Below are 144,179 nucleotides of genomic sequence, written 5' to 3'. Positions count from 1 at the left end.
GAGATAAAGAGGCCCCAGGCAGGTTGCGAGGCTACGGGAGAATCAAATATACGAATACAAGGAAACTGAAGCAGATTCACACTGAACAGACACGTGACCAGCCAAGGGCGAAGAGGTACCAACGTCTGATGTCACCCAGAACCCGAGGATGCCATAACTTTCCCAGATAAGAAGCTACAGTTTCGAGGCCATCCTCAGCCAACTAATTGACACATAGCCTAAACGTGCTGATTGATGGAAGGAAGGCAGGGTGAATCTTGGGGCACAAGGCACCTGGGTGTCTATTCTGCATGCTTCTAATTAAAGTAGAGATTTTTGCCTGGGGGTGTAACACACCCAATCACAATGGACCGAATAATCTAGGGTACTATAGCTGTAGAACCAATTAGACATCATGCTTCTAGTGACGTCTATCACAAGTGATGTAGAGGGATGGGCGTAGACGCCCACCCAATAAGAGTTATCCAATCCCTATGCTTTGTTACCATATACAGATATAGCACCTATACTTAAGTTACCTTTTCCAACCAATAGAATTGCATGATAAACTTATGAGTGTTACACGTCAATGATGACGATTTTTGGGTATAACTATTGCTGTCTGAATGAAGAATTTGGAAGTTGAAGCGAGACAGGCGATCGCAACACTGTTGATTTCCATTTGTTTCCCCTTTTTTGTACTTGTCATTAAACAGACTTCTCTTTGCCAAACCTTTGAGTTGTCTTTATTGATTGGTGTTGGAGTAAGAGAATCCTGCACCAATCCTCCTCAAGGTGCAGCTATCTTGTCTTAAAGCTACCCGAGGGTGAGCTCTGACCTATGGGCCCATCAGAGGACGCTCCGCCCTCTGGTACACTTCCATCAGGAAAGGCCACTCCACCCGGTCAAATGCCTTTTCGGCATCTACTGCCAGTAGAAGTACCTGTTCCCGCTTCATCCCCACCTTCTCTATTAGGTGGATCACTTGCCTTGTGGTGTTCCAGGTGTTTCGTCCCTTTATAAAGCCTGATTGGTCCGTATTAACACCTCTGGGAGAAGTGGACCGAGCCTAGCTGCTAGTACCCCCATGTAGATCTTAGCATCCAGTTTCAGTAAGGCTATGGGACGATAAGAGGTTCATGCTGCCAGGTCTTTATTAGGTTTACTGAATACCACTACTTTCGCCTCCGTCATTGATGGTGTCACTATTCCCCCTGATCCTATAGAATTGAAGAGCTTTGTTAGTCTGGGGTATATTTCTGATATAAACTCGCCAGGAATCCATTTCGGTCCGAGCACTTTATTAGATGGAAGGTTTTTTATTACAGCGTCTACCTCCTCCTTGGTTACATCCTCTTCGCGGTGGTCCCTTTCTGGGGGAGTAATTCTGCGTAGGTGGAGGTTGTTGAAATAACCTTTCACTGTGATACAATCTGGGTATTCTGAGGAATACAAGTTCCCATAGAATTTCTCAAAGGAGCTTATAATTGTCCCTGTGTCCTTTGCTAGCGTACCATCCGGCTGTCTAATACTTTGTATAGTGCGTTTTGCTTCCACCTTCCATACTTGTCTCGCTAATATCCTCCCTGCTTTGTTGGCGCCAATGTAGTTCCGTTGACGTATCGACAGCAGCGCCCTTCCTGCATTTCGGGAATATCTTCTAGCTCCCCCAGGATTGTTGTGGTCATCCACACATAGGGCCTCATTACGAGAATGGAGGTAATGAAAAAAGGAAGGCGGAATGGTAATACCGGCATAGTTAACGGGTCCGGGGCATTCCGACCCTACAACCTGCCAATACCTGCACCGCCCGTATCATGCCCCCTCATACCGGCATGGGCGCGTACTCATCCCCTTCGGGGAGCAAATACCGGCATGCCGGTAATAGGAGGACATCACAACCCACGCGGACATGCAAATACCGGCATCCCAAAGGCGGTAATCAGGGGCTGCATGATGCCGGCCATACAGGCATCGCAGACCACCCGCAAACAGCAATCAGCAATCAAGCCAACTGCCACAGGTGCTCACAATCACCACAGGTGGAGTCAATGGAGGCTGGGCCAGTATACAATGAGTACACCCACACACCACACCTCTTCCTACACCAAAATGCTACCACTAGCTATTGCAATCATGGCGCTGGAGGACATGCCTATACTGCTACAACTACAGCAACAACAGCAACTCCAACAACAACTACAGCAGCAACAGCAGGCAGCACAGAGGAGACGCAGGAGGAGAAGGAGGGTGAGACAGGGCCAGCAATTACCACCAGCGCAGCCAGCAATGCCTCGTAGGCAGCCACCAATCCCTCGCATCAGACCCAGGCCATTCAACCTAACCCCTGAGCAGATCCACACCCTGTACCGGTTGGACTGGGACACCATCACCACCATAGTGGACATGATACACAACGACATTTCCAGCCTCATAGAAATATGCACTGCCATCCCCTCGCTACTAAAGCTGGTGTCTGTGCTCCACTTCCTGGCCACAGGCACCTACCAACACACAGTGGGTGGGAAAAGGGGGGGATGCATACTCCACCTGGGTGGGAAAAGGGGGGGATGCATACTCCAGCTGGGTGGGAAAAGGGGGGGATGCATACTCCACCTGGGTGGGAAAAGGGGGGATGCATACTCCACCTGGGTGGCAATTGACGGTGATTGGAGAATGCATGGAGAGCTAGACACTCCTGACCTGGAACTCCCAAACCCAACTTGACACATCACTGGCAAACATTTGACCAATTATGCATATCGATGACAACAAGTAAGAGGCACAACCAGGCCACCATGGGTATGTCAAGCAATGCATGACTGAACAGGATTGCAACTGTGACAATGTGGCTAGTGTGACCATGCACAGTGTAGAATACACAGCATTAATGGGAGACTAAACATTGTCATACAACCACAGTACATCCGCCTCAGGATGCATTATTTCACCCTGAATCATCTATTGAACGCCATCCAGACTACCACACCTCATAGCAGTATAGTATGCATTTAGGTAACATTCTTGCATACGTACAGGGACATGTGCATGTCCAAACTGAATAGCTGCGGCCATGACTGTGCTTCCTGAAGGTGGCAGCTCAGAGTGACACACACCTATTTGTATTTGCTTGCAGGTGATGGAGGATATCCCTTGAGGTCGTGGCTACTTACCCCTGTGCGGAACCCGCAGAACAGCCATGAAGAGGAGTACAATCGTGTTCACACCCGTACCCGTGTTGTGATTAAGCAGACCTTTGGCTTGTTGAAGGCGTGTTTCCGCTGCCTAAGCAGGTTGGTGGGTCACTCCTTTATAGGCCTGAGAAGGTGGCAAAGATCACCATGGCCTGTGTCATGCTGCAAAATATGTGCGTCCGGAGAAATGTACCACTGCCACCTGACATTGACATGCATGCACCGGGTGAGGATGATGAGGATGGAGACGGAGGTGAAGTAGCACCCCTGCCAGTACGTGATGAACGGGATGCCCATGCAGTACCCCAATCACTGATTCACGAATACTTCTGAACCACAGGGACTGTGATAGACATGTGTCAGTGACACACTGGGTCCATTTGGACATGCACACAGGGAATGTTGGGAGTTGGGCACTGGACATCGTCACACATTAAATGGATACACACGAAATGAACAATGTCCAGCAATTGAATGTTTTTTCTCACAACGGGTGTATTAGTTCAAACAGCAAAAATGTGACAACTCCCCCCCAAACCCCCAACAAACTCCCAAACCCCCAACAAACTCCCAAACCCCCCAACAAACTCCAAAAAATGCTCCCCTTCACCCCCAACCATGTGTCCCAATCCCATTGTCCGCCCACACTACTTGCGGGACTTTTTGCTGTCCGGGGGCAGCATTTCGGTGTGCCTTGCACTCCTTCTGGTCTGGCGCACAGGGCTGGTGGGGACTGAGGAAGCAGGTGTGGTGGCTGTTGAGGAGTCGGTGGCAGGTTCCACGCCTGCTGCAAGGCGTGGCCGCTGCATGTGGAGCAGGATTGACGTAAGTACTTGAGTTATTGCCCCCAGACAGTCCTTCATCAGCACAGCCGACGCATTCACAGCAGCTGTGTTTGCTGAAATGGCTGCTGTGGTCCCCGCAATGGCATTGGCGATTGCCCGCCTGGTGTCCTCTCCATCCGCAATGTACTGCCGCAGGAGCTCCAACATGGACTCCTGTCAGGCCTCCACCCTCGACAGACGTGACTCGAGGGTGTTGGTGGGAGCTGGAGTGGTGGGTGGTGCACTCATGGGGCCTGCATTTTCAGTGCTGTCCTCCTGGAAGGGGCTCAGATCAGAATCATGGAGGCAGGGATCAGCACTGATGTAGGTGGGTGAGGGCTGGATATGGGGCGGGGGTGGACACGGGGCTTGGCCTGGGTGGACATGTCACTTCCGTGACTCCCTCCTGGTCCACATTGTCCTCCAAGTCCTACTCAGTGGTGGCCAGTGCTTGAAGGGACTCCCCTTCAACTGGTGTGGGCGTGGGCTGCTGGGTCTCAAGTGTGTCAGGCACACTAGCAGCAGGTGTTGTTGGCTGTGTTTCGGCTCGGTCAGGCACACTGGCTGTGGGTGTGGCCTGGTTGGCTGCCCCAGAGGTGGTGGTGGCCCTTTTCTTTGGGTGGGATGTGGATGCCCTTGCGGTGGTGTCTTGGCTGGCATCTTCCTCATCGGTGCCTGGGGGGTAGAAGAGATGCAGGCCATCAGTGATGGTGTTACATGCCAGAAGCATACAATGGTGCTGTTCATTATTCATTTAATCATGCATTCCTGTCTTACAGGACATTATTGTTCATTATTCATTTAATCATGCATTCCTGTCTTACAGGTGTGTCACACAGGGTATTCTGAGGGGGCATTTTGGCATTCGCTGCATGGCAGGTGGCATGCCGTTGATTTGGGGTTTGTGTGATGTATTACATGGGCACGGTCCAGGTGTGTTGGCTGTGTGTTGGTTATGGGATTGGCACTCGGCATGCATTTCTGTCTGGCAGGGTTTGGCCCGCCATCTGGACTTGTATGTGTCCATGTGGGTGTTGGGACATGCATTGCCTTGCCTAGACTCTCTTCCACATCACTTGTGCTACGTCATGGTTTCCCCTACAGGGATCTGCAGGGTCACTCACCTCCTTCTGGTGATGATGCCGCACCCCTCTCCATATCCCCAAATCCCTTGATGGTCTCTGGACTAATGAAGGTGCTTGCGGTCTCCACCCAGGTGGTCATTTTTACAGGAGAGTGGGGACCCCCGCTTGTGGCCATGGCATAACTCCTCTTGCTTGCCTTGATGTTACGGACCCGCAAGCGGAGGTCATCCCACCGCTTCCTGCAGTCCTTCACACTACGTGGGATGGTTCCTACGGCCGACACTTTGCGGGCTACCTCCTGCCAGATGTCCTTTTTCTGCTGCTGCACCTCACGCTTCAGGCTCTGGAATTATATGATGTCTGTGTGTGCAGCAAGGGTGTCAGCTAACATTACTAGTTCTGCGTCGGAAAAGTGCTGTTTCCGCAGCGGGGGGGGGGTGGTCTTCCTGGTTGCTTTGGACATTATGGAAGGATTGGCACAGAGCTCTCCAGGAATCAACTGGTGGTTTTGGAGGATTGCAATGGATTGTGTTTTTAAAGATGGCCGCCAGCCCATTTCCCGTTCCGACGCGATGACGTTATTTCCGGGTCTGGGATTACGAGCCCGGTATTAGCATGTTGGTATTACCGGGTCGGTATTTAGGGGTTCCTCCTAGGCGGTGGCGGTATCGGCAGGTCCCGTGGTGGCGCTATCGGGGGAGTTGGAGGGCCTTTTGCGGCATGCCGGTATGGCCATTACCGGCATGGGGGTTCGTGCATGCTCGCGCACTCGTAATCACCCGCTATTAGCGGGGTCATACGAGCACGGACCCGCTCGTTCCGCCATGCCGGAAATGACCCTGTTTTTACCGCGCTACTCGTAATGAGGTCCATAGTCTATTCTGTATATCGTCTGGTGCACATGTGAAAAACAGGTGTATCTGTTTTCCATTCCTTCCTGTGCCGGCAAGTATGCCTCAGGGCGAGATTATCAAACGCCTATCTCTCTGGGTCTTAGATACTTGTCGGCCCCCTTGGGATCTGCCTGCACTTCTGTCTATTGTGGGGTCCCATACTAAGTTTAGGTCCCCTGTTAAAACAATCTCCCATGTTGCAAATCTTTCTAATTTCAGCAGGATGTCTCGGAGGAACCCTTCTTGGCCTACATTGGGAGAGTATATCTTGGCCGGGGCCATCGGTTTGTGATCTATCAGTACTGTCATGAAGACATATCGCCCCTGAGGATCTTTCATAGTTTGCCGGACCTGTGCATGAAGTGTGTCTCTAATTTTTCCCAGGGCGTTCACCTGGTATATTTGCGTTAAGTGGTGAAAGTGCAGGATTGTTTTATCAGATCTCTTTATGTGAGTTTCCTGTAGCATTATGATGTTGGCCCTCATACATTTCACTTGTCCCTCCACCTTTTTGTGCTTTACCGGGGAGTTCAACCTCCTGACATGATAGGGTAATATATTGTAGCCCATCGTATCTTGTGTATTTTTGGCGCCAAATATCTCTCTGGGGCTTTGCTCTTATAACCTGTCGTCTGTTACCGGTGATGTGTGGATGTTCCAACCGCCCTCCACCCCTCCCCTTCCCCCTTCCTCTGACCCTACCCCTTCCCCCTCACATTCCCCTCCTCTTCCCCCCTCCCTCCCCATTTGCCCTCTTCCCTCCCCTCCTACCATGGTCATGGTCTCTGTTCTCGAGAACCACCCAGCTTCTAATCTAGGGAATCAGACTTAGCATATCCCCAGGGATAGTCCTGCGAGGGGTGAACTACACCCCTCTGGTGATGAAAAAAAAAAGCCAGCCATGCCCTGAGGCTAAGCCCAAAGGTATTGTCACAACACCCATTCCCGTGTGTAGTGTCTGTGGATTCCCTTCCTTTCTAGACATATCTCTCAATCATAGTGCCTCCGTCTTTGATGATTGGCCGGAAATACGACTTGCTCTTATTCTGGTGGTCCTGTTGTTCCTTTTGTGTCTTGAGGGCCCAGGAGCTTTCTTTCTCTATTTGTTCTCCCTCTGCGGACTCTGGACCATTCCCAAGTATTGGAGATTTTCGTGGGAGCGGATGAGGAGCTTTGTGTCGTTAGGTCTTCTCCTTCCTCGATGTGCAGAACAGATATCCCCTCTTTGCATGTGTACACCCTCTGCTGTCAGCCCTCCCAGGTGAAGAGGAGGTCAAATGGAAAGTCCACCTATAAGCAATTTGCTTAACTTTGAGTGTTGACGCCACTAGGTACATCCCTCGCTGTTTTTGTAGAGTGGTTTGCGCTAGATCTTGGTATAGCTAGACCGGGGAGCCATTCACCTTGATCTCTGTACTAGCTCTGGCTGCTCTTAATATTTTTTCCTTCACTGCATACAACGTAAAAGCAACCAGAACGTTGCGAGGCCGAAGACCTAGTCCCTTCCTTTTAGGGCCAACTCTATGGATGCGATCCATTAGGATGTCTTCTGGACGCATGTTTGTCAGAAGCTCCCCGAAGCATTGCTGCATTGTGCTTTTCAAATCTTCCTACAGGGTCGCCTCACTGAGGCCCTTCACAGGGATGTTAGATCTACATGAGCGGTTTTCCAGGTCTTCCGCTTGTATCTCTAGATTGTGTGTCGCTTTGGCCACCTGATCCAAGAGTTCACTATATTGTCTGACCTCTTCCGTAAGGTTCGAAAGACCCTGCTCCATCAAATCTACTCTGGCTCCCAGATCGTTGATCTCATGACGCACTTCTTGTAGGGTGCTTTGTAAGTCCACTTGCCTTTTGTTCAGTTGGTCTTGGAAGGAGTTAACCATTCTATCTTCCATGCCCTTCAGACACTCCATTAAGTCCTCTTTGTTCAGGACGGCCATGGTGTGGGAGTCTTCTCCTCTGTTTTCTGCTTTTTGGGAGGCTTCTGCGTCACTCTGGGCCCCTTCTTCATGATGTTGGGCCCATTAGAGTTGTAGTGGTCCTAGTTGGGGGGCTGGCATTTGGAGGGTTTTACCTCCTTCTGCTCCTTCCTGCTTAGTTGTCTGGGATGTGGCTCTTCTGTTCAGAATGCTGGGTATGGGGGCCTTCCCCACTCGCACTTGAGCTCCTGTAGTGATCTGGAGTGTGAGGGGTCCGTATTCCGTTACCTTAGTTCCAGTGTATTGATGATCTAGATTGGTGGACCCCTCCTCTGCTGATGTTGCCTTTTATTTCCTTTACTTTCACGGGCCGGATGCATTCAAATGGTGGATTGCAAGAAGAGGTTCAAATGAACCTCAAGCATATCTATGCAAGTTCCCATCCTTATAATATAGAGACCTACTTTCGCTGCAGAATGAACATTATGTTGGCAAAAGAAATTTTGTTTAAATGCAGAGTAAAAGGGATTGAAAATAATAGCTGCCGATTCTGTAAGAAAAAAAGAGGTAGAATTTCTTTATCATATAGCTATGGTTTGTGAAAACATCAAAGAGAAATGAGCAGTCGACATGGGTGCATTTAGGAGAGGAACCTTAAGTGCGGAGGAATATTGGGATTTGATTCTGATTGGACATCAACAAGGTCCGACCATGTCAATGTTGAAATTCGTAAATGCAATGATTGGCCAAAAAAAAGAGGATGAAGAAAAAGCCCCATAAATCTGGTAGCCTTTATGATTGGGATTCAATGCTGGAAAGGGAATGGGGTGATTGTGGCATGGTTGGTTGAAAGTGGAGAAAGATGGGAAGGAAAAGGGAACTACCTGTCTCTTTTGAAAGACAAAACTGTTAAAGGTTTTGTGTATACTGGAAATTGTACACGCTCTTGTTGTCTTTGTATGAAACCAATAAAACTTTTAATTAAAAAAGAAAATTGTGGAGATTCCACCTGGGGCTCTCAAGTTCCCCTTCCCTTCTGGAGCGTTTTCTCCTTCGCAGTGTTCCTTTGGAGTCCCCAAGAGTCAAGAGTCAATTATCCCCTGGGTTGCCTCACTCCCTGTTCTCCCCAGCAAGTGCCTGGCTCACCCCCATTGCTCTGTTATTTTCACCCCTCGGCCCGAGATTCATTCGGGAGTTGGCTGTCCCACTTCCTTGTTAATGTATTGTGCCCCGCTGCGCCCCTTGGGGGTGTCATGCCTGCTCCTTACCGTTTCACGGGAGCGGGCCCCGGTGGCTTGTCATCTGCTTCTTCCCTCGTGCTGCCAAACAGGCCCTCTCCACCTCCTCTCTCTCCCACTGAGGCTTGTATGCAGGGGCTCGGTGCGGGGCACTTCCGCGGGTGGATACCAGTCCGGTCTCCTACCTCCTACCTCCCCCCTCATACCTCTCCTCTGGTAGCCATGCTGGTGCCGGGGCGGGGGGGGGCTGGGGAGAGGTCCCGGTAGATGGGCTGACTATCTGCAATTTTCTTTTTTCACTCGACCTGGAGAGGGATCGTCTCTGCGTATTTAGTGTTTGGATATTAGTACTTCATGACGGCCAGTGGGCCAGCTTCTTTGAAGCACTTTACACTAGCAAGTACCAATGCTCAAAATCTGCTAGAGCACCGGAAAAGCATAATAAAGGCTCTATATTATGGCCTTGGCAAAGTCAACATATGTTTCGGCCCTTGTGTCTTATAACGTTATCCCTAAGGCTCTCTGACTGTTGTTGACAGGCCTTCTTCAGGACGGTATATACTTTTGTGTGACGACTTAATCTAGGCACCCAAAGACACCCAAAGACAGCAAAGACTTAAAGACTTAAAAACATGTTTTAAAAAACGGGGATGTCCCTCCAAATTAGTTTGGATTGCCCATAAAAGGGCCCAACATGCCAACTGGTACATTTGTTTAAATCCCCTAGAGAAGACTAAACTGGAGAAAATAACTTGTGTGACGACATTTAGTCTGATAAGCAATGACCTCAGAAGGATGATTCTTAAGAACTAGCACATAATACAAATGGCAGATTTCACACCAGCAAAATCAAGGTTTGCTTTTAAAAGACAAAAAAACCTTAAAGATACTTTGGTCTACACCTATCCGGTGTTACACAACACACAACCCAGGGGGACCATACTATGGGGTCTGCCGCCCATTGTTGGTCATTTTTGATGCAGGAAATGCTCAGTTTGTCCCCTCACAAAGGACATGAAATCTATAGAATTGAAAGGCAAAATCTGGGTGATAAAAACTTTCACAAACTGTCTCACACAATGGGCCCTCTATGGAATAAAACGCCCATGCAACTTGATCTATTCTGGAAAAACGAAAAGACAAGTGAGATAAAGAATATGCAAACATTGATCATGTGTTAGAAATAAGGTAGACAATAAACCGCTGGAAGCACACTTTATAAAATATTTGCATAAACCTTCAGACATTTTCTGGTTTGTAATACAAGTCATTACGGCCCCAATCAGCGGGGGAGACCATGATCTGATATTAAGAAAAGCAGAACAACATTGGATTTATAAATTGGATATGGTCCAGAGCGGTCTAAACTCTTGTGTAAAATGGAGACTATTCATGTAATGAGGGCTCCGTAGAAGATCTCCATACACCCTCTCTTTTCAAGATAAATAACTCAACAATTGGTCAGCCCTTTTGTTCTGTAAAAACAAGAGTAGACTGTTCGCTATTGGATAAGAATCACAAAGACTGAAGATAACTGGAAAGAAGGAAGTAAGCTCCTCCATGCTTTATCTCCCCCCACTGCCCTAAACTCTTAGTTGGTAATTTATACAACAACACCTGTTATACCAGAATGTGTTCTAAATTCAAATATGTTAATTAAAACAAACAATCTAGAATATTAGAACTAGAAAACATTGAGGCCAGACAACACTGAGGTGTGGTGGTTAATAATGGGTGATATGCATTGAGTGAAAAGCTTATAACCACCCAAGATGGCACCCAAATAACAGACATTTTCCGTGTGTGAGGTGCATACCTCAGTACACCTCGGAATCTCAAAAGAATAAGTGAATTCATATGGTGGTGATAAAAAGCACCATTCTTCCCTATCGTACTATTATGGGTCTTGATAGACTTAATTGTAATTCAGCATACTGAGATAGGCGACATAGATGCCCACACAAAGATGGCACTTGGCTAACAGTGTTTCCGATAGGAGACGTGAGCTGTATATAAGACACGTTTTTCACTGCCCCAATTGAGTAAAATTTGTACGGCGCAGAGTGCAGCTGACAGATAACAAAAGGGGGGCTAAATAGGTGAGTTTTTTTAAATGATCGAGGAATTTCCGTGAGTTCAAACTGGGAGATGTGATAAGATTTACGTCTGAATAGCGCCACGTCTACCTTCTACTTTTTACAATTATCCTGTCGCCATTGTCCTTTTTTTTTATATGCTTCAAATTGGTAGACATGTCTGGATAAATGAGCAATTCAAGTTTTATAGAAACACCTGTCTGATAGAGCAGGTCATACTTAATAAACAACTCAATACACGGATAGCCCAGGGGGGAAACATCTTTTTTTGCCGAATGTCATGATCCGCGGTCCTTGGAAGCTTTGGGCGAGATGGAGATAGGAGTCAGCATTCAAGTCTGTTCTCCTTTAAATACACGGATGTTGCTAACGCGCATGCGTTGCAACTTCCAGTGTTTTTGGAACGTCTGACGCTCCGGAGTTTCATTCTCTTGCTCGTTCTTCCTTCCCGCTCCCTGTCGGAGCCTGTACCGCTGCCGCGGTGTCCTGCTCTCTCCACTTGGGCGGAGGCCTTTCCACTGCTGCTGTGACCAATTCTTTCCGTTCTCCGGCGGAACAGTGCGGTGCCCTGATAGCTCCCGTTTCTGTTGGAGCCTTTTGCCGCTGCCGCAGGGTCCTGCTCACTCCGCTCCTGGCAGAGCTCCAACCGCTGCTGCAGAAATCTTTTCCCTTATCTACTGTTCCTCCCCCTTCTATTTTTTCTCCTTGATCTCTTCCTTCTGTTACTGGCTCCTTTCTGTTCCTTCCATCCAGGTCCACGGATCCTTCTCCCTGCTACTTCTAGTATCCTGCCTCTGAGTATACTCAAGTGTATTCAGCCTCTCAGAGTTTCCAATAACACCAACGGAAATACTATGGACATTGTCTCAAACCATCTGTCCTCTCTTCAGTCCAATCCATCGGATCTGCTGCCGTCTCCAAGTTTCACTGCCACACAGCATTCTGGGAATCGCAGTCCTCATTCATCTATCTGCACTACTACTGGAATTGACGGATCGATACAACAATTGACCTACGAAGTTACCCAGGGTTTTTCAGCAAGGCTTTTCCCTGGTGTGGGGTGGGCTCCCCGGAGTCCCCGCTGCCGGGAATATAGCCTTACTGGCAAAGTGGCCTCCAGTGGAGCCCGTCCTTTTCTCTGCAAACCAAAGGAAAGGAAGACAAAGGCGAAATCGGACAACTTCTGGAGAGAAAGAAGGCCGCAGCTTTCCTTGGGAGAATCATCAGACATCCACACAGAATCAGGTGAGGAGGGGGCTAGTGAAACGGGTACTGTTAAACAAAGCATAGAAGGTAGAATCATAAGAGTCTGAAGGACTAGTATTAGGTTCCCTGATCGTGGTCCCTTCTATGACCAGGGCCTAAAGTTTCCCTGTTTCCTGGGGGGAACATCCGGGCAATCCCTCAACAAATGATTTTTTGACCCACAATAGAGACATAGTCCCTGGTCTCTTCGTCTCTGTCTTTACACAGGAGTTAAAGGATCCCGGGTAGTTCCAATTTGCATAGGTTCATCACTGGGAGGCATTTCACTTGGAGGTTGTAGAAGGGTATTCTGAGGAAAACCACCCCATCTTTTCTTTTTTTCATCTTTCAGTTCAGCATGTCGATACTCGATCTGGAGAGCCATTGATACTAAATCAGAAAGAGTAGAAGGATGAAGTACATGGGACAATTTGTCCTTTTTCTCATCTGTATAACTTTTTTCAGAAAATATGGTGTAGTGGGCTGTTTCAGGCAACTTGGCTTCAGCAGCAACGTTTTTGAAAGAGGTTGCGTACACTAAAACATCTGAGCTGCCCTAACGAATATCCAAAAGTGTTTCATAAGCCAAGTAAGTCAGTTCAGGACGATCAAACGTTTCTCTGAGTGCCTGTACAAAGGTGTTTTAGTCTGCCAGGAGGGGACTGGATGCTATGAGTGACCCAGACTAAAGCATTACTGGTCATATTGTAGACCATAAATCCTATTTTTTTCCAATCAGAAGCAAAGGACGGAATCTGAAAGGAAACGTTCATAATGCAGGAATGAAAACATTCACGTAAATGCATGGTCTGGAGATCTCTAGCGGCCATCATTTGTCGAAAAGTAGTATTTTCAGCTTTCAATGTCTGTTATTCCAATGTTAGCCCTTGTACAGCAGTAACAAAACCCTGTAATTGCTCCATCTTGAGGGATACTTGTTGGCATTGCAATCTCTCACCTGCTGTGGCTGATGAGTCACTCTTCAAGTGCTCTTTAGTCTTTATCCTAGTATCTTTCAGTCGGTCCCCAAGATGGTTGGTGAAGAGAGTATCTTTCACTTTCTACCGTCACACCACCGCCTGGGAAAAACGGAAAAAGCCATAGGGCAGAAAAGACATCTATAGATTCTGAATGAGGACGGTGACTGGAAGAGCTCTGAGGATGATAGTTCCAAGGACAAATCCAAACGGCACAGGTAGTGGCCTAACGAGAAAAACGTAAGGAGGATGAGGCTGAAAGAAGCGAAGGTAGCTCGGAAGCCAAAACAGGGGGAAAAGAGGAAACAAGGACAGCATCTAACCCAGGAAGAAAGATAAGGGTTGCAAAGGCCAGATCCAGCGTAGAGTGCGGAATAAAAGGACTGGGACTAGCAGGTGCCATCTTGGAAAAGACTAGACTGGCTAAAAGGAAAACGCTGGTCTAGCGTGATGCCAACCTATTTTCTGAAATGCCAGCGTTTCCACAATAAGCACGTTGTGGCAGTGACAACTGTACCTGTGCATCCTATCAGGCTCAGTCCCTAACCTTGATATGTTGCTAGGTTAATCTCTGGATAAAACAAAGACAGGACTACAAGAATCACTGTTAAAACACAGGCCAAAACCATCAATACTACATACTATGAGGGATCAGATAGGAAAGCCGGACACAAAGTTGTTATGTTTTCGGTTAAAGGCTTTTATTTACTTAAATAGTTTGGAAAATGCCTCTCTGACCCTGCTCTCAGAGGAGTTTCCCCTACCTAAAACCAGAAATTAAGGATCTGTCTTTGTCAGGATGTCAGAAATCAAAAGACGTCCTTGTGTCCAAACGTTCTATCCTGACCCTCACACTACAAACACAATGCAAGGGTGAAAAGGGAAATGCCCTTAACCTGGTATTTGCAAAAAGTGTTCTTAAATAAAAAAAGTACAGCTTCAACGTAAATGTTCTCCACAATGGAAAAGGCCTTAGTTTCAAAGGGTGAATCCCTTCCCCTGGATTCTTCACTGGTATCACAAATGTCTCTTGGTCTAACAGTTCCTTGAGTCTTTATTGGCCCACACCAATCCTGTTAGATAAAAAGTGTTTTGCTTTATAAGTTCCTCTCTGACAAAAGTTCCGTCATTAAACAAGTTCATTCTTTGCTTAACAAACACTGGGCCTCATTACAAGTATGCCGGTCCGGAAACAGGGGTGCCGGTCACTCTGTACCGGCAACTTTTTCCAGACCAGCACACTCTGAGTTGTGATGCCGCAAACTCTGTCACCACAAGTGACCTACCATATCTGGCACCACCGTGAATGGAATCTGCGGAATGATGCGTCAGCAGTGCTTGAAACACTGGCACATCGGTAGTATGGGCATATTCTGAGTACCGACTTCACAGAAACACTGGCATAAAAGTGGCGTTGGCACAGTGATTACAGCGCCGGAAACTCCAGCATCGAAGACCAGGCGTTAAACAGTGTCAGGTGTGCAGGAACAGGCCACAGGTGGCCAAATTCAGCCCAGGTGCACACCATAAGCACTGGAAAAGCAAAAAAGGGCCAATCCCACACCCCTTCCAACACAACCATCCTTGCAGCAGCAGTAGCATTAATGGAGTTGGGGGCCCTGCATGCAGGGATACAATTGGAAGAGGCAGAGGAGGCAGCAGAGGCGCAGGAGGAGAAGGAAGGTCAAACAAACACAAAAACGAGGTGTGAGGAAATTCAAGCCCACTTCTAGCGAATCCTCAATATTAGGCGACGCCTTAAACAGAAACAACAGAGTGCTAGGGGACAGGCTTCTCTATTGCTGTGATAAACTCTAACCACTGCTAGAGTGATCAGAAACCAGGCCCTCATTACGACCCCGGCGGTAAGTGAAAAACGATGCCGGTAAATGATTACCGGCATCGTTTTCCGCTAGGTCCGATCATGACCCGTGAAAGTGCTATTAGCAGCATCGTAGTTAACGGTGCCGCTAACTGCACCAAGTTCACGCGCACGTGACCTTCCACGCCGTAAATACCGGCATCGCGCAAAGGTACGCGAATCACAAACCAAGCGGACATGCTCTTAATGCCATCACAAAGGCCGTTAAGTACCTTACCGCCATGGTGCTAATTCCGCCATCGCGAACCAACCGTAAATGGCCATGTGCAGTGTATCCAGCTGCCACAGGTGCACAAAAGCAGCACAGGTGGAGGCAATACAGACTCACCAAGTACAAAAAGAGGACACCCCACCCCTTCCCACACCCAGTCACACTCCACAATGATTCTAATATGACTAGCCATGTTGGGGCTGGAGGACCTGATTGCAATGCAAGTGCTACAACTACAACTACAACAACACCAACAACAGGCAGCACAGAGGAGACGCAGGAGGAGAAGGAGGGCAAGGCATGGCCAGCAAGCCCCACCAGCACAGCCAGTGTCACCACGCAGGCAGCCCACAATCCCACGCATCAGAGCCAGTCCATTCAACCTCACCGCTGAGCAGATCCACACCCTGTACCGTTTGGACTGGGACACCATCACCACCATCGTGGACATGATACACAACGACATCGTCAGCATGATAGAAACACCCACCACCATCCCACCCCTACTGAAGGTAGTGTCCGTGCTCCACTTCCTGGCCACAGGCACCTACCAGCACACAGTGGGGCACTTGCATGGCATTTCACAACCATTATCCTCACGTACACTGATCCAAGTGCTCGATGCCCTCCTCAAGCACACAGACGACCACATCTCATTACCACGGTCTGCCCAGGAGATTGCAAACACCAAAGTGGGTTTCCATGCACTAGCCGGCATACCTGGTTGCATTGGTGCCATCGAACTGCACCCATGTGGAATTGGTGGTCCCACATGCCATGGAGGTATCGTACCGCAACCGTAAACTATTTCACTCAATCAACGTGCAAATGGTCTGTGACTCCAACAGGATCTTCACACATTGTTGTGCCCGATTCCCCGGATCAACCCATGATTCAATGGTCCTGAGGAACTCCACAATACCACGCTACATGGAGCGACATGCAGGGCCAAGATCCTGGCTACTCGGTGAGTCTCATGTCATGGCCATGGAAATGTGAAGTGGGTAGGTGATCAACGTACCAATGCATACTTTACCTGGCTCAAAGGGGGGGGGGGATGATGCATACTTTACCTGGCTGAAAGGGGGGGGGGGGAATGATGCATACTTTACCTGGCTGAAAGGGGGGGAATGATGCATACTTTACCTGGCTGCGAGTAGCAGAGGCAATGGAGCCAGCTCATACCGTAAAGCAGCACAAACGTCAGCTGACACCTGTACACATAATGCCCGATGTAAGCAGCCCTACCATGTGACTGAAGGTATGTCCCAACCATGACACAACCATCTGCAAGTGCATTGTACCGATTCGGACCACATTGACTTCAACGAAATGCACCTACATGCACGGCACCAAACACCATCAACTGAAAGGCCTGTCCCCCATAACTGCGCACAAAGGAGGCACATGACGGACAGAAACATCAGTACACCATTACACATACACCAAGGCGCCAAAAAAGTCCCTATCAACATCAGTAGTGCTCAGTGGGGTCATCATGAGGCTGACAGCAATGTTGCCATGACGTGAGCGTTGATATCGCAGGACACTTGCCAGGTCACCAAAACAAACACCATGAACGAACACAGTGGATGTGCACTCACAAGGCACTTGACCCCCTGCATACATTGGTTGTTGGCATGCAAAACAGTCCATGAGAGTAATACACATATACCGGTCACATAGTGTGAATCCATTTGTGCATGTTAAATTGGTACGAAGTAACAGTCAAATGCATGCCATGGTGGCACTTCATGTTTGGTATTTGATGTCATGACTGACACATACATTGTTGCCCACATACAGGTGATGCAGGCTATCCCCTGAAGAGGTGGCTCCTTACACCAGTCCGGAACCCACAGAACCAGCACGAGAAGGACTTCAACCGTGCACATACACATACCCGTGTGGTGATTGAGCAGGCATTCGGCCTACTGAAGGCACGTTTTTGCTGCCTCAGCAGGTCTGGTGGGGCCCTCCTGTACCGCCATGAGAAGGTTGCAAAGATCGTCATGGCATGTGTCATGCTACACAATATGTGCATCAGACGAAATGTGGCCCTGCCCCCTGACGCTGAACTGAAACCACCTGACGATGAGGATGAGGAGGGTGGGGATGGGGCAGCACCTCAGGGAGGCAGCGATGCACAGGAGGGGCGTGAAATGCGTCGGACTCTGATCAACCAATGTTTCTAGCACACACAAATGGGGGGTGTCACATGGAGATGGCAATTGGGGCACTGTGTGTGTCTGGGATATGGACACTGTGGACTCTTCACCAATAAAGCACACATACGCAATGAGCAATGTCCACACATGTGACTTGTGATAAAGAGAAACTTGTATTATAAATGTGAATTCAATTAACACACCCACTCCCGCCTCCCCCCTCAACTCCCCAACACACCCACTCCCGCCTCCCCCCTCGACTCCCCAACACACCCACTCCCGCCTCCCCCCTCAACTCCCCACAAAAGTGCGTGGATCCCTGTGTCAAAGTGCCTAATGTGGAATTGATCCACTGGGTGGACTCTACTAGCAGCCCCCTCTGCCGGCCCCTGGGTCACCCCTGCCTGTACTTCGCGGGGTTTCTGGCTGACCTGCGGACGAGGCTGCTTGGGGCAGAACTGGCAGCGGAAGAGGTACTGGGCTGCTCGCTACGACGCATGTCCCTCATTGTCTGTACGAGCTCACTGAGCACGTTCCACACCGCGGATAGTTCTGCACAGATGTCTTTGCTGGAGGATTGGATGGCTGCCTTGACAGTCTCGGCACATCTTTGCATTTCTGCACTGGCACCTCCACAATCGGTTGTATACGAATTGATCGTTTTACAACTGCTCGAATGACAATTGACCTTTTCACAATTGACCGAATTGTGAAGGTCAATTGTACCATATATGTGCGGGGAAACCCCCCACAACCCCCCACCCAACCACCCAACTCCAAACCCCCCAAAACCCATATATATATATATATATATATATACATATATATATATATATATATATATATATATATATATATATATATATATATATATATATATATATTCGGTCAATTGTAAAAAGGTCAATTGTGACCCTTTAAATTCGGTCAATTGTTCATTCGAACAATTGTAAAAGACCAAATTGGGTAATACCCCACAATCGGCCACATGCTGCGTGAGGAGTGTGGACAGTTGTTGTTGCCTCGTCAATATTTGGTCCAGTGACTGTTGGTAATTTGGGGCATTGGATGATGCAATTGCTGGGGTCATTGGGCTACTCCCCTCCTCCACACCTCCCACTGGGCAGGGAGTGGCTGGCCAGGAGTTATCAGGGGATAGCCCCTGTGTGTTGACATCGTGCAGGCTACTTAGTGACAGGTGGGGGGAATGAAGGTGGTCAGTGGGGGGACATTCTGTGTCATCCTCATCAATCCCCACATCACTGACAGAGCAGACTGCAATGGCAGCAGTCTCCCCAATTGTACTGCTTCCTGCAGACACATTCCCCTCAGTGGCCACCAGTTGTTGCATGTCCTCTGCTGGTGGTACCATACTGCTTGCCTTGGGGATCGTCGCTGCCCTGGGCTGTGTTGTGGCAGGCAATTTTGGCTGCTGTGGTTTTTTAGTGGGTCCAGCCGAGGTGGAGGGTTGGTGTGCTGTTGCCTCTGGCCTGGCCTTCCTGGCAGGTGTGGTGCCAGTCTCGTCCTTGCCGGTGTCCGATTGGGAGCCTGTGGTGGAGCAGAGGAGGGAAAGTGTTATTGATGGGTCAGTGGACATTGAGCAGGCATTGTGATGACTGCCATGAATTTGAGGGATAGATGGTGCACTTTGTAGGATGTGACATACAGGTTGTCCCCCTTTTGGGTGGGTTGAGCATGCAGGAATGTGGGTGCCTACTGTGGAGTGTGCATACTGCATGTGTACAGGGTGTAGGTCAATGATGCCTGTTGGCAGTCTTCTGCTGATGTGTTGCGTTAACCCTATAGGGCAAGATTATGATTCCCATGTATGTGGACTTCAAGGGGTTTCGCATGGCTTAATTTGAGGCACCTACATGTGTCACCTGATGTCGGGGCTCCTCTCTCCATTCCACCGACCCCCTCGATGCTCTCAATGGCGATCGTTGTGGCACATATCTCCTCCCACGGCTGCATTTTAATTGGGGAGTCTGCTCCTCCGCCAGTTGCCATGCCCATGTTGCGGTTGGCCGACAGTATGCTCCTTACCCGGAGCCAGAAGTCGTCCCGCCTTTTACGACACTGTTTGGTGGTGCGGGGTGTAGTTCCTACGGCACTGACCCGTTGTGCAACTAGTTCCCATATCGCCTTTTTCCGTGCTATTGCCGGTCTGCTCATTTCGGTGGAGAATACAATGTCTGCCTTTTCCTGGAGCGTTTCCGCCAACATTGTTAGCTCTTCCCTACTGAAGCGGTCCTGCCGCTGCCGATCGCAGGCTTTTTTGACAACTTTTGGCATTGTGGGGTTGTGTGGATGTGGGGGTAGTTTTCTGCAAGGTCTCGGGGTCAGATGTGCAGTGGTTGTGGAGGATTGCAATGGATTGTGTTTTTAAAGATGGCCGCCGTGCTCTTTCCCGTTCCGGTGCGATGGCGTAATTTCTGGGTCCGTTTTTTTACGGTAACCGCTAATAGCGGTGGTCGCTAACATCGGTGGGTAGGGTGGCGGTGGTGCAGTTTACACGGCATACGATGGCGGTAGCTGACGTTTTTGGGAGGTTACCGGCATGGCGCTGATTACATTAACGGCATGGCGCAATGCTCGTGCCCGAGAGGTCGTAATTTACCGCTTTTAACGGTTCATGACCAGCACGGACACGTTAGTTGCGTCATGCCGGTAATGTCCATTACTTACCATTACTAATAGCGGTGGTCGCTAACATCGGTGGGTAGGGTGGCGGTGGTGCAGTTTACACGGCATACGATGGCGGTAGCTGACGTTTTTGGGAGGTTACCGGCATGGCGCTGATTACATTAACGGCATGGCGCAATGCGCGTGCCCGAGAGGTCGTAATTTACCGGTTTAACGGTTCATGACCAGCACGGACACGTTAGTTGCGCCATGCCGGTAATGTCCATTACTTACCGCCGGGGTCGTAATGAGGGCCTCAGTCTCTAAATACACTCAGAAGACAAACTTTACAAAAATATATCAAAACAATTTTACTAATAACAACTACAAATACTTTGAACAAGTACAATAAAACAAAAATTCAATCTCAAATAAGTACAGGTACAGTTGGTTGTCAATGTCACTAATTCTATGCACTGGCAAGGGAGCAGAAAATTATTGCCATATCTCGGTATTTTCCTGAGCCTATTTACAGATGTTCACCAGATTAAAGTGTCTTGTGCTGTGCAAATTGGGAAATATACATCGCATCAAACACTTCATTCATTCTATTAATCAATAAAACAATCTCATTCTCTCTCAAACGCATCCCAACGTGTTTCTTTCTGGTTTTGTGTAGTGAAAACTGAACAATAATTAATCAGGGGTTGTCTGCAATATACCACCGTAGGTACTCGTAGAGACTGATCATAACAAAACACAATACATTAGTGTGTTACAACAAGGACTAAGGTACAAGCAATATGCTCTATCTATTTTCCATCGATACATTTTGATGTCAGTTGAACTCCAAATGGTGAGGTCCTAGAGGGTGTCTATCATATTTTAAAACCAACCAGCAATAAGGTTCAGCATCTGCAAAGAGAATGATCAGGGTATCAGTATACGAACCCCTAATATTAGACTTAATCAATAAGTTCAAACATGATTAGACAAAAATTCTAACCAGTCCAATGGTTACTAGTCAATTAGTGATCATTACGCCAATCAAGGCAACAACAACAGGAGACACATATATTGATCAGAGAGGTTAAGAGGAAAGGGCCAAATGGCCATTGTTGTCCCAGGTGTCACTGTATTAATTAGACAAATTAGTCTCATTATACACCAGGGCTTCCGTTCATTCTAGAAGTGGGGTAGTGGTTTTAAGGGGAGACAGCTCAGTGGAGCTGTATTACTCCTCACCAGTACATTTGTAGGTCCAGGGATCTGTGTCAAATAGTTAGTAACTTCCAGGGCGCTTCAATTATCTTGAGGTGGTGTAAACAGTTGAACACGGTAGAGTCCCTTTTAGGAGTAATTGACATTAGCAAAATTTCTGAAAAGATTGGAAAGTTCAGGATTAGGTAGGGGTCAGTCAGATGAAGATTGTGGCAGTACTGCGGTCGTTATGTGGACAGTACGGCCTACCAACATCTGAAAATCAAGGTCTCGATTCCGTAGTCAGACTCTGTGTGTATTGGAATACTGGACTGCTATAGCAGGAATTCACGGTGCACAGAGTGTGTAAACGTCATTACTGTCTGTAGTTACAACGGGGAACGGAGCCGCCTCAAAGGTACATACCGCGTAGTTAATACGTCCTTTTGTTAAGGAGAGACGGAGGAAGATTTTGATGCACAAGTCTCAAACAGAACAAAGCGGGCTGGAGCAGGGTTGCTTACCCTTATCGTGTCCGTAGTTTAAGTGATTGCTTTGCCGTGAAGGTCGCGAGGTGCAGTTGTGATGCCCAACTTGTAGTCTGAGGGTTAAACCTCTACTGCGGTCGAGCATGCAGCATGTTGAATACGTGCTGGGTATGTATAAAAATGAAAATGGTTAAATTAGTGGCATCTACCCTCGCTAGTTAGTATCAAAACATGTCGGGCAAGGGTTCTTACCGGTGCGTTGTCAATGGAGAAGGAAGGTCATCATGGCCATGCAAAATAACAGTGGCCAGCAGGTAGCACCCCACAGGCAGCCACCCATACCCCGCACAATGGCCACACCCTTCAACCTCAGCCAAACACAGATCCACACCCTGTACCAGCTAGACAGGGACACCATCACCTCCATAGTGGTCTAGATCCACGATGGCCTTGTCAGCCTCATCCATATGCATACTGCCACCACCCCCCCTTGCTCAAGGTAGTGTCTGTGCTACATCACCTTGCCACCGGCACCTACCAACACAATGTGGGTGAACTGCATGGGCTATCCGAACCCTGTTTTTTAAGGGTCTTCTTCCAGGTCCAGGATGCCCTCCTGCGGCATGTGTCTGATCACATAGCCCTACCTTGAACACTTGACCAGGTCAATGCCACCAAAGTCGCATTCCGTGCCCTTTCCGGCATGCCCAATGTGATTGGTGCATTGGAATGCACACATGTGGAGTTGGTGGGCAGGCATGACATTGAGGCAGTCTACAGGAACCGTAAACTTTACCACTCCCTCAATGTGCAGATGGTGTGTGATGCACACAACCTCATCACCCATTGCTGCGCAAGATTTCCGGGATGAACACATGATTCTATGGTGCTGAGGAACTCCACGCTGCCGGAGTACATGGCACGTCATAGCGGAGGACCTGGCTGTTGGGTGAGTGTAATTACCAAACCATGTGCACTGTGGAAGTAGGTGGGGGAGACACCAGTTGGACATGCAGTGCATGTGTGCAATGCAATGTCCAACACACAAATAGCATGCATGAGTTGAAGGGAATGACTCACTTGTGTCAAATGACCAGACGTAGCATGCGCATGCATAATAACACCAAAGCTGGACTGCAACATAAAATGCACTACAGGTTCCAGAATGCATCACACCAATGTCCCAAACCCCTGCAAAAACACACTGAGCACAACCCACGCTGCCTGGAGCACAGACTAATCATTCAAATGCAGCCCACCACCCCACCTCCAAACCACTAGCATATCCCACATCAGGTAGCCAGCTCGCCTGCCTGTTCCAAGTGCACATACACATATGCATGTGACATGAAAGGCAACAAAATAGCTGGACATATGAATGGATGGGTGATATGACCATTATAGGACATGCAAATTGAAACCAGACCAGAACACGCATAAGTCTAAGTTGTTGGTGGCGTAGTCATAGGGTCATAGGGCAAGGAGGGTGTGAATGGGCGATGGAAAAGTGACAGCAAAATACCTATCTACCACGCATAGGGGCCAAGCATATTGGCTGCATGGCATCATTAGCCTATCATCGCCTTCCCAATAAAATCAATTCCTTCAATGCTACCACTCTGTGTGTACATCCACATCGATCATTTTGCCTGATTCCTAGTTGCCCGTAACCCACTCCCATGCAGCACATCATGTACATCAAAATGCAAGTATGACTTCACGCATGTACTCAATCCCTTAATAAGTACAGTTTTGTTTTTTGTACGTAACTAAACTTTATCACCTGTGACAGCTCTGCCTACCAGGTCTGCGGTCCTGGCAGGGTCTGGCCTGTCGGGCACAACAGCTGTGGCAGGCAAATTTGTATTTTGCAGGCCCAGAAACAAGCCATCTGTTAATGCCGCGGGCACCCTTCCACCCAGACAAGCCAAATTTGCTGTTTCAACGTGTCATTCCATTGACATTGATGAATGCAGACAGAAAGCCGTCAGATAGCTGATTCTACGCCTAATTGTCCGTACAATGCAAACACAGCCATTTCCATTAACAATGCGCATGGGACCAGGCTCATCTATGACATATGCTACGTCCTGTGTAAATCACATGTAATAACTTGGATTAGTAAGTGAACAATTTACAGACTGTACCAACATGATACAGGCCCCACAATGATGCTGCCCCCTTCTGTCCCTCCCATGCAGGTGATGCTGGCTAACCCTTGATACCATGGCTGATGACGCCTGTCAGGCAACCACATAATCAGCACAAGCAGGTATACAACAGTGCCCACGTCAGGACACATTGTAAGATTGAGCAGACATTTGGCTTTATTAAAGGCAAGGTTCCGCTGCCTGATCAGATTGGGTGGGGGCACTGATGTACAGCCCTGTGAAGGTGGACTAGATAGTCCTGGCCTGTGCCATATTGCACAACATGCGCATCAAGCGCAACATACTACTCCCCACGGACATGGACATGCACCCACCTGATGCGAAGGATGAGAATGACAGTGATGAGGAACTGCCATTGGCACATCGCAGGGATGCCATGGATGGCCGTGAGGCATGTGATGCACTGATTAACCACTATTTCTGAGTACATCAGACAAGCACATCGCCTAGGACAGCAAACACACTCAGCACTATACAGGACATTAAACACTCCCTCGCACAAAACATTATTGTCAAGTCATAATTTCAATGCAACACCAAGTGTAATGTAAATAATTAAATGCAAAACAAATATGGAACTACACCCACCACCCACACTATCCCTCCCCACTGCCCCTCCCCAACTATCCCTCCCCACTCCCCCTCCCCAACTATCTCTCAACAACTCCTGTCATGTTGTCCATGTAGTCGTTGCGGAAGTCACATACATGGCACATGTTTGTTGTGGGCCTATCTGCGTCCCCGCTTGCTATCAGGTGTGCGACTGTGTGCAGAGGATTACAGGTGCATCGAACAACACCTTGGGCTGCTGGTTACAGAACTTGCGGGTGTGGAGCTTGTGGATGGTGTGCGTGCCTGCTCAGTGGGCCGCCTCTCAAGGAAGACCTGAAGGCACAGTGCCATGGTCTCTGCAATAGAGGACATGATACTATTGCCCTTGCGTACCCTCCTGGCCATCAGGACGATGGCAGTTGTGGCACGTACAAGGGCACGTGCATTTCTCCGGCCACTGGCCTGTATACTCTCCCGCATCAACTGCGCCTCCTGGAGGTGCTGCTGCACTAAGGCACTTAAGGCATCCTGACCTTCCTTGATGCTGTGGAGTTTGCCATCCATTTCCCTGACACTGGGGAAGGGTGGGTGTTGTAGGCTCATTGGGTTCATCGGGCTGAATACTGGATGCTCATAGCGGCTGTGATAGCTTGTATATCTTGTGTCGACTCCAGCATTGTCAGCTATGTCCTCTGAACTTGATTGATGGGAACGTACATGTGGCTGCTGTGCTGGTGTTGGTGGTACTACAGCAGGCGGATGGCCGCAGCTGCGGTCACAGTGATGATTGGAGCTGGCGGTATGGCCACAGCTGTGGTCACAGTGATGATTGGGACTGGCAGGATGGCTGCAGCTGTGGTCACAGGGATGGTTGGGGCTGGTGGGATGACCGCAGGTGTGGAGACAGTGCTGGTTAGGGCTGGCGGGATGGCTGCAGCTGTGGTCACAGTAATGGTTGGGGCTGGCGGGATGGCCGCAGCTGTGGTCACTGTGGCAGTTGTGCTAGTGGAGGCGGCAGTGTCCTGGGTGGTGGTGGTGGTCCGTGGAGTCCGGCGGCGGCTGGTACCCCTTGAGGTGCTTGCATGGGCTACTTCACTCTCAGATGATGTGCCTGAGGGAGTCAGAAGGACATGTCAGTGAACAGTGTGGATTAATGAAGCACAGATACATGCATTATGTTGGTCATGGCTGTGCTGTGTCAGGGACATGATGTGGTACTTGGCATCGTGCACACATGCTTGTGTTATGCATACTGAGCTGCAGGATGTGCGATGTTTGTACATGGTTGAGTACTGCCCTTGGGATACTGTTGTGGTGTACTCCCACTTGCTGGGTACGGTGTTAGGGAGACATTCACACTGTGGGATGTTGGAGTGAGGAGGGGTGTGGTATTGATGGGGAAAGTATGGGCTTGCTGCCTGTACCAGTTACGGGGACAGTTGTCCTCAGGAGTTGGGCTGCCTGGGACGAGGGGGACACATGTTGAATTTGTGTGCAACAGTGGTCATGTGTGGGTGGAGATGGGGCTTACCACTGCTGTGATTTGGTGACAGCGGAAGCACAGGGGGCATACATGCAGTACACTGTGGCAGGGTAATCTGTGTCTGTGTGGGAGCAGATGCATGTTCAGTTGGCAGTACAGGGTGTCGGTGCTGAGTTCTACCTATATAACTGGGATGGGTCATTGTTTGGTGGCCAGGGTGTATTGCATGTATGCACCCAGGATGTTGTTTTCTTGGGGGCAAAGGGGCATGCTGGGTGTTTTTGGGATTGTGGACGATGCAATTACCATTTCTGTGATACGTTGGTACAGTGGTGGGAGCAGGGTGGCCAAGGATGTTGATTATTACATAGGGTTACGTGTACTCACTGGCCTATTTGGCTGTCCTCGTTCCGCCGGCCTCCGCAACACCAACCCCTTCAATTGACTCTAGGTGCAGCACACTGCTGCACGACTCTTTCCAGGGTATCAGGCGTATTGGGGATGTGCTCCCGCCACCTGTGGCCATGCCCTGTCTCCGCTGGGCCAAGAGGAGGTTCCGTACCCTCAGGCGCATGCTGCACCATCGCTTGTGCTAGTCTCACACTGTGCGTGGGGTTGTGCTGACTGCCGACACCTTCTGGGCCACCTCCTCCCAAATGCTCTTCTTGCGCAGATGGATTTGCCTGTGCTGGTCATTGCTGAAGAGCTCTGGTGCATGGTGGACAATGGTGTCCGCAAGCATGTTGAGCTCGGGCTTAGAGAGCATGGCTTCCGCTTGCGGGTCTCACACATTCTAGATCACAAGCTACTGGTGTAGTTTGTCTGGTCAGGAGGGGTGGATGTCGCCTGTGGTTTGAGAATTGCAATCGATTGTGTTTTTGTAATGGCGGCCGGTCAGTTTCCTGCCCCGGCGATCACTTTATTTCCGGTCACGGTAATTGTAGTACTGCTGTTTCTGGTGCCGCTGGGTCTAGCGCCGTGATGCTGGATTCAGAGGCACTAAGGACAACGGTGTTGTCTGTTTTTGGGAAGTTTGATGGTGTTTCTGTAATGCCAGTACAGCTGTTTCCGGCATGCCAAAATGCGTGTGCCCGACAACCCGTTATCATTTGGTGATTCCGGAATCATGGGTTGCCGTAAATGGTGGTACCGGCATGATGGTAACTAGGAAAACGTACCGGCATACTTGTAATGAGGCCGACTGTCTTTGTTTGCCACTCCTTGTAGGTTTGCAATTTGCCTGGTATACTCCCCTGCCAGGACTCTTTATGCACTTTCAACTGCCTGGTGTACTCTCCTGCTAGGATTTCTCTTCTTGGACTTTCAACTGCCTGGTGTACTCTCTTGCCAGGATTTCTCTTCTTGCACTTTCAACTGCCTGGCTTATGCTTGCCAGGACTTCCCATATATAAACGTTCATCTTTATAATGAAGTAGCATATAGCTTTCTTAGCTTGGTATATCTTCTTGTTTCGCTGTTCTTTTCTTTTAAACTATGTTTATTTTTGCAACAGAGCAGAGTGAAAACATTACAAGCAAAGTCAGCACATGGCAGTCGACCCCCAACCCCTCCCTCCCTAGCCCAGCCCCCCTATGCTTCTTCTTCTTCTGCTCGCTTTGTTTCTGTCCCTTCCAGAACTCTTGCAGTGTTCTGGTGTAGGAGGGTTATGGCCGGGAACCTCCGCGTATAGTCTCGAAATGGGGCCCAGGTGTCCTGGTAGCAGTGCAGAGTCCCGGCTCTGACGTTTCGCTGTTCTTTTAACATTTCCCCACATTTGTATTAATTTCTTATTGGGGTTCAGGTTGGTCCTCAGCCCTTTTGATTTGCAAACAATCTTCTTGTTAATTCACTTTCCGTAACTTCACAATGTTCAAATTCTCTTAATTTGCATTCCATGCATACGTTTTTCATTGGGATTTGGGTTGGCACTCTGCCCTTTCAATTCACAATCTTCTTATCATTTCACTTTCAGTAACTTCACAATGTTCAACTTCTCTTTGGCGCTGTCATCGAAACATCCCAGGTTCCCCACTCAGCTCGGGCTGACACACCAGCTCTGTGTAACGTCTTTGGTCTTTCTTGCACTTATGTAGCATATCTCTGCTGCTTGCTTCCCACTCTGAGCGTCTCTGACGTCTCTGCGGTTTCTCTCGCTGCTCCGCTCCTGCATGCCAGCTTCCCTTCAGTTCCCGGTAAGGACACCGCTGCTTCTCCCAGCTGCCAGACACCCAGGAATCCTTTTGTTTTTCCAGGTGTCTCCATGGCATGCTCTGCTCACACCACGTTGCGTTTCTTTTCTGCTGGCGAGCTCCTTTGCTCTGCCACACCTGCTTGCACCTCCAGCTTCTGCACACCAACTCGTGCCTCCAGCGTTTGTCCACCTTCAGTGGAGATGCCACGTCTTCTCCTGAGCTCTCTCTCATAGTTTGGTTATCATTTTAAAATTTCCCGTGCACAGGTGCTTCCACCAAACATCCAGCATGCTTATTGAGCTTCACGTTCCTGCTGCTCTGTACCAATTTCTTCATCCACCTAGTCTCAGTACTTAGGTTGTTGTGGGAATTGAAGTGCACTGATATCAACTGATGACTAAGGTGGTTATGGGAATTGAAGTCCGTTGATGGTTTCTGTAGCATAGTACTTGGAGAGTTTTTCCCAATGATTCCATATGGAAAACCAGGTCTAAATGAAGGAAAACTAGAATTGAAAAGGATTTTCTTGGAGCTTTCACTCTTCAGGTTATGGATCGGAGTTTGGCCTAAAGGGTGTTGGGAAAAGGTTTCTTTATTTTCCCTCTAGGGGGGAACAGATGCATGGCAATAGGTAATTAGAGTATTGTGTAACAGGGATCTTCATTATCGAAAAATGGGGGATACCGCGCCTTATCCAATGAAGCCATGACATCTCCCCAGTGGTTGTCTCCTCCCATGTGATCCTCCCTCATATAGCCGACCGCAGGGCCAGGATTAAGTAGCGGCTGCCGTCCACTGGTAACATGAGAGGATGCTATTGCCAGGGAATCCGTGATGACTGTTGGATTCATCACAATACTCACCCCAAAATGTCCATCCCATTTCAGCCAATCCACTAAAAACGTCCCACCCGCATTGTCCATTCCTTGGTCCCAACCGAACCCTCGGTTCCCCATGCAGCCTTGCATGCACTCTCACCACTCCTGATCTCCTCCATCGGAAGCCCCATATGGAGATGTTCAAGTAGGTCTCCTACTCTATTGTTTCGAGTGCTCATTGGTGTGTCCGGATAGAGGCTCTCGGGGTCCGGCGGTCAGCAGCGGTGCATGACAGGTCCGAGTTGTGGTCACCATCTATGAAAATCAGACAAAAGGACTCAGGAGTCGTATTGGAAATGGACAAAGCAATACATCCTTTAATGATGGTTTGCAAACCATATACATGAATAACACCCTATCATCCCACCAACCAAACTAACCCAACCCGCATCCAAGTTGCCTTCACCTAATATTCCCTCATGTTCTGGCCTGAGATAGTGTCTCCATGTGATTCAGCATCTGTGCTGCTCGGGGTTGTGTTTGGGGTACTTTCACTGGTCGATAAGTGCCATCAAATTTCGGTTGAAAAGTGTACACTCTATCTTTGCGATAGTCACAATCATTATGTTAGTACTTTCTGATTTTCCGAATCTTAATTTCGTCTTGATAAGCTTTAAGAATTCCATACATCTTACTGTAATTCTTTTCTTTCGTGCTTTCTGCATTGGGCATTTCTTGAATTTCTCACAGTCTCAATCTGTTCCTGAATTCAGGTGTGTTGCCTGGTTGTGTGTTCAGTCAGGGGCTGCAACATAAATGTAGAGCTCTGATTGAGGTTCGGCTCACATTGAACAGCTAAGTCTTGATCTTCCTATTGGGTAAAATCAGTATTCTCAAACCCTTAGAGATCTTATCATTTTCTTAATAGTTGCTCATAGAAGCTTGTTCCCAGTATTTCTTTCTGTCTTTCTTTGACATTCTCTCTAATTTCATACATTTCTGTTGTAGGGTTTCTGAAGTGCTAGAGATGCTACTAAAAGTATTACCCATGTTCCCCTGGCTGCAAAAACGGCAGCTCTAACCTCTTCTCAATTATTATTTGTGGTTTCTTTAATATATATTTTTTATGCATAACAATTGTACGGGAATGACATGAACTGATTCAATTACTGTACAAACTGCCTTAAGAAAGACGGTTTAGTCGAAACAAGTATTGGCTGTTCAACTCATACTGAATTTGAAGAGAATAAATTGACGGATTAAGGACATTATGAACTCGGTCATTAATAATTTGGAATTGTAACCATCTACTGAACTGAAGTTTATTAACAGTTTTGGGTTTAGCACGAGGAGCTGATAGCACACATACACTTTACTTAATCTATGGTTTTGGGTTTACCACAGACAAATAGCGATGCAGCTGGCCCTCTCACTTTGAAACCCAAGTCTCAGCACAATTGGAGACAATTCAAACCTGCTCTTTCTTTTACACATCCCACATAATACCCATCACATCTGTCTGACCTCCCTTGCCTCCAAGACAGTACAATAATGTTAATTGTGTACATCTGTAGTCCGTCCTTGGTTTCTATCTTGTCTCCCATTACCGCATGATCCTCTGCTTCCGGGTTAGTCGCTCTGGTTTGATGAAAATATCCGGCATAGTCCTCCTCAGGTGAGGGGTGTTTGGGCCAATGCCCCCTGATGCACTTTCGGCTGAGGATTAAGGTCCCATTGTCCGAGCTGGTTTAAGCCAGCGTGATCTAAAATAGAGGCCCAGGTGGTCTTCACCCAGTGCACCTGAGAGCCTTTGGAAACGCTGTCTCAGCAGACCTACAGCGCATGACCATTGTAGGGAGCTCTCGGGCAAGTATTCCCTCGGGCCAATTAGTGGTGATTTCCTTATCCATTGTCCGCTATAATGAAAAGAAAAATAACAAACTCCTGGTCACATATGTAATTAGAAATCACACTACAGGCATCCAACGATATTCCCAGATTCCTCCGATATCATGGTTTATTATCCTTTATGATCACAGTCGTCTTAATGCCTTTATGGCATCATTACAAGATACATCTTATTCTCCCCTCCCCAGGGGTGGGGGAGGGTGGGGTAGTGGGTGGTCATCAACGTTCACAAAACAAAGGTTTTAAAGAAAAGGTCATCAAATTCATCAATTTCTTGTACCACCCCCGTCAGCCTCTCGGCAGGTTCTGTATGCCACTTTTTGAAGCCTTGCTATATATCTCATACAGTGTGCTTTTCCTCTGGAAAGATAAGGTATTCCTACCACAACTTCACCATTTCCGGCTTGGCTGCTTCAACATGTCCTTGTCTGGTTTTCAAACATTTGAACCCTTCATTTTCTTTCCCTCGTCAGTTCTGTTCTCTAGGTTTCTTGTTCCCAAGACTCTCCAAAGTCCTCTGGCCCTCTGTCAGGCTTGCTTTAGCAGGGCCTTGATGTGGCATCCACCTGTTTGGGTTTTCCGGGCTCGCGTAACACTTGTGGCTTCTTCAGCCTTGATTATAAATGTCTTTCGGTTTGTCAGGACACCTCAAAGTCCTCTGGCCTTGTGATAGGCTTGCTTTGTCTCTATTCAGGTTTATCTGGCTCCCGTAACCCTTGTGGCTTTCCAAGCCTCGAATAACTCTGCTCGCCCCTCTCCACAGAGTTACCTTTTCGAGAGTGTTTGCTTCACTTCCACTGCTCAGCTCAACAGCTAATGCACTTCTCGTGCAGAGCTCATGAATTTGGTCTCTCCGCTGCACTATGGTCTCGGCATCATTTAATAGGCCCTAGGCCCACCATGGCTTCTGTGTGGACGCTCTACCAGCCAAGACGGTTGCTTCTCGTCTCTGTCTACTTCTTGACCCAGGCCTCTTTGCCAGTCAGGACGCCAGCCTTACGGAAATTGGTAAGCGATTTTGTTTGCTCTCCAAGCTACCACTGGCTCTGCGGTCTAGCGTGGCTCTGGTCCTCCAAGTCGTCTTCCCATCAGAGGCTCGCCTCTGCATAGAATTCTCTCTCCCTACTTCCAAGTTTTTCGTAGTTTTATGTACCTCATCACAAATGAAAGAGGTGTGTTGTTTCTCTATGAGTGTGGAATTCAGGCGAGATCCAGCATTATCGGAAACCAAAGAGATTGAAGAAATGTCAATATTTGTTGAATCCAATAAAGGATTAACAGTCTTTCCAATTCCCATTAGGTATACAATGTACGCTGGACCTGGAGTACCTTATCAGTATAGGAGTCCTTGTCCCAGAGAGGGGAGTCACTCCCAGTGATGTCCCACTTGCCCAGACCCCTAGGGAGGCTCTTGCTGAGCGGCCTCACCTCCCCAGCCTCAAAAGGTGTGGCTCCCCTCTTGAGAAAGGGGGCAAATTGTCCAGATTCATCACAGTATTTATTATGTGACATATAATTGTTCAATCTATAGAGCCTTGAAAGTGGTTTGTGGTATTGCTACTCTTAATAAGGATTGTACTACTTTACTTCTACTACTACTACTATGTGTGGGGTATTTTGACCCACACAGCTATGCTTCACTACATCACTTTGCTGCATTCTACAAGGAGCAGAATTCCTACAAAAGAAAATCACAATCTACAAGCCAACAAGACTCCTCAGGTCAAGCAACGATAGCCACCTGGAACCAAAACCATACCTCAAAAAAAAACTTGGAGGCACCTCATTCTACCATTTAGCCACAAAAACCTGGAACAACATTCCAAAAGAAATCAGAAACACCAAAGATCACCTAAAGTTTAGGAAACTACTAAAAACCTGGCTCTTCAAAACACCAGATTCATACTGACAACCGAAACAACAGTAAGGAAAAGGGATGACTAAACTGGAGTGGAAACGGACAACTCCAAGAACCGACTGAGAACCCCCACATCACCTGGACGGATGACGCCGGGTAGAGTGGAACACAAACGACACCCATGGAGACGGAATCAACAACCCAACCCCACCCAACACCAGCACTAGCCACTTAGTTACCACCAGGTACTACAGTGTTGTGGAATTTGTCGGGTTACTGGGAATCACCACACTAGCTGAGTTGTGGACATTACCAGGTGCACTGGCCATATGAGTGGGAAGGAAAGACAACTAGGGCGGCAAGGGAGGCTAAGGGAGGAAGGGCAAGATGTGAAAGAGACCTTGAAGGCCAGACGGACCCAGATCAGGACAGAGGCGCAGGGATGCTCCCGAACCCCATCGGGGGAGATTACACAAGCCCAACTACTCAATTCAAGATAGAGATGCCAACGAACCAATCATACTAACAATTTCCCCCCTCTGCATCCACCTCTCAAACTCTAAACCAAACACATCCACAAACCTACAGCACAACAAACCGCACAAACTTCACTACACTGCAACAACAAAATAAAAAACACACATAGACTTGCACAAACAGTACACAACGACTACCGGCCGCAAACACCCCAGGCCCAGCCAACGGACCCACCGGGCTGAGGCTGCCAACAGAACATCACTGCTCTATTGCACTTTTCCAGCTTCCTCCCACTAACCCCCCTTCCCTTCCTCTTTCAGAGCTGCTGTCATGATTCCTGCCCCTCATGTCCTCAGCCCTCCAAGATGTCAGGCTGGAGCCAGGCCACGATCACCTACATGGCCTTCAAGGGCCTCTCCATCCCTCCAAAGACCCACTTGGAGTCAGACTTGGCGCTTGTGGCACCAGACTCACTCACTCCCATAGGATAACATTGGGGATTGGACTTGTAGTGCATTGATGGGGACAAGATGGATGCCCCCACATATTTCGGTTCCCAGAACTGCATGTGTAGTCTAGTCTTTTGGGTGTGGTTCAGCCCAGAGACACCTGGGATACCCAGAGACTATTTAAGCCACGCCCAGGCTGAGAAACATGCTTTGCATTTTCTGCACCTGCAGCGTGACACTCAATGTGTTCGGATCGGTCTCCAGTAGGCCTACATCTTTCTTCTGTGCTCAGCTCCTGCAAGAACAAGAACACCGTTAGGAACAGCCTTACCTTGCAGCGCTTCTGCCCATCATTCATCGCTCCTTCTGTTCTGCGGGCATCTTCGGCGGTGTCATCCCCATCCCGGCACACCGCTTCCTAAGGAAAAGGGAAAAGAACAGAAAAAAGGCATTAGTAAGCATTCTGCAAATCTTCGCTTATTTTTAAAGACTGTACGTGCATCAAACGCTTACCTGAATCCCAGCCGCTCTGGGGGAACTCTGTCTCTGGAACTTCTCATCCATCTGCAAGAGGGAAAAGTCACTCCAGGTTAGGGTGGAAACATCTAGAGGCGCCGCATACCGCATTTACTCATCGCATTTGTTCTTCATAACCGGCATCCACGCTAAAAACGTCGCGGCACCCAAAAGACACAGAAAAAGAACTCAGTTCAATACAAATACGAAAGGGGTGCATCGCGCTCTCACTCGCCTTCAGCGCTACTCATCTCAGCAGCACGCCGCCATCCCCGGATGCCGGCCATCATCTAAGGAAGGAAAGGAACAAAGTTAGAGAACTGTTCAAAAGACTCATTATACTTACCTGTCGGACTCTTGCCAGTGAAGTAACTAGGCAGCAACGAGCCTGCATCAATTAACGCACCCCTGCGCTGAAAGCAGGATGGAGAGCACACTATCCAAGAAAACAAGGTGAGCTGTGGATCAAAGGGAAGGGTTGGACCCCGGGAAAGAAGGGGTTCAAGCACACAGAGACAATAGGGAGTTAAACTCTACCAATCCTGTGTTTCAGGCTCAGTCTCCAGTCAAGTAGCCTCCAGGGAAGGGCTCGAGGTCGTAAGAGGTCTGAACAGGCTGAGTGACGTCCCCGTGGACACCAGGTGAGCGTTACAGAATGCAAAGCCTCACATCAAAATCCACCTGGGCGTCATGGAAACGTCAGAAACCAACCAGTTAGCCCACATGTTGGGGCAACTATGTTCCAAAGTACATCCAGCCAGGCAGGAGACCAACACCCTGAGGTGAGAGCTGATAGTAGCCAAAGAACGCACTGATGATTTAAGCCAGCAACTTCTCCAGTCACAAGCAGGGCATGCACCATTGCCGGGAAGCGTGCCCTCGATGCCGGCACCATCAGCCAATCCCATTCAGATAACCCTTCCTGGGGCAGTTCCCTTGGTCCCGCCCAAACGATTAACGGGGGATCCCAAGAGGTTTGCAACATTCATGAACCAGTGCTGACTGCACTTCCTTTGTAGGCCAGGGGCCTTTCCGAATGACCAATCACGGGTCGCTTTTGTGCTATCCTACCTGAGTGGGTATCAGGTAATATTTTCGCCACCAAAAATATCACCGTACATATGGTCGTCGGGAACGGCCATGGGCGATATTTTTGGTGTCGAAAATATTAGGTGCGGCGGTTGCGGGGGTGTCCTCCGCACATAAAAAAATGATGCCGGGGTTGCGGGTGTGTCCCCCGCAGGGTCCATCTGTTATTTTCGCCGCAAAAATATGGCGAAAATTTTGTATGCCAATATTTTTGCAGCGAAAATAACACATGGAACCCCTGAGTGGTAGCGCCGCGGACTGGTCTGTACCCTTTGTGGCCCAAGACGATCCTTTGTTGCATGACTTCAGGGGCTTTCAGCAGGAGATGGAAAAGCTGTTCGCCCGTCGTACTCATGGGCAGGCATTAGGCAACGAACTTCTGTCCCTACGCCAAGGGAATCAAGACCTATTAACATACATAGCCACGTTCAATAGACTCGTAGTTGAAGCAGAATGGCCAGTGGAGAAGAGAACCATGTTATTTCATGGGGGGCTGCAGGGGGAGGTCAAGGATGTTCTCGCACAAGTAGTGAACCCCCCGAAAGACTGCTCAGAATTCATTGACCTTGTTGTTCACTGGATCATAGGTTGCAGGACCGAAGAGCAGGTCGAACCAGACCTGTCCCTCGCCCTATGTATGTGCGTTCAAAGGACAATACTGTCCGAACAAAGGAAGGTTCAGAAGAACCAATTCAAATCGAGGGGGTCAGATCCCCTTTGACTAAAGCGGAAAGGGATAAAAGGAGACAGCAGCAGTTATGTCTGTACTGTGGAAGGTCAGGTCATTTCCTTAAAGAGTGCCCTGTGAAGCCACCGAGGAGGACGGTAGGGGCCACGGACAAGGAAGATACCACCAAGGAATCGGAAAACTCCCCGGCACAGCAAGTGTAGGAGTCCACTTGTCGAGCGAAGAAAGTGAACTACAGACCTCCCATTTTGCACTATCTGTGGTCTTGATCAATCACCAACAACCATCTCGGATGCACGCAGTAAGAGCGTACATAGACAGTGGAGCCGTTGGGAATTACATCGATCAGGATCTTGCGGCAAAGATGGGGCTTCCATTATGCCCTAAATCAACCACCGACACTGTTACCACTGTCAACGGCACGGAAATAGCTTATGGTCAGTATCCCAATGTACTGCAGCTTTAACCCTTCTGTGCCAGGATGGACACCAAGAATCTATCATTTTTGACCTCATTAAGGCAACACAGTTCCGGTTGATTTTGGGAATGCCATGGTTGGTAGCTCACAATCCTCGAATCGATTGGCGAGCAAAAGAATTGGCCTTTCCCGAGACTTGCGCCCACACATGTTATCGCCAAGAGAAACAACCAATAGACACCAGAACCTCCACGCTTGCGACTGTGGCAATCGGCACCGTACCAAGTGAATACCAGGACTTTCAAGATGTCTTTCAGAAAGAACAGGCTAATACCCTGCCAGCGCATAGACCATACGATTGCCAAATCGACCTGATACCCATGCACAAATCCCTTGTGGACGAATTTACGCACTCACGGAACCAGAAAACCAGCACCTGAAGGCCTATCTTGACCAATACCTGGCCAACGGGTTCATCCCTCCCTCGAAGTCTCCAGTAGCCAGTCCTCTATTCTTCGTACGGAAAAAGGAGGGGGACTTGAGAACGTACATCGACTATCGTGCACTGAACCAGATTACCGTAAAAAAACGCTACCCCCTGCCACTGATCCCTGAATTGCTTGATCAAGTCAAAGATGCCCAAATCTACACAAAACTAGACCTGAGAGGGGCATATCACCTTGTTTGCGTAAATCAGGGGGACGAATGGAAAACCGCTTTTCGCACCAAATACGGCTTGTACGAATATCAAGTAATGCCCTTTGACCTTTGCAACGCGCCTGCCGCATTTCAATACTTCATGAACGATGTCCTACGGGAATTGATTGATGTCTGTGCTCTAGTGTACATCGACAATATCCTAGTATATTCCGCATCAAAGCAGGACCACGTTAAACACGTCCGATCCATATTGGAGAAATTCTGTCAACACCAGCTCTACACCAAGCTCGAAAAGTGCTCATTCCATGTCTCCGAGGTGGAATTCTTGGGCTTTATTCTCAGCCCGAATGGAATCCAAATGGATGTACACAAGGTAGATGCTATCCTGAACTGGCTATCCCCAAATTCATTCAAGGGGGTTCAAAGTATGCTAGGTTTTGCAAACTTCTACCGCCGGTTCATCCCAGGATTTTCGCAAATCGTGCATCCCATCATGTCATTACTAAGGAAAAGTAACAAAAAGTTCCAGTGGACAACAGAAGCTGAGGAGGCTTTCCAGGAACTCAAAGCAAGATTCACATCTGCCCCAATCTTACGCCACCCTCGCCCTGATCTCCCATACCTGGTGGAAACGGACGCCTCAAGCATGGCTATGGGAGCCGTCCTCTCACAAAAGGACCCAAAAACGGGCCAGTTACACCCTGTTGCCTTATGGTCGCGTTAATTCACACCCCCTGAACTCAATTATGCTATCACAGAGAAAGAACTCCTGGCCATTAAGTCAGCCTTTAAGGCAAGGCGGCACTACCTCTTGGGCGCCAGACACACAATCACCGTAAAAACTGACCACCGGAACCTCCAGTACCTAAAAACGGCAAAGGCCCAATCCTCACGACAACTACGTTGGGCTCTTTTTTTTGCTGAATATGACTACGTGATTACATTTCGACCAGGGGTGAAAAACGGGAAGGCCGATGCCCTTTCCCGTATGGGGGTGGAAGAGCAAGGGTATCAGACCCCTGACCCAATAGCAATCATCCCGAGTGACAAGCTCCTAGGAATCACAGCAACCATAACTCAGAAAGAATTACATGAAGAAATCCAAAACCTGATGAGTCCGGAGCAATTACAAGCGTGGAGTGCACAAGGAGAACATTACATGATAAAAGATCAGTTGCCCTACTTCAGGAATCGTTTATTCTTACCAAACCAAGAACTACGAGAACAAGTCATGTCCGGTTATCATGATTCCTTGATCGAGGGCCACCCTGGAATCGCTAAAACCCTAGCCAAGGTAAAACGAAATTATTGGTGGCCCACGTGGCGTAAAGACATTATCCAATTCATCCTATCTTGTGGAGTGTGTGCTCAAAACAAGTAATCCAAGCAGAAACCGGCTGGGCTATTACAACCATTGGGAATCTCTAACTTCTGGAGAAAATGCTGCTCTATGGCCCAGATCGACATCCGGCTATCCACCAGTCACCATCTCCAAACAGATGGTCAAACTGAGAGGACAAATCAGACGCTCGAGCAGTATCTGCGTTGCATGTTACACCAAGCTGAAGGAAGCTGGTTCGACCTATTATGGATAGCTGAATATGCTTATAATAATTCCCTACACACCAGCACTGGGCAGACACCCGTTTATACCATGTATGGCAGGCACCCACGTACTTCTGAGTTGGACGTTCCTACAACCCTGGAAATGCCAGCAGTCAAAACCTTGCACACGACCATTTCTCAAACCTTTAAGAGGGCAGCTGAACACCTACTTCAAGCTATGAATCGCCAAAAGAAGTTTGCTGATCAACACCTAGCAAAGGCCCCCAACTACCAAGTGGGAGACCAAGTCTGGCTGGCGTCTAAACACGTGTCCATTAAAGGAACCCGAAATTTCCGTCCAAGATACCTGGGTTCATTCACTGTCACCTCCGTGATAAATCCTGTGGCGGTCAGACTAGCTTTGCCGTCAAACATGCAGATTCATCCTGTGTTCCACGTGTCTCTCCTTAAACCTATTCAACCTGGGACCCGGGTAGCAACGCCACTGCAGCCAGTAGTAGTCGCCGGGGAGCCAGAATTCGAAGTCAAGGACATCCTAGATTCAAAGTATGTCAGATCCAAATTATACTACTTAGTAGACTGGAAGGGGTATGGTCCACAAGACAGGACATGGGAGCCTTGTGAGTACATCCATGCACCTCGCTTGCTTAGACGATTTCATCAAAACCATCCAACCAAACTAGGATCAGACAGAAGAGCCACCTTGAGAGGGGCCTTGGGGTGGAGTGCTGTCATGATTCCTGCCCCTCATGTCCTCAGCCCTCCAAGATGTCAGGCTGGAGCCAGACCACGATCAGCTACATGGCCCTAAAGGGCCTCTCCATCCCTCCAAAGACCCACTTGGTGTCTGACTTGGCGCTTGTGGCACCAGACTCACTCACTCCCATAGGATAACATTGGGGATTGGACTTGTAGTGCATTGATGGGGACAAGATGGATGCCCCCACTTATTTGCATGTGCAGTCTAGTCTTTTGGGTGTGGTTCAGCCCAGAGACACCTGGGATACCCAGAGACTATTTAAGCCACACCCAGGCTGAGAAACATGCTTTGCGTTTTCTGCACCTGCAGCGTGACACTCACCGTGTTCGGATCGGTCTCCAGTAGGCCTGCATCTTTCTTCTGCGCTCCGCTCCTGCAAGAACAAGAACACTGTTAGGAACAGCCTCAGCCTTTCCTTTGCTTCGCTTCTGCCCATCATACATCGCTCCTTCTGTTCTGCGGCAATCTTCGGCGGTGTCATCCCCATCCCGGCACACTGCTTCCTAAGGAAAAGGGAAAAGAACAGAAAAAAGACATTAGTAAGCATTCTGCAAATCTTCGCTTATTTTTAAAGACTGTACGAGCTTCAAACGCTTACCTGAATCCCAGCCGCTCTGGGGGAACTCTGTCTCCGGAACTTCTCATCCATCTGCAAGAGGGAAAAGACACTCCAGGTTAGCGTGGAAACATCTAGAGGCGCCGCATACCCAGGGGTGGACTGGGAACTAAAAGAGGCCCTGGAAATAATTACTGGGGACCAAAAGAGGCCCTGGAAATAATTTTCAAAGTGGCCCCATATGACACATTTCCAGCAAGCCCAATCCTTTTACTATGCAAAAATTTGAAATACCACACAAAAGAGGCCCAGGGTGCAGAGGCCCACCGGGAAATCTCCAGAGATCCCTATAGGCCAGTCCACCCCTGCGCATACCGCGCTTACTCACCGCATTTGTTCTTCATAACCGGCATCCACGCTGAAAACTTCGCGGCACCTAAAAGACACAGAAAAAGAACTCAGTTTAATACAAATACGAAAGGGGTGCATAGCGCATCGCGCTCTTACTTGCCTTCAGCGCCACTCATCTCAGCAGCACGCCGCCATCCCCAGATGCCGGCCATCATCTAAGGAAGGAAAGGAACAAAGTTAGAGAATTGTTAAAAAAACTCATTATCCTTACCTGTCGGACTCTTCCCAGTGAAGTAACTAGGCAGCAACGAGCCCGCATCAATCGACATGCCCCTACTCTGAAAGCAGGACGGAGAGAACACTATCCAAGAAAACAAGGTGAGCTGTGGATCAAAGGGAAGGGTTGGACCCCGGGGAAGAAGTGGTTCAAGCACACAGAGACAATAGGGAGCTAAACTCGACCAATCCTGTGCTTCAGGCCCAGTCTCCAGTCGAGTAGCCTCCAGGGAAGGGTTCGAGGTCGTAAGAGGTCAGAACAGGCTGAGTGACGTCCCTGTGGATACCAGGTGAGCGTTACAGCTGCCAGAGCGCCAGGGGACCACTCCGGTGGTGCACGGTACAAATGTCCTTTAACATTAACATTAACATTGGTGCAAGAAACAGCACAAAATGGCCGCGCTGACCCCTGTGCGCGCCTAGATCTCGAAACTGCATTTGGTCACAACCAGAAAATGGCTGCACTACCCTACCAACCCCATTTCAGGTGGGGTAAAATAGAGTACTCACTGAAGGAATGTGCCATTGTGCTCTGCAGCATTTTACATGGAACAAAGGAAAGTTCTGTAAACCCAAAATGCTTCTTTAAAATGTCATCTTTTCAACCTTCAAAGTGCTGTTTGTCGCTAAATTCATCAATTCTTCCTGAACCACTATGATCAAAAAGGCCCTGCAATGCCCAGGGTCAGTCCTGAGTCTCAGAGGAACTAGGCCTCATTTGAATGACAGCTACTATCAAAAGTATCTTTGGAAAAGCAACCCAGGGACTGTGTTTTCATTCTCCATGGGAAACGCGGCTATTTCTCTGCAACAAGTATCAAGAATCAGCTGTCCAGAGAAAGACTCTAAACAGATGCATGATACATGTATCCATGCTGCAAACAACTCCAGCACTCAAGGAAAGAACTAGAGCTGCCTAAAATGTATATTTGCTGCAGATGAAAACCGAATGTAAAGAAATAGGTTAAATGTGCTTTTTCCTGACTGAAGTAGCCAAATCGCCTATTTATAAAATATATTATTGTGTAAAGGCTTTATTATTTACAAATGTGAAAGGATTTGCTACTGTTAGAAATACACCTATAAAATGTTTTAATTCTACAGGTTTAAAGTAAAGATTTAAAAGGAAATCAAAGCTAAAACCCAGGCTGAGTTGGTAAACTATATAAATAAAATACCTGCTCTGCAAGTTGCTAACCCTGAGAAAGGGTGACACCTCAAACTGCTGGCACAGGAGAGGCTAATTGCTAGCTTGGAGGCTTTGAATACCCAGGACAATGGGAGTTCCCAGTCGTCATCAGACATTCGTCTTTGCCCCAGGATGAGACAATAGCCGGCTAAGACTTTCACCTTTCAAGTGGGAGGGACAGGAAACTTCAGTCAAGAGAGAGCGGCCCCTCACCCTGCTTCAAAGAAATTGACATTTGCTTGCAGTTGAAAGAAAAAAAACTGCTTAAATACAATAGACTTCCTTTTGGTTTTAAAATGCCTATTTTGCAACTGAACTTAAAGACATTTAACTTTGCAGCAAGAATGATGAAAAATGTGAAAAGTGCATAATTCTAAATCTAATTTAATGCTATTAATTTGAAGACTTGGTAGGACTTATTACTGCATAAGGAACAGACGTTATAAAGAATGACCGATTGTGCGAAAGTATTAATGTTACGAATATAATATTTTGTACACATATCCCAGGGGTAAATGCACATCTCTGTACAAAGTTGGGAAATTTTAAGCCAAATATTTCATGGTTAAAATTGCCAAAATATAGCAGAAAGGTAAAACCAGGTCCCAAAGACTTGGGGTTTGGATTGAAATGTGACCCACAAAATATGTAACCTGTGCATCTGATGTTCTCAGAGGTGATAACTGTATAAATATATATTTGTGGAAAAATTAGATTTTGGCTCTAGAAGCTAGGGGAGGTTTCTAGACATTGTAAAAGTAACACATAAAAATGACATCCTTTTCTATGATCCAATCAGCGATAAGCAAGGCGGAAACTATGCCTTTACCCAATCCTAGCATTATGGGTGTGGACAGTAAGTCTGCCCCTGCCATATACTTTAGTGATGTCATTTGACAGGATAAATAAGGGACCCTGCAACACACAGGGACTGATTCCTGACTTCTTCCTAATTTTCTGCATGGCGTCTTGTTCCTGATTTCTTCATCCTTGATCCTGATTCCTGATTTCATTACCAAGCCAGGGCCTATGCATTGCTGAACCCTTTTCAACTAGGTCAAATTCTGAAACAATTCCAAAAAACCCAAGGGAAGCATTCTGATCCAGTCTGGCTTGCTACTAAATGCATGCCTGCTGCAAACTCGCCATCCCACTGATCTCCAGTCTCCAGTAACCAATGTGCAGTCCGGTGACAAGATCTGCCCAGCTGACCCTGTTCCACCAGATTTGCCAAGCTGTTCTTGGTTAGACCCAATCCGTGTGATGACCAGAACCCTTGAAGGTCCAAAATCCTAACTTAAAGTGGATTGTAAGTATTAATAGGAAGCTTAGAAACTCATAGCATACCTTGTCTTGCTTTGTTCCATCCCAATCTCTAAGTCATCCAATCCTTATTCTGATCACTGTAATATTGTCACACCCATTCTTGAAACCTTGCCTTTGATTCTTTGCGCTAGTGCTAACTTCTTTAAATAATATTGTCTTGTGAAATCCTAAACCCTTAATCCTCCTTCGAGTAATCAGACTGGGTCCGCCAGGGCGGGCACAGGGGTGCTGGGGTTGGTTCCGCAGATCAACTCTAGAGCTTACTGTGTTTCAATCTGGTAACCTAGCCTGAATGCCCTAGAGTAAAGATAACTATCCTTGTACAAATTGATTTCTGTTTTCTTTTATTTTCCAGAAATGCCTCTCATTCAACATTGCATAACTCACTCAATTGAATAGCTAGGGAAAATCAGTATATTTCACCCGTTTTTCTTAAAAATCGTTTGGTTAATTTTAGGCGGGAATCCGCCATTCTGCAAAGTTTTACACGTGTGATTTTCATATTTAATTATTTTCAAACTCCCATTCAGATTCAAAGTGTTTACTTTTGCTCAAACTATAGCTCATGATTGTTAGCAGCTTTTCAATGTTGCTCCCATAGAAATGTGTACTGATTTAAGGACTTTTGCATACATTCATTGTTTTGCACAGCCATTTCCGAATGTCATTTTAAAGTGTTAGATTTCAAATCCGTTTTTCTCTCTTTTTTGAGGAGGGAAGGCTGGATTCGAATTCTGTCTTCCATTCCTTCTTCCTGATTACCTGCTGCTTCCTTATATCTATCTAAAATTGTGTATTTGTGGGTTGAGGAATAGTGCAGGAGGAAATCCTAACTTAAATGCTATCTTTTCAAACAAACCAAAAGTGTTCTTTTCTCTGGTGTTTTATATTTTGTGTTGCTAAAAGTGAATTCAACTGCCTTACATACCGTCTTATCTGTTATTGTCACCACATTGGTGATTGCTGCTCCCTATTCAAAAATATATGTTTGATTTGAATTTTAAATAAATAAATAAATAAATATTACCTTTACCAACCAGCCTGATTCCTGGTACATTGTGACCTGGGGTATTTTGAGAAGAGATGTGATATGAGTGGTATATCACTCAGAATATTGAACCTATAGACATAATAAAGTAAGCATTTCAGCTTTGCGCTGCATACTAGGCTGAGACCAGGGTACATCGCCTGATTGAAATACTTAACAGATTTGGGGGCTTGTGCTGTGATTTTGAGTTCGAGTTACCGCCCGTGACAGTCTAACACAGCAGACTAACCTGTAGGGTAATGACACCTTGCTTCGTTGGTGTACTGTGCTACACTGGACAAGCACCTCCCAAAGCAAACACTCCAAGACCAGGTCGGTCTGTAAAAGTATAAGTAAATCAACCCCGAAATAATTAATAAAGAAATTGATAGTTCCAAAATGGCTGTTCCTGTAGAAATGAGTATAGCTAGGGACTACCTCCTGCACAAGCGTTTTGTCAGGGGTGAGTGGCCAGAACAGAATGAGCATGTCTGGCTGCAGGAAATCACAGAACAGGTCACTGCCATTAACAAGGGCCCATTACACCAAGCTCTTAGTGAACTGTACATGGCCCCAAAAGTTAAAGAGGAGCAGAGTAAAATTGCCAGAATTGCAGCCTACCTATGCCTGGAGTGATATGGGAAAAGCACGCTGAAAACATAGTTCTGGCACAGAATCAAGTTGAATCATTAGAGAGAATCCAGAATGATCTAGACTCTGCAGAACAAAGGCTACTGAAGAGCCAAGAATTAGAGGCAGAATCTAGAAATTATGTCACAAAATTAAAATAAGATCTGGCTCTCCTACAGAAAGAGAATGCAGAGTAAGACACCCAATTACAGGCACTAAAAGAGCAGTGTCATGAAAGGGTTGACTCTCTGCAAGAGAGTCACCAGAAGTTAAATCAACAGATAAAATATAATAGGGTCTGCGCAGAACAGATAGTTACCCTACAAAACTGGATAGAAACATTGGAAGAGGAAAATAATAAATTAATTATGAGAGACCTACACTCTCAGACAGAATTTGATGAGGAGCACCAGAAATCCAATGCATTAAAAAAACAAAGGGATGACCTTGCTAAACAGAGGGGTACCCTAAGTCAGAAGAGGGACACCTTAGGCCAGGAAGTAAGCCAACTAAAAACCGAGTTAGAGGGAAGAAAGCTGGCCCTCCAGGAGCTCAAGGAATTAAAGACAGAGTATGGGAAGCTACTAGAGCACACCAGGCAGGTAGAAGGTGCTCTGGAAGAGAACACCCAGAGTAAAGATGCTAAAACTCAGGAGGTGAGTCTCCTGCAGCAGAAATTGGCGCAGTATTCCCAGACTAGGCAGGAAGAAGCGCAGAGAGACAATTAGGCTCTCTGTGAAAAGAATGATGTGCTCCACCAACAAGTAGCAATGCAAGAGTGAATCATTGAGACCAGTAAGGCCTTGATAGAGGAACAAAAGGCTCAGATTTTTGCTTATCACCAGGGAATGGGGACGGGACTGAAAGAGAAAAGGTAGAGAGGGGCAGATCAACCCCTGATCCTAACATCAGGACCCCTGTACTCAGGGACTCAAACCCCTTCAATACCATGAACTCTACCAGCTTCATGTCCACTGGCTCATATGAACCAGGGGCCATGAGGATGGTAGAATTCAATAGAGTTGGAAAGAAGGGACTGACAGATCAACGTCCCCCAGAAATTGATGGACGGGCGTCCCTGTACAGATCCCCAAATGTTAGGACTAATATCTCTGATCAGGAAGACTCCTATGAGGGGAGAGTCAGGGAACTGGATCCACAAAAATACTGTCTTCCTAAAGATCAGTTTGTGAAATTTGGTGGGGAACTCCAGGAAATGAAGCCCAAAAAGAGTATCCTGAAGACCTCTACCCAGTTAGGGCTGTGGGGGGGGGGGGTACTCTGCCAATCCTGGGATCAGGGAAGAGTCAGAAGACTCTTCTGAGCACCACAGGAATAGGGAAACTAGGCCCCAACATTCTGCAGGCCCTTCTCAAGCTCGCAGAATCAGGGTGTGCCTAGAGGAGCAAGAAGCCACCTCCAGTAGCAGTGCCTCTGAGTCTGAGGACGAGTGGACTCGGGTAACAAAAACTAAAAAGGCAAACAAAATTAAGAGAGCTATGCAAAAACATCCCCTTAAGCAGATCAAGGCCATTAGGAGTGTTATAACTCCCTATCATAAAAATGCAAAGTATTCGGTCTGGGAATACCTTGAATTATATGAACAGATGATGGACACTTTTCATCTGAAAGACAGCCAGAATTGCATCCAGTATTTGAAGTGGACATTCTCTCCTGAATACTCCAGTTTCTTTGCGGGTCTGGAGGATCAGAACCACTAAAGATGGTCCACCTACAGGGCGGCGATCTTAAAACACTTCTGTGCACGTAGAAACCCCCCAAGAGGCCCGCAAGGCGGCCTACAATTTGCAGTGCGGGGAAGATCAGGCCCCACAAGAATTTGTGCAGGAGCTCAAACGTGCCTTTTTCTCAGACCACCAGAAGGGTGCGCACAGATAGTCAGGAGTTCATCAACACCTTTTCCCATGCACTCCCCAAATATAAAATGACCCAGCTGGTGAGGGACTGTCATGAGAAGAGATCACTGGACTGGGTCATAGAACAGGCGACCCGTATTTATGAGATACAAAAACCTGTAGATAACAAGAACACAAATAAAAACCCCAAACCAGCCAACACCTTTTTGGAGGCAGTCACCAGTATAGGTTTGGGCAGTGTGGTTCCCAAATTACCATTCTGGGGTTCAGTGATGGGCGATTCTAACTCAGTCCTCACATTCACCCAGTCTTCATTAGGATCTCTTGGGACCCAATTTTCTTTGGGAGGAGCTATCCCATCCGTGAAGGAGAAGATCTTTTTTCCAGAATCCTCTGAGGACCCCTCACCTTCAAATTGGAGGACGCTAACCTCCTCCACAAAATGGGCCTTTTTGGGTCCTTTATTTCTCCTACCCGCCCTCTGTTCCTTGGGTTGCAGACTTTCAGGGGCAGAAGATTTTGGTTCCAGTTCCTGCGTGTCCAGGGGCTTTTCACGGGTGGGGAAGGAAGCTTTCTCTAAGGCGTTACACCTCCCTTCCCCTTGTGCCTCCTCCTTTGAAACCGGTGAGTTGTCTGGATTCTCTCCCCGTCATTGTTCTGGAGTACCAGACCCTTGGTTTGTGGGGTTCTGAGCCGCCATGTTCATCTGAGGGTTCTGTTGAGCCCTCAACATGCGACCCAGATCCTGGGACAGGTTTTGGACCTGCCGCTCCAGTTGTGGCACCCGTTCTGGCTAGTATGGGGGTCTCGTGCCATCCTAGGTGAATCATGGGAAGGGTAACTATCCCTTCTCCCATAGTACCCTGGGTTTGGAAAATGTGGGTTACCCTCCACCCTTGGCCTCCCCTCTTCCGGATTGGGTGGCTGTCTAGGCTCAGGGGAGAGTGGAAAGAAAGGAGGGTTGTTCTGTAGGTTGAGGTTTTGAGGGTACCGGGGAAAGAAACTCAACCCAGCATTTGGGGGATTACTGCCCTCCTGGGGAAAGTTAAGAGGGAAGTTTCCTGGGGTGGAACCTACCTGGTTGGACCCCCCCCCAGTCAATGTTGAACACAACACCATTCCAATATTGATGGATAACAGCGACCTTAGGAGTATCACTCTGGGCGCAGGCACCATTATTGCAATGGCGGTTGATGACGGACATTTTTTCATAGACTTAGGTAATGAACTGATACGACCAATCCCCAATGACTGTTTTGACAGTGATAGCGACAATGACATAAAACCGGACAAAATCTTCAACCGGCATGTGGGGAATTTCCTGGTATACTCTTCCTGCCCTTATGGTAAAGAAGAGGTGACCTGTGACTTCAAGAGGGATGAGGTGATCTTCCAGGTCCACAAGGACTGCCTCCCCTGCCTGGAACCCTCTGTCCAGGTCAATACTTTAACCAGGGACCTCTCCACCCAGCTGGAGGAGGTCGCTGAAATAGCCAAACCAGAGGTCTTTCCGGGTTTCAGGCAAATGGTTGAAGTGAGAGTCAACCTAGCTGATGCCTGTGAGACTCTGGAGCAAAAGCAAAAGTTGAAACAAGTTTTCTTAGATTTTCAGGATCTCTTTGTGGTGGACTCATATGACTGTGGTCGCACCGAAATCCATACAACAACAATTCCAACAGACCCTAGTTTGACTGCAGTGTTTGTGAAGCAATACCGCTTGCCTCTCACATCCATGGAGTCCCTGACAGAAATAATCAAAAACTTTGAGTCCCCTGGGATAATTCGTCCAGTCCACAGAACCTTTAATAATCTGGTGCTGGGGATTTAAAACCCAACCGCTAGTGGAGACTCTGTGTTGACCTAAGGGAGCTAAACAAACGGGTCCACATGTCCTGATGGCCTCTCCCCTACATTGACCAGGGGCTGGCCCAGATCCAGGGGTCAAAGGTATACATTGCCATTGACCTGACCAATGGGTACTCGACTGTACCTGTCAGTTGGGAGGACCAATACAAGCTGGCCTTTACCTTCGGGGGGGCAGCAGTACACTTGGGCCTGGACTCCCTTCAGATACATCAACTCCGGCAATTAATTTAACATATTCTTACACAAGGCCATGCCCGACTTAGGTGAAAGGGGTAACCAGGCCTATGTAGTTGATGTTCTGATCAAAAGCTCAACTGTGGAGGAACACACAGCGGAAATCTGTTATATTCTTACCCAGTTGAGAGTTGCCGGAGCAAAACTATCCTTCCAAAAGGCACAGTGGTGTAGGACCCATGTCAGTTTCTTGGGGTATGGGATAACTCCTGAGGGTCTCTGTCCCCAGGAAAAGAAAGTGGAAGCACTCCTGAAACTAAAAGACTCTGCGTGAGCTGAGGAGCCTCCTTGGATTGACTAATTACAGTAGAAAGTTCATTGAGGATTACACAGCGATCACAAGACCCCTGATCCATCTGTTGAAGGGGGATCAAGTGGGAGTGGGGTCCAGAACAAGCCGAGGCAGTAAAGCAACTCAAAAGAAGCCTCTCACAAGCGCCTTGTCTAGCTTACCCTGTCAAAAACAAGGAGTTCTTCTTGGAGACAGGGTTCTCAAATACATGCTTGACTGCAGTATTATATCAAAAGCATGACAAGATTAATAATGTAATCTCCTATGCAAGGAAGACTTTATCCTCTGTGGAGGAAAAATTCAACGATTGTGAGAAGGCACTCCTGGCAACGGTGTGGGCACTGAAAAATTACTGCCCATTTATCCAGGGGGAACACATCATAGTGGAGACTCCACACCAACCTCTGCAATATCTCCAAAGTGACAGAATCCGGGCCAGAAATTTTAGTAATTCCAGAATTACTTCCTGTATTCTGTAAATGCAAGGCTTTCCTGTGGCGGTCAGATATGGCCAAAACAAGAAGAGTCCCCTTGCACGAGGTCTGGCTGACTTGCATGATTGTGCCAGAGAAAACTGTCTCGAGGACGAAAGTCTTAAAACCCAGGACATCATGGAGACGTACCTGAATTTCCTGCACAAAGTCTATGAAGAAGACAAGTGCGAGGGAATGCCCACTGTCTATATGGATGGGTGCTCCTATCATGTTGACAACAACAGGGAAAAGGAACTGGTGGCCGGCGTTGGGAATGCCTGGGTGAATGATGCCCTGGAACCCTCCGCTGGGTACAAAATCAGTCCCCATAGTAGTCAGGTGGCAGAGCTGATGGCAGTTCATCAAGCCATCCTCACTGCTGTCCAACACCAACTCCACGAACTGGTCATAATCACTGATTCAGATTATGTCCAGAACGGTTTTGTGGAGAACCTGGTTATTTGGAAAACCAGAGGCATGCTATGTGCTAACAACAAACCACTCAAACATGGCAAGCTAATACAAAATATTGACTATCTGGTCACCTCTAGTGGGATGACCATCTACTGGAAAAGATCAAATGTCATTCCAGAATAGAGGGACCAGACAAAACTGGAAATGACTTAGCTGGCCAGCTGGCCAAAACCGGAGCCATCCAAGGGGATCTCCTTGAGATCGAGTCCCTGTTGGGGGAAATCCAGGTCACTGCTATCACTAGGTCCCAGACAAATTCTCACAATGAACTCTCAACCGCCCAGTGGAGTAAGGAGACCCCAGATGCTGATTTAATCACGGGTCAAAAAGGGGCTCCAATCATTGGTAAGTTTTATCACCACATTGAGGACCCTGAGAACTTTCCCCTGATGGATACCGATTGCATTGGGAAAGAGGACCTCAGAGTGTTGATGAAATGTCCAAAAATGTTCTGAATCCAAGACAGTTTGTTTGTGAGGAGATCCATATCTGGCTGTGACCAGTGGGCGGTCCCTACCTCATTCCGAAGCCTGATGCTAAGTCACGCCCATGATGCGGCCACAGCCGGTCATCGGGGGTTTCATACTACATTAGAAATCTTGTGTGAGGTTGCATACTGGCCACACATGGGGCAGGACCTCGACCAATACTTGAAGGGGTGTCTTGTGTGTGCACAATTTCAGCCAACATCACTCACACACCGAGCTCCCCTCCAAAAGATGGGGATGACACTGCTTTGGTCAGATTTACAAGTAGATTTCATTGGGCCCGTGATTCGCTTCTCTAGGGGGAACAAGTACATGTTAACTGTAACATGCTTGTTTACTAAGTGGGTGGAATGTCTCCCGGCCCCAAATTGCAAGGCAGAAACAACAGCTGCCCTGATGATCAATCACATCTTCTTGCCCCGGAACCCTCCACTGAGTACAAAATCGGTCCCCATAGTAGTCAGGTGGCAGAGCTGATGGCAGTTCATCAAGCCATCCTCACTGCTGTCCAACACCAACTCCACGAACTGGTCATAATCACTGATTCAGATTATGTCCGGAACGGGTTCGTGGAGCACTTGGTTAATTGGAAAACCAGAGGCATGCTATGTGCTAACAACAAACCACTCAAACATGGCAAGCTAACACAAAATATTGACTATCTGGTCACCTCTAGTGGGATGACCATCTACTGTAAAAAGATCAAGCGTCATTCCAGAATAGAGGGACCAAACAAATCTGGAAATGACTTAGCTGGTCAGCTGGCCAAAACGGAGCCATCCAAGGTGATCTCCTTGAGATCGAGGCCCTGTTGGGGGAAATCCAGGTCACTGCTATCACTAGGTCCCAGACAAATGCTCACAATGAACTCTCAACTGCCCAGTGGAGTAAGGAGACCCCAGATGCTGATTTAATCATGGCTCAAAAAGGGGCTCCAATCATTGGTAAGTTTTATCACCACATTGAGGACCCTGAGAACTTTCCCCTGACGTATACCGATTGCATTGGGAAAGAGGACCTCAGAGTGTTGATGAAATGTCCAAAAAATGTTCCAAATCCAAGACAGTTTGTTTGTGAGGAGATCCATATCTGGCTGTGACCAGTGGGCGGTCCCTACCTCATTCCAAAGCCTGATGCTAAGTCACGCCCATGATGCGGCCACAGCCGGTCATCAGGGGTTTCATACTACATTAAAAATCTTGCGTGAGGTTGCATACTGGCCACACATGGGGCAGGACCTCGACCAATACTTGAAGGGGTGTCTTGTGTGTGCACAATTTCAGCCAACATCACTCACACACCGAGCTCCCCTCCAAAAGAGAGGGATGACACTGCTTTGGTCAGATTTACAAGTAGATTTCATTGGGCCAGTGATTCGCTTCTCTAGGGGGAACAAGTACATGTTAACTGTAACATGCTTGTTTACTAAGTGGGTGGAATGTCTCCCGGCCCCAAATTGCAAAGCAGAAACAGCAGCTGCCCTGATGATCAATCACATCTTCTTGCGTTTTGGACTACTCCAAAGGATTGAGTCAGACCGAGGCAGTCACTTCACCAGCGAAGTGATGGCATACCGGCAGTCCTCTAGTGGTAAGGTTGAGAGGTACAATAAAACCATTGTGAGCATACTAAAAAAGTTTGTGGCAGACTCTGGGCCAAGTGTTATGCTCACCTGGCTCCCACAGGGGCGTCGATCGGACCCGGACAGCTGCGACCTCCTCTAACGTGAAGCGTAGTGCAGAGATGACAGACTGGACTGGACCGCCTAATCTCGTCTGCTTGACCCGTAGAAATATTCTCCTGCAAGTGGAGAAAGGGATTCTGCCACCCGTGGATTTTAGTAATGGCACACCACTGTTCTCCCCACTAATCACCACCGATATTCGCTTTCTGTAAGCCCACCTTATGTTTGTAAATGATGAGCTCTCCATCCTGCGTGGAATGCAGGGGTGCGTAGATACCAGTTACTTCACTGGTTTGAGGGCGTTGGAAGAGTTCCGGATGAATATTGACTCCGAGGTTCCAGGCGAGAACCCGTAAGTATAAAGTTCAAAGAGTTCAATATGTCCGATGTTCACTCTTGTACATTCCTTTCTTGTGTTGCAGCTGGGTCCAAGGAAAGATTGTCTTGTGGCAGCTGATGGTGTTGAGGTAAGAGTCTGTATTACCCAACTCTGTCCGGCAAAAGATGCATGTGTTCAAATTGCTGGTTTCTCTCTCCTTACAGGTGCGGCGTAAGAAGTTGCGGTTTGTTACAGAATAATGCCTCCGGTTGTTAATCGGGTAGGTCTATGGTGGAGAAGTTGTATTTGTTGGCTCTCTTGGCACACCTTATGTTTCTTTTGTCCCCTAGATTGTGGAATTCGGCAGAGAAAATGATGGAGGCTGCGCCGGATCGAAAAATGCTGTCAGGACTGGTGAGTATGGCGCGGCGCTGCAGCTGGCGATGCGACGCATGTAGACTAATGTCCTTTTCAAGTTCGAAGACGTGATGGATCCGGAATTCAGGTAAGGATTGAAATAATATCTGTTTTCTAACCTTTCCTTCTTTTTTCTTCTATTGCTAGGAGCTCTGGATTCGAGGCGGACGTGGCTGAAGACTGGATACTGACTGCAGGCACGGTGAGCGTTACGCTGCTGGATGCAGAATAACACGAAGCATGTGCTGCTGTTCGGGCGTGGTTTAAATAGCCTCCAAAGTAGTTCCAGGTAAGAAGTCCCTAGAACCACACCCGAGTAAAAAATAGTCCCTGTAGAAAAATAGTCCCATCCAGGCCTCACGTTGGCTTGGATTCATTTGCAGCATTGGCTGCATGAGGTAAGTAAAGTCTATGAGCCTAGCGCCTATGGCGCCAGGACTGATTTCTATTATGAGCCTGGCGCCTAAGGTGCCAGGACTGAACCCAGACAGCCCCCAGCCGGGGCTGCTGGGGTTTTATTAAATACCTGGATGCCTCCTCCCGGGGCTGATGGGCTTGATCCGGATGCCCGGGGGTAGGCATCATGACACCAAGTTGGGATATCCGATTACCACTTGTCCTGATGGCCATCAGATCTACCCCTTCTTCTGCAACTAAAATGTCTTCATTTGAGCTGATGACTGGATGAAGGATGGTGCTATCCCAGCATCTGCTCTGTAGAACCCAAGAGCAGACATTAATAAATGCCTCCACAACTCATGAGTATGTTGAGAATCTGAGAAAACACCTTCAACATGCTTTTGCCTATGCTCAGTGGAATCTAGAAAGATCTGCAGACAGCATGAGGTCCACTTTGATCTAAAGACAACCAAAAAGGAATACCCAGTAGGAGACAGGGTCTACTTGTACAATTTCCAAAGGAACGAAACCAAAGAGCGCACATTTTTGCCTAGCTGGCTGGGACCTTTTGAAATGGTGGACAAAATCTCACAAGTCGCCTACAGAATCTGCATCCCCAAGGGTGATTTGACAGAAGAAAGGTGGGTCCACATCAATCAGCTAAAGAGTTGCCACCCCAGGCACACGTTGCAGCAATTAGAGAAGTCCATAGAAAACTCAGTGGGGGTATCATTCCACATTCCAACCAGAGGCAGCGAGGAGGGCGTGTCGCATCATTCGCTGATGGAAGAAGGACTCATACCCTACTGAACTGGAAGTCCAGACGAAGTCGGGAGGGATTCTGTAGGATATTGTGACCCACTCAGCTATGCTTCACTACATCACTTTGCTGCATTGGTGCAAGAAACAGCACAAAGTGGCTGCGCTGACCCCTGTGCGTGCGCCAAGATCTCAAAACTGTGTTTGGTCATAACCAGAAAACGGCTGCACTACCCTACCAACCCCATATCAGGTGGGGTAAAACAGAGTACTCACTGCAGGAATGTGCCAATGTGCTCTGCAACATTTTACATGGAGCAAAGGAAAGAAGCAACATTACTTTGCTGTAAACCCAAAATGCCTCTTTAAAATGTCATCTTTTCAACTTTCAAAGTGCTGTTTGGTGCTAAATTTATCAATTCCTCCTGAACCACTATGACAAAAAGGCCCTGCAATGACCAGGATCAGTCTTGAGTCTCAGAGAAACCGGGCCTCATTTGAATGACAGCTACTTTCAAAAGTATCTTTGGAAAAACGACCCAGGGACTCTGTTTTCGTTTTCCCCGGGAAACGTGGCTATTTCTTTGCAACAAGTATCAAGAATCAGCCGTCCAGAGAAAGACTCTAAACAGATGCATGATACATGTATCCATGCTGCAAACAACTCCAGCACTCAAGGAAAGAGCTAGAGCTGCCCAAAATGTGTATTTGCTGAAGATTAAAAAACGAATTTAAAGAAATAATTTAAATGTGCTTTTTCCTGACTGAAGGAGCAAAAGCGCCTATTTTTAAAGTATATTATTGTGTAAAGGCTTGATTATTTAAAAATGTGAAAGGATTTGCTACTGTCAGAAATACACCTATAAACTGTTTTAATTCCATAGGTTTAAAGTAAAGATTTAAAAGGAAATCAAAGCTAAAACCCAGGCTGAGTTGGTAAACTATATAAAAAAAACTCTGCTCTGTAATTTGCTAACCCTGAGAACGGGTGACACCTCAAACTGCTGGCACAGGAAAGGCTAATTGCTAACTTGGAGGCTTTGAATACCCAGGGCAATGGGACTTCGCAGTCGTCATCAGACAATTGTCTTTGCCACAGGATGAGACAATAGCAGGCTAAGACTCTCACCTTTCAGGTGGGAGGGGCAGGAAACTTCAGTCAAGGGAGAGAGGCCCCTCATTTTGTACACATATCCCAGGGGTAATTGCGCATCTATGTACAAAGTTGGGAAATTTTAGGCCAAATCTTTCATGGTTAAAATTGCCAAAATATAGCAGAAAGGCAAAACCAGGTCCTACAGACTTGGGGTTTGGATTGAAATGTGAACCACAAAATATGTAACCTGTGCATCTGATTTTCTTAGAGGTGATAACTGTATAAATATGTATTTGTGGGAAAAGTAGATTTTGGTTCTAGGAGCTAGGGGAGGTTTCTAGACATTGTAAAAATAACACCATATACATAACATCATTTTCTGTGATCCAATCAGCAAAAAGCAAGGAGTAAACTATGCTCTTACCCAATCCTAGACTCATGGGTGTGGACAGTAACCTGCCCCTGCCATATACTTTAGTGATGTCATTTGACAGGATAAATAAGGTAACCTGACAACACACAGGGACTGATTCCTGTCTTCTTCCTGATTTTCTGCGTGGCGTCTTGTTTCTGATTTCTTCATCCATGATCCTGATATCTGATTTCATTACCAAACCAAGGCCTATGAATTGCTGAACCCTTTTCAGCTAGGTCAAATTCTGAAGCAATCCCAAAAAACCCAAGGGAAGCATTCGATCCAGTCTGGCTTGCTACTAAATGCATGCCTGCTGCAAACTCGCCATCCCACTGATCTCCAGTCTCCAGTAACCAGAAGTGCAGTCCGGCGACCCAATCTGCCCAGTTGACCCTGTTCCACCAGATTTTCCCGGCTGTCCTTGGTTTGACCCGATCCATGTGATGACCAGAACCCTTGACAGTCCAAAATCCTAGATTAAAGTGGATTGTAAGTATTAATAGGAAACATAGAAACTCATAGCATACATTCTCTTGCTTTGTTCCATCCCAATCTCTGAGTCATCCAATCCTAATCCTGATCAATGTAATATTGTCACAACCATTCTTGAAACATTGCCTTTGATTATTTGCGCTAGTGCTAACTTCTTTAAATAATATTGTCTTGTGAAATCCTAAACGCATAATCCTCCTTCAGGTAATCGGACTGGGTCCACCAGGGCGGGTACGGAGGTGCTGGGGTTGGTTCCGCGGATCAACTCTAGAGCTTACTGTGTTTCAATCTGGTAACCTAGCCTGTATGCCCTAGTGTAAAGATAACTATCCTTGTAAAAATTGATTTCTGTTTTCTTTTTCGCTCCTTTATTTTCCAAAAACGCCTCTCATTCAACATTGCATAACTGACTCAATTTAATAGCTAGGGACTTCATTTCAACTCTGGATTATACCTAGGACCTATGGCTACATCCCAACCTAAAACTCGCACTCACCTGTTTTTCTTAAAAATCGTTTGGTTAATTTTAGGCGGGAATCCACCATTCTGCAAAGTTTTACACGTGTGATTTTCATTTTAAATTATTTTCAAACTCCCATTCAGATTCAAAGTCTTTACCTTTGCTCAAACTATAGCTCATGATTGTTAGCATCTATCAATGTTGCTCCCACAGAAATGTGTACTGATTTAAGGACGTTTGCACACATTCATTGTTTTACACAGCCATTTCCAAATGTCATTTTAAAGTGTTAGATTTCAAATCCGTTTTTCTCTCTTGAGGAGGGAAGGCTGGATTTGAATTCTGTTTTCCGTTCCTTATTTCTGATTACCTGCTGCTTCCGTATATCTATCTAGAATTGTGTATTTGTGGGTTGAGGAATATTGCAGGGAGAAATCCTAACTAAGTGCTATCTTTCCTAACAAACCAAAAATGTTCTTTTCTCTGGTGTGTTATATTTTGTGTTGCTAAAAGTGAATTTAACTGCCTTACATACCTTCTTATCTGTTATTGTCACCACATTGGTGATTGCTACTCCCTATTCAAAAATATATCTTTGATTTGAAGTTCAAATACATAAATAAATAAATAAATAAATAGATAAATAAATAAATCTTACCTTTACCAACCAGCCTGATTCCTGGTCCATTGTGACCTGGGGTATTTTGAGAAGGGTTGTGATATGAGTGTTATATCACTCAGAAAATTGAACCTATAGACATAATAAAATAAGCATTTCAGCTGTGCGCTGCATGCTAGGCTGAGACCAGGGTACATCACCTGACTGAAATACTTAACATATGTAAGGTGTAATTGGTGTCATTATATGTGAAGTGCAGACCCAAATGCCACAATAATGCCATTCAAAGCCATTTATGCACGGTATACAGCACCATATATGCAGCCGTATATGTAATTGATTCCATCATGTGACAAACTCAGCCTCAAGTGATCCACATACACCACATAATTCCTTATATGCATGGTATTTTTACCATGGGTGATGTGCAGCCACAAATGCCTCAGGAAATGACAATAAATGCCTCATGAAAATTGTGTGTCACTACATGTAACATGCAGCCTCACACAGAGTCAGTTCCTCATATGCATTGCATCTTTGCTGTCATGGGTCTGCAGCCTGTGGCTTATCAGATGTTTTGGCCTATTGCTCCCATTATCCCTCAAAGTTGACGATGTTGTAAGGCTGCTGCCAAAACATCAGGAGAGGCAAAGGTTGCGTTGCGTCCACTGCAATAGGTGATGTGCAGCCTCATATGTCTAATTACTGCCATCTTATGACAAGCATGGTCTCAAATGTCCCACAAGTGGCCGTTTATGAGAGAGTTATAGAGGAAGAGATAGACAAGAGAGAAATGAAGATAAAGAGGGCGAGTAGAGTGGATGGGGAACACAGAGAACATTATATAGAGCAGGAAAAAAGATGAAAAATTGACTGTTGTAGTTGGGGAACAGTGGTAGGGTCGACTGGGACAAGAAATAGGCCTGGACACCCAAGAAAAAGTGGCCCATCCCTCGCCTCACGACCCTTGACCTCCAATGACATCACCGGAAGTGATGTCATTTGACCCCACCCAAAAGTGACATCCTGGAAGCGATGAAAAACCCCTTTACAAAACAGGAAGTGGCATCAAATAGCATTGTTCCTAAGTACACTATGAAAAATATGGTTATGATTTATATACATTTCATACAAGAATGGATCACCATATGTATCATTAATATCTGTGTGTATAGATCCATATTGTCAAATTAATGTGAATGCAAGCAGCCGTCCAAGGCCAAATGATAATGTTATTGTATAGCACTTACACCTAAGCTCCTTTTTATAGAACAAATGTGCACACAATATAACCCAGCCTGTATTCATACTCATTTATTGACCTTAGAAGGATGAAAGGCTTAGATGGCCTTGCTGGGATACGAACCTGCAACCTGCAGATCACACGCACATCGCAGCAGCGAGCGCTCAACCCAGTGAGCTATCATATCAGCTATAGTGAAATGAGCAATTATTCTCTAGTGGATACCATTAAACTGGTAACTGAGATTTAACAGCAGACCAGTTAAGTTAATCTGCAGGTCTGGTGCAAAGCTGGCCGCATGCTGCAGCAGCATGTGAATGATGCATGCATCGTAATATATGATGCACACATCATGCATGCAAATCAATCATCAAAGCCGTTGCAGGTGCTTTTTGTTTGTTTCAACAACAAACAAACAAAAAATATTTCTCCAAACTTTTTTTTTTTTCAAACCGGCCCAGGCGCGGCCAGAAACCGCCCCCCAGGGACTACACATAATTTCATCCCGGCCATGGTCCGAGTGGCAGATGGGCCAATCCGTCCCTGAACAGTGGAGATGTGAGAAGGAAATAGAGAGAGAGACAGTAATGGGGAGAGACAGGAAGCAAAATAATACAGAAAAAAAGAGACTGAGAGAGAAAGAGAGAGAGAGAGAGTGAGAGAGAAAGAAGCAAAAGGGGTTGTGAGAGGGGCTGTATCGACTACTGAGGGCTGAGTAGGATGGTACGGGTAAAGGAAAACATGGGGGAAATTCCTTCCAAGTCACCCCTTGATTAAGTTATATTTCCCTCTTTAGCTCTATCCCTCGACCCTCCTCCCCCCAACAATCAAGCACAAACCTCACAAAGACATTTTGATTCAACCCATTGTTCTTCAATGAGACCGTTTTTCTCCCAGTTTGTTACACTGACATATTAAATGTGCAGAACTTTGATGCAATAACATATATGGAAGTGAAGCCCTTCCATACACCCTCTACATTAATTTCAGTCATGGGTGTACATGAGGAAAAGCACAGACATAGCCCCCTTGCTCAGACCTGTGGCAATGGCAGTTGTTGGAACTGCAGAGGTGTGGGTGCAGGTCAGTGATGGTGGGTGAATATTTTCCATAGAGGGGCACTGTAATTCATTTGAATTTGCATGGGTGACCAAGCTGGGGGCAACACCCTGAATATTTTATAAATAGGATGAAATGGTGAATTGTACACTATAGTTTGTGAGAAATACAGGGTAAAAAGTAATTAAGTTTACTATCCATTCTGTAGGATTACTCATGGAAAAAAGCAAAGAGGTGCAAGGTCACCAACAGTTTACCAGAGCATTTCAAAATGCTTTTGTGATACTGTGCCCACCATGTCTGCCAGCAATCCTGTTGTAAATCACTTTCATGTGCCCACAATATACGCCAGCACTGCACTATGAATCACATGCTCATGGTGCTTAGACTGTATTCGCAATATATGACAGCATGGCCATGTAAAACATTTTTCATGCTTCCTGCGCCCCAATACGTGCCTGTAGTAAACTGTAAAACACTTCTATGATGATACGATCCACACAGTGGCAGCAAGGCCCTGTACAAGATTTTGTTATGTCACCTGTGCCCAAATATATGCCCCTAATGTCACTGTAAAGTATTCATAATGGTGCATGTGCCCACAATGTATGCCAGTAAGATGCCAGTGTACAATCAGTGCAAAACCTGGCCAAGTATACATGTTATATTATGTAAAAAAAAAGCTTTTATACTACACAAAATGATCACCATAGTGGTTTCACAGCACTGATGCTTGTACATGTGTGGTCCTAATGTTCCCACACCAGGCGTATTTAGACTGTGGTCTATGGAGGAAAGGCAAAGGAAACGAGTGGGTAAGGGAGGGGTGCAGGATCAGGACAAGACATAGAATTTTGGAGAAAGACTTTGAGGCCTAATGGCAATAGTAATGCTTGTCGCCTTTTGGATGCATGTTGATCCCAATGAGTTGGGGGTGCACAGAATTAGGAGAGTCTGTTTGATTGCGTCTGTACAAGATGAGAGGTTTTTCATGAAGGCAGTTTGAGTGATAAACTCTTAGAAGAAATGTATGATTGTGTGAATGGCTTGAGATGTCGTCAAGCAGATTTTTTAAGCCGATTTCCTCCTCGTCCTAACTCAGGCAGACAGCTCGATGGAGACCCTCTGGTGAGAAATTGAGGCATTTGGTAACGCATCAGGCTTCAGGGTTAATTACTCCAAGTCTGCGGCCTTGGGAGTTAACATCCCACGAAAAAACAGGGAGGCTCTGGTAACCAAACACCCCATCCATTGGGCTAAATCTTGTGTCGGCTATCTAGGGGTGCAAATCCCAAACAAAATATAGCACATATACTGCTTCAACTTCCCACAGTTATTTAGCGAGTTTCATAAAGACCTACAGCGCTGGCACAGGCAAGGGGTCTCCTGGTTGGGGAGAATAACAGCATTGAAAATTAACTTAGTGCCAAGGCTAATTTACCACTGTGCAGCCTACCCATCCATATCCCAGAGGAGGACCTCCAAAAACTGCAAAAAAGCATATTGAAATTTGTTTGGGGAGGGGGCCACACACAGCAAAACGGATCATGCTGTGGGGCAATAGTATGGGTGGGCTGGGGGTCCCAGACGTATCAAATTATTTCCTGGCGGTGCAACTCTCCCACGCCTTCACGTGGCAAATGGCCACTAACCTGCCCTGATGGAAGCACTTAGAGGAAACATGCAGCCTAACCCCACTAACGACCCTACCACACATTACAGCCCCTCGAATTGCTCCAAACTCGGGCCCCCTGACATCGACTAAGAACACAATAGAATGCTGTAGGAAAGCAGCCCGCAAATGGGCTTGTGGGGGCACTCTCGGGCCCATAACCCCCATATGGAACAATCCTGAATTCACCCCCGGCTTGCACTCCCAAGGATTTGCCAGGTGGAGGGAGGGGGGACTAACACAGGTATCAGATTTCATGATCAGCGGGACGCCCTTAACATTCAAAGAGTGTAAAGAAAATGTTTGGGTGACAAAGGCCGAAAGATTCCATTACACACAACTAAGGCACTGGCTATCTTATAACATTGTGAGGACCAATGGCGGGAAGGACCTAACTGCTCTAGAGTGCACGTTAACAACACTAACCTCCAGGCGCAAAGTTTCAACACTGTACCGACAACTCGACAGAACTGACATGCTACATGGAAAACTACATGCTGAACTGGGAAAGGGACCTGGGTGAGCATTAGAGCCAGAAGACTGGGATTGCATTTGGGCCCAAATGTATAAAAGTTCTAACTGTGTCACTAACAAGGAAGAGGGGCTGAAAGTTTGCTATAGGTGGTATTTGACTCCCAAACTATTAAGCAAAAGTAACACGGCATTCCCACCCCAATGCTGGAGAGGATTCTCGACTACTGGGTCCTTATTCCACCTATTATGGACCTGCCTGAAAGCGAGGCAATTCTGGCGTGAGGTTTTGGAACAAATTTGGCTGATCACAGGACTGTCCATCCCATGGGACCCGAGCATAGTGCTTTTGGAGGACACCGGAGGAGGAGCTTTCCCACTTACGGGGCACATATCAAGCTTATGCACCCAATTGCTTACTGTGGCCAAAATCACAATAGCTCGCCTGTGGAAACACCCTGACGGCCCTGCACTCCCCATGTGGTGGGTAAAATGCTGGGACATAGTATTTGCCGAAAGAATCACAGTCATCCGCCTGGCGAATACGGATACATTTCATAGCACATTGGCTGCCTTTCTGGACTATGCAGAGAAATTCCCAGGGATGATTCACCGCCCCCGCCCCCATGACCAGATGGCTCAAGTAGTACCACCGAAGGGACTGATCACAAGCCCTATGGAAATCCCCAGAAAGCAAGAACTAGCTTTGGCGCAACAGACTCACTATAGGCCCACAAGTAGCCCAGGAAGGCCCAAACTCAAACAACGCAAGAGTCTCCCCAGCACCAAACACATGGCTGCACCCAGCTGTATTTGCCCTGTCTGCAGATATGCCTAATAATTATGTTGATGTATACAATGTGAAAATGTTTAATAAAATGTTTTGTCGAAAAAGAAAAAGAAACACCCCGTATCAAGTATGAAAGGAGTCTCTGAGCACTCTGGTGTCACTTTCAGCTTGTGAACCCACCGGGTAAGGCGTGCACGTCTGATTCCCTCGCTGCACACAGGTATTCTGCTTCAGTGGCTCCTTGCGACCCGGCAATCTGCTTCTTTTGCTCTGCCGCCATCTGCGCCACTTGTACACAGAGCTTCCTTTGCTCCGGAGGCTCTCTATTGCTCACTGGCCACCGGAGACAGTAAGTAAGCTCTCCACTCTTTCGCTTCCCACAGCAAGCTTCCCTCTGGCACGCTTCCCACTGCACAACCTCAGCAGTAAAGGCTTCTGGAGGCAAAGGGCCTCATCACGAGTTGGGCGGTAGCCCTTAAACCCGGCAGTAACATTATTAGCATAGCCAATACTGCTCCGCCGGATCATGAATCAGCGCAAATACCGCCAGACTCAAAAAGGGACTGGCGCTATTCCAGCCAGTACCAATACCGCTGGCGCAATTACAGCTAACGATAATTGCGCCGACAACACAAAGCGCAAATACAGCCGTATCACAAGTGCATTCTCAGCAGTATTTGTCCGTGCTAATACAGCTGAGAATTACCTCCAGCCTCCAGCTGGAGGTAAATGAACCCAGGTGCCAGGAATCAAGCCACAGGTGAACACAATGCACACAAGAGGGCTACATAAGACCCACCCTCCAAACACTGTTTGCAAAACCATGCTGCCATTATTTGATGCAAGCTGGAAGGGGCAGCTGCTGGCTCTACTGATGCAGGACAACCAGGCCAGGGCACAGGGAGTACAGGGGGGAGGGTGGAATGAGGAGGAGGAAGAGTAGGAGGAGGACAGTAGCCCCAGCAAGGTGAGCACCCATCCCCATGGTCAGGCCATCACCCTGGGCCCTCAGTGACACCCAGTTGGTAAGTGAGTACCGCCTGGACAGGGTGACAATCACTGAGCTGCTGGCCACAATACATGATGAAATTGGGGGCAGGATTAATATCTGCACAGCCGTGCCCCCCCTGGTGAAGCTGGTGAGAGTCCTGCAGTTCCTTGGGACGGGCACTTTTTCCAGCACTCCGTGGGCATGATGCATGGTATGTATAAAGACTGGTAGGGGGTGTCTGTACTTCCGCTCTCTATATGGTAGAGGAGAGGCACAGAGGACCCCAGCCAAGATTCTCTATTATTGGTACATGGTCGAGCAATCAAGACCTTGCTTCTCAGGAGGTGATGCAGGCTGGTTCTTAGGTACAGTGTAGTCCCCGAACCCCCACAAAGGAGTGTCCACAACTGTATTACTGAAAACACAGTCTTTATATAATTAATATTCAAGGGTATGTACACGATCACAATAACGCACTTTGTACTCGGAAGTCAATAATGATAAATATATACAATTCTAAAGTGGTACCACCAACCAATGTTATCAAATCTCATTAAAGTGCATCAACTATACGGTTAAAATGTCACACAGATTAATAACGAGGAAACCAGCAATAGAGATAGGAAGGAACGCAAGATGGTTGAAACAGTAGGCAGAATACTGACCCCTACTACGAGGCACAGTTCTGAGTGGAGATCCCCCCACCTGGGCAACCTGTAAATAAAGATATATAGCACAAGCCCAGTCCAAATGTTCAATAGTCTTACTTCCTCCTATTAAGGTGTTACCCCCCCAATGTACCTGGAGGAGTAGAGTTCTTCGATGATGCGTCGACCGATCCTTCTTGAGTGACTCCCTTTCAGGCAGGAGCCACGGATCGTCGAGAGGTGTCGAGGACCTCGGCGTTCGGTGTCGGGGAATCGGCGGCCCTTCTTGAGTGCCCTCCCTTTAAGGCAGGAGTCACGGGTCGTCGAACGTCCGACGGTGAACAGGTTGAACTATGGCAGTGAAGTGGCAGCTTCGTTCCTAGTGGTGCTCGTCGACGACAGAGCGTTGGCGTCTTGCAAGGAAGAGGCGTGCGGGGCACCTCGGTGACGATAGTTCTGGACCGCAAAGAGATGATGAAGAACTGTGGCCCAGCAAGGGCGTTGAGTCATCGGCGTCTCTGTGGTCTTTAGGTGGCGGGAAACCCACCGGTGGATGCTCCTCGGCGCGTCGACGGTCGGGCCTTCTCCAGCGGGAGACAAGCGGGGGACGATGCAGACGAGAGCTTCCGATGATCAATGGAAGTTCTTAGGCAAACGGGAGCACGTCGGCTCCGGTCGGCGACGGCGGTGGTCGACAGTGGCGGACAACAGTCTGAGTGCTTCTTTTTGAGATTCCGCGGCAGTCCCCGTCTCGGGTCGGCAGCCTGTCGAAGGTCTGTCTACCAGGGAGCTTTGGCAAAGATCAGCTGTGCACGATGGTCCCTCGTAGCTCGGGAAAAGGGTGCCTTACCAGGTCCTCTCTGGGTCAGTCCTTGGAAACACAGCAGCTTTCAGATTGCGAAGGAGAGCAACAGCACTCCTTCTCGTCCAGCGGGGCTTCAAGGTCAAGTGTCAGTTACTCCAGTTAATCGTCGTAATGGACTTCAGATTCTAAACACGATTCCTAGCAGTGAGAGGTCCCCAGATATACTGCTGATCTCCCATTCATTCCGCTGGGTCACACTCAAGCATCCAATCACGACTAAGGGCATTCATGCAGGCAGGCAGCCAATCAGGCACACAAGGTATTCAGGTCATTCACTTCTCTCCAGACACTCACAACAAGTTATGTGCATTGGGACAAGTACCGAGCCATTCAACACTCCAAGCTGCATTCATACCGGTTTCGGGCAGGGTTGTCTCAGTCATTGTGTCAACCACCAGATACTAGACACCCACAACACAGAATGCATATTCGTCACACACTCACCCAGGTCCCACCCACAGGAGGTACCCACAACATACATCACCGGGAAGGCTCCAGCTAGTCTGGCCGGGCCTTCACAACAACACCATATATGGTATTTCCAGCCAAAAGTCAGTCAGGAGGAAGGGACAGAGTCAGGGCTTCCCAGGACTTTGGGAAAACAAGGTAATGGGTAATAGAAAGCAAGAGGCCACAGGGCCATCTTGTTTTCCATCAGGAATCAACTGATCCCAATGGCAGGGCTGGGGTATCCCAAAATGGAGGATACTCCCCGCACCTGTCAACTTCAGCATGGAGCTGCCACCAGCCCATACCCTGCTCTGTGGGCCACCCACAGGTGCCCAAAAACATACACTAGGGGCATAGAGTTGTACCCCCACCCATGGGTGCCATAAGGGTATCCCACGGGTCCGTTCACCAAACCAAAAGAGAGAGAGCTGCACCGCCAGGAGTCCCACGTGAACTCCTGCCCAGAAAACACGATAGAACACACGATAAAAAGCAGTAAAGGACAAGGATACAGAGGCCCTGTCCCTCCGATGCATTTCCAGCATCGCAGTATGGCACAGTCAACATTCAGCGCAGTCCTTGGCAAGGTGCTGGATGCCGTTCTACGCCATGTTAACAAACACATTGCACTGCCTGCCACCCAGGCCCAGGTGAATGACATGAAAGACCACTTTTATGCCACTGCACAACTAACCAATGTGATAGCAACCATCGGCTCCACCCATGTTGCGTTGGTAGAGCCTGAGGCCACATAAAACCTGCCACAAAGTCTTTGTATGCATGTACAGGACAAGTAATCAATGGCATTCAGAGCCGGATACCTGAAAGAGACACTGGATGCGAGATGCCGACTAGCCCAGGCCGCCCTTAAAAATTCCTAGCGGAAAGCTGGGCTCAAGTTAACTGAAAATCGGTCAACTTCATGGCAGTAGTAATCTGTGTAGGGAGATCATACTAAAACGACGCAACTACAGTTGACTTACATTATGTTTGCCCTGAATGGTCAAGTTGTGCAGGAAACCACGGTAAAATCAGGCATCCTTTATTCATCTGAAATCATTTGAAATGACAACACGTTGGTGCTAAGAAACGCAATCTCGGCTTAAAAAGGAAGCCATAAAGTACGACCATTTGTATACTATGGGGGAATAGAAGATTAACACAATGTTAAAAGAAATGTCTTTAGAAAACTCTTAACTCTCCGACCTCAACACGCTAAAATCAAAATTATGCTTAATGATTGGATAAAGACGATTCAACTCAAAAACACCTACCAACAGAACCTCAGTTGTACTACAGACATCCGAGCAATATATGAACTACCTAAATATCTGACAATCTTTCCAGACATTAACATCAGAACAACATCCGTGAAAGTACGACTAAACACTATACCAACAAGATCCAACCTGGTCATCGCTAGACTGATACCCTTCACAGATCAACACTGCCGCTTCTGCAAAGACCAAGGTACATCCAAAACACTATATGACCTCGTGATGGAATGCCTCCTACTTTCCACCCAACAGGAACACTTTGGTGGCTTCTTCAAACTCTCATCGCAACAAATGGAACCCGATGAAAGATGGACTGCGTTACTGAACGGGCAAAACAACAAATACATCTACACAATTGCCCTGTTCCTCCAAAGCATTCTTGAACTTAGCAAATAGATTTACTGAGAACTCAACCCTTGAGCTCTCCAAATTTTTCTCTTCATAAATGAAAAAGTTTATAATTAAACTACACCATTTAAAAAAAAATAAATAAAAAATAAAAGAAATGTCCTTGTCCTGAAGAAGGCCAGCAGAATTACGTCAAAAGGACACTAGAGATAGTGGGCCTCATTACGAGTCCGCCGTGCAGGAATCCGGTGATTCCGTGACGACAGTGACTCCGCTTCCGCGAACGCAAGGGTGCGGAAAGAAGGGCCGATTACGGCACGTGGGTCGTGCGCAACACACCGAGGCGGAAACAGAGTCACCGCCGTCATGTAAACACCCACGCACACGGACTTTACACCACAGAAAACAGTGCAAAACCTGTGTCCGCCCCCGCCGACATGGAAACAACGGAAGCGGAAATACCATGACCGCGGGAAAAAAAACAGAAACAGAAAGGCGGCCATCATATAAAGCACAATCCACTGCCATCCTCCGACACCACAGGTCAGATCACCTCCCTGAGACTGACAACTCATCTAACACCATCATGGCATCCAGGATCCCAGCACGCAGACAGCAAAAGCAGTGCATCAGTGAGGCTGAGCTCACAGTTCTGGTGGAGCACTTTGTTGAGCATGCGGAAATGTTCTTTAGTGCAGACCAGCGGGGTGCTACTCAGCAATGCCGCAAGGAGGTGTGGGCGGAGGCAGCATGCAAGTGCACAGTGGTCGGTGTGACCACACGCTTTGTGAAGGACTGCCATAAGAGGTGGGATGACCTCAGGCTCCGGGTGCGCACCCTCATCACTGCACACCGCCAACACAGCACTGACACTGGTGGAGGCCCTGCATCCCCTCTCAAGTTGCAATCGTGGGAGGAGTGCTGCAGCAGTGTCATGCACCTCAAAGGCATCCACGGCATAGGAGAGGCAGAGGCAGGAGTGAGACCACCTGCAGATGCTGGTAAGTGCACAGAGTACAAAGCCATAAGTGTGAATGGGAGTGACCCAATGGACCCACTCACAATGCCCCCCACGCCCAAACAAGGCACGAGTGATCCAATGGACCCACTGACTGGCCAGATGACAAGTACCACATCCCCAACGTATGACCCCTGGAAATGTACACAGTGCGTGCCTGACTGGAAGCAGAGACACACACACCTGAGTGCATCAATAGTCACAAGTGTGGACATGCAAGTGGTCATGGATTGTTATGTTCGATGCATGTGATGGACACATTTAGTAACATCACACAACTAACAGCATGCCCTCTGTATCCCCACAGTCATGACAAGTGACAGCCACGACGGCCAAGAGGCAATGCAGCGGCCACCTGCACGTGCCCAACGCAGCACTCCTGCCCAGGAGGATGATGCTAGCTGCTCCGGCACACAAGCACCGGCTGCATCAGGCACACCGGCTGCATCAGGCACACCAGCTGCATCAGGCACACCGACTGCATCAGGCACACCAGCAGACGCCACCATCCCCATGAAGGCACCCACCCTGGCCCCGGATGATGATTCGCAGCCCATCTGCAAAGCTGAGGAGGCTGCATCGAGTGATGGAAGTGCCCCGGCCATGCAGGCCGAAGCAGTACAACAGGGTGAGGGGGACAACAAGGATGAGGTGTCACCCATCCATGGCCTACAGTTCAGCCCCCAAGAACTGCACAGCCCCATGCGCTCCCCAACTCCCTCCATGCCTGAGCTCAGTACACGCTTGCAGCACATCGAGCAACAACAGGCCACCCTGACGCAACTGGTGGAAAGACAGCTGGAGAAGGCCAGGCTGCAGCGTGAGGAGGCCATGCATCAGCGGGAGGAGGCCAGGCTGCAGCGTGAGAGCAATGCTACGTCGGTGCGTCGGCTCTCCAGGTCGATTGGACGATTTGCGGCAACCATTGTCACCCTGGCACGCCATGTCAGGGAAGGGAACAGTGTGCCATCCAGCATTGCTGAGTCAATGTTGCTAGCCCAGCAGGCGTTTCAAGGACGCTTGCCCATAGTCGCACCGACAGTCACCTCAGCCAGCACCACCCCATCCAGCTCTGCCACTGGCAGCCCACGGAGGCGTTCTAGTCTGCTGACTGGACCCGCCAGCAAGGACACGCCTGCGCATAAGCGCCCCCGCAAATATTGGCATGTGGGGATGCCAGTCAACATGACATTTGGGGACATCATGGGTGTAGCGGGGTGGGTACGTTTGGGTGGTGGGGGAGGTCCATTAGGGGGTTAGTTATTTGGGGACTGGTTGGGGGTGGGTACGTTTGGGTGGTGGGTGGGCACGGGTGTACAGCTTCCGTACCCAATGCACTTTCCTCCCTGGTTTATTGATAATACAACACCTTTGAAAACTACCATAATGAGTGGACATCTGTAATTTCATTAGCAGACAAAATACATTTATTCCCCGGCATCGTCATATCCATGCTTTGTACAGTCTCTCAAAAGTAAATGCAAATGAGTGTATCCCGTGCTTGTTGGCCATCTTGCGCACCCCCGGGAGGGTGTGGAGCTACACCATCCCCATCCCATCCCCTTCTTCATCCTCTGCGCTGGGGGCAGCGGAATGTTCCTGCGCAAGCAGAGATTGTGCAGCATGGCACACCCAAGCACAATTTTCCCGTCTTCACTGGGTTGTAGAGCAGTGATCCTCCAGATCTGCTCAAGCAGCGGAACCTGGCCGTCAGTAGGCCAAATGTCCTCTCAATCATGCCACGTGTGCGGACGTGTGCCCTGTTGTACGCCTTCTCATGCCTGTTCCTTGGCCTCCGTACAGGCGTCATCAGCCATGGCGTGAGTGCATATCCAGCATCACCTACATGGAATGGAAATGTGTGGGACATGTCAGTGTTTGTGGTATCATCTCTTGATCCGATGCAGTGCAATCTTGTGTCATCAATCATTCATCCATAATAGGCGCTAAGCAGTGGTCGGATGGTTGGGTGATTGCCATTCATGGGTAATTGTTGTAGATGGTGGCATTTGGACATTGCCCTTACTTGCTGTGCATATGAAGTTGACCTTGTGGACAATAGTGGATGGTAAGTATGGCACTGTGCATTGACGTGCACTCATGGAGAAGTAAATCTAAGGGCTGTGATGATTTGGCTGTTGCAGGATGTCTCATGTGCAGTCGTCATGTGCATTGGGGGGGCAGTGGTGCTAAGTGTGGGTGGCTGGATTGAGTGGATCAACTTGTATGGCCTTGTGGTAGCATTGGTCGTATGTCTATTTAGGCAGGGTGTGTACTGTGCCAAACTGTCATGTGTAGCTTTGTGATGTGTGGGTTATGCTGACCGTACATTACATGGGCCAGGGGGTGATGCATGTGCAGTTGTAGCAGCCCACTCACACAGGTCATTGGCCTGGGCACACAACACACTTCCACAGGACCTGTGCATTGGCCGTTGTACTCACCCAATAGCCATGTGCTTTGTCCAGCGTAGCGTTCCATGTAGCGTGGCAATGTGGAATTCCGCAGGACCATTGAGTCATGTGTTGACCCTGCGAAACGTGCGCAGCAATGTGTAATCACCAGTCCGGCATCACATACCATCTGTACATTCAGGGAGTGGTACTGTTCCCTATTGCGGTACACCATCTCCATTGCACGTGGTACTGTCAGCTCTATGTGGGTGCAGTCTACTGCACCTATGCAATTTGGCATGGCTGCAATGGCATGGAAGGCCAACTTGGTGGCAATGACCTCTGCAAGTGTACGGGGTAGGGCGATGTGTTCCGACACATGGCGCAGCAGGGCATCCAGTACCTGTCCCAATATTTTTGAGAAACAGGGTTGTGAGAGCCCGTGCAGCTCACCAACTCTGTGCTGATAAGTTCCAGTGCCTAGAAAATGCAGTACTGACACCACCTTCAGGAGGGGGGGGATTGCGGTCGAAATGGCAATGTTGCTGCTGATGTCATCCTCAATCATGGCAGTGATGTACATGATTGTTGGACGGTCCAGCCGGTATAATGTGTGGATCTGTCCTGTGGTCAGGTTCCAGGGTGAGGCCCTGTTGTAGGGTATTGCAGGCTGCCTGTGGGGTCGTGCCAGCTGCACAATTGGGTTTGGCATGGGTGCAGGTTTTGATAACTGCCGCCTGCTCCTCCTCCGCTTCCGCCTCATCCTTCTCTGCACCATTAATGCCATCATGTGCACTGCTGCCTGTAGGTTCAATAGTCCCAGTCCCAATGCTGCGGCAGCTGCTTCCTGCATAGTTTTGTTTGGAGTTGGCCTGGGTGTGGCCCTTTTGTGGCCTCCCAGTGACCTGCTGGGTCCAGCTGGGCTCATTTGGGGCACCTGTGGCCTGATTCAGCTCACCTGGTACTGTTTAACGTCATGTTCACGGTGACGCCGATAATGCCTCCGTGGTCACTGTTTTTACACCTTTTTTATGGCGGAGTTTCCTTGTCCGTGGTACTCGTGATGCCCTTAGTGTTTCGTGTTGCCGGTAACTGGGGACTTTCGCCGCCGATGCATTTTACGGATCCCTTAACTCCACGGCGGCGGTTTGTGGTTGTGGTTTTTCCGGGATCGTGGGTCGTGATTGCCGGTATGGTTTTAACAGTGGCGTTAAGTCTGGGACGGCGGACTCGTAAGGAGGCCCAGTGTCTTATTGGGAAAGTGGCTGAAACATGTCCACTATCTAAAAAGACCAAAACAAATTAAGTTTAGGGTTTTTTGTTCTCTTGTCTAAACATAAAAGGAAGTTTAGTGTCCTATAGAAATATGGGCAGTGATATATAATGAAATGCTCAAATGAACTATGACAAAAGTGTGAAATAAGTACCAAAGAGCGTTCTATCTACCTTAGGAAGATAAGTGAAAGATCTTGACAATAGCAACTTTCTGCCCCATTTTCTTTGTTCTACCCCATTCATTCTTTTTATCCCCTTTTTGTTGTGTTAATTTGTTAACTTTGATTAAAGGTGTGTTTTGTAAGTCAAAGCCTTTTTAATGATTGTTCATTTACATCACAATTGCTGTGTTGGAAAAAGAAACATTTTTATGTGTTTGAATAAAATTGCATTCTATGAAGAAAAGCACTTGCTTAATGTTATGTTTCATGGCGGTGATCTTTAGGATATAAAAATATTTATAGTACAAATATTTGCAATTTTGGACAGAGAGAGGGGAAATCAGTTTTTGTTTTTTGTTGATGCATGTGCAGTAAAACCTGACACGCCACAGAAAACCTGCCGCAAAGTCTCCGTGTGCATGTACAGAACAAGTAATCAATGGCATAATCTCCAAATGGTGCACACCCATCACCCATACACATTGTATGGCCTGGTTGCATACAAGAAGGCCCACAGCTAACAATTGCCAGATACATTGCGATTGCAGACCCATGCATGAGACAAATGACCGATGTCCGTATTACACCCCATGCAGGTGACTCCGGATATCCACTGCTGGTGTGGCTGATGATTCCTGTGCATGACCCACATACACTAAATGAGGCCGCCTACAACCTTGCCCACAGCTGGATCCGTGTTTGCGTTTGCATAGAGCGCACATTTGGACTCCTGAAGGCACAATTCAGGTGACTTACCGCAATGGAGGGGCGCTGATGTATGCCCCTGACAATGTAGGAAAAATAGTCTTGGTGTGTACTATACTGCATAATAGTTGCATAAGGAGGAATGTGCCTGTACCCACCGACGCTGACATTCCACACCCAGAGGAAGATGGAGATGACGACCATGTGGCAGGAGCCAGAGCAGCCGCCCACAGAATTACATTTAGTTTCTTGACCTGACCCAGTACACAACCTGCACATTGTGAATAAAGAACACAACAACACAATCATGAATGTCCTTGCAGGTCATTTGTACAACCATTTTTTATGTAACTTTTCCAAACTACATCCCTCCTCCCCCACCCACCAACAACACCCCAGCACACTATCCCCCATGCCCCCACCCACTACCAACACCGCAGCACCCTATCCCTCCGATCCCTCAACCACCAACACTCCAGCACACTATCCCCCACCACCCACCCACCACGACACCCCAGCACACTATCTAATAACAAACACAACCAACACCCCAGCACTCTATCCCCACACCCAGCACCAACACCCATGGCACACTATCCTCCCTCTCCCCACCCACCACCAACACTCCAGCACACTAGCCCCCTGCCCCCACCCACCACCGCGTCCATATCACAGCCACTCAAGCCAACAATAGTCATGCCATTCATGATGGCCGTGCCCTCTTCTCCCGACCTGCAGCATCCAGGGAGCGTGAGCGCAGCTGGTGCAGGGACCTCTGCCTAGAGGTGCTCTGTTGTGATTCCTCCATGGGGGTGGTAGAGGTGGATGGTATAGAAGCTGCCATCTGCAGCTGCAGGTGTTGGAGGGCATTGCCCTCCCTCAACTGCTCGGCTGGGGCCGAGACGCCTTTGCACAGCTTGCGCAACTTCTGATCAAACCCAGTCAGTGAGGCTGTGCACGCTTTCACGGATCTCCTGGTCTGTGCATTGTTGCGGGCCATCCTCCTTGTGGCTGCTTGAATGGCCTCACTGATCACCTGTATATGCTGGCTGTGCACAATGGCAATATTCTCCATCTGCCGCTGCTGTTCCTCGATCTCAATTATGCGCTCCATGACTGCGGCTGGGTCAACAGTCAGCTGGGGTGGTGGGGTGATGGCTCCCCACCTGGCGTGGCTGTCAGGTGGGGAGCCATAGGAGCGGCTGTCAGTAACTGGTTGGGGAGTGCGTCCGTGCTCGTCACAGTGTACTTGTCCCAGTGGACTTGGGGTGCGCTCAATTGCCTAAACTGGGCTCTCAGGCGTGTTGGGTGGAGGAGGGCGGCGACTGTGGCCAGGTGTGGGGGTCGCTGCTGCATGCTGGCCATCACTGCTGCTGCTTGCCCCTTGTCCCTCCTAGGTGGTGGCTGTCGGGGTGTGTCCTCCATGACATCCTCGTCCTCTGACCCCTCTGGTCTACCTTGTGTGCCTTTAGGTGACATTGGTGATGGCGAAAGGCGACATTCCCTCGCGTGTTTTGGCATACATGACAGCAATCACATGGTGAGGGGTGTGGCATGAGGCTGTTGACCTGATGCACGGGCCTGGCCTTAGTGAACATTTCTATAAAGAGGCTTTTCAAAAATAGTTACAACGTAACATACAATTCTTATAAATCCTTTTTTTAATTAGCTCACTGTGATTACCTAATGATCCACCCAGGAAGTTATATGAGGCTCTGTATTTTTCTAACCTGCTGTTGATACTACAAACTTCATGACTAACAACGTTGATTTAAGGCATTTATCTTTCTACAGTCAGACATACGCATATCCAGAGTCTGGGGTATATCTAAGACTCTTGGATACTGCAGTTCTTGTTACAGTGACATGACCATTACTTTTAACTAACTCTTTTTTAGCTAAGATCATAATTATCCTAATGTGGTAAGGAAGAACAACAATGACATCATCTGTGCATGCGCGTAATGACGTCATATTGACACATCACCTTCTCTTTTACGAATATTATTATATATCTGAGCCTTTGTGAAATGCTCACATTACATCTTATATATACACATAATGAGGTATGTATTCGTTTACTGCTATAGACAGTACTTAATACTTTCATCATCCTTAAGCGCATGCGTGAAATTACAATAACACATAGCGTACTAAGATTTAACAGACAACTATATCATACTTACACTGTCCTCAAGAGGACAAACCTACAATTAGGTTATATCTGATTTGACTTAAATAATTTTATAAATAGTGCCAGATCCCCCTATAACTTACATTGCAACGATAATGGCGTCACTCGCTCATCACTTAACCAGGGATATAAGACGAGGTCTATCTAACAAGATGGTAGCAGTCATCCCGCGTCATTCCTGACAGACGGAAGGCTCCACACCAACCCAGTGTTCGTTTTGACCTTAAGTAAGTTATGTCCAGCACTCTTACGTTTCTTTTCTTACTTGGACTGTATTTATTTTTAATCAGCTAAACCTTCCTCTGATTTCCCAGATCTTCTTTTTGAGATTGCTGGTGATTTCTACTGACTGAAATTTAAGACAGAAACCAGGACAGGGTGAAGCAATACAAACATTGGAATCCTCCACTATATCTCTTTGTTGGTAAGAGAACTTTCCATTGTTACTTATCTGGAGATATTTAACAACCACACCATATTTACCATATATATATCTTTTTAGAAATCCAGCACTTCAATAAAAACGAGACCCCCCCTTTTCTTCGAGGGCAACACTTGTGTACTGAATAGTTACTAGAGAAAACGCTATATAAACCATTGGGAATCTTCACAATTCCAATTTGCTGGTAAGAAACTTCTTATCATTTCCTATAATCACTGATTAAGTGTGATTTACATATTTCGCAGTTGTTACCATGGACATATGTATATCTTCTTTATAGACCACTACTTCTGGACCAGCAAGCAACCTCTCCTCGATGAAAAATGTTGTCTGGCGATATTTGTTTTTAATTTTAAAGAAACAAAACAAGATCACAAGGTTAGCATATATGTCGCCCTTTCCATGTTGCTACTCATTACTAAATTTTAGATTATATCAGCTGTGGATAACTGCTAAACCACACTAGGTTAATTATCTCACACTATTTTAGATCTCAAGCCAGGTGGATTCATCTAAGTGTTATACTACCAACTACAACCCGATTGGTTATTAAGAGCAAACAGATAGATGGAGTCAGTTTATGTACAATTGATACAAAGTTTCTCTTAAGATCATTTTGAATACAGATAATTATAATGATAATTATTAAAGAACTGTGAATGTGAATTCTGTTTCAATGTATTGAGCTTAATGTTTTTCCATGAATGCTATGAAGGTAAAATTATTTCTTTAATGTTTTTTATAGATATATTTCAAATGTCTCTTGCCCCTGATGAAGAGTGAAAACTCGAAACGCGTTGGGCCAACTATGCAATAAATTCTATGATCTTGTGAAAAACTGATAATTGTCATTGGAATTACAATGTTATAATCACTTGTTGTAAGTTCTTTAAGAAATTGAACCTCTATTTAAAGGTGGCTGCATGCCAGAATTGCTACCCTATTCATAGGATTGCTTTCTTAGGCATGCAATACCACACATAACTTATTTGTCTGATCTACTCAGACCTTAGATAGTGTGCAGGGGACGCGAGTTCCCTAATAGGGAACCCTTTTTCTTGTTCATTTAGTTTTACAACCTAGATGCCAGGGTTGTTTCATTCTCCTCTGCACCTCGAATCCCCTGTAAAATTCACAAAATTACTTTGCGCAACTTCTGATCAAACCCAGTCAGTGAGGCTGTGCACACTTTCACGGATCTCCTGGTCTGTGCATTGTCGCGGGCCATCCTCCTTGTGGCTGCTTGAATGGCCTCACTGATCACCTGTATATGCTGGCTGTGCGCAATGGCAATATTCTCCATCTGCCGCTGCTGTTCCTCGTTCTCACTTATGTGCTCCATGACTGCAGCTGGGTCAACCGTCAGCTGGGGTGGTGGGGTGGGATGTCGACTGGCGTGGTTGGCAGGTGGGGAGCCATAGGAGCGGGTGTCAGTTACATGCAAAGAGGGATGGGGGTTGACTCAACTTCAGCCTCCTGGGTGCTAGCGCACACCTCGGATTCTCCAACTCACTCAATCCGCTCCATGTCAATCACGGTACTACATTTTTCCTCCCAGGATATCAGGTCCAGTACAGGTGGTGAGCCTCCCCCTGTGGCCAAGCTGTCCTGTCTATGGGTGGACATGATTCCCTGAATCTGGACTGCAGGTCATTCCAATACTTGCTGCAGTCTTCCCTGTCCCGGGGGGCGCAGCAGACTGCTGACACCTTCTGGCTCACCGCCTGCCAGATCTGTGTGCAGCGCTGGGAGGATGTCTTTTTCTGCCTAGCTGCATATAGCTCAACATGGTGTGCCACAACCTCATCCACCAGTACTATCATTTCTGTGTCTGTAAACTTGGGTTTTCTCAGACGATCTTGGGCTGCCTTGCCCCTTGTTCTCTCCTGAGACATGTTTGATGGTCTGGGAATGTGGACGGCTTCCAGGGGCTCTGATTTTGAATGGATTGTGATTTCCGAAATGGCTGCCGCAGTGTTTCCCATTCTGGTAGTGACGTACTTCCCACCAGCGCTAATAGGGCGGATGCTTGGTGATAGCGGCATTAGTGCTGGATTTTTGGGCAATATCCCGCTTTCCGGCGCTGTTTCCGTTGGCTGCAATTAGCATTACCGATGGGGTCGTGTTCGCGTTCCTACATACTTGTGATACAACGCTATTTGCGCCACAGCTCCCAGCTGTAACTCTATTTACGCTGGGAGGAAATAGCACCCGCATACCGCTCTACTAATGATGAGGCCCAAAGACCCTCTCAAGACTGGCTACTGTTCTCTGCTTACCAGTGACCCCGTCGTCCTCTCTCTCGTCCAGTTTCTGCTTCAGCTGCTTACACTGCTCTCCCTGCTCACTAATGGCCTGCACCTGAGAGGGCCTTTTAAGTCTCCCAGTCTTCCTTAGGTGTGGGTCATTCCCATTAACAAACTGACTACTCCTACAGATTGGTTCCTCTTTTGCCCTCTTCTTTGTCCCAGTACTTTGGGGTTTATGGGACCTGAAGTCCCTAATGATAAAATTAGTTTTTCTAACTTGTTTTTCGGTCTCAAACTCATTTCCATTCCTCATAATATTTAGTTAAAGGAGTATGATAAGGATCAATCACAAGACCGGATTGTATAGAGGAATAAAGTTCTTTAGAGTTTGAATTATTATTCACAAACTTCCTTTTCACTGTACCTTTGGGAGTTAGGGGAGTTTCTAGCTCTATGGGCCTCATTACACGGATGGCTGTAAGGATTTACCGGTACCAGTAAAATACCGGTACCGATAAATCCTTACCGCCTTACTACGAGGACCCTTTGCGGTAGGCTTTTTGCAGGCCTTAAAAATCCAACCCGCAAAGGGACCTCAGAGCTAATTACGGCACCGCAAAATTGCGGTGCCGTAATTAGCGCCTTCCCCATTCCCATAGAGCCCTATGGGCCAGAAATGGGAATGGGGAAGGGCAATGGTGGAAGGGGGATTTACCGCCCCTCCAACCTTGGAATGGGGCGGTAAATCCCCTTTCCACCAAGACGGTGCCGGTATTTTACCAGCAGCGCCATGACTCACCGCCTACCGTGTAATGAGGCCCTATGAGTCTTCAGAGTTTTACAATAATTATTTCTATCAATGCCTAAGGGTTTATGATTCTTTTTACCCATCTTAAGATGTTCAACTTGGGGAACACAAAGATTGTTATGCCCACAAGCCATTACGTAATTTAGTATTGAGGAGATGTCCTCCCTAGAGGAAGACAAATACTGTATCTCATCCAACGGAGTCCTCTCATTCAGATGGGCCCTTTCTCCTCCCAGGTGATCCTCCCGCATAACACCACCATCAAGGTCAGGATTAGAAAGCACCGGCCTTTGCCTAGCCACCTGGGAGGAGACTTTAGGCAGGGGTTTAGGGAGGATTCTGTAGGATTCATCACACTGTCTTATCAACAAGGTACCATTTGTCCGCAGTAAATTGGCGTTCTTATATTTTGGAAGGTTTTTATAGGAATTTTTAAGGCAGTAGAGTTGACCTGCAGATGTTAATGGCTGCAGCAGTGCTTGGTGAAGTACCCTTTTTGACTATCTGCATTCACCATCAAACCAAGGAGCATTTTTTCCATAATAAGGCCAGAAATGGGGGACAATATGATACATTCAAACATGTATTAGTTCAAAAAGATGTATCATCTCACAGAATATCGGAATCCTAAATGTTTATCATGTAATGTACTGATAACCATACCTTGAAGAAGAGTTAGCATGTCTAAGCTCTCACTGCTTCGCATTGGGAGTGACTGAATCAAATGATCTGTTATACAGGCCTGAAGTCCAGGAGTTGTGCCCATCTGCCACTCGACCACCAATGGGTTGTGTTCACTCGCCACCCGATCATATATTTTAAAACCTTTAACTTTACTAAAGGAAAAAGTTTGTTATTATCTTCCTTAGGCCCGCCTCATAAATTGGTCTTGGTGGAACATCCCCCAAATATCTACAGTTCATATTTAGCCATAAATAGATCCACTAGCCTGCTCAGTGCCGAAAGATCACCACATATATGTCTCTTTGGTATTTCACAGATCTCCTCCACCTGTTATTACCCTATTCTGGCCTAGCTTTGCATTAAAATCACCAATCAATAAGAAATTCTCTGCCTCGACATACTGTAAGTCCCTAGGAAGAAAAAAATCCTCCTTAAGATTGCTAATCCGCTTGCAATTAGGAGGTACATAAACATTTATCACTGTTAGATTCTGGTCCGGCATGAACCTCTTTTCAGAGATTGACACTGCTAGCAAGACAGGGTTCTCAGAGGCATGGCACACTAATGAGTTATAATACTTCTTCACCATTGTCACCAGACCCCTTCATCATCTACTCATTTTTTATTGTACCGCTTTAACAGCATACATATTAAAACCAGGGAAACATTCATCCATACATGACACATCTACCAACCACATCTCCTGTAAACAGATCACGTCACACAGGCTAAGTAACTGTATCCAATCAACACCCTGCAGTTTTGTTTTTTATGCCGCCAATATTCCAGCTTGCATTTTTTATGGGGGATCCCACAGGGGCCGCCTGCGTGACATGTAAACTGATTGCTAAGGTCCTTGCATTAAACACACTTTAGGGGTACACAGGAGACACATTGGTATACACTTTCTTTTGCTTGCCTGGAGGTGGAGCAGCGGGCACACCTAATCTTCTTTCTTGTTCTATGTGTTATATCATTATTATGTCCATCTATAATGGATGTAAATCCTTTACAAGCACCGGAACTAACCTGGAGAGAAGGCAAGGGGGGTGGCAGCTTTCAATTCCAACCAAGAGTCATGCAGCGTACAGATTTTTAAATTCGAATCTAGGTGGACATCCATGCCTCTAACTGCAAGCAAGTCTTGACAGTTGAGTAAACATTGTCATATATGTGTGTTTGCAAAAACCAAAGCAAAGACTACACCCCCCGCAGTACATACAATCTGAGAGTAAATGGCAGGTATTAACAATCCTAAAAGAGAAATCATGGCAGTTCCTAATGCAGTTGTACGCCGCAAGCTTTACTTAATATCACTTGAAGCTAGATACCTTTAGAAACAGCTTTCCTTGTTCGGGAAAATAAGTGGCCCCCAAAAAATGCATTGTATGAAACTTTACGAGAGGTTGGGAGTAGTGACTTGGTTCCATCCTTGAAAAAGTTTTATGTCAAAATGAACCTTACTTTGCTCTCCCTTGGCTTAACTATAGAAGATCTGGTTCAACGTCTGGGGATAGTGAAGAGGACTCTTTTTAGGGCAGATTGCGCGGAGACTATGGATTGTGTTAATACGTATTCCACCTACAAAGAATATTCCAATTAGGGGCATGCCAGGGAATGTCTGCCACTTTATCTGCATCTGCAGAGATTTCCCTGTGCTAGGGGAAGAACTACCTATATGCAATTTAGGCTCAATCAGATACCGACTCTCGAGAGGACACGGCACTGGGGCAATAATGATATGCTTGGCCACGGTCGACTGGAGTTCGGGTGTCGATTTTGTGGGGAGGAAAACTTGAATGAGAAATTGAGGCATACTTGTCCCTATTTTGAGCCTATACACAGTGAGATCTTCAAAGATAAGTTTGATAAAAAACTCTGATCTCTCACTGAACCTCTTTTGGAGTAGATGCATGTGGGGGGCTAATATTCCCCTGATTTTGGCACTTAAAATGCGTTATAAAAGATCTGTAAAAAAATAATTTGGCTTCTAATGACATCTAATGGAGGTTGGTGGCTGTTTCGTGATGTGTGGCCTGGTGGATATAAGACTGTTGGTTTTTAATTCTTGATGAATTTTATACAACACGCTAATCTTGATGCATTTGCACTTCACCATGAGTTTTTTTTATTTTATATGTATTGTATGTGGTTATGTATAGCTCATGTGATGTTCTTTTCTATATGTTGTATAAGGTTTTCTGTAAACTAAAGACGCCAAAAAAAAAAAAGAGAAATCATCCAACCCAGGATTTCAGACATGGCTTTTATCAGAAGTATTTTATAGGTGCTCTTATTGCCATGTGTCTGACCTTTGAAAGTGCAAATTACTTTTAATTGGTGCCAACCCACAAAGGAATCAGGGTAAGTTGGTAGCCTCTGATTACTAACATCATCTCTGATATCACTGCTCTGTGAAATCCCAGGAAGACAAGACGTTTCCGACCTCGTTATTGAGATTCCCAAGAGGCAAGTTTGGTCATTAATTGGACAAGGGGTGCCACAAGGTGTAACCAACCTGGTAGAAATTCCTCCTCATTTGAATGTAGAGTGGGTCTCCAAGGAATCCTGAAAAAGATTCCCTGTAGGAAAATGGCACAACTTAGTCACATTTTCCTTTCTCCCAGTTAATGGGAGAGTAGGCTGACCAGATGACATGTGCCCCATTTGCAGAGATCCGTCTGCTGGGCTAATCTCTTTTGCTTGGTTCGGGGGCTTGATGCATGCTCAATCAGACATGCAGGAGAGTCTGTGACAGCTGTTCCCTGTACAACATTGTGGCAGGCTTAATCCGCCGTTTTGTGCAATACTATTTGATTATGTGATTGTCAGCCACAGGCTCTGTTGGAGCTTTTCATCAGCCATTCCATGATCTCAATGCACTTATCTGGGCCAGACCTTTATTTGAAATCATACTTGCAACCTAGCAAACTTAAGAAACCACATTACCTCCTGCCTCAGAGGAAGAAAAGTGTGGGAGGGTTTACCGATCTGCAGATGATGAAAGCAGAAGGGTGAACCATAACACAACTATGGAGCAAGATTGCGCTCCCACTTCTTTTTTCCAACTCTGATTTGTTCATGAAAGGGCCTTTGACCTCCAACTTTCAAATATTTTAAACCAATTGATGCAGCTAACCTCCTAAAAATACTGTACATTGTGACACAATTTTTAAATTCCATTGTTACTCTTTCACCAAAACCATTAAGGTCTAAGGGCGAGTAGGCTTGTCCTATCTGCATAGAATTTCATAGAGCACAGAATTTAAGGGGTTAAAATGCACAGAAATGGCCACCCACCCCCCTGTCGATCTCCTGTACTAATCCTGCACACTCAAATGCATTTAACACTTACTGCACCATTTCTCTTGTTACATTTGCCATGATGCATAACCACAAAATACAAGATTATGGTGAAGATTGAAGCATGTTGTGAAATTCTCTGCTACATTCGTATACTGCACACCCAACTCACTTGCTTACCACTAAGAAGGTGCACCTTGCTCTGCACCCATACACACATTCACTCTTTCTCACACACAGGGCTGTCAGGAGGGGGACAAGAGGGACAAACCGCCCTAGGCCTCGAAGGGGTACCTTTTGTCCAGCGTTGTACTTTATCTGAGACGTGGTCATGTTATATATCATGGAGGAAGCAGCATTGCATACAACAGCGGCAGAGTGCGTTTATTAACACCTACCTCTGAATATATGCACGCTTTAGTGTGCACATTACAGGGGGGCCTTGCTGTTATCATCAGGGTGGTGTTCACTCTTTGGCCATTATCACCTCTTCTCACCCTCAAGCAGCGGCCCTGCATGGTGCAGGCTGGCTGCAAAAGGAGTGCGACTGCAACTCCCATTGTGCCCCGTTCTCAGCTGTGCTCTGCACACAGAGATCACTTTCCTACCCCCTGGACTCTCTGCGTACTTTAATGTCCTGAACTGCATGCTTCTTGCATGATCCCTGGCCTTATTCCTGTCTTTGACCTCCATCTCCCCACTCCCCTCTATCCAGTTTGCAGGAAGAAGCTTGCCACGAGGAATTAATTTGTAGGTATTTTTCATGTGATTCATTGCCACCAGATGGGCTGAGGGCAGAAGTGGACACTGGCGTGTCCAGGAGGTATATGTTTTTTGGGGAGTGGGCAAAGTTCTATTTTGTTGATAGGTTTAGTAGGGCATAATGTTAGCCCTATGGAAAGTACTGACTTTTCTGCCTGTGTTGTGTTATAATTTGAGAAGTTGACAAATCAGTCAGTTGGATAGCGTCTCTTTTCCCTGCCCTCATATTGTTGTGTGTTGTCTCAGTATTTCTCACTCTCTGTCTTAGTGCTTCAAGCTTTTTCTGCTTATTGTTTAGAAGAGATTCTTGGAGTCTTTTTGTTGGAGCTTGGAGTTCTTTCCATATATAATGTGTATGATGTTCTTCTGTGCAGTGATCTTGAAGCCTTTTTTCAGCAGCTTTAGACTGAAGGAAATATTTCATGCCAAACAGAATGACAGCCGAGCCAGCAATGGAATGGTGAACAACTGGGGCACAAACAGAGACAAGAACCAGACCTCCAAGTGGGCCCCTGAGCTTGGATGCAACCCAAACCTGGACCGACACATTGAAAGTTTCAGACACAAAGCTACATCTACCATACTGTATAAGGACATTAAACACCCTTATAACCTCACACACACAGAACGGAAGGCTATTGAATCCCTGAGTATCAATCAGAGTATTACAATCAAACCTGCACACAAAAGACACCAGAGACTACCAGACAACCCCGTACCCAGTACATTCTATATGGTCCTGAAGATGCACAAAAAAAACCAGCATGGACGTCCAATCATCTCTGGATCAAGCACGCTAACTAAGAACATTTCTGGATGGGTTAAGAACATCTTGAAGCCACTTGTAAGAGATACCCCCAGCTATATCCAGCACAGCACTGACCTACTTAAGGAACTGAATGCCCTCCCGAGGGGTACATTACTAACAACCATAGACGTGGAGTCACTCTAAACCAACATTCCCCACATTGATGACAGGCATGCAAGAATGCTCTCAGAAATAACAACCTGCCTGCTTACCATATAGCCAAATTCATAGAATTCATCTTAACCCACAACTATTTCTCATTTGGTACCAATATTTATCTCCAAATGATGGGGATGGCCATGGGCACTCAGATGGTGCTGCAGTATGGCAATCTATTCATGGCACAACTAGAAAACGATTTCCTTGCCACCTGTGATTGCAGACCACTAAAGTATCTGCAATACATTGATGATATCCTCCTTATTTGGACCGCTGGTGAACAGAACCTTATAAGCTTGCACAGAAGACTCGATGAATTCCACACAGCCATCAACCTCAAACTCTCCTACTCTTCTGAAAAAATATATTTCCTTGACAACAATAAAATATGGTCTGCTACATACAAGCCACAGTGTATTGCAAACCAACAGACCGGCCCAGCTATTTTAAGGATAACAGCTTCCACCCAGCACGCACAAAGCATGCTACTGTATTCAGCAAGCAAATAAGATACAACTGAATATGCCCAGACACAAGGGATAACTGGGATAAAAACATACAAGCACTGAGATCTGATTTCCTAAACCACGAATACAACTACAGGATTGTGGACAGACACCAGGCAACACAGATCCCTCAAAGCAACCTCCTGGAATACAAAGAAAAAGAGGCACAAAATCGGGCGCCACTGGTTGTCATATGCAATCCAGAGTTGGAATCCCTCTGCAAGATTGCTCAAAAACAGCAAACCATCCTGGAAAAAGATGTGAGATTTTCCCTGAAATGCCCCTCCTTGCTTTCTGACAGCCAGACAATCTCAAAGAAATGATGATAAGAAGCAAGTTACATCCACATCGCACACAAAATTTAATAAAGCCATGTAATGACAATAACTGTCTGACCTGCCCTCATGTCTACAGCTCATATACAATTAAGATATTCCACAAAGGGCAGGATTGCAAATTCACAGGAAGTTTCGCATATGCATCTAGCAGTGTTGTATATCTTATTATGTGTATGAAATGTCCCTTGGGGGGCTACTATCTTGGGGAAACAGGCCAGTAACTACATAAGTGGCTCCATGCACTTGCGCAATCTGAATGACACAACGCCTTGTAAGATTGCTTGTAAAAACAAAAGAGTGGTGAGGAGTGCACTCCAAGTTCTGGCCAATATACTACCTGAGAAAAGAAAAAGAATAACTGGGTTAAATCCCAAAGTGTCCAATTCACTGGGTTAGATCCCAAATGTTGCAAAACAATTTCACAGGGTTAGATCCCTTCTGCTGCATTTGTACTGCTGTTCTCCTCCTCCTAGCGCTTTCGTGTACCAACATCTTCAGGGAGGCTGTGTTGACTTTCTTTTCAGGTGAATCCAATTAAATTGCTAATGCAGTCTCTAAGGATTATGGGAGCTGTAGTGAAATCATTTGTTCAATTCAGGTGACCAAGGAAAGACTCCCCTCCAGGAGCACACATCTTACCCTTAGCAGGGAGAGGGGGGGAAACCATAACTGTGATTCTCCACTGTAGGGCAAAATGTCCCCGGTGCTGCAGCCTCTGGAGTCCGGATCTCCACAGATTACATGTAAAAACAAAGTGGGGTGAGGCGCGCACTCCAAATCCTGGCCAATATATTACCTGAAGAAAGAAAAGGAATAACTGGGTTAAATCCCAACATATTCTTTGCTAAAACTTTATATGTGGTACAGAGTATGTGATATACTTTTATTCCATTAGTGCTGACACATGTTTCAACCTTTGAGGTCTTTCTCAAGGCTGAGGCTCCGCTTGCACATCTCATTTCCACCTTCTCCCCTAACTTCCAGTGTTATGCAGATGACACGCAACTCTTCGTCAAACTTCCCTCTGACCCTCTCCTTACTTCCTCCATCATTCTTGACTGCCTCTCTGCAATCCAGTCCTGGTGTACTTCCAATGATCTCTGCCTCAACACCAGCAAGACTGAGATCCTTCCTATTGCGACTCCTGCTCCCTCTTTCTTCCTTTCATTCTGGCCATCTTCTATGGACTCTCCCCCTTCTGCTTCATCTGAAGCCAGGAAACTTGGAGTCATCTTTGACTCCTCTCCTTCCTTCCTCCCTCACATTCAGGGCCTTGCCAAGAAGGCCCACTTTCAACTCCACCTCCTCAAAGGAATTCTTTCTTTCCCCACTTTCCTCCAGAAGTTCAATGTCTCTAGAGCTCTGGTTCTCTCTAGGCTAGACTAGTGCATAGCCTTTTCCTTAATCTACCCCTCCAACTAATCCAGAATAGGGCTGCAAGACTTATCCTTGCCTCAAGCCCAGGGAGCGTATCTCTCCAGCCCTAAAACTCTCCACTGGCTTCCGGCTGCTGCAAGGATCACATTCAAAGCCCTCTGCCTCATCCATAAGGCTGTCTGGGGCCATTTACCGCGCTATCTACAACTTGCTCCTACTAAATACTCTCCCTCCAGATCTTTACGTTCCTACGGTACCAACTCTATCTGTGTCAAGTACTTCGCTAAACAGCAAGCTAGTGGCCAATCTCTTTCCTCAGCAGGCTCCCTCCTATGGAACAGCCTCCTCCTTCCTCTATGTTTTGAGCAGGATCTCCTCAAATTCCGGAAGCTCCATAAGACTTCCATTTTCAGCTCCTCCTTCCCTTCCTCCCTCCTCTGCTAAACCCCACAGTTGCTGAGATTGGTGACCAGGGCCCTTATGTGTCCTCTTGGGTCCTGGTCTCCCACATCCAATCGCCTTCAGCCTCCGCCCGCTTCCAGCACTTGCCTCGGCAACCACTGATCCATGCCACCACAGGCCTGCACTTACCTATTTATCGGCAGCTGACCACTCATCTAGGCACTTAACAGCTGCTCACTCACTAACACTTCCTTCTTGGTACATCTAGCACTTACCCCCCCTCTCCCTCATCCCTTCACCCTCTCTGCACTTGCACGTTCTGAATGCTCACATGACCAAGTCGGTCCGCCTCTATCTTTCATTGTTATATGTGCTTTTCACTCCCATGTTCCCTCCCTGTTGCCCTGTGGGCGATTTGAAACACAATTTACTTGATGTATAAGCGCCTTACAAATGCACAATAAATAAATAAAAATAAACCTAGGCGGGCATGGTTGGCACCAGTGGAGATAGACACGCAACTGACTATGGGTCTCATCACGAGTTGGGCGGTAACGCTGGCGCTAATAGCGCTGGCACTATCTGCTCTACCGCCAAACCCACCGGCGCTATTAGCGCCGGATCACGGGTTTGGCGGATTTGGAAATCCCCATTCCCCATTGAGCCCATTCGGGAATGCTCCATTCCCCATTGGGCTCAATGGGGAAATTTTGCGCTCATACCGCCGGCAGATTTCCCGCCGGCGGTATGAGCGCGAATTTTCGGTGGATTTCCCCACAGCTCAGAGCTGGGGAGAAATCCGCCAAAGCCCTGATTTGGCAGACCCTTAAATCCGGCGGTAACAGCGCTACCGCCGGATTTAAGGGTTACCGCCAAACTCTTGATGAGGCCCTCTGTCTAAGACATATCAGCCTTCAGTAAGTTTGCACATGCTACGACTGACACCACCACCTAATTCATTCATGCCTCTTTGAGAGTAGATCAGCACCGTTTTGTTTGTATCTTGCCTGCTTGTAGGGGCGGTGCAAGGACTTTTGGCACCCTAGGTGGAAGGTCATTTTGTCACCCCCCACTCCCAACCCCATGTGCCTTGACTAAACAATCCTCTCATCTCATGTCCTCACCACTTCACATGCATGCCTTGCCCGCAAACTGCACTTTCTCAATCACGTTTAGACCTTTTCATAACAAGGTAAAATGAAATCACTCTCTCTTAGACACACAATTTAAAATATACTGCCTGATTTAGAAACTATGACCAGGTCACAAAGGTTTAGCAATACAAATAAGATGCAAATCTATAAAAGTTGAATTTAAAATAATGATCCTCAGACATCCTCTTCCCATGCCCCCCAAACCCGCCCACACACACATTTGGGTGGGTGAGGCAGTTTACTGGGATATTGTGAGACACTTTCTTTGCATAAAGTTGGTGCCTATTTAAAGATTGGTGGAGGGAGGCTATTGCCTCCTTCCACTGACCCCATTGGCTCACTGTGAGCACCCCTGATTTGGATGTGGAACTGCCTCTGGTTATCCATCTCATATCTTTGCCTTAGCCCTGCGTCTGCATCCATTAAGCCGCCACTAAAGAACGAGGCAGATACCACTGCTCAAGTCAAAGTTTGGGGGTGTTTGTGGCTGTGGTAGTCAGTAGTTTTGCCACTGCCACTGCTATCTTTGTTCGATGGTAGCTGCCTCACATCCTCTTTCCAGATATCAGGCATGGAAAAAAATTACCCAACTTTACTGGTCCAAAGGTCTTTAAAATGTTCAATTTCTCACAAACTGCCCAAAAAAGGTCCCCCTGGTACTACTTAGTTAGCTGCATGAAGTTATTATTTGCGTTTCATGAACGCTTGCCACAGGGCTTCCTTATCTCACCAACAGGTACAGTACTGGCACAGCCAGTGCAAATGTTATTGACACATAGAAAAGACACATGCTGCAGAACCTGAATATTATTCCCTGGCATACAGGAAATATGCAATATGGGTATCACAGCAGGTTACCCTCACATAAAGAACAGGAACTGCATAGGGAGCAGAATTGAAAGTTTCAATCACACACTGGACATGGTGAGCAACACTGCAAGTTACTTTGACACACCAAACAGGAACAGTATGGGATGCAGCAGGTACAAATTCCCTCATAGCCACCCATAAGTCGCTGTCTAGACAGCAGTGCTTCAAGGCTTCCAAAACTACAAGATTTCCTCCCAAATACAGCACATAAAATACTGATGTGTAAAGGACCAGCACAGACTTCCCTCACAAATTTAACAGGTACAGGCACAGCATAGGCAGGGCCAGCACAGGGATCCCTCAAAAAGGTACAACATAGAACAGGGGATTGCTTTCCTCAAAATCCATCAGGAACAGCACGTGCAGGACCAGTGGGCATTCCCAGAAACATGTACAGCATGTGAAGCTTCCCTAACAACCACAGCTACATACAGCAGCGGCAGGGCTAGCTCTCAACCATGTGTCTCACAAAGGCGGGTGAAATCACCCGATTTTGTTTCTGGCATGAGGCTTGGCGGGTGAGTCAGCCCTTTGCAAGGCGGGTGACACCCGCCAAAGCGAGTGAGTTGAGAGCTAAGGCGGCAGGGCTAGTTCACCAGTACATCCCAAATAGATGCAGCATTTATAAAAACAGAACAAATTTCTCTCACAAACGGTTTCGAATGGTGAAGTTGAAGTTGCCTCACAAAAAAGCCAATGTAAGCGTCTCTCACAAAAAAGAACAGGTCTAGAGCGGACAGGCCAGTGCATGTTGTCCCCCTCACAAGTGGGTAAAATTACAGCACGGACAAGTCAATTACATGTTTCCCTAAGAAATGGTAACTGAATGGGCCTATGCAAATTTCACTCAGATTGGTACATTTCTGGCACAAACAGGAACAGTGCAAGCTACATGCACACAATGGTTCAGGTACGGCATGTGTAAGGCCAGTGCAGGATTCCCCTCTAAACTAAACAGGTGTGTCATGGTCCGAGCCAGGGCAAGCTCTCTCAACAGACTTGCACAGCATAGGCAGTGACAATACAAGAAGTTTTGCTTGCAAAGAACAGTTACAGCATGAGCTCTGGATCAATGTAGCCTGCTGGCTACCATGCATGTGGATAGCTACTATTTTATATAACCCCCAATCCAATCAGCAGCTCCTACCACTGACTGCGTGCTGGCTGGGGCCTAGGGTAAATACAGGTGGTTTACTGTGCAAACTTGCCTGCTTGCTGCACTCTGTCACGCCAATAGCTCATTATCAGACTTACTTGTTTGTGGGTGGAAGGGCGAGTTGAAGAAGATGGGGTGGTATGGGCAGCTGCTGCTGGCCTGCACAACACACACACTGCCCCCCATTGCCCAATGTAATATGTCCCCATCCCCAGGTCGGCCCAGTATGCCCGCTAGCCAATCTCAAGCTGTCCAAGGAGGTGGGAGGGGACAGGGAGGGAGCAATTTCTAAAACTGCAGGGCAGTGCCGCTTGGCTAGAGGATATGTGGCCCTTTGAAGCCTTTCAAATAGTTCAATTCTTTTAAAACGTTTCATAGTAAGTTTGAAGTTTGGCCAGTATTTTACCATCAGAAGACCCACATAAAATGTTGGCAGGTTGAGTGTTCTGCAATTATCTTTTGGCATGCGCATATTCTGAGCCAGCATGCTTATCTAGCATTTAAAGCCTATACTGGATGTAACTAAACTGGCAAAGACAGCACGGATTCACCAGTACAGTTCGGTATTGCTTTGAAAGTAAGCACAGAAAATTGCAAATTAATTTGGAAACTTTATCAACTTTTCACGAAATTCTAGATAATGCTTGCAGCTGTGAATTCTCCCAGATATAAAGAAATTCAAATTTCAAATAGCATGTATGCCCTAAATAAAGTATATTTATTCATTAAGTAGTTTTAAAGTTGCATGAATAAATATGCATTACGTCTTTGACAAGTCAACTGTGGAGTCAATACTCTGCCAGCCGTTCCAGCAGTGCTTAAAAAGTCATATTTGAAGATATTTTTTCAGCATAATGATACTAGGGAGTTGGGGAAAGGGACTCGTCTGGAAGGCAGCAAAAGCTACATTAAGGGGTTTGCTCATTGCAGAGGGGGCCCAGAGGAAATCAAGGGACTCGTGCTTGAGGATGGGTTATGCACGATGATTAGGCAGCAAGAGGAAGAGCTTAGCGTCAATAGGGATTGAAGGGTGGATCTACTGCAGGACATACAGGGGCTGAGGTCACAGCAAAGCCTAAATTAAGTCTACCAGGTGGTGAATATAACTAAACAGCAATACTATGAGAAAGGGGACAGAGCTGAGCAATTGTTTGCACAGAGAGAAGATAGGAGGTTGAAGGAAATAGTAGATGGGGAGGAGAAGAGGTCTGTCAACAACGAAGATATGACGAGGGCCTTTGCCGCATATTATCGGGACCTATACGCCACCGAGGAGGGAGAAAATGAAGAAGAGACACAGGAATATTTGAGGGAAGTGAACATGCAGGGACTACCATCAGAGGAGGCCGCGGTATTAGATCCAAACATCACAGTGAAGGAAGTGCAACAGGCTATTAGAGAGCTTGCGACAGGGACAATTCCAGGGGAGGATGGAAACACAAATGCCTTTTATAAGTGTTTTGGCAGGGTGGTCACTCCAGTTTTGGCAGAGGTCTATAATGAAATCTTGGAAAAAGGTGAGCTGCCTCCCTCCTTTCTTAAGGCTTTGATCACTTTATACAAAAAGATGGGGAAGACAGATCCAAGTGCAGTTCCTACAGACTGTTTTAGAAGAAATGTAGATATTTGGTAGGTATTCTGGCTTCAAAGTGAACTATGCCAAGTCACAGATCCTGGCTCTAGGGCACATCTCCATGCCAACGAGAGACTGCAGCGCACAACAGGGTTTTCTGATAACCCAGCACAGGATTACTTTGCCTAGGGCACTACAAGATTTATATGTTGAAATTATTCAAAGCTTTGGGAGCACGTTAAAAAAGACCTTGAAGAATGGTATGTTTGTGGACTTTCATGGATAACGCAACTAAATATAATAAAGATGAAGGTCCTCCCAAAGTTTTATATTTGTTCCAGATACTGCCCACGAAACATTCGAAAACATTCTGGGGAAGTAAAAAGAGGGCTATCGCAGTTTTTATGGAATGGAGTGAGGCCTAGAATCAAATATTCCACATTGATATTTCCCAAAGGACAGGGAGGAGTTGTGTTCCCAGACCTGGCAACTTACTATAAGGCGACAGAAATAAGGGTGCTGGTGGAACACCTAGATTTACATAGGGTAAAGCAATGGGTCCCATTGGAGAATGCAGTTCTGTACCCGGTTTCATTATGCGACTGGCTCTGGGTGCCATGAAAAAGACTTCCAGACAGGATCCTTAAATACCTGGTTCTACAAATCCTGTTGCAACTTTGGAGTGAAAGAGGGGATAATAGGTGGCTCTCCACATGGCTTTCCCCACTCAGTTGTTTATGGTTCCCTCTGTTAGCCGCTTATACATATGGTATGAAGCTGGATTGGAAAAAGCTGGACAAATGTGGATAGATAGGAACTGTATGGGCCTGCCGGAGCTGCGACTACTGAGACTCCTGTCCGCTTTTCTGTATCTCCAGTTCTAACGGATGAGAAATGGGGGAAAACTTAACAGAGGCTTGACCCCCTTTTAGAAAGATTTGCTAACTCTGAGAGAAGAATGGGAAAGAGTCCTTTTAATTATGTAATAAAGGAAAATGGTGAAACACAGAGCAATGGCCTAATTATTTTTGGCGGTACGAGTAATTTGGACCTGCGAGTGCAGTGCCAGTTGGGGTTTTCCTACAGAGTGTGGAAATATTACACGGCCCGCGGTACCGGGCGTGTAGTTATCGTTAAGTTGCTAAACTCATAGGAAGACCACTTTTTCGGTGGCTTATAACTTTGCTCCCCCTGGAGCAATCGTCACCAAAAAAAGTATATGGCAGCTCTTGATTGTTTCTCCAAGTTGGGTGAGGTTTCGTGCAATGGGGGGCAAAGTTATAGGGGGGCCCAAACATATTTATTTCTCCATAGACTAAATGGGGAAAAACTTTGCACACAGCTACGGGCCGAACGGCTGGATGAATTTTCACCAAATTTGCAGGAGGAGCGGGGGCTTGGGTCAGCAAGCGTGCTTTTGTGTGTTTGGTGGAAATCCGACCAGTACTTTTGTTGTAAAGAACTGAAATGTCCGTCCCAAAAAATGTGTGATATCTGGGTCTGCTCCGCGGATCCATTTCCCTGTTCGCTCCGCGGACCAAAGTCTCATTGGCATGCAGTAGGCCGTGATGTCAGCGAACGTTGGACGCGGCCGGTGGTTGGCTGGAGGGAAGCTTGCTGTGCATCTAAGGTTTTGGGAAATGCTGCCATGGTGTATGGGAGGATAGTGTTGTGGTGTGTGTGGCAAGGCTCTAAGCCATTGTGTGCATGGCTGGGCCTTTTGTACTTAGCAGTGTGCACACTAAAATGTGTCATATCTGGCTCCGGTCTGACGTCCCATTTCCCTGTTCGCTGCACGGTCAAAATTTTGATTGCACTGCAGTGTGCGGTGACGGGATGTGTGTCAAAAGTGTTCCATGACAGCGGTATGTTGTATCGGAGGACAATGTGTCGGCGAAAGGGCCTGAAAAACATAGTGTACGACATTTGATGGTGGGAAGAAGGGATGGAAAGGATGTGGGAGTGAGAAGTGCTTCATGTGATATATCTCATTAGAAGAAGACAGTGGTGTGCCAGTGCTATCCGTGCATGCTCCGCCAATGTGCGGATACCTCAACAGTCAACAATCTTGTGTGGTCATTGCAGGCAGCCTTCGTTATGGCATGCGATCTGCAGCGGTGATGTCTTTCTGTGGTGAGTGGTGGCAGGCACATTTGCAGAAGGGGAGTGCATTCCACGAGACATGAGGATTTAAACATAGCGTGTACTGTGGTGTGCTTTGTGAGGTAAGTCTGTAACCCTTTCGATGCATGGCTGCAGCCCTAGCACAGAAAAGTATGTCCACTGGTTCAAAAGGTATGTCCACTAGTTGAAATTAGGTGCCACATTGTTGCTTATTGTGTGTGGTTGGCTGCAGTGCACACAGTGTTGGTTGCATGGGTGTGGTGATTGGTAGAACAACCTACAGTTGTCAGTGTATGGGTGGAGATGGTGCAGTGACAGTTGTGCAGTGTGTCCACTGGGTACACTAACGGAATAGTGTACATATTGATTATTGCAATGCTCTCCTCATTGGAACGTCCCAAAAAAAATCAACAAACTTCAGCTGGTACAAAATAACGCACTCAGGGCAGCCACAGGAACTTCCAGAAGAGACCACATCTCTGAAGTGAGAAGACAGGTTCACTGGCTCCCGGTCAAAGAAAGAATTGTCTTTAAAACCCTTGCCATCACCCACAAATGCCTCCATGAGCTCGCACCCCCATACCTCTCCCACAGAATCACCAGGCATACTGCCACGAGGCCGCTCAGAGAAGGCTACTCTTACACGATTCTCACGCTAAGAATCCGTAGAGCCCGTGCAGGCGGCTCCAGCTTTCCAACATTGGCCGCCACTCACTGGAACACACTCCCTTCTCACCTAAGACAGATCGAATCCCACCAAGTTTTCCGCAAAGCCATCAAAACTAAGCTATTCAACTAAAAGCTAAACTTAGGACCACTCCTCTGCGGTACCACCACCACACTGTTACTCTTTCTTTGCCCATCATGTTGATCACTCTGTATTTCATGAAATGTGTTTCCTGAAATGTGTAACTAACGAAGAAGCCTTGTGCGCATGAACCTGTATGACTAAGTAGCCTTGTGCGCATGAAACAGTATGACAAACCTCTTTCAAATTCTTGTAAAAGCGCCTCGATGGCGCCTCGATGCCTCCGGGCTGCAAGCTGCGCGATACAAATGCAAATAAATAAAATAAAATAAAATATGGAAGAGGTCACGGTGCAACTGGTTCTTATATGTGCTTGCATAGTGTGCATTGCTCAGATTAGTAAGTGTTGCAGCGCACTACGCACCATTGGTTCTATGCACGTACTAGAGTGTTGGGAGCAGGCCCAATGTTGTGAAGATTGTCTTGTTTGGTTAGCATGCTTATAATGCTTTGTGAATGGAAGTGGGTAGCGGTGCCAAACACAACGATATGTTTCTGCATTACCGTAAGTGGAACACGTGTCCTTGCCTCCCTGCTTTATGGTGCAGCGGTTGGGTGGAAGTGCTTGAGCGTATGTTACCTTTGTGATTTCTGGCACATGCCTACATGGTCGCCTGCATGGCCTTTACAAGACCCTTGCTTGAGGAAGTGTTTTAACATATTGCATCATCAGCATCAGAAAGTTGCAATATGGACAATGTACAGAGCCACTCACATACCGTTCAGCACAGCCAACGCAACGTCATGGAGACATGCATGCAAAGATTGGCCAGGATGAAAGGTGGCAGGCGCAATTGCAGATGGGGAATGCATTACATATGACATGAGGAGTACAACGTGGGGTGCACTAGGGTGTGCTGTGTGTGGTGAGGGCCTAGCATCTTGGATGCATGGCTGGAATCCTTACACGAACAGCTATGTGGGTTGCTTGCAACTACTCCTCAGATTGTTGCATAGGGTTCAACTACATAGTGTGTGTGCTTGAGTAGTGTGCATTGTGCAGATTACTAACTACTGTACTGCACTTTGAAGTATTTTATCATTGGAGTTGGTGGAGTGCTGGGAGGAAAAGAACTATGGATACCTGCAGTTTGTGGTGCTGGGTGCCACTCTGGCTGAAAGTGGATGCTGAAAGCGTGCATCGGTTTGGAGAGATGGTACCTGAAGAAGCTTTCACATGACACAAGACCTGTACTGTGAGTGTGTAAAGGTACGTCTGTGGTGCAGTGCAGAAATGATAGTGTTTAATGCAGAGGTCTTGGATGTGAATGCTACATGCGTGTGTGATTATTGAATACTACCTAATGCGGGAGTGTTGCATATACGATAGTGGAAAAAGAATAAGGAGTACCTGTGTTTTACTGTGGTGTGGCCCTCGCTGTAGCTGGGAAGGTGCACGTGCTACAATCTGCCCTTCTGAGCATGCTGCCTTTGCAAATGGAACTGTGGGGATTATCCAATCAGTTGCGAGGGTGTGGTTCACAGGAAGGGGCGGTGATATATTTCCCCAAACCTCTATGCAGTGAGGTTGACAGAGATGGACAGATGCAGAGTGCTCATCGTGGGTAATACCTTTGTGCAAGTTCTGCACAGGTATGCCGTGGAAAGAGGCTTTGAAAGTAACTTTAAGTTGGAAGGAGTGGAGGCTTTTTGGGGCACAGTGGGGTTTTGGTGCCATGGTTCTCCTTTGTACATGTGTGGCCTCTGTCGGTACTGTAGATGTTTTGGTTGTGCATTATGGAGCACTACATTTGGGGTACATGTTATGCTCACATTTGCTCTGTCACCTTAAGAAGTTGATGACAGCAGTGATGCAGATTTTTCCCACTGCCAAGGTGATTTTCTCCTCCATACCACCAACAGGTGCATGCTGGTGTAATTTGCCCACAGCCAGAGGTCGGGAGGTGTTTCATAAACAGAAGCATGTGTGACTTTATGTGCAGTGCTGGGATGTTCTGCACTGACTATGACAGCATTAACGAGCAAGATTTGCAGTGGTTCCAAGGAAATGGCATTTTTTTTACCTCCATTGGCAATGCTGTTTTGTTTGGCACTCCGCATGCAGCGTTGCTGAAAATCCTGTAGAACTGTAAGAGAAGCGTTGACGTTCAGTCCGTACAAATGTCAGGAGGAGAAGCAAACAGAAACTAATCAAAAGAGATTAAAAAAAATTGTATGCAAGCACGTACATAACAAAAACAGGACAAAAAAATAAAATAAAAACATTTTGTTTTCTGAGACAGTACTACAGACCCAAACCTCTACCCTGTTTACACTTACCTCCCAAACGCCCCCTCCCGAGCTCAGCGGATTACGCTGTACTTTCACGCTTCCTCGTGCCACATCCAGCCATTTTCTGGATGGGAGCCATGTAAAGGAAACTGTGGCGCGAAAGACACTGCTCTACAAAGTTGGTGGGTCTGGTGTGCACGCAAACACTGTGCCTAGAAGGTCTCTTTGCACAAAGAAGTGCAGAAGGCTATGGTGGAAGTGTGCAAGGTAAGGGTCAGGCATCCTGGGTGTATGCATGAACTGTATGTATTTGTTTGCAGTTAGTTACATGTAGCTGTGCTGCGTGTGCGCAATATTTTTTGAAAAGTGTGCAGTAAGTGGGGTACTGCATAAAACAAAAAACAACTTTGCAGCATACACAGTAAGTGGCAGGCATCCTACTGTTGTGCATGCATTGTGTGTATGATATCACATGATGTGCAATTGTATGCTATGGCATTTGTAATGCGCCTACACACACGTCTAGTAAAGCTCAGCGAGGCAAGGGACGGGAAACAGAGGGGAGACAGAAACAACAACACTTCTAGGCCAGGTGTGACTTAGATCGCCCAAGTGCATGGTTAGAGGGAGGGGAAGGTACAGTACATGGGAAGAAGAACAAATGACAATAAGTAAAAATACGTGCTAATTGTGCCAAGTGCATGGATAAGTGCAGACAACAGGTGGTGGATGCACTGTTAGGCATACAGAAAACAGTCCTCAAGTGCTGGTTTGCTAGAAAGCCAGTGCAAGGGTTCACTGGCTGGGGGAAGTGACATGGGCACGACATCACAGAGTCGTCAGGTAGGCAGTGCAGAATCCGTTTACGTCAGGCAGTTAGCCGGGGAGAGGAGAAGAAACAGCAGACACTAAGAGAAAGGCTTTGAGGTGCTTCCGGAACCGGCAATGGTTCCCCTCAAGTGTCAGGAAGGCAGGGAGGCTGTTGCAGAGGGAGGCCCCAGACAAAAAAGCACATCTACCACCAACTGTTTTTTTGCAGAAGCGTCTGACCCTGAGGGAGTTGGAGGCGGATGAGGGAAGAGCTTGCCCATGCAGATATATAGGGAGTTAGAGTTCAAGGGTCCAGAAAGTCTTCTGCATAATGCAGAGTCATCTCAATTTATTCCTCGCAGCCACTGGGAGCTATTGGTGACATTTCCGTGCTGGAGAGATACTATCCAAAGTCGCGCACTCCTCTTCTGGATGCGTTCCACAGGGCAGAGAATAGAAGGGGGCAGATTTAAAAAGAGCCTGTTGCAATAGTGCAGCCTAGACAGAAGTACAGCTGTGCAGACAGTGATCTTTTGGAAAGTTGCTTTTGCAGGTTACGATACATTCAATGCTGCTATTGGTGGCTTTTTTTATGATTTATGTAGGAGGTGGGTTAGTGGGGAAAACATTTCGTAGCATTGTTGGAAGGAAAGCAGAGAGTTCCTGTTTCGATATTACACTGTATAATATGGGTAAATGAGAACATTGCAACCACATATCACTGAAGTGCCACTTCATGATAGAGGATGGGAAAAAACCCAGTATGCTTTTAAAGAACGTAATGGCAGCTCAGTGGCAGATACCGTGCGTAGAGGCACTTATAATACAGTCATAAACATAGTGCAGAAAAAGTTTCTGTATCTCCATTTTGTGGTGATGGGTGTGCAAGTGGATGAATGTGGATGCACAAATCTTGCAATCTTTTACTGCACTTTCTACTGGACGTGCTGTCCAATGACAGCACACTAGAAGGCTGAATTTCTAACGGTACCTATGAAGTTTTGTGCAGAACTGACAGCGTTAGATGGTAACGTCTTGGATGGCATTGGTGGAATCGTGTGTGCCCATTTACCCGTACCCAATGGGTTTGTGCTGGACAAAAGGTAGTGGAAAGGGAAGAAGGACTACTACTGCTTTACTGGGGTGCAGCCCTCGCGGTACTTTGGGCACCGCACGTGCCACAATCTGCGCTTCTTACCTTGCTGGCCAATGGACATGGGACTTTCTGGATTATCCAATCAGGTACTATGGCTGTGGGTGTGGTTCATATGAAGGGGCGGTCAAACTGCTGTACATTATACTTTGCATAGTGAGGCTGGCTTACATGGCAAAATGCATTGTGTTGCCTGTAGGTGTTGCCTTTCTACTAGATCTGCACAAGTATGCCCTGGAAAGAAACTTTGATGGCAATTTCGGGTTGGAAGGAGTGGACGCATTGTGGAACGGTGGCTACCAGCGCAATTTCACCGACATGCATGCACTTTGCAAAGACCTGGCCACTTTAGCTAGAGCCGATGTTATCGTCATCCACTACGGCGGCATGCATAAGGGTTATGTGTCTTGCTTAGGCTTGTTCCGTCGACTGAAGAGGTTGCTAAATCTAGTGAAGAGGCTTTCTCCCACTGTCAAGGTGCTTTTCTCATCCATAACACCACAAAGAGTATGGGGCATTGCTCCTGGAAGTTGTTCAGAGCCAGAGGCAGGAAGGTGACTCATCAACAGAAGCATGTATACTTTTTTGTCTGCTGCTGGGATGTTCTTCTGCAACAATGACCTCATTAGTTGTGGAAATGCTGATTTTTCCAAGCAAATGGCATTTCTTTGTCGCCAATTGGTAATGCTCTTTTGTTTGCCCATCTACAAGATGCGGTGAAGAGTTTACTGTAACAATGTCCGCACATGAAAACATCAAATCAAATAAAAAGTGAAAAAAGGTGTTTCCCTAGAAGCATCTAAAAACTTAGAACAAACTCCCCTACCCTGGTTGCATGTTATTTCCCCACGCTTGCACGCAGCACAAAAGCCACATCCAGGGATTTTCAGGTTGGCGGCCATGGAAATGGGACTGTGGAGCCACAGGGATTGTGCAACAACGTTTCTGGGCGTGGTGTGTATGCAGAGGACTGTTGTACAGAATTGATACTGTTACATGGAGAGCTCTTCAATTCCATTGGTGGAAGTGTGTGGAACTTTTTAACAGTACGCAATGACGGCGTGCTGCAAAGAAGAAACTGAAAAGGGAAGAAGGAATGTTTCTGCTTCATTGGGACACTGCCTTCGCCGTCCTTGGGGAAACACATGTGCGCATACTCCCCTTTGCCGCTAGCTATCCATGAGATTGGGACAATGGGGACTATCGCAGCTGCAGGTGTGGGTCACAGCAAGGCCCGTTCATACTTTTCTCCATTACTGTGCATACTCAGCCTGACTGACATGGTTGCTATTAGTTGCAGACGCACTGTAGCACAGCAGATTTGCTGCACCATTACTTACAGGGCAAACAGATTGCACAACACCTCTGAGGTGTGCCCTTTTGTAGGGTTGCTGTGGACAACTTTCACCCTAAAAAGCAGGCCTACATTGTTCCAAAACATACATACATGTGCAACGGCACATTGTGGTGTGTTTGTAAGCGTGTACTTTCCTAAAAAAAACTCTGTACATTGCTCAACCCTGCACTTTGCTGCTGTTCCAGGTCCCGGCTCCTGACCCTGAAATAAGGGCCCACGGGGTGCGGTCACATGATGATGTTGCCGCTGTTCTCCTTTGGGACGACTGTCCTCTGGATGTGTTTTGGGCGGAATACGTTGTGCGCACGTGCATGGGTGTCCTATGCACACTGTGCTTCTTCTCTACTGACTAAAAGTGCACCACACATGAGCCGACCATTTTGGGAGACGCTGGCTATTTATAGGGTACAGCAGGTGGGATGTTTATCTGTAGGATGTGGGTGGACACCCCAACCTAATTAACGTTCCTTCGCATATGCTGCACAGTGGCAATGTTACCAGGAAACAGAGGAACAGATACACTACGCACAAACGTCCGCTCCCACATGCATTGATAGGTGGTGGACAACATGCGGACATGCAGAGCATGCTGGCGGCGCACGGATGCATTGCAGGTAAAAAAGAATACCACACAAACACTGAGCAACATTCTCATTATTACTGTTTATTTGTACACATGCATACACCCCATTTGGAAAGGGAAGGGGTAGCAGAAGTGGATACTTATTGTGGGGAAATGGGGATTTGCACAACTTGTTTGTGAGGGGAGGAAGAGATTGATCTATTACCGTTACATCTCCCATGAAACGGTTTTAGAGGCAATGGCGGGCTCCGACATGGGGAATGAGTACACATGCAGGAGTGCCAGTGCTGTTTCATTTCGTCCAAAATATATCCTTGTACGCAACCTTTAAAGCGGCACAATTGTTCACCAATTTTTCCACTTTGACTTCCACGTTGTCAATTTTCCTATGCACAGAGTCTCTTTCCTTTCCTATGCCGTTGTGGTAGGGTTGCCGCTTGTACTGCCTCGCTTTCCTTTCCAATATGGTCTCTTACCGAAAAGAGAATGTGTTTGGTGTACATGCAGCAATATATATTACATAATTTACAGTTCACAGCACTGTGCATACCAATGGGGTTACTACGTAAAGTCATTGCGTCATGAGGGAAATTTTCTTCCTGCCACTCTAAGGTGCTTGCCTTTGCTGTGTTACAAAAAGACATGTTATGCGTCTGTACTATTGCATACTGCAGCACCAGTGCAATTATTAGACAAAGTTTAGGGTCCTTACTACATTGTAGTGACGTTCAGGTGTTAGCACTTTCCAGTTGTTACTCTGGCCGTTCGTTCTTTGTTCCCCTTTACAGTAGCAGTGCAGTAAGATTGGTGAAGGCAGACATCACTTCTGTTGTTGATGCATTCCGTTATGGTGTACTCTGTATGCTTTTGTCCTGTTTGCTTCATAAGTACACACTTTGCAAACCTACTCTATTTTTTGCACATGGTGCTCTTTGTCTGTGTTCTTTGCGTTTGGTGATTGGTACCAGTATGTAAGAGAGCACCTGCCTTCCTCAGCAGGTTGGATGCCACACGATCTCCGCAAACAGACGCATAGTCCACGACTGCTGTCCACATTAACATCGTGCCAGCAGTTGCACTATGTTGCACAGTTCCTCTTTACAAACTAAGGGTATCGCGGGGGGCACTTGAGAGACCGAGCAAGATGGCCGTGGGACTGTGAAGCTCTGTGCGGGCCCTCCGGCGCACCGAACGCTAACACATCCCAACCCCCGGGGGTTGCCAAAAAATGCATCCAGGTGAACCGGGACCAACCCGGCAGGGGGTATGAGAAATCTCAATCATCTCTGTGACCGCTATGATGCCTCCCGACGCCGCCAAAGAATGAGGCTTCCATTGCAAGAGACTCCGGGTCCCTGACCAGCGCAGGAATACTCCCACCCCTACGCACAGCTGCTGGAGCCGGCATAACAAGAACTGCATACAGGGTGCCCCGCCTATTCCTGGACACCGCTGACCCTCATAGAAACAGCGGGGGGAGCGCCACCGGTCAACGGGACATTGGGGAGGAGGAGCGCAGCTTCAGAGCTCCGCACAGCTCGGCAAACCATCGGAGGGCTACCTGAGTTGCCACCCAGCTTGCTGTCAGCACTCAGAGGCGGCATCCCCAGAATCAAGAGCCGGCACAGACCCGGGTGGGGGCCCAGCCAGGGAGACGCTGAGGGCACATCAGCAAGGAACCAGGAGAACCCAGAGCTGCAGTGCAACACCCACCGAAGGTGAGAAGAGGGGAAGCCAACACCGGGGGAAGAAGAGACCCTGTGAGACGTGTCCCACCCCTTCCCCTGCACAGGAAAGAGAAGAGCCCACAAGTACATACGTGCTCCGACCTGGGAGGGGATGCACCACAGCCCGCCTGACCCCCAGGGCTGGTCACTTACTCGGCCGAGGGCTATCAATCACCAACCCACTGGAGTGGAACTAGCCTGGCGGTGCCCCCCCCCCCGGGGCATGACCAGAAACCCCAGGCACACGCAGGAACGTCCAGCTATGGGCAGTGAACACCCAAAGAACCCACAGTTCTGAAAAGGGCCCCCTCCGTTGCTGGTGGACGGTGCTCTCCCTCACCTGTCACGAAACAACGCAGCGGCCCGGCCCACAAAGCTGGGGCCAGCCCCAATCCTCCACTGATGTGGGAATGGGCGGTTAAGCATGGCATCTGGCTGGTGGCAGTGCACATCCCGGGTTACCTGAATGTTACTGTGGATGCCTCAGCCGGCGGACAATGGTTAGCTACGAGTAGGAACTGAACTCAGAGGTCCTCTTACAAATCTTCCAGTGTTGGGGCACTCCAGAAGTGGACCTCTTTGCAATGGCGACAAACAGGAAACTTCCCCTGTATGCCTCCAGGAACGGGCTGGGAGCCTCCTCTCTGGGGGATTCTCTCGAAATTCCCTGGAACAACTTGAGGGCCTATGCTTTCCCGCCTCTGATTCATCGGATGCTTTGCAAGCTAAGGGGCACAGTGAATTGTTCTCTTCTGGTCATAGCACCGTGGTGGCCGGCCAGGTTTTGGTTTTCAGAGCTTCAGCATCTGTGCTTCCATTGGTTCCCAACTTGCTTCACGAGAGAGATCGGCAGCTGTGGCATCCCTCTGCACAATCGTTCAGCTTGGTGGCATGGTGCCTGAGTTCAGATCCTTAGAACACCTCAACATGCGCATTATTCAAGCGGCCAGGAAGCCCTCGACGAGATCTCAATACAGGAGCAAATGGCTTCAGTTCTGCCACTGGTGCTTAGCTAGACAGCTGCACCCCAGGGCGGCTACGATCGTCACGGTGCTGTACTTCGTCTCTCATCTAGCAGAGTCAGGCATTCATGTCTTGTCATGCAGGACTTTTTCACTGTCGAATCCAGTTGTTAAAAGGCACTTTGCGGGCCTCATGCATCTTTACCCTCCTGCTCGCAAACCGCATCCCACGTGGGATCTGAACGTTGTCCTTACGGCCTTCTGCCACAAGCCCTTTGAGCCCATGGCTACTATATACCTTAAGCACCTTTTGTGGAAAGTGTCCTTTTTGGTTGCTGTGACTTTGGCAAGACGTGTGAGTGAGCTCCAGGCCTTGTCGATGGAGCATCCCTTCCTGGCTTATCATAAGGATAAGGTTGTCCTGAGGACAAATCCTTCTTTCCTGCCAAAAGTGGTCTCTGATTTTCATCTGAATCAGTCAATCTCCTTGCCTGTCTTATTTAGAAACCCAGCCTCAGAGGCTGAGAGGGTTAGAAGAGCTCTTAAGTTCTATCTGGAGAGAACATCTGAATTTAGGAGTTCTTCTCAGCTCTTGGTGACCTTCAGTAATCCGCAGGGGAAACCAGCCTCTAAAGCGACTATCTCCATATGGATCGCTGCCCATATTGTGGAGTTTTATGCTGTTGAAGGACTTCAACCCCCAAAGGGGGTTCATGCTCATCTGGTACGGGGCAAGGCAGATGCTGTTGCCTTTCAAAAGTATGTCCCTTGGGAGACCATCATGAAAGCGGCTACCTGGGCCTCCCCATCGGCTTTCTGTAAGCACTACTGTTTGGATCTGAGCTCCAGGTCTGATGCTCAGTTAGGCCAGGCTGTGCTTAAAAACCTTTTTTCAGTAAGGAGTTTCCATCCACCCGTAATTCCTGTGAGGAGTGCTTGGGAATCTCCCATAAGTATGGAGGAAAAGGGACGGGACGTAGGAGTATAATCAGGTTACTCACCAAAGTGACCACCTTACTCCTAGTCCATAGTACCCTTTCCTCCATACGCCCGCCCGCCGCCCCCTCTAATAAGGTTCCTTTGTTATTGCTTAAAGGTCTCTGACCTGGCGATAGAAAAGGACTGATGGGTGATGCACTGGGCGGAGTTAAGGAGGGCGGGGTTACGGCCGTGTGTGGTACCCCGCGTACAAAGTGAAGAAGGACAAATATTTGAAAAATGTGATTCTTTTTACAAAGTGCTCCGGTCCCGTTCCACAGGACCGAGGAATGTCCCATAAGTATTGGGGAAAGGGGACTGTGGACTAGGAGTAAGGTGGTCACTACGGTAAGTAACCTGATTATTCCCTCTCCTGCCCTACTCTCATTCCCTGCCTCCCCGCCCTTCCTTCCCTCTCCCGGTCTAGGCACAGTATCATAAGATACATCCCAAAAGGCTTGGGAACCGGCCCACGTTTTCCCCGGAAACCTTCTGTGAATTCCAAGTGGTACCCTCACCTGATGCCCTTCGACCCGTGTTCGGCCTGCTAAGTACTTCTGTATCACTCCTTCCCTTAGGTTTCCCTTCTTCTTCCCATTTAGTTCCCCTGAAGACTCTCCCAATGAGACATCATTATTTTTCCTTTTTTCCCCACGTTTGTTCTCCTTATCTGTCTTCATCCCTTCTACGTTTCATAAAAGGGCCTTTCAGTTTGTCTCCTCTTTTCCCTTCTGCGGTGGACCACTCCCAGGGTCTATTTCTCTGTCGCGGGGCTCCTCTCCTGTTCCCACTGGGGTCTATCCCTCCATCTTCCATGCCCAGCATTGAGAGGCCTTCTGAGCATATTGTGACCCTTTGTGGTTTTCCATCCCACGCCAATAATAGGCCGAAAGGAAATGTCCATTTATATGGAATTTTGTTCCCAGTGAGAGCTTTCGTAACTGGGCTCATTGCTCTTCTTTTCTGTAGTGTAGATGCCGCTAGGTCCTTGAAGAGGAGGACATGTGAGCCGTTTATTGAGATAGGGGTCTGAACCCTGGCTGCACAAAAGCTTTTTTCTTTTTCTTCATAGGAGGCCAGGGCTGCCAGAACATCTCTTGGTCTGTCTCCCGTTCCAGATCTTCTGGGGCCCACCCTGTGGATACGGTCCATACGAATGTCCTCCGGGGTAGCTTCTGTCGTAAGTGTGGCAAAACATTGTTGGACCAGTAATTTTAAATCTGCGTCTCCATTTGTTTCTGCCAGGCCTTTGATCCTTATGTTTGACCTTCTAGAGCGGTATCTTGAGATCTTCTGCTTGAATTACCAAGTTCTGCATTGCCAATGCAATTTAGCCACTAACTCTGAGTTCTGACGGACGTCGCTACTTACTTCGATAGACCCTGTTCAGTGACGTCTACCCTATTGCCCAGGGTATTCATCTCTTCTGTGATTTCTTTTAGGGAGCTTTTCAAGTCTTCCTTTAGGTTTACCATTTGTTCTTGGAAGGAGGTTGTCATCCTGTCTTCCATGCGCTTGAGGCATTCCTGCAGATCCTCTTTACTGAAAGCCATGTTTTTGTTCTCCCTTTGGTCTTCTGTTTCCTGCTGTTGTTTTCATGTCTCATTCAGTGGCTCTTTTTCCGTATTCTGCTGCCAATACTTTTCCAGTGGGCCTCTTTTCGTTCCCTTAGTGGCTCCCTGTAGTGCTGAGGGTTGCTTTAGGTCTTGGCATCTCAATATGTTCAGCAGGTTTGTACAGGCTTTCTGTGCGTTTTGAGGTCTAGGATATAAGGTTCTGGCTGTGTCCGACCTTAAATTACCACCGCAGGGGTAACTTCTTGGTTCTTTCATTTGTATATTTGCACTTTCAGTGTAGCTCTCAAGTCCCAGTTTGGGGTGTGTATGTGTATGCTTCTCGTATTGTGTCCTTCTAGCTCTCTCCTTCCTCTGCAGGGGTCTTGCTCATAATTGCTATGTGTTAGCTGTGCGTTGTGGCAAGCTTGTTGTCTTCCCTGGCCAGAGACACCCCGTCTACTGGACAAGTGACCTTTATTTTATTATGCCCCTGTTACGAGATTCAATTTCGCCTCTGGCTACCTTTAGTCCCACATATGTGGGTGTCGTTGCATTTGTATTTGAGCCTTAGCAAAGTCTTAGGGTCTTTTTAGCAGTGTTGGGGAGTTGCTAGTGGGGATCTGTTGCGCCCATTGTTGGCCTGGATGGAGGGGGGCGTCTGGAGATTGCGTGCTTACTATACTGCTTTCCCCTATGGTTAGTCGGGTAGACGGCTTAGCTTGTAGTGTCCTGTGTGTGCAGAGCTTTAGGTGCCCCACAGGGTCTCCTCTGCCACCAGGTACCAGCTCTTCCCCCTCTTTTCATGGCTCTGCAGCCTCGTTTTATTTTGCCCTCCCTTATTTATAATTAGGAGCTTGCAGCTCCTCTCCTCCCAGCCTGCTCCAACTGTCCTGGGTCCTCCGTCTGGCTCAGTCCCTCTCCACTCTATCTCTGCCTCGCTCCCTCAGTCCCCCGGTGCCTCTCCTCACCTCTCACTACCTGTGGGTAGGTGGCCTGCTTGCCTGGTACGCCACTGCTTCTTCCGGTGAGGATCCCTGTGTCAAGGTCCGCTCCTCGCCAGTGGGTTGGGGGGGAGGGATGGGGATGGGACTTTCTTCTGATCCTGATCTGGCTCTGCTTCACTTCTTTGCTGTGTTAGACCATGCTTCCTCCAGTCAGCGGGTCCCTGTTGGGTTGGGTAGTTCCTCCAGCTGGCGAGACCATCTCTGCTGCGGTGCTGTGCATAGCACGCTCGCCTGCTTCGCTCGTCCACAGGGGGCTGGTCTCTGTTGACAGCTTCTATATGTATGGAAGTATCTACCGCCGTCTAAAGGAGTGGTCAATCCATATTTTAATCCGTTCAATGTTGTCACCTTTAGGTAGGCCAGCACGGAGCTCGGGAGAGTGCAGCTTCACTGTCAGGTGGCCATCTTGGAATCCCCTTGGATTACTGTTTTGATGGTATGAAGGAACACCGTATTTCCTTCATCGGATTAGATGTACTCCATCATGTCTATAGAAATTGTCCATGTAGAATTGTATGTTGTAATTCTATGTTGTTGTTTGAAATCCATAATTGGTTGTGGTCTCCCATGAATACACTACTTAATTAAAATGTGTCCGTGATTTTTCGATTTTACCATTAAATTTGGTGGTCCATCTCCATTTTTGCCTCTGAGTCAGATTGGAAAAGATAAAGAGGGTGTGAGGAAAAAGTTCCATTTGTTTTTCTAAGTCTTGTTTCATCATTAACCCCTTAACTGCTGAGGGTTTCACCTCCCAGTGCTGATCCCTTTTTTGGAGATTTTGGTATATCGCCATTCAATCCCTTGAGATATCTCAGCCAACTTTGGCCACTTTTCTTCCTGCATGTAGGCGGTCATAACACCACCAAGGAATCCTAGTTTGCTGTATGGGGGTGAGAGACAATAACAAAAAAAAAAGCAAATTATGTACAAATAATCCTGTGGTTTTTTCCTTGTAAAGGCTAGGAACAAATGGTTTGCTGTTCTGAATTCACCATGTTTCAAGCATTCAAGAACAGGTTGGGTGGAAACAAAAAACATATTTTTATAAGGTTACCATTAGTTTTGTGAGAGGTAGGCAATTTTTCCCTTTTTTTTCAATAGAACATTCTTGGACGGAAGGGACGAGGAGGGTATGTTATGTTAAAGGACTATCACCACTGGAGTCGTCCCCTGGCGCTCTGGCGGATCTGAGAAGGAAAGGAGGTGGGGTGAGTTAGTAGGAAGGAGCAGGAAAAGTGTAAGAGAGAAGAGAGCCATGATGTGCTGTTGGCAGCTTCAGTTCGGTTAGCATCGTTCGCTGAGCATAAGTGTGCTTTTCGGTTGGTAGACGTCGTGTTCTGTTGTGCAAAGCTATGTGTGATTTGTTTTGTTGTTGCGGTGTAGTGAAGTTTGTGCGATTTGCTGTGCTTTAGGGATGTGGTTGTGTTTGGTGAGTTTCAGAGGTGTATACAGAAGGGTGAGATTGGTAGTGGGTTGGTTAGTGGCCTAGCTATCTAGATGCAATACATGCTAATTTCCAAATTTTTTATAGATGTGGTGCATGAATATCTCCACATTTCTATCTGGCACTGGCTAACATTCACAAACCTGTCTAGATGTGACGTAAACTAATATTCACAATTCTATCTAAATGTGGCACTGGCTAACATTTTACAATCCTGTCTAGAAGCGACCAAAGCCAACATTTACAATCCTGTCTAGATGTGACGCAAGCCAACATTCACAATCCTGTCTAGATGTTACATAAACTAATATTCACAATTATATTTACATGTGGCACTGATGAATATTCACAATCCTGTCTAGATGTGACGCAAGGTGATATTCCCAATTATATCTAATTGTGGCATTGGCTAACATTCACAATCCTGTGGTGTAGGAAGGGTAGGAAAGCTGAATTGGAAGATAGAAAGGCATACATTTCTGAAAAGTAGACAAAATTCCAAGATTAAGAAGGGGTCATTTGTGCAGGTCAGGCAACAACTATGTAGGGAAAATTCCCATAGTTTTGGAAAAAATTGGAAAAATGACAGAAAAAAGGTATGTGCTGGACATGTTCGGACCTGTTAGGTAATGGTTTCTGTGAATATTAAGAAAAGCAATGCACCGCTACATTCCCATGACTCTTCTAGTTAGGAAATCACACATTGTTCATAACGTTTCACAAAAACAAGCAACCCCCAAGCCAAAAACAGAGCCACGGTACACAGTATTTGTATGCTGATGGCCTAAACAGACATACTTAGCATTTCAAAATAAGGAAAACAAATGTAGTGAGGAAAAGCAAGCATATATGTATATATTTTTTTTTTTAAAAAAACTTTTTCGGTTGCAATTCACAATACACACGCATGAACCACTCCGTGGTAATGGATATACATGTTATACACTTTCTTTTCTCCCATACATATACTTATATAAAACAACATCACAATTTATGATATTGAACGTGTGTTGCCGGGTTAAAGGAACATATTTCAGTCGGTATCGTCCTCTTCCGAGTTAGGTGGGGTGGTGCGAAGGTAAGTCCTGAACGCTGACCAAATGTCTGCAAGGAGAGGGGACCAAACCTATGTACGTTTCTTCACATTCATGCACATATGCCAGTGATTTTAAGAATTGTTCTGCACAGGGGGCTGACTCTTCCATTTTTGTAAAATAGATTTTTTAGCCAGCACACATGCGACGTTGAATAGCCTCCTAGTTTTTTCTGGGAATTTTCCGATGTCACCAAACAGATATTTTTTGGGGGTAAGTTGTGCGGGAATTTGCGTAATGTCTTCCAGTATATTTGCTACTGTCTTCCAGAATCCAATTATTTCAGGGCAGGCCCAGTACATATGGTATAAGTCAGCTTGAGGGTTATTGCATTTGGGACAGTTCGTGTTTGTGGACACCTTGATTTTAGCCATCTTAACAGGGGTATAGTGAAGTTTATTGAGCATTTTGAATTGTATGAGTCTGAGCCCCGCGTTGAGGGAGACCTTCTTTGTAAGGAGGCAGTATCTGGACCATGTTCCTTCCTCTATTGTTGTACCCATGTCCTCTTCCCAGGTGGACTTTATATTGATGGAGGACTTCGAATGTGTTTGGACTATGTTGTACAGTATGGAGACGCCTATATGAGGCTGTGAGTGAAGTGCCTGGTAACAAGGGTGCTCGGGCGGCTCAGCTGGGAATGATGGCCAGCGTTTCTTGAACGCCGCTTTCATACGATGATATTGTAACGTGACGAGTTGGCCCCTCCCCACTGTGTTAGCGAAGTCTTCGGGGGTGACGAAGCTTCCATTGGGGAACATAGCCTTCATTGTAATGTCACAGGTCGGGATCCAGGCTTTCTGTATACCAGGGTCATACGAGGGGGCAATGCCCGGAAAGTTCCACAATGGAGCTTGGGAGTCATAGGGAGTATCACTGTGGAGGCGCTTGCCAATTGCAGCCCAGGCTGCGATCATGCAAGCTACTGGGTCAAATTTACAATCGTCTTTATAAGATGTCGCAAAGATAATAGATTGCAAGTCCGTTGGGCGGACCGAGTGCCGTTCAATGGGGACATGAGGTGCTTCTGTTGTAAGGTTCTGCCAGTATTTGGCATAATGAGCCTGAGACACAAGATAGTACAGCTCATAATAGGGCGCAGCGAAGCCCCCTGTGTCGTAGGGTTCCACCAGTTTTTCCCATTTGAGGCTGTTAGCCCCACCGTTCCAAATGAAGGTGGTTGACAGGGACCGTAGGTTTTCAAAAAAGGGTCTGCCTGGCCATATCTATATTAAAGATATATAGGAGTTTGGGGAGGATCACCATTTTGAGCACTGCTATCCGGCCAGCCAGTGATATGGGCAACCTGGTCCAGATCTGAAGTTTGGTGTGGATCGTCTATAAAGTGGATTCGTAATTATCTATATATAGTGACTGTTTGTCTCTAGATACAAGGATCCCCAGATATCTGATGTAATCCGGGGACCATTGTAAACCATTGTAGACCCTGTGTGCGTGAAGGGCAGGGGATGGACTGTGTCAATGGGAAGATTTCAGATTTGGCTGTGTTGATTTGTACCCTGAATGAAGAGTGAACTCCTGGATTATTGCCAATATGGGTTCTAAGTTGTTTTCCGGGTTACGTATATACAATAGAGCATCGTCCGCATATAATGAGATAGATTGGTAGCTGGCGGCCAACTTGATGCCCCTCAATTCTTGTACTCTTCTGCTTGCAGCCGCCATTGGTTCGATAGTGAGTGCGAACAGGATGGGGGAGAAGGGGCAACCCTGTCTGGTGCCCCGATGCAAGGTAAAGTGGGTAAAGAGGGTGCAGTTTGTTAGGACCTTAGCCTTGGGAGAGGTGTAGAGCAGCCTGACGCAGTGTGTGAAGTACGGGCCAAAGACAAATTTTTTGAGGACCTCGAACATGTATGCCCATGAGACGGAGTCGAATGCCTTCTCGGCGTCCAACGAGACGGCCACTGCCTGCGCATCAGGCTTGATCTGGGCCATATATTCCAAGCAGTCTACGCAGGTTCAGGGTGGTGGATCTCGTCGGGATGAAGCCACATTGATCAGGGTGTATTAGGGAAGTCATTTTAGGGAGAAGTCTGTTTGCGAGCACTTTCGCATACATCTTGGCGTCTGTATTTATTAGAGAAAGTGGACGATAGGACGAGCAGTCATGGGCCGGACGTCAAGGCTTCAATAGGACCGTTATGACTGCGTCGGTTTTGGAATCTGGGAGGAAGCCGGAGCTCAAGGCTTCCTCCCATACGTAAATTAGAATAGGGGATAGTATTGTTGTGTATGTTTTATAGAGGTCCGAGCTTAGGCATCGGGCCTGGGGTTTTTCCAGCTGCCAGTGCTTTAATTGCCTCAGCGATTTCCTCCTTGGTTATTTCTTGTTCAAGGACAACATTGTCCTCAGGTGAGAGGGTAGGGAGATCTATCTCGTTCAAGTATGTTGCAATGTCTACAGGACTCCGTGTATCATGGTTTGCGCATAGGTTAGTGTAATATTTAGCAAATTTGGCATTGATTTCTTCCTCTGTGTGCACGGGATCACCATTGTCTGTCATTATGCTTGCGATGGGGGCATGATTGTGTTCATTTCGTAATATGCGTGCCAAGTGGTGTCCTGCTCTATTTCCTTCACCGTATCTACGGGCCCTGGTCGGAGTGGACATGTATTGTAGTTCTTGGATTGCTAGCTCATTCAATCTAAGGAGGTGTGCATTGATGTCAGCCAGTTGTCATGTGTTACACTATAGTTGTTTTCAAGAGTTGGATCTGACACTTTTTAGGAGGCCAGTGGTTTTTGACATAAGATTACCCCTCACCCAGACCTTAAACGTTTCCCACACCATAGCCCATTCCCCCACCGACCCCGTGTTCAGCTGAAAGAACTCCTCCATCTCAGTTTGCCACAATTCAACCACGTTGGGATCCTTCAGGATGTTTGGAGGCATTCTCCAGCGCGGGGACGGGCGTTTAATATTCTGGAGTGATATCTCAAGCGTGACTGGGGAGTGATCAGAAAACGTACGGGGGAGGATTTAACAGCCCACCAAGGAGCTCAGCAGGAGAACGGATATGAACCAGTAGTCAATCCTGGATTGAGAGTCATGGGCTGACGAATAGAAAGTGTATAGATGGTCTGTGGGGTGTACCCCTCTCCAGGCATCGGTTAGCACCCTGTCCTGTAGGGCCTGATGGATGGTATTAGCGGATCTGGTGAGTGACCTTTGTCGAGTGGAGGACCTGTCCAATAGCACATCTAGGATAGTATTAAAGTCTCCACCCCACAGCACCCATATGTCAGTTGTTGTGTCGATTTCGGTGAGGAGATGGGCATAAAAATCGGGGTTGTCCGTGTTTGGACCATAGGAGTTGACCAGCACCCATCTTTCCCCAGCCACTGTTCCCCATACCACCACATATCTACCCAACGGGTCAGATTTACTTTTTTCGGGGACGAACCCCAGCGCTGGATGTATTAATGTAAGGACACCCCTGCTCTCTGACGAGTATTCAGTGTAATACCTGTTTTTACCCCATTGTTTCAGGATCTTCTCATTAGTCTCTCGGAGAGCATGGGTCTCCTGAAGCATTACCACATGCGGACGGTGCCTGTTGATGTATGCCGCCACCTTGCTGGATTTTGCTCTATTGTTCAGACCCCAGATGTTCCAAGTTAGCAGCTTAAGCGACAACCCGCCAGAAGTGTGGAGTTTGTGTGCCATGTCAATAGGTGTAAAGAGAATCTTGGGAGAGCAGGATGATGATCTGGGGGAATCAGCGCATGACTTGTGACTGCATTTTTAACATTAAACACAACAGTAAACTGTTTCGCAACTTGCCCAACTGGGGCTTTCGACCATACATCTGGCCGGTTAAACAGACCCAAATTCCCGGTTCCCACCCCCACCCTCACCATCTGGCCCAACATGATGATGAACTCCATTTAAAACCCTGTGGTTTCACTCGTGGAGGGGTGCGAGTGCTGCAACACCGCCTTCGTAGCCGAGTGTGTCTCATCCGATTGTCCTTGAGTGTTGGAGAGTAATAAGAAGCACAAATAAAAGAACAATCTTGCCTGTCTTCAGTGAAACGAGAATAGACGATTCGTTGTAGGTAGAAGGTGGTTCATAGCTGCGGTCGGACAGTATGCCATGTAGATTACTATACCGGCTGCTGAAGGAGATTTTGATCAGGTTCGTTCCTACCAGGAGGTAGAGGAATAGCAGATTCCACATAGGCCAGCGCAGCTGCCGGAGAGTCAAAGAAGTGCGCACGTCCGCCATGTTGTATCCGTAGCTTTGCTGGAAACAACAGCGCATATGGAACCTGTCTCACCCGCAGCTGTCGTTTGATGGATTCGTAGGAACGTGGCTGGGTTTGGACTTCCGCAGAGAAATCCGGATATATGTGTATGTTGTCGTTGCCGTGTGTCAAAGGGCCCTTTTCCCTTGCCAGCCCCAGAACCGCATCTCTATCTCTGTAATTTAGGAGCTTTGCCACTATCATGCGGTGGGGGGGCGCCCCGGTTTTGGGCGGTGGAGCCAGGGTGCGATGTGCTCGTTCGACCAATAATTGTGAAGAGAAGGAGTCAGCACCTAGGAGGGACCTCAAAAGGGCTTCGATTTGGGTCTCCATCAGGCCTTTGCAAAAGGATTCTGCTAAGCCGACAATGCGTATATTGTTCCTTCTCGACCTCGACTCCAAATCATCACACTTATCACAGAGTTTATTCATTTCGCTTTTCAAGCCAGCTATGTCTTGAGTGTTTTGATGGGTCAAGTCCTCGTTTGCACTTATTCTGTTTTCGGCATCAGTGATTCTGGCACTTTCCTTATCTACCCTGGCTTTGAGGGAGCCTATCATGGAGACAATATCGTCCAGCTTGACATTTATCGCCAGGAATCCATTCTGAACCGTCGACAAAAGATGGTCGAACTTGGAGTTTTGCGTGGCAGGGAGGTCAGATGTTGTCGAACGGCCCGAGGACTCTGTGGTTGCTTGTGAGTTCGTGAAAAGAATCCATCGGCCCGGTCTTCCTGCCCTTGAGTGCGTTTTTTCCAGGCATCACACGGGTGTCCAAATATTAATATCCGTTGTTGGGAGTATCGTAGATGGCCACTGGGGGATGGTTTGGCTCGGACTGTGAGTGGGCCTGCTGTAGTAGTTGATCACGGAGCCGTGATATGATACTGGGGCGCTGTCGGCCTCGGGGCCACAGGGCCGAGGAAGGCACCGTGCGTGGGACGATCGCTGTGGGGCGGACTGTGTTTGATTCAGCAGGAGCTTCCCTTTGGGGGCCCACACGCAGATACCAAGCAGGGTTGTTCACAGTGTTCCTCTCCGCTTCCCTCGTTTGCCTGTACCACCTGCCCCGCGCGGTCGCGCTCACATGCCGGCCACTGGATTAGCGTCTGGGACGGCTCGTATACTTTCCGTTTCGTTCCCCCCTTCTTTATGGTGGTGTTCGAGATCAGTGGGGGTTCCGCACGACCAGGACCGCCCAGGGCCGTGTAGGAGAATGCGGGTGATTCAAGCGGAAGGACGGGGCAGGGCGCATGCAGCTCAGGTCTGAAGGCACTTCTCCTACCAGAAGGGACACCGTCCTCGATGAGCGAATGTTATTTCCTATCAGGTGGCATTTGAGGCAGTCCCGGTACAGGGAGTCCGTTCCACCCACGGGGCCGGACCCGCCCACTGCAGGCCCCACGCTCCTACCTGGGCACAAAGAGAAAAGGCTAAACCACTAGTAGATCAAACGCCCTGGGGAAGACTGGATTTGGCTGCATTGACAACCCACAGATTTGAGCTTCAGTTGTTGTAGCCACCTAGGAAAACAGGTAACCCCATGCATTTTTCAAAAGAAGACACAGTGGGAGTCAAAAGAGGTCTGACTTGCACAAATCGTATTAAAATGTATTATCCACAAGCCTGAGTAAATTCCAAAATGTTGGAGAAAAAACTCAATTTTCCGACATTTTCCCCCAGGAAACCACCAAAACGAAACTTCAACAACACATGTCCTACCTTCCCACATTCCCACACGTGTCTCAACAAAAACGGTACCTCACATGTGTGGGTGCACTTACCTGGGCACAAAGAGAAAAGGCTAAACCACTGGTATTCTAAAGGGTCTGGGAAGAGGACATTTTTAGGATTTAGGTCTAGTGGAAAACCCACAGATTTGGGCCTGAGGTGTTGCAGCAACTGAGGAAAACAGGGAACCCCATGCCTTTCTGAAAAGAAGACACCCGTGGGAATCCAAAGAGGTCTAACTTGCACAAACTGCTGTATAATGTATTACCCACAATGCCTGGCAAAGTCCAGAATTTAGTGGGAAAAAACAAAGTTTACAGACATTTGCCACCAGGAAACTACCGAAATAAACGTTGGCAACCACAAGTCTCCTACCTTCCCACGTTCCAACAGGTGTCCTGACAAAAACAGTACCTCACATGTGTGGGTTGCACTTACCTGGGTGCAAAGGGAAAAGGCTAAACACTGGGATCCCAAAGGGTCTTGGAAGAGGCAATTTTTAGGATTTTGATCTTGTCGACAGCCCGCAGATTTGGGCCTGGGGTCTCGCAGCCACCAAGGAAAACAGGGAACCCATGCATTTCTGAAAAGAAGACACCTATGGAATCCACAGAGGTCTGACTTTCCCGAATCGCCCTAGAATATATTACCCACAAGTCCTGGCAAAGTCCAAAATGTATGGAAAAAAACCAATTATGAGACATTTGCCACCAGGAAACCACCGAAACACACCGGCAACAACACATGTCTACCTTCCCACATTTTCACAGGTGTCCCAATGAAAACGGTACCTCACATGTCTGGGTGCAGCTACCTGGGAGCAAAGGGAAAAGGCTAAACCACTGGTACACCAAACGCCCTAGGGAAGACTGGGTAAGGCTTTGTGAACAACCCACAGATTTGGCCCGGGGGTGTCACAGCCACTAGGGAAAATGGGGAGCCCCATGCATTTCTGAAAAGAAGACGCACGTTGGAATCCAAACAGGTCTGACTTGCGCAAATCGCCCTAGAATGTATTACCCACAATGCCTGGCAAAGTCCAACATTTGGAGAAGAAAACACTATTTTCAGACATTTGCCACCAGGAAACCACCGAAACATGCCGGCAACAACACATGTCCTACCTTCCTACATTCCCACAAGGGTCCCGACAAAAACAATACCTCACATGTGTGGGTGGGTTTATAGTGAAAAAACCGAATCACAAAATCTCGAAAACAAAAATCTCGAATCCAAAATCTCGAAAACAAAAATCTCGAATTTTTTTTTTAATACGTTTTTATTTCGAAATGGGGGGGTTCCCCCTCAACCCCCCTTTTTTCTTTTTTTTTTATTTTACCCTTTTTTATACTTACCTGAACCTACAAATACATATAAATAAATAAATAAATAATTCGAGATTTTTTTTTTTGAGATTTTGGTTTCGATATTTTTGTGATTCGATATTTTGTTTTCGGTTTTTTGACCGACCACCGGTGCACTTACCTGGGCGCAAAGGGAAAAGGCTAAACCACTGGTATCCCAAAGAGTCTTAGAAGAGGAAATTGTTAGGATTTTGGTCTTGTGGACAACCCACAGATTTGGGCTTGGGGTGTCGTAGCCACTAAGGAAAACTGGGAACCTAATGCATTTCTGAAAAGAAGACAACTGTCGGAATCCAAAGAGGTCTGACTTGCGCCAATCGCCCTAGCATTTATTACCCACAATGCCCAGCAAAGTAAAAAATATAGGGAAAAACCCACAATTTTCAGACATTTGCCACCAGGAAACCACGAAACACGGCGGCAACAACACATGTCCTACCTTCCCATGTTCCCACAGGTGTCTCAATGAAAATGGTACCTCACATGTGTGGGTGCACCCACCTGGGCCAAAGGGAAAAGGCTAAACCACTGGTACATCAAACGCCCTGGCGAAGACTGGATTTGGCTTTCTGGACAACCCACAAACCTGCATTTCCCCAAATTTGCCTGTATGGATCTGGGAAAATCTAGAACTTGCGGATTTGAAATAATCCCTGACACCCAGTTCATAGGTTTTTAGTGATCCAATCACTATCTCTCTACCTGCGAAAACTAATCAGTAGAATATGCGAGAGTGCATGGGCATCTCTCAACCCTGTTCTCTTCCGGGTACTAACCATAGAGGACCTGACCAAAGAATAGGCATATCGACTTCGCTTAAGGGAAGAATGTGTGAGAAACCTGAAGGTGTCTCCCTGAATAAACCTCAAGGGTCTGTCATCCAGGTGGCCAGGACACGGCCATCACTTTTGGATCCAGTTCCTGGGGGTGGACCAGTGAGGGAGGATCACCTGGATGTGGGGTCCTCAGGGAGTGGGACACTGATGGGTGAGATGTGCTATTCCCCTTCCTTTGACAACTTTTCCCAATCCTATCACCTAGGACATTCAAAACCACTGCCCCCCTTTCTAACTCTAATGCTTTCACACAGCACAAAGGACAATGGACTCACACCAGAGCCGTTTACCGGACATGTCCCAATACAAGGGTCAGGCAAAGTCAGGCAACTGATCAGAATCACACACACCTGACGGCTCTTTCCTTTCCCCACAGCGATAAAAGGTGGAGCCAGAGAGCAAAGTACGAGCAAGGTGAGCATGGCAGACAGCACAACGAGACGGCTACAACGCGGCAGTTCAAGTGAAGGAGAAAGGCGGCAGGAATCGAGAGGGTGGTGAGGAGAGAAGTGACCTTGCCCTTTTCATCCCAGACCTGCGGTCCCTTTTGGAGGAGAGCCTAAGACCGCGAACAATAGCACAAGTGTCCTGCAGCAGATATCAACGGTGCACAGGGCAAGCCTATGCCGATAAACATGAGCAAGGGAAGCTCCCATGCCTGTGGTACCGGCCTTGACTCCAGATAGGCCCAAAGCCAAGTGGTTCATCACAGCCAGTGAGTTGAGGGGAGAATCGCAGAGTGGTAAATTTTGTAACCAAAAGTGATGAACTGTGAATAAAAAGGGGAGACTAGCTGCAGAGGGAATCCGGCACCACGTGGGTGCTAACTCAAGAGACTCTGGTCCAGCCCCATATGAGAGAAACTGCAGATACCAGAAGGCCCTAGGAGGGCCGGCAAAATAGGTCAAAGTGGTCATACAGAGGGTCAAGCAAACTCCCTGTACAATCGAAAGATTTTGATCTTCCAACAGTGTCAGAGATAGGGAAGCTAATCCCACAGTGAGAGAAAACCTTGAGAAACCAAGGGACAAGAAATCCTGCAAAAGACAGAGGGGTTTGAGGCTGACCGAGGGAGATCTGGGGTGAAACCATCACCCAAGCAAAGGACATTGAGAAATTGAGGGAGATGAAATCCCGAAAAAGGCAAGAGGCGTCTGAGCCTGACCGAGGGAGTTCCAGGGGTGAAGCCATCACCCAAGAAGATAAAAAGAAGAGGGGTCAGAGCCTGGCCGAGGTTGATGCAGAGGTGAAGCTAACACCCGAAATTGATTGATAAAGGAACTGTGATATATTATGAAATATGGTAAGTAAAGGGTCGGCGCCCAGAAGAGGGGGAACCAATGGTGAAAACATCACCCTATGTGAAACTGTTATAAACAATTGAAGAGGGTCAGTGCCCAGAAGAAGGGGACCCAGGGGTGAATCCATCACCCAGCAAACATTGAAAAGAACTTTAATTTGTTGTTTGAACACGTCAGGTCCCCAAAGTCAAGAGGCTTTCAAGTGAAATGACAATTGGCCATTGACGGCCATGATAACAGAAAGTTTTAAGGTTAAAAGCTGAACTATTCTCTCGTCCTAGACCAGCCAGAGAGTGTATCCTGAGAGTTGCCATTAGAACTGTCATCTCATGTTGAAGAAGACTGAGACTGTAGTGTGCTCCAAGCTTCCACCTTACCCTGTGCTCAAAACATGGCGAAGGAAGACCTAGGCTACCGCATCCTGACATATTATTTGAGAACACTTCTTTCTTTTCTTGAGAACTATACCACACCCCTTTTTGTATTAGTTGTGAGGTTTGGCAATAGGTTTCTTAGTATAGGCCCTTTTGATTTGACACGACATTACAAGGACTGCCTCATTTTCATTTGATGGTTGATGCTTGCACCCATTCTAGTTGTAGGTTTAGATTAGGCATTTTTCCAACCTGCATGCTTGAACTGTGACCACTTGTGTCTGTCTTACTTTTTGTCACCATGAGTATCTCACATAAGTCACCAAGAAATACCTATCATTTAAAAAGAGATAAGGAATGTCAATTCATTAATGATAACAATCCTTTCATTGCTCAGTTTGGGAATACAAATACTGATGTTCAGTATATTGTTGATGATACAACAGCTGTTACTCTTTATGTTACAGCATACATGCTAAAAGCCGAAAAGGGTAATGCTGCTGAGGTATTGGCAGATTTATCAGCAGATAAAAGTCTTATAAACCTCTAAGCTTTGGTCTGAAGATGCTCTCACATAGAGAGTGTGGAAGCTATGAAGCTGCACATCGGCTAACTAGTTTCCCTGTGTATGGATGTAGCAATAATGTGCTTTGGTTAAGTCTTGAACCAGTTAGTACTAGATATCGGTATTGAAGCCTTTCAGTGAAATACAGCAGTTAGCTGAAACAGTACTTGATAGTACAGAGATTCTGAAAACTAACTTGATTGATACATATTACTCAAATTGATCTGTAGAGTTGGAGGATCTTTGTTTATATGAAGTAGCAGAAGGCTACTCATATTGAAATATTGAAGTAAACAGTGACAGAGGACAGTTTAAAGTACATGGTTGTACTGGCTTTCTAGTGAGACATGAGAAGGCAACTCTTATCAACCAAATGAAACTGTATTGCCAAACAGCAGAGAAAAAGGAATTATTTCATTTTTGTCTTTTCCAGTTGTTCTTCCCATGGCGTGCAGAGAGTGATTTGCTTGGAAGTTTTGAAACTTTTGAAGAATATTTTTTGCTAAAAAAAGCTCAATTACATATACCAAATTTGAGCAGTACTTAGAGTTACTGGAGAAAAAACTACATCAAGAAGAACTTTTGGCAGCTGAATTGGAAAAAGAGACTCCTGAGGGAAGGCAAGATTCTGCAGCAGGAATTCAAAATGTACTTGGTGAGCCAATTATTCAAACTGATGTTGAGCTTGCATGGAAGAAGTAGAAAGTGCAATGCAACAAACTAAAGTTGCTGAGGCAAATTATGATGAAATAGTCAACTTAATATAGAGCAAAATTAAGTGTATTATAAAATCAAAAATATTTTCTTACTTGGTTTAAGCATGGCAAGCATGAATGTACTTGTGTCCAATACAAACCTATATCGTTGTATGTTAGTGGATAAGCAGGAACATGTACATCTGGGGCTATGATCCAAAATGTAACTGATTGCTTTTTGTCATATATTGTAACTGCTCCAACAGATTTAGCAGCATTCAATGTAGGAGGTGATACTTTACATCGACTGTTGATGCTACCAGTGGAGCATAGCAACAAACTAGAGTATAGAAAACGTGTATAAAGTGCAGCACAAGAATTAGGAAAAGTTCTTAGAAAATTAAATACCTTGATTGTAGATTAAGTCAACATGGTGGTTAACTTGATGATAGCTTTCATTCATTTGTGAATGAAGAGGTTTTGAAGACTAACTATAACGTTATTTTTGAGGTAAACAAGTACTTGTTTTTTTAAAATTAACTCTTGTGAAAAGGCAATGAGGATAGTCAAAACACTATAGGGAGTATTAGTCATTTTAGCCTTTGGAATTGTTTTGAATTCCAGGAACTTATCATTAATATTAGGCAATCTGCAGACTCAGAGTATGCAGAAATGCTTAATAAGATTTGTATAGGTGGTCTCGAGGAGAATGTGAAAACAGTCTTAAAGGCAAGACTGATTTGTTACATGTTTCATACAGATTGCAGTCCATCTGATATCACGTGACTCTTCAGGAAAGAAAGACTTCTTGTGTTGCTTTGATGTGCACACTTGCAGAGTGTAACAAGTTTAACTCTATAATGCTACTGTCAGAGGAGCAAAATATTGTGGAGATAACATTATGTGATGTTTTAAATAGTCATGTTATGCCATTAGAGTTGGATAAGAGAGCAATAGGTCGATTAGTTCAACTAGAGAATTCAATTTCTAAAACAGCAGGTCTAGAAGCAGTTTTGAAACAGTGCATCAATGCACGAGTAATGTTAAAGAGGAACTTAGGAATTGGTCTAGTCAATAGAGCAATGGGAAGAGTGATTGCATCTCACACTTTTTCTCACAGTACAATTATTGAAAATGTTGAAGTAAAGATTGATCGTGTAGAAGAAATTCATTTGATTTCTCTGACCTCTGCACATTTCATGCTTTTAAGGATACCTTTGTGAAGAGCATATGCAATTACTACCCATAAATCACAAGGGTTGACTTTAGAAGCAGCACTTATTGACATTGGTCATACAGTGTTTAAAGAAGGAATGCCACATGTAGCTCTGTCACGTGTGAAAAATATTGAAGGTATATTATTAATAAACCTTGATGAAAGAAATGTGACAGCTCACATTTGTTGCATTGAATAATTCAATAGGTTACATTTACTGTATGCTCCTAACCTGAACCTTATACCTGTGTCTGCTAAGCACTTAGCCAGGAAACATAAGGAGTCAGTGAAACTACGTTCACATAAACTCATTCTCTTAAGACTAAAAAACAACCAAATCTACCGGAGTTGGAGAGTTGTTCAACTATGACATGCTCTCATTGCAGATTTAGTAATGAAACAGGAGTTAGATGCTATTCTAATGCAGCTTTGTGTATGTGGCTCAGTGGACTAATGCATCCACTACAGGAGCCTGTGTTTGACCCCATGGTCACAGGTTCGAATCCCGGCAGGTCCACTAAGCCCTTCATCCTACTGAGGTTGATAAAATGCATACCACTAAGCGGGTAACAATACAAATCTGTTATTAACACCAAGATGCCCCTTTGGGGGTGAATATGCGCTTTACAAATACACGTTATGTTATAATAATAATAATAATAATTATGTTATGTTATGCTATGTTGTTTCAAATGACACCATTGATGCAAGACATAACTCCCACAGCAGATGTGTGTGGAACTTTCATTTCTTAAAATATCTGTAGATGAAAAACTACATAGTACACACTTCGCAATGTCAATATGAAATGTAGTAGCTGTTGCAAGTGGAAATCAACAACTTTCTCAAAATACACTGGAAAATAGTCACGAGTTTTTAATGACGGTCTTCGATTTATTAGTGCAGGAAACTGTTGGTGTAGATATGTAGGAATTATTTGCAAGTTGAATCATATGTGTCCACAATTTAAGAAAGATTACACTACCCAGGATATTTCTGAAAGATTTGTACATGTTCCTATCCGTGATCAGAAAAGTGTAAATTTTTCTGATCTTCTACCTAAAGCATTCCGTGACATGCAATGCAGTGACTGTGGTTGTAATTTACAATCAACACTGCAAAATCTAGTTTTTAATTAATATGTATTGATTGTGTTTCAAGGATACAGTGTAGATGGTAAGGAAATTAACACGTCAGTAATGAATTTTGTAAATAGTCAAGTTTCTATTGGTAAGAACACTTTTAAGACATATGCAATTATTTTTCATGACAAGGCATCCAGTCACTGTGCACATTTCACAACATGGGTGCTTACAGAAGTAGATTAGCTTATTTGTAATGACTCTATAGTCACACATCAAGCTAGATTGCCAAAGAGTTTAAAGAATGCTTATTTAATGTTGTTAGAACCAAAGTTTTAAAATATATGTTTTATGTTCTTTGTGAATATAAACATATAAAATTAAAAGTTTCAAATGGAAGAATAGGGAAAAAAGTGTTTTATGTAAAAAAGATGGATTGTTACTAGGATCTATTTTAAAATGAGTACAAAATAAATGTAGAGATACGGTTTTTAAGATTATATAAATTAGAAGGTAAAACAGCATTCTGCAATCTTCTACTTCTGTTTTATTATGGAAAACCATGTGTATTTTAATATATACAAGTGTTCCCTATAAGTGCTAGGTTACATAAATGGCTCCATGTACATTATTTTGAGTGTTAAGGAGTGTAGAAGGTCATGACTGTTTACATAGGAAAGAAGTAAACAGTAGAATGTAGATACAAAAACAATAAAGTACAATGTTTGTAAAATAAATTACATCTAACTACTAATAAGAGTGTTAGGGAAGGATTTATATATACTGTGTTTACTTTTTATGTGTGTAGGTGGTCAAAATAAGGATGCACACAACATTTTAAAAAAGTATTCCTATTCAATTAAAAAATGAAATCAGGTTACTTTAAGTGTTAGTTTGTTCAATGTATAAAGATGTTTTATTTGCAGTGTGGAAGGTTTCAGAAAAGTCGTACCACGTATTGAGTTACTACACCCCGGACATTTTTTGTTTTTTCTGGTTGTTTATACAAAATTGTTATTAGCTAGTGTAGGGGTCCAAAAAAGGCTGTGCACCAAATTAAAAAAGAATTAAGTTTGATTTCACCACTATGTGTGCAAATAGAAGTTTAAATAACAATTTCCAGTTTGAAAAAATGTCAAATATAATGTGTACATTTTGAAATGTCATTATTAACTTCTCATGTGTATACGTGGCCAAACAAAGGACACACACAGATTTTACAAGAAGCATGGAAATTACATTTGTTAGGTTCTTAGTGTAGTTTTTGCTAAGTGTTAATATGTTTAGAAGTGCAAAAGTTTTTATTGTCTACCTATTATTTGAAATATTGGTATGACTATACTTTAAACAATTTATACTTAAAATAATGTTACAATGTTTGCATGTCTTCATACATTTATTTGTAAAACTGAATACATAGTTAGGTTATATATCTTGGTTTTCTGGTTAAGGTTGCATAACTTAATCTGCAAATTTGTCATCATTTAATGTTAAATAATGTTGGTACAGTATTGTAATATGTCTTAATTGTAGTGCAATGCCTATAAAGGTGCACAAACTATTGACATTTTGGGCAATTCTACTTAGAATTTGCTGATGCAAAACCAAGTTAGTAGTTACCTAAATGGTTGGTGTAGTTGAAGTAATCATACTGCATTTATTTTTTCTGTACTACTTTGCAGATACCCCTTCTCTTTGAAAGTGTTATTCTTTTAAGTTTTATTTTGACACAATGTTTATTTTATACAATTGTTCACATTTGTATTTAACCTGTTATATAGATATACTTGTAGAAAGTGAGAAAGTATATCATTTGTATATATATATATTTCTGAGGCTTGTGGAATCTGCTTAGATCACGTGCTGTGCATAGGCCGACATCTAGTGGAAGCTGCAGAGTATTACAGTTGTTGTTTTGCGAAACTCGAAAAGGGACGTCGGCAGTGCGTGTCATTAATACTATCCCTAGTGTGACATCCACTGCACCCATAATCCCTGACGCGTCGAGGTACTGCAGATTGTTTTTTTCTGCCATGCTAGATGGACGCGCATAGCGGAGTTCCTTTCAGCAATAAGCCATTGGCCCTCATTACGACCCTTGCGGAAAGCGACTGACCGGAGCGCCACAGCGTAAATAGCGTTTCCGCCATTGCACGAAGGAGCAAAGTGCGGCCCATTCCGACCCATCGGGCACGAGCACCACGCCACGGCAGAAGTGCAAAGTCCGCGATGGCGGAAATGACCCCAAAACGGCCCACACCGCCGCCGTACGGCGCCCTAGGTGCAATACCGCCACCCCTCTTAGCGGTCACCGCAGTGTGCGCCTACCGGAAAGTACGGTGACCGGAAATATACGGAAACGGAAGTAAAAACATGGGCCCGGAACGGGAAACATCCTGGCGTACACCTATAAAACCACTAAAACCACACAACCACTAAAATCACTACCCTGAAACACACCCCAACCCGTCACCCACCCTAGCGAAACCAAGACAAATGGGAAAAGTAGCGAAGAAAGCGTGCGACCGCAAGCGGCAGGTCCACTTCTCCCGCGAGGAACTCACCGTGCTAACAGAGACCCTCCAGGAGAATGCTGCCGTCGTCTTCTCCACGCAAATGACCAGAACGGCACTTGCAAACAAGAAGACCATATGGGCTCTGGTGGCACAGCGGGTAAGTGCGGTGGGGACCGCACCCCGCACCCCACAGCAATGCCGCAAGCGATGGGACGACCTGCGGATACGCGTCCGCAGCATACTCTCTGCCAACCGCAACATTGCCACAGCCACCGGGGGAGGTCCTGAATCACCCATCAAGTTGACCCCCTGGGAAGAAATCTGTGCCTCCACCATCGGAATGGAGAGCATAGAGGGAGTCGGAGGGATGGAGAAAGGAGTGCAGACATCCGAAGATTCAGGTAGGTGTACCAGATAAAACAATGCCAAATCCACACAGTCCATCCATGTGAAGTACCATGCGTCCACATAGTGCAACAGAAACACATGTCCAGGAGAACGGCCACACACATCGGCCTGATAGCGCACGTTAAAACCCACAATAAATACATAAATAATTAAAAACCCCTAATACACGCACTACACGTGCAGCAGGCACACCCTAACTGCAGGCTGCCAAACAACTGCACCCTCACTTCACACACAAATCAAAGCACCTCCAAGGACCCGACCCAAATCACCCTCAGGTACCACCCCAGAGCATGTGATACAATGCCATTCCAATTCCCACAGACCCATCATTAACCCTCGCCCTCCTTTACTCCACCACAGGGTCCGATCCAAACGACGAGCTACAGGACACCCCTACCAGCACACCTGCAAAGAGGGCCAAGACCAACGGCCAGAGACCCTCCACCTCAGCTGCACGCATCAAGACACGGCAGCAGCACAAATCAGGTGGCAGCACAGAGGAGGGAACATCAACAGGCACCCCAGCAGCCAGCATGCCCACAACACCACCACCACAGGTCCCCCCAATGGATGCCACAGAAGGCACTGCCTCTGGTGGCAGCAGCACTATAGGTGACACCCCATTGATGGCAGCATGCTCCGACACAGAAAACGGGGATGTCGAAGTCAGATCCATCCATGACCTGTCCCAATCCCCCTGTCTGTCCCATCCCGTACAACATGAGGATACCACGCAGGGGCACCCACAAGACAACGACTGGCCATCCCCCACAAGCCCTGTGGCAAGGCAACATGAGGACAACAGCCCCTCTGTGACACCCCCGCAAATGGGCATGGCCCAGCAGAGGCAACAGTCCCTCGACCAGTTAATCGTGCAACAGCAGCAAATGGCCACGCTCCTCAAGGACCATGCCGATGAATGTGGGGGCACTAAGGCAGACATAGAAACATCAACTGAGACACTTAGGGCAGAAATGGAGAGAGGCACAGAGACGCTGAGGGCACAAATGGAGAGTAGCACCGAGAGCCTGAGAGTCCAAATGGAGAGAAGCACCGAGAGCCTGAGGGGGGAACTGCATGCGACGTCCAAAGACGTATGTGCCGAACTTGCCGCAGTGCGCCGTGTGCTCACTGAGCTCTCGCAAACCCTTAGGGACATGCATGGACGTGAGCAGGCAGACACATCATCCGTTGCAAGTTCCGTCCAGGGCAGCCCCCAACGTAGATCTGGAAGGAACCTGCGCTCCACAGGCAGGGGTGCCCCTGATACCCGCAGAGGGGGCTTGCAATAGCGACAGCCCACTGACAATGAGCATCTTTGGACACTGGGGTTCGTGGGGGAGGTAGGAGGGTGGAGGGGGTGTGTTGGGCTCACTTGGGTGGCGGGTCGATAGGGTGTTCAACATGACATCACATATGCCATAAAAAGTGCACGATCAACCAATGAGATGTGTGGACATTGATTTCTGTGTACTAGGCCATCATAGGCGTACAGTCCATATTGTGCATGTCCCAGACACGCACAGTTCCACGAGTCCCGTGTCCATGTATCAGCCACCAGGCGTGAGTGCTAGAAGCATACATCAATGAGATGCTGACGAATGTCACGGGCCTCCGGTGCCTCGCAGACTCCATGAGGTGCTGCCACATCCCCACCCTCATCATGACCATCATCATGTGCTTGCAGTTCTGCGTCAGGGGGCATGGGCACATTTCTACGTACGCACATGTTGTGGAGCATGACACATGCCATGACCATCTTTGCAACCTTCTCATGGCGGTACAGGAGTGCCCCGCCAGACCTGCTGAGGCAGCGGAAACAAGTCTTCAGTAGGCCGAATGCCTGTTCAATGACTACACGGGTACGTGAGTGGGCATGGTTGTAGTCCTCCTCATGCTGGTCCCGTGGGTTCCGGACTGGTGTGAGGAGCCATCTCTTCAGTGGATATCCAGCATCACCTGTATGTGGACGAGAAACGTATGATGTGGAATGCCATTGCTACGTACGCACACCCCCCCCCTTCCTGCCAGGTCATTGCCAAATCACATTCCCCACATAATCATGCATGTAATGAGACTCACCGAGTAGCCAGGATCTGTTCCCTGCGTGTCGCTCCATGTAGCGTGGTATTGTAGAGTTCCTCAAGACCATAGAATCATGGGTTGATCCAGGGAATCGGGCACAACAATGTGTAATGATCCTGTTGGAGTCACACACCATTTGTACATTCAGGGAATGAAATTGTTTTCTGTTGCGGTACTGGGCCTCCATGGCATGTGGGACGACCAATTCCACATGGGTGCAGTCGATGGCACCAATGCAACCCGGTATGCCGGCAAGTGCATGGAATCCCACTTTTGTGTTGGTAATTTCCTGCTCCGAGCGTGGTAGAGAGATGTAGTCGTCTGCGTGCTGCAGGAGGGCATCGAGCACTTGCAATAGTGTCCGTGAGAACAGTGGCTGAGAAATGCCATGCAACTGTCCGACTGTGTGCTGGTAGGTGCCTGTGGCCAGGAAGTGGAGTACAGACACCACCTTCAGTAGGGGTGGGATGGCGGTTGGGCTATCTATCATGCTGACAAGGTCAGCCTGTGTCATGTCCACAATGGCGGCTATGGTGTCCCGGTCCAGACGGTAGAGGGTGTGGATCTGCTCATCAGTGAGGTTGAACGGATGTGCTCGGAGGCGTGGGATTGCGGGCTGCCTGCGTGGTGGTAGTGGCTGTGCTGGCGGCCCTTGCTGGCCCTGCCTTGGCCTCCTCCTCCTCCTGCGTCTCCTTCGTGCGGCCGGTAGCAGTTGGTGTTCGTCTTCTTCTTGGAGTTGGAGTAGTTGCAGTGCTATCAGGTCCCCCAGGGCCAACATCGCGAGTCCTGCCGGTAGCATTTCGGTGTGGTTGTGGGAGGAGACTGGCTGTGCAATTTATGTGTTTTCAGGCTGTATGGCCTCCACCTGTGGTGATTAATTCCACCTGTGCAAGCTGCTCTCCCCTTTGGCCGAGCACGTCCCGCGCACAACGCTGCAAATCTGGGAATGGCATCTTGCTATTGCAATCATGTATTTGTACCCGATGGCCGTGTAACATTGGTTGACATGTTCATTCTGCTGTGGTCCCATTGTTGCACATACTATCTGTGCAGTCGCGAACAGACTTGTGAAGGGTCAGTGGAACGTAGTACTCGAGTAACGGTGGGCCCTCATGCATCACTGTACCGAGTTGCAATGACGGGCGGGGCGTCCCATTTGTGGGTGAAGGCAGTTGCCATTTTCACACACAGCCGCACTCGATGGAATAATTAATGATTTCAAACGGCCACAGATGCCTTTTCGGCGTGATGTTGCAAATGTGGAATTCCAAGGGCGGCGCTTTCGGTTTCCAGCTAGCGGCGAGGAGATGCCCACAGGTCTGACTGCAAATATAACGTTCTGTTGTTCAATGTCCTTGAGACAGGGCCCATGGCGAGGAAGCAATGATTGATATGAATAGTTTGGGATGCGCAATTGCTACGTGGGCGATGAGGCCGGCCGTTCCCACATACATGTTACTTCACAACACTGGAATTACGGGCTGGGGCACTGTGGATTTTGCAGGCTGCATAACGCACAGACTCAATGGATGTTTCTAATGTTATGTGAGTAATTATTCAGGCGTTTTGATTCCGGGATGAGGGAATGATGAATGGATGCATGGGCAGGTGATTTGATACAGAGTTTGCCATGTACAGGGCTTCTTGGGATCTATCCGCCTCCCCTACGCTATGTGATGCAGGGCTGCCATGGTGGGACCATCGTCTATCTGGCCTTGTTGAGCCCTCCCTGTCTCGACACGCCCTCAGACACTTGTGTCCATGCACATTAACATTCCCATCTGATGGATTCTGTTTTGACAGACGCATGCACAGGTACACTCGTTTGTGATGGTGTTTGCACCTCGATATAGATGGTTAGGAGTCGCAAGTGGTTTTGGGGTGGTGATGATCCTTTGGAGTGGGCTAGCATGCATATGGCTGTGGATTTCGTGTGATCATTGAAGTGAGTTGTTGGAATGTAGTTCTGATGGCCATTCTGTTCTTTTTCTTTTCTTTTGGTTGACAGGTATCTCCTCCCCTTTTGCCACTGCCATCTGTATGCCACTCCTGCAGATGGGTTTTACTCCCGACACCTGCTGCTTCGTGTTAATCAGTGGAGCAGCATTACGATCTTATGGGACGATCGCCAATGGCCCACATGCCCTTACGCAGTACTGGTGGCTCGGAGCAACATTTCGGCCTTTCAGCTGGACTAGTGCCTCCCCATTGGGACGGCCCTGCGGTTCTGTGCGCTTCCATGTTGCCTTTTCGTACGTGAATGTGGCTCTGTGTACCATGAGGGAACAGGACGACACACAAGTAGTGGCTGGTCATTTCTTGCGGATGCAGCCCACAATGGTGATTGGTGTTTAGGAGTTCATGGCCTGATGGCTGTATGGGCTTGGTGACTTTGATGTGCATTAAATTTCTATTCTGATTTGGCCCGTGTAGCGTTTTTCTTTGCAAGTGATGTGGCATATGCCTATTTGGGGGGCGATGTATTGTGAGGAGTTCTGCATTGGGTTCCAGCTTCGGAGTTTAGTTGCGTGGTACTGTACTGGGCGCGTTTGCCTACTAAGCCCGTGAGGTCAGGGATGGGGGCTGCCAATATGACAGTTTGAATGTTGTCATGCTCAGGGGCGGGGGATTGGGTTTTGTGTAACAGATGCCGGTCAGCCAGGTGGACTGGTGGAATGATGTGATTCTCGGAATATGGCTGGTCACAGGTGCCTGTGTTTGCGTGCGTTTCTTGGTGGGGGACTGTGGTCATGTCCATTGGGATGGCTTCTGTATTCGTGCCATCTGTGCCCTGCAGCTCCCATTGGCCCCTCTTGTGTTTCTTTTGTTCGCTGCCATGCATGGGTGACTTGTACATTTCAATGGTTGCATTGTGGCTTCATTGCACCTACGGGGAGTTGTACTTTGTGGGCAGGGAGCGGTGTACAGGCACTCAGTGGGGCCGTTTACGGTTGATTCGCGATGCCGTACTTCTCACCATGGCGGAATGGTACATTACGCCATGCCTGATGGCGTTAGGTACATGTCCGCTAGGATCGGAATTTGCGTACCGTTGCGCCATGGTGGTGTTTGCGGTTTCGCATGGCGCGCGCGCGCGTGCTTGGTGCAGTTAGCGTTGGCGTTCACTACGGTGTCGCTAATGGCTTCGTACTTTGCGGTGACGGGTCATAGTCGCACCGAGCGCTATTCGATGGCGGTATTGCATTTCCGCCATCGTTTTCCGATTTCCGCAAGGGTCGTAATGAGGGCCATTGACTTTTATAGAATTATGATAGTTTAACTTTCTATCCTTTCATCGACTGCTGAAACACCATGCCAGTGAAGAAAGAAAATTGCTCATTGGAGACCATCGCAACAAACCGTACGGCCATGGAAGGCCGCCCCAGGCCACGGCCCAGACAGTAGGGAGAGAGGGGGGAGGCCATTTTAAAATGCATATTCTCCTCTTCCTACACTTGGTTTGCCCATCTGCCATTTCCATAACCCATAATTATGGAAAATACACCATTTAAATTTTGCCCTAAGTGTAATCGTAAATTCCTCTGGGCGGGCAAACACTTAGTTTGCAATTTGTGTCTCCTGAGAGACCACGTCGAAATGTCTTGTCGAGTGTGCAGGCTCTTCAAGCCTAAGACGTTAAAGGACTGCTCCACGAAATGCTGGGCCCCAGTATGACAGGCAACTCAAGGCCATTGAAGTAGAGGGAGCCTTTAGGGATGGCAGCAATGCGGTACTTTTGGACAGCAAGGGCATTTCAGTAACCTCAGCTACTCAAGCGCAGACCCCCGACCCCGTAGGACAGACCGGTGGCCATGTTGTGGGAACTATAGCCGGCGGCGGCAGTGGTACAAAAGCACACACCACCAAACATATAAGTCCCAGTCGACATTCAACAGATGAGTCGAATACTCGAGAACGTTCGCCACCCCGTGAAAGGTCCACCGAGTCCTGGTCCTCTGGGCAATCTCGTTCAAGATCCCCACATGACAGGGTTCAGCTGTCAAAAGACGGCAAGGGTGTTGCTCGAAAAACTCCTTCCGAAGGCCGATTGTCCGTGGATGAAGCCTTGGCTCCCAGATCCTAAGTTCGACGTACATCGTCTGATAAAACAGCAGACCGTTTTGAAGTCGGTTAAACACTCATCTGAGCCCCAGGGTGGGGAAAAACATCATAAAAAAGTCCTCTAAAACCCCTCATAGGGACAAGAGTCCTACTAGGGACATGTCATCACAAAAGGGAATATCGTCCAAGCACATAGAGAAACCTAAGGACTATAGGCCAAAGATTATACCTCCTACTGATGAGGATATGGGTATTCCCACTCAACCCATTGTAATCCCAGGTTCGAAGGAATGGTCTTCTCAAGATATCGATAGGGCTATGCGAAGAATGACCTTTAGGGTGAATGTTTATGAAAAGATCTCAGATTACTTTCAAAGTTTTCACTGTGCTCCTCCCACCTCAGCCCCTTCCAGCTCTCAAGCCTCTGCCTTACCCTCTCAACCCCCTTCTAAGAGGTCTCGCTCTAATGTCCCCATACAAAGCAAAGTTATAGATCTATATGACCCTGAAACAGATCCAGAAGACCAAGAGGATCTCTCATTTGTGGAAACATCTCACCATCAACTTATTGAAGAGGATACAGATGAACTTTATTATGGGGATGATGAAGACCCAGACGCAGACCAGTAGGCGAACATGTACTCCATAGATTCTCCTATTAATCAGGACCCCCAGTGGTAGATTCGCCTGTTGACAATCAACCCTTCGTCAATGAACTCTTAGCCAAAGCGGCGGAAAACTTCTGAATTGACACACAGGAGGTACAGGAGGATAGAGACTTCGCTGAATAAATATTGGGGGACAAAAAGACAGTAGGTCAGTTTATCCCACTGCTAAAATCAGTACAACGCAGAATACAACCACCTTTAGAAGTACCCAATCTCATACGGGCTGTTAACCCGCATGTGGAAAAACTATTCAGGCCTGCACCTACAGACCACTTATACATAAGAGGCCAATTGAAACCAGACTCATTGGTTGTCACCACAGCAAGAAAGAGAACCGGCACGCCCATTGCTTCCTCTGAGGCACCAACAGATAAGGATTGCAAGAAGATATATGCAATGGGCAGAAAGATCACCTCTTCTGCAGCCTCCCAGATGACAATAGCCAACAATGCTACACTATTAGCAAGTTATAACTGCCATAAGTGGGAGGAGGTTTCTGCGTTACTTTTGTCCGCCCTGGAGCCACTTAAATCACAACTAGCTCAGGTGGCATCAGACAGAAGGGCCGTATCTACTTGTCTCCTGAAGTCAAATTTCGATGCAGCTGACAATGCCGGGAGAGTCATTGCCGAGGGGACTATTATAAAGAGACATGCATGGCTTCGCCAGTCAGGCTTTCGGCCAGAAATACAAGCCACTCTAATAAATATGCCAGTGGAACCTAACGTGCTTTTCGGCAAGGCTGTAGAAGACACACTTAAGACAGCAAAGGATGAGTATGACTCTAAAATCTTTAGGTCAGCTCACAAACAAGCCTAGGGGTCAAAGAGGTAACAGTAATTTTCACTGTTTTCAGGGCCAAAATTTACAGAAAGGATCCGGTTACAATCAAGGCCAAGGTTCCTATGGCAACAAAAAAGGACAAGCCTTCCAAGGCTATCCATATGGACAACGCAGAGGTCGTGGTAATTGGGGCAGAGGCCCAGCTCGAGGTGGCACCCCACCTCAGAGCAAGTGAAATTCTGCTCCAGGTACCCTCCCATGCATCTCCAGTAGGAGGACACATTTCCAATTTCACCCACCCATGGGAGGGTATCACCTCGGACAGATGGGTGCTGTCCACAGTAGCAGGGGGCTACTGCATAGAACTACTTGAACGTCCTCATGACCACCCCCCACGCAAGAAAGTCCACTCAGAGGAACATCAGCGGATCCTTCTACAAGAAATAACAGTGCTTCTATTAAAGGACGCCATAGAAGTGGTCCCAACCAACCAGGTAAACAGGGGTATTTATTCAACTTACTTCCTTGTGCCAAATAAAGATTTAATAATGTGCCCTGTATTAGATTTGCACCCTGCAAACAAGTATGTCAAGCCACAAAAGTTCTGCATGACTACGCTACAAGAGGTAATCCCCCTACTAAAAAAGGGGATTACATGGCAACACTGGACATGAAAGATGCCTATTTTCATATTTCAATGTTCGCAGCGCACAGAAAATTCTTGCGTTTCAAGATAGCGAACAAGCACTACCAATTCAAGGTGCTGCCCGTTGGAATAGCCTCGGCGCCAAGGGTATTTCCAAAGGTACTGGCGGTAATGGCAGCACACCTGCGCAGGGGAGCAATCCCAGTGTACCCTTACTTGGACGACTGGCTTATAACAGGGGAATCACCTCTGATTTGCAGACAAAATATCCAAACATCAATCAACCTCCTCTTTCAATTGGGCTTCTCAATCAACGAGAAAAAATCAAGCCTAGTGCCAAGCACTTCCAAACAGTTCCTAGGAGCTATGCTAAACACAGAGGAAGGATTGGTCTTGCCCTCAGAGGAAAGAGTAAAAAATGTGTTACTGCAAATACCACATTATCAGGCCGGCCACCAGATAAGGGTACGCAAAGCAATGCGTTTAATTGGCATGATGGCATGTTGCATATACCTGGTTCCTCATGCGTGCCTGCGCATGCGTACCATACAGGAGTGTTTGGCGAAAAAATGGTCTCAAGCAAGCCGTCAGTGGGACATTCTAGTGGTTGTTTCGCCAACACTTGTACAAAATCTTTGCTGGTGGACGAGAGAAAACCTGACGAAAGGGAAACCCTTCTACGAGGCACAGATACAGGCAGTGGTCACAACGGACGTCTCACTGGCAGGGTGGGGGCTCACTAACTTCACCGCACAGCTCAGTGTCTATGGTCACACACTGCAGCTCAGAACCACATCAATGTGCTGGAACTTCTGGCAGTATTGGGTTCTTACCTTTGAGGGCTTCCAACATACATCGGATTTAGATTACCTCTGTGAAATCAGCATTGCTGGCATTCTCTTTTTTAATGATCAGGTATTTTCTGTTTCTTTACATTATTTACTCAGCTAATATTTTTTTTGGGAGTCACACCTGCTGTATTTATGGGTATAGCATGCATTACCCTGTTTAGACTGTATAATATTCATTAGAATCTATGTGGGTAGAAGTGGACAGTCCTTGGCCTGTTTTCTTTAATATTTCCATTTGTAAACTACATGTTTAGTGATTTCTTTGTGTCTTTTGGAAAAATGATGTTTAAATTCTTAAACTGATGGATTCTCCATATATATGATTACAGATCATTTTGCTCCTGAAGAAGGGGGTGTTCCCCGAAATGCGTAGAGCTTTGTGATTCTTCAGTTCATCACAAGAATACTGTATTAATTCATTCCTTTGTTTCATGGCCTTACTTAATTTTTTGTGTTTATTAATATTCAAATGTTAACCAGAAGCTTCTGGTTTCAAATAGTTCTGTTAATTTGTCTTTCTTTGTAAATATTGATTATTCTGCAGTAAAATTTTAAATACGTTTGACTGATTCTGTATCAGCTTTAATGGTGTGCAGGGGACGGGATTGTCTTTAGAATTCTGTTCAAGTATTGAAAGCTCTTCAGGCATTCAAACCCCATTTAACAAACGTGTAGGTGCAGATCCTAACAGACAGCACCACAGCAATGTTTTATATCAACAAACACGGGGCTACACGTTCTCCAAATCTATCCAGACTTGCACAGAAAAACTGGAAATGGGCACTCAGACAGAAAATGTTCCTGTCATCAAAACATGTTACAGGGGAACTCAACGCTCTAGCAGACCAGCCAGGCTCCAAGGGGAACGCCCTATGGATGAACTGGTCAGGGAAGTTTGCTTACGCTTTTCCCCCGACTCCTCTCATGAGGAAGGTGGTGAGCAAGTTATACAAGGAACCGATGACGCTTATCCTAGTGACGCTTATCCTAGTTGCTCCTATGTGGGCAAGACAACCGTGGTATCTACATCTGCACAAACTGGTGATGTGCGATCCCATCAAACTCCCGTGCCAGTACAACTTACTCACCCAGCACGAGGGGCTAACAGTGCACCCAAAGCCACACTCAATGAACTTGGCAGCATGGCTCCTGAGGTCAGAGAGTTTGGACATCTCAATCTGCCACAGAGATGCATGGATATCTTGAAAGAATCAAGAAAACCAAACACTAGGCACTGTTACTATGATAAATGGAAACACTTTGTAATTTGGTGCCAGACCAAGCAAAACAACCCCATTAATTGTACTGCAGCCAACATTCTAACCTATATGCTCCACTTACTAGATGCAGGGTTAGTGTTCAACTCCCAAAAAGTCCACCTGGTGGCCTTGTCAGCCTACACCACTTCTCATAATAAGGTCTCATGGTGGAAGGTACCGGTCATCAAAGCATTTATGGATGGGGTAAAGAGACTCCACCATCCAATCTCTAATCCACCGCCAAGTTTGGACCTTAATGTGGTACTCGCTAAGCTCATGGGACTCCCATTCGAGCCTATGCACAAGTCTAGTCTCAAACACCTAACTTATAAAACTGCCTTCTTAGTAGCCATCACTTCCATAAGAAGGGTCAGTATAATCTAAGCTCTGTCAGTGCAGGATCCTTTCTTTACTATACATAAGGACAAACTGGTTTTACTTACTCACCCTAGGTTCTCACCTAAATTTATCTCCAAATTTCATGTATACCAGTCTATTGAGCTACCGGCTTTCTTCCAGGTACCCAAAAGCACTGCTGAGGTAAAACTCCACACACTAGATGTGAGGAGAGAAGTCCTCTACTACGTCGACAAGACCAGACTGCTAAGAAATACAGATCAACTGTTTGCCTCCATAGCGCGAGGCAGAGAAGGTGATCGCATCTCTAAGAATGCCATCTCTAGGGGGACAGTTAGATGTATCCAACTGTGCTATTTCCTATCAGATAAGACACTGCCTTTTACGCCAAGGGCCCACTCCACAAGAGGTACTGGAGCCACTCTGGCTTTCATTGCAAATGTCCCCTTTGACAGTATTTGTAAAGCAGCTACATGGAGCTCAATACATACTTTCACCCAGCACTACTGCATTGACACTCATTCCAAGACAGATACAAAAGTGGGACAAGCGGTTCTAAGACATTTGTTTGCTCATGAACCTTCTCACATCCCACCTCCTTCTTCCACTGCTCGCTAATCTATGCACAGCATGTGATCTAAGCAGATTCCACAAGCCTCAGAAGGGATACATTACTCACCGTAATTGTATTTCTGATGCTTGTATCTGCTTAGATTCACATGCAACCCACCCTTCCTCCCCTCTGAGAGAAGGCGCATGGATGCTTATGAGCTTGTCTGATAAGTATCTGCTTGGATACAACTGTACCCACGCTACACCTCTTGCAACCTCATGTCATGAGGGATTATGGGTACAGTGGACGTCACACTAGGGATAGTATTACTGGCCCTTTTCGAAAACAATGACTTTAATACTCCACAGCTTCCACTAGATGTCGGCCTATGCACAGCATGCCCAGATTTTGTCAAATGGCATGGGTGCAGCTGCGTCAGTACATTGCATCAGTACATTGCCATGTGCCATGTGCAATTAGACCGTTTGTTGATGTGGATAGGAGTTACGTGTATGAGCAGAGCCACAGCACAAGATATGATTGGCCGGTGCATCAGGTGCAAAGATGCATAGCCGTTCTGCAGGAGCTCGACATCCTATTGGGTCCTTTCGCATGCTCAGATTTCATCAAACTACATGGCCGTAGTGGCGTCAATGCACCACAGTGTGTCATTGGCTTGTTTGTTGACTCAGGTTACCGCAGCTCATGATCCGATTGGCTGTTAAAAACAGGCGCAAAGCCACGTAGCCGCTTCAACGCAACTTTCAAAGTGATTGGGCCTTCCATTGACGCAGCTACTGCCACGTGCAGGCGCGACTCCTCACTGGGCTATGCAATTGGTCAATAATTTAGGCGCAAACACGTCATTGCGCTTGGGTGTTCCTGCCTGTTCCGAAAACACATTCTGGTTGGTTAAATCACATAACCGCACTTACATCCCTCTCCCAAACACCTTTTTTCATGTCTCTGGTTATTGCTTTTTGTCTCTAGGTGGGTGAACTCCATTGTGAGCCTTCAGGAACTTTTAAAAGCAGTACCTTGATGTATCCATTCCTTTTTTACCTTTATTTTTCCTATAGCTTTGATCTTTGTTTTGTGCTTTGTAGTTTGTCAGTTTTTGTTATTTTAGCTTGTTATATCATTCTTTTTAAAGGTTTTGTGATATTAAATGGCAAAGTCCATGTTAATTCAACATCTTGTCTGTGTTCATTTGGGAGCAAGATGCAGTATTTGTCATCTGTGCCACATACTTCCAATTCACTTACGAGCTATTTTCCACCAACTAACACCTAACCTCATTCCATTCTGCCTTCACCTAATCTTTCTAATTTTATCCTGATGTGCAAAACCTGTTACAGCTTGATCGAGGTGGGAGGTGGCCCCCTAGACGCTTGGGGCAAGGCTCTTTTAGAACATACAGCCAATTGCCAACGCTAGGTATATTTTTGAGTGTCAATTTTTTTATTCCACTCTTTAGAGAAAAAAACAGAAAAAATATAAAATGTGGAAAATAAAAATGTTTATTTAAACCTTTTGTTATATGTATGAATCCTAGTTGTATCCCTTGCCAGTTCCTACCTCTTTTTTCCTTACCCCCAAAGCAGTCCTTTTCAGGACCATCTTTTCAGTTATAAAAATAGACAATAAAAACACATACTGTACATATGGATCAAAGACCCTTGATTGATCTTTTCAATACAGTGTGTGTTCAAAAAAATGAAATACCCTTATGTATTTCATTATAGCCGCGGTTATCTGTGGAAGCTGCAGGTAAAAACTCCCCAGAAGTTACTGCATTTAGCCGCGCATGCATCCTTGGTATCCGCAGTATTAAAAACGTTTTTTAAAAAAAACATATGTACATAAATATGTGGGCAGTAGTCTTGTAAATAATATTTTAGGATACATTGAGTGTAGTCTTTGTACACAGTTTACACAGTTATTGTAACACTTTAATAACTTTCTATTTATCAACAGTGCATATACATGTGAACACTTTAAAAAGTTAAGTAAATATGCTCAAGTTTTTTAAGAACAGGTTTATTTGGGGGGAATGTGGTTGCACAATTTGCACAATTACTTTTTATTTTACTTTCTACACATGATACATTGTTTTTATTAGCTCAGTTGTCGGTATTATTAATGTCAATTATGTACACATTTACAAAACCCTTGAAATTCAAGGAAAATGCTTTAATTGCAGGGATGTTAAGCTGAGCAATACATTGTAAGAAAAGCCCTAAAATTCAAGGAAAAAACTTTAGTTGCAGGGATGTTAAGTTGAGAACTTAATGCAACAAAACCCCTGAAATTCAGCTAAAGCCATCTTAACTTCGCACCCACTGTTGTGCAGCCTATGACCACAATGATGACAGCACAGATCACATCATAGGTGCTAGAGGACCGTGCCATCACAACTCAGCCCCGCTCAATGTCTGGGAACGGCGTTGAGTGCCCAGAGAGTGTGGCCTTTCTCTTCGTAGTCCAGGCTAATCTTTTGGCAAACATTTTACTTGCTTTGTTATTTCAGTGTTAAGCACTGGATGGCATCTGAGATGTAACACAAAAGGTAACGCATTTCCAAGCCACTTCCTCGTGGATAAAAAACGTCATATGACATATTTTCCTCTTTCTAAACATTCTCCACATATTTTTAAAATACCTTAATCATCCATTACCATTTCTTCCAAAAAGAACATTTCTCAGTTGAGCCCCACATCTGCATAAACTCCTATGACCAATTATGAGACACGTTCAACATGATAATTATGATAACAAGGCCTTGGCCCGTGTCTTTGCATCTCTTATAAATGCACCTTCTATAGAATGTTTAGTCTCGGATAAATTGAAACAGTCGTTGGTTACCGCTCCTCTAAAAAAATGTTCTTTAAATCTCTGTTTGTGCCAGCCATAAGCCCATTGCTAATGTGCCTTTTCTACTGTACATGGTGGATAAGATGGACACCATGCAGCTTCAGGACTTCTTTGAAGCAAATCATCGGCTTGGTGACTTCCTGATGTCAAATCGTCATCATTCTCAGAACCCGGGTGGAGATGACACCTGTTATTAGACCTATCTGCTGCCTTTGATGACCTTCACCGTTCATTCCTAACGCACCGATTTATTGTGCAAACAAAAGTGTCAGGAAAAGCTCTTTGATGAATTACCTCCTTCTTGACAATCAGTATGTCCAGTGCTCCAGATATGAATTTGAAATGGGACTACTTTACTCCCTATTTCTGAAATTTGGGGGTAACATTATTTTTATGGGAGCAAAAAAGTAAGTCCTGTACCCAGTGGGAGTATTTCATATGCAAGTAAAAATGTATTCATCTGCCAAACAAATATTTCTGGAGAAATGCTTCTTTGTACCAGGTCATCCATGGATTTTAAAAGATACATTTGTCTTCTGTAATTATACTAGTTTCTACCTGTGATACTACGTAAACCACTGGTCCGAACATATCTATGGAGCTCTTTCGGGAAAGCAGGGGGACAAGGTCCTATATGTCCATTTGGACTATTTGTACTCCCTATTTTTATTTTTGGGAAGTATTTACCTATTTTTAGGGCAGTAAAAGTGGCTGATACACCCCTTATCTGTAGGGCTGAGCATGTCTATGGTGAGAGTGGGTTCCTTTGAAGCTGAAGCTGATCTAAAAGATGGTGGGGTCGCTCAGGGATCTTGTCTCGCCCCCTCTTCCTCTTTAACATCTAAATGATGCCCCTGCATGTTGTAGTGGGTGGCCTCAGAGCCACTTTTCAAAAGTATGTTGATGATACACAAATTGCCTTCATGTTTGAAGAAGATCAGGATGTTAATCGGTCATGCATGCAGAATACATGTTGCGAGTTGTGTATATGATTGAGCGAATATCCGCTGGGGTTAAAACAAGATAAGACAGAAATCCTTATCATTGCCGCTCCACATACTTTACCCAAATCCGATTGATACTTACCTACACGTATATGACATGTCAGTTTAATGGAAAGTAAGATCACTGGGTATGGTGCATATTTCAAATGTTCCAATGGGCACACAAATATCCAGCGTTGTCAGCTCCACAAATTATGATCTGATGTTATTGAAACAGCTTAGACATTCTCCTGTCTGAACACCATTGTGCAGTCCTAGCCCACTCCATTATAGGAGGGAAGACAGACTGGTGTAACTCTATTTACCTCAGCAAGACTTCAGTGGATTCAATCTATCACGAACTCGGACGCCAGAATAGTCACGTGTACCCATTGGACGTAAACATATTTCTCCAGTTCCTAAGCTTCTACACTGGCTTCCAGTGAAATCTAGGATTGCTTTCAAGCTTCTTGTTCTCACACACAAAGCCCTTCATGGTCGGGAACCATGGAGCCTCCATAAACACCTCTTATGGTGCACATCGTTATATGCCTTCTAGAACACTAGACTTGTCCTTCGGGGTCCTGCCACCCAAATATTGTAATGGTCTCCAGAGAAATTTAGACAAATGGAAGGTCTTTTGCCCTTCCGGAAAAAGATTAAGGGCCTGGTGACGAGTTTGACGGTACTGCCAAAACATCAGATAATTACTATTACTGGGTGTTTTAATCAAAACGCCACATTCTGAATTTCATTCTAAAATTCTTGTTTCTGTGTGCTTTTGTGTGGAGGTAAGTGATTCCACGCAAAAGCAGTACCAGATCCGGTAGTTATTGTGTGACTCCAAAATGAGGAATAATGCAAAGGTCTACACCGAACCGTTTCCTGGGGTGGGCGAAGCAGGCGATTGCCTGGGGAGCACACCTAAATAGCTCAAGGGGGTGGGGGTGCAGGAAGTGGCCCACCCAGAGTGATGCCTCTGAGCCACCAGAGAAAAAGTTAAGCATTGCTTTGTTACAAACAAAGGAATGCGTAATGCGAACGCAGCCTCTGGGATGCTATGGAGACACACACCCTGTGCCCCTTTCCTTTTGTGGTGACAGCCTTTAAAGGGGAGGTAATTTATAAGTGATGGCTCATTTAAGGAGCCATTGTTTTTACACTGTATGTGCTTAACATTTCAGTGTTAAGAACTGAACATGGGGCATTTTTACTCTGAGGGCCAATACAAAACATCAGTTAGCTGACCAAACCTACGCATTCTTCCAAGAAAATTAACATGCCACACAGAATAAACTATATTATTTATTTTCAGGTCTTTTTATTTGACACACCAATATTTTATTTAGTGTAATATTACTTTCTAGTTATTCTAGTGGCTGCTTTGGGATCATGGACTAAATGCATTTGCTCAGCATCAAAGCTCTTTACATCTTCTTAACAAGCTAACCACTGCCTAGCGCACACCAGATGGCACCCCAATGTGTCTTGGCACCTTGATTAGGTAAGGGGGTGCATTGTGTATCACCATGCTGACAGTAGTCCATGGCAAATCAATGCTGTGACCGGTGTGCAGCAATAATGTGTACGCTGCCCAAGTCACCGCCCTGTAGGTTAATGGCGTCTATGTGGTGCTCCTCTATGTAGCAGCACATATGTCTGTTTTTGTATGATTTGTTCCATGCCCATCCAATAGCACACATGATCGTTTTGTGTGTGTGGCTCAGACGAGCATGCCATACTGTGCCCACACTTAAACACATAAAGCAATCAAAGAAGTTGCATCAAGTTGTACATCCACTAAGCCAAACGCCCTTTCTGCACTGCTACACCATGATGTTCACTAGCTGCAGGCCAGCACTAATAAGAGGTGATAATGCCAGCTCTGTTAGATAAGGCAGGCGTCTGCTCATTTTTGCAGATATAACCCATGAGGCCTGCGTAATGGTGAAGAGGTAGTGGCTGAGGAACTGAGGACCCTTTAGCATGCATTAGAAGCTGGTTTTGTTTAAAGCACTTCATTAGCGTGTTACTAGTCAGGCTAAAGTTTGTAAGAGGTACAATCCTTTCTGTGTACCCTTTCTGTACATTGCTTATTAGGCGTCTCTTATAGGGTATCCTTTCCTGTCTATAGATATAATTCCATAAAGATGTTTCTGTATTGTGGGATGGGCATGCTCAGACAGAGACCCAACCCCTCCTCTTCTAAAATTATCCAGAAACAAGAAGCAAACCAGCCCTTCCACCCCATTTGAGAGGCTCACTTTGCAGCCATTTTATACTCACATCCAAAAACGTAAACTGCCAGAATGAGCATGTATGGTTCATGGTTACAGACATTTTTATATTAGGGGGTGTGTTGTGAACAGTGATGTGAGCACCAGGCCATGTGTCTGTTATGTATTCAAAGATTCACACATACAAGCCTGTTATCACAGACTTGTTTACACAATATAGAGATCAAAGAGTCATTATTATATTCCTGAAATGCTCTTGTGATTTAATCCAAAGCAGACATGAACTCTCATTGGTGCTATTTGTCCCCTTTCCCATTCTCATAGAGGTATTTTGAAAGGGTACAAAAGGAGTGTACCAGACTGTCCATACTGGAATGATAATCTTCTATCAGAAAATAATGTGTATGGTTAGTCTAGTATTGCCCCTTGCGAAATACAAGTAAAGTGGTACGAACAGAACGCCTGCAACACAGGGCCAGTGGTCAGTGGACCTTCAGGCTGGTTACACCGCAGTGTGCCAGTAAGAGCAGGTGACAGAAGAACGATTTACTTTGGCAGCAACAGCTGTGTTTTCACATTAGATTTCTTTCTTCTGTAAAGTACTTGAATGTAATGAAACCAGCTTCGTTTGGGAGAGAGGGGGAATTGGGTGGCACACTCTAGTGTTTTGCCCTAGGCACCAAGTTGGCTAGAAACTACCCCGGTCTACGGGCCTTATTACGACCCAGGCGGTAAGGGATTACTGGTACCGGTAAGGGCACTGGTGCCGGTAATCCCTTACCGCCCAATTACGAGGTCCCTTTGCTGGTCCCTACCATAACGGCTGATTTAACCAGCCGTTAAGGAAGGGACCCGCAAAGGGACCTTGGAGGTAATTACGGTACCGCAATTTGCGGTACCGTAATTACCGCCTTCCCCATTCCCATTGAGCCGTATGGGGCAAAAATGGGAATGGGGAAGGGCCAATGGTGAATGGGGAATTACCGCCTCTCCAACCTTGGAATGAGGCGGTAATTCCGCCATTCACCATGGCGGATTCCGGCGTCAACCATGGCGCTAATGGCGCCATTGGTTAACGCCTGGGTCGTAATGACCCCCTACATGACTTTTCAAGTCGCCCGCAT

Source organism: Ambystoma mexicanum, chromosome 7q (assembly GCF_040938575.1).
Source record: "Ambystoma mexicanum isolate Mex_15411 chromosome 7q, UKY_AmexF1_1, whole genome shotgun sequence".
Classification (NCBI taxonomy): domain Eukaryota; kingdom Metazoa; phylum Chordata; class Amphibia; order Caudata; family Ambystomatidae; genus Ambystoma; species Ambystoma mexicanum.
The sequence above is the reverse complement of the archived record's forward strand: the minus strand, read 5'-3'. Positions refer to the sequence as shown.